We start from the raw sequence: 137,969 nt of genomic DNA, 5'->3' as shown, positions 1-137,969 counted from the left end.
CCCTCCAGTTCCATCCACGTCGTTGCAAATGGCAAGATCTCATTCCTTTTGATGGCTGCATAATATTCCATTGTATATATATACCACCTCTTCTTTATCCATTCATCTGTCAATGGACATCTTGGCTCTTTCCACAGTTTGGCTATTGTGGACATTGCTGCTATAAACATTGGGGTGCACATACCCTTTCGGATCTCTACTTTTGTATCTTTGGGGTAAATACCCAGTAGTGCAATTGCTGGATCATATGGTAGCTCTATTTTCAACTTTTTGAGGAACCTCCATACTGTTTTCCAGAGTGGCTGCACCAGCTTGCATTCCCACCAACGGTGTAGGAGGGCTCCCCTTTCTCCGCATCCCCGCCAACATCTGTCGTTTCTTGACTTGTTAATTTTAGCCATTCTGACTGGTGTGAGGTGGTATCTCATTGAGGTTTTGATTTGGATTTCCCTGATGCCGAGCAATATTGAGCACTTTTTCATGTGTCTGTTGGCCATTTGGATGTCTTCTTTGGAAAAATGTCTGTTCATGTCTTCTGCCCATTTCTTGATTGGATTCTTTGTTCTTTGGGTGTTGAGTTTGATGAGTTCTTTATAGATTTTGGATACTAGCCCTTTCTTCTCCCATTCTGTTGGTTGTCTTTTGGTTTTGTTGACTGTTTCCTTTGCTTTGCAAAAGCTTTTTATCTTGATGAAGTCCCAATAGTTCATTTTTGCCCTTGCTTCCCTTGCCTTTGGCGATGTTTCTAGGAAGAAGTTGCTTCGGCTGAGGTCAAAGAGGTTGCTGCCTGTGTTCTCCTTTAGGATTTTGATGGACTCCTGTCTCACATTGAGGTCTTTCAACCATTTGGAGTCTATTTTTGTGTGTGGTGTAAGGAAATGGTCCAGTTTCATTCTTCTGCATGTGGCTGTCCAATTTTCCCAACACCATTTGTTGAAGAGACTGTCTTTTTTCCATTGGACATTCTTTCCTGCTTTGTCGAAGATGAGTTGACCATGGAGTTGAGGGTCTATTTCTGGGCTCTCTATTCGGTTCCATTGATCTATGTGTCTGTTTTTGTGCCAGTACCATACTGTCTTGATGATGACAGCTTTGTAATAGAGCTGGAAGTCCAGAATTGTGATGCCGCCAGCTTTGCTTTTCTTTTTCAACATTCCTCTGGCTATGCGGGGTCTTTTCTGGTTCCATACAAATTTTAGGATTATTTGTTCCATTTCTTTGAAAAAAGTGGATGGTATTTTGATGGGGATTGCATTGAATGTGTAGATTGCTCTAGGTAGCATTGACATCTTCACAATATTTGTTCTTCCAATCCATGAGCATGGAACGTTTTTCCATTTCTTTGTGTCTTCCTCAATTTCTTTCATGAGTATTTTATAGTTTTCTGAGTACAGATCCTTTGTCTCTTTGGTTAGATTTATTCCTAGGTATCTTATGGTTTTGGGTGCAATTGTAAATGGGATCGACTCCTTAATTTCTCTTTCTTCTGTCTTGTTGTTGGCGTATAGGAATGCCACTGATTTCTGTGCATTGATTTTATATCCTGCCACTTTACTGAATTCCTGTATGAGTTCTAGCAGTTTTGGGGTAGGGTCTTTGGGGTTTTCCACATAACGTATCATATCATCTGCAAAGAGTGAGAGTTTGACTTCTTTGCTGATTTGGATGCATTTTATTTCTTTTTGTTGTCTGATTGCTGTGGCTAGGACTTCTAATACTGTGTTGAATAGCAGTGGTGATAGTGGATATCCCTGCTGCATTCCTGACCTTAGGGGGAAAGCTCTCAGTTTTTCCCCATTGAGAATGATATTCGCTGTAGGTTTTTCATAGATGGCTTTTATGATATTGAGGTATGTCCCCTCTATGCCTATACTCTGAAGAGTTTTGATCAAGAAAGGATGCTGTACTTTGTCAAAAGCTTTTTCTGCATCTATTGAGAGGATCATATGATTCTTGTTCTTTCTTTTGTTAATGTATTGTATCACATTGATTGATTTGCGGATGTTGAACCAACCTTGCAGCTCAGGGATAAATCCCACTTGGTCGTGGTGAATAATCATTTTAATGTACTGTTGGATCCTATTGGCTAGTATTTTGGTGAGAATTTTTGCATCCATGTTCACCAGGGATATTGGTCTGTAATTCTCCTTTTTGATGGGGTCTTTGTCTGGTTTTGGGATCAAGGTAATGGTGGCCTCATAAAATGAGTTTGGAAGTTTTCCTTCCATTTCTATTCTTTGGAAGAGTTTCAGAAGAATAGGTATTAATTCTTCTTGAAATGTTTGGTAGAATTCCCCTGGGAAGCCATCTGGCCCTGGGCTTTTGTTTTTTGGGAGATTTTTGATGACTGCTTCAATTTCTTTAGTGGTTATAGGTCTGTTCAGGTTTTCTAGTTCTTCCTGGTTCAGTTTTGGTAGTTGATACATCTCTAGGAATGCATCCATTTCTTCCAGGTTATCTAATTTGCTGGCATAGAGTTGCTCATAATATGTTCTTATAATTGTTTGTATTTCTTTGGTGTTGGTTGTGATCTCTCCTCTCTCATTCATGATTTTGTTGATTTGGGTCATTTCTCTTTTCTTTTTGATAAGTCTGGCCAGGGGTTTATCAATCTTGTTAATTCTTTCAAAGAACGAGCTCCTAGTTTCGTTGATCTGTTCTACTGTTCTTTTAGTTTCTATTTCATTGATTTCTGCTCTGATCTTTATTATTTCTCTTCTCCTGCTGGGTTTAGGCTTTATTTGCTGTTCTTTCTCCAGCTCCTTTAGGTGTAGGGTTAGGTTATGTACTTGAGACCTTTCTTGTTTCTTGAGAAAGGCTTGTATTGCTATATACTTTCCTCTTAGGACTGCCTTTGCTGCACCCCAGAGATTTTGAATAGTTGTGTTTTCATTTTCACTGGTTTCCATGTATTTTTTAAATTCTTCTTTAATTTCCTGGTTGACCCATTCATTCTTCAGTAGGATGCTCTTTAGCCTCCATGTATTTGAGTTCTTTCCAACTTTCCTCTTGTGATTGAGTTCTAGTTTCAAAGCATTGTGGTCTGAAAATAGGCAGGGAATGATCCCAATCTTTTGGTACTGGTTGAGACCTGATTTATGACCTAGGATGTGATTGATTCTGGAGAATGTTCCATGGGCACTAGAGAAGAATGTGTATTCCGTTGCTTTGGGATGGAATGTTCTGAATATGTCTGTGAAGTCCATTTGGTCCAGTGGGTCATTTAAAGTCTTTATTTCCTTGTTGATCTTTTGCTTAGACGATCTGTCCATTTCAGTGAGGGGGGTGTTAAAGTCCCCCACTATTATTGTATTGTTGTCGATGTGTTTCTTTGCTTTTGTTATTAATTGCCTTATATAATTTGTTGCTCCCATGTTAGGGGCATAGATATTTACACTTGTTAGATCTTCTTGTTGGATAGATCCTTTAAGTAGGATATAATGTCCTTCCTCATCTCTTATTACAGTCTTTGGTTTAAAATCTAATTTGTCTGATATAAGGATTGCCACCCCAGCTTTCTTTTGGTGTCTATTAGCATGGTAAATGGTTTTCCACCCCCTCACTTTCAATCTGGGGGTGTCTTTGGTTCTAAAATGAGTCTCTTGCAGACAGCATATCTATGGGTCTTGTTTTTTAATCCAGTCTGATAGCCTGTGTCTTTTGATTGGGGCATTTAGCCCATTTACATTCAGGGTAACTATTGAAAGATAGGAATTTAGTGCCATTGTATTGCCTGTAAGGTGACTGTTACCGTATATTGTCTGAGTTCCTTTCTGCTCTATGTTGCTTTTAGGGTCTCTCTTTGCTTAGAGGACCCCTTTCAAGATTTCTTGTAGGGCTGGTTTTGTGTTTGCAAATTCCTTTAGTTTTTGTTTGTCCTGGAAGCTTTTTATCTCTCCTTCAATTTTCAATGACAGCCTACTGGATATAGTATTCTTGGCTGCATATTTTTCTCATTTAGTGCTCTGAATATATCCTGCCAGTCCTTTCTGGCCTGCCAGGTCTCTGTGGATAGGTCTGTTGCCAATCTAATGTTTCTACCATTGTAGGTTACATATCTCTTCTCCCGAGCTGCTTTCAGGATTTTCTCTTTGTCTATGAGACTCGTAAGTTTTACTATTAGATGTCAGGGTGTTGACCTATTTTTATTGATTTTGAGAGGGGTTCTCTGTGCTTCCTGGATTTTGATGCCTGTTTCCTTCCCCAAATTAGGGAAGTTCTCTGCTATAATTTGCTCCATTATACCTTCTGCCCCCTTCTCTCTTTCTTCTTCTTCTAGGATCCCAATTATTCTAATGTTGTTTCGTCTTATGGTATCGCTTATCTCTCGAATTCTGCCCTCGTGATCCAGTAGTTGTTTATCTCTCTTTTTCTCAGCTTCTTTATTTTCCATCATTTGGTCTTCTAGATTACTGATTCTCTCTTCTGCCTCATTTATCCTAGCAGTTAGCGCCCCCATATTTGATTGCACCTCATTAATAGCCTTTTTGATTTCTACTTGGTTAGATTTTAGTTCTTTTACTTCTCCAGAAAGGGTTTCTCTAATAACTTCCATATTTTTTTCAAGCCCAGCTAGTATCTTTAAAGTGATGATTCTGAACTCTAGATCTGACATCGTACTAATGTCCGTATTGAGTAGGTCCCTGGCAGTCGATACTACCTCTTGCTCTTTTTGTTGAGGTGATTTTTTCCGTCTTGTCATTTTGTGCAGAGGAGAATAGATTAATGAGAGAACAAAATGCTAGCAGAGTAACAACGTTCCCAGAAAATATACTCTAAACAAATCAGAAAAGACCTGAAGCAGTGGAAAAAGAAATGGAAAGAGAGAAAAAAGAAAAAGACAAAAAAGAAAAAGAAAAAGATAAAGATAAAAACAAACAAAACAAAACAACAACAACAAAAAACCCCAGAATGTGATCAACTATGATCAGGCTGGTATATAGATCAGTGCCACACACTAGATTTGGGGTGTATTTTGGTCTTTTAGAAGAAAGTGCCTCCCAAAATTTTAAAGAAAGAAAAACTTATATATGTACAAAAATAAGGGTTGATATGATGAAGGGATGGAATATGACTGTAAAGATGGAAATTATAAAAAATTTTATAAAAGGAATTGATAAGAAGTTGTTTGAAAAAAGAAGAGGATTTAAGAAAAAAGAAAAAAAAAGGGAGAGAATGTGATCAGGCAGGGGAGTAGAAAAAACCATATACTAGAGATTTAGGGTATATTTTAATCTGTTAGAAGAAACTATCTCAAAATTTTAAAGAGAGAACATATATATATATATATATATATATATATACCAAAAATATGGGTAACTACTATGAAGGGATAGAATGACTCTAAAAATGAAAAATAAAAATGTTTTTTTAAAAAAGGGATTGATAAGATGTTGATTGAAAAAGGGAAAAAGAAAAATTCAAAAAAAAAAAAAAAGACAGTTAAAAAAAAATTAACTTTGAAAGACTAAAGAATCATGGGGAAAAAGCCATGAATTCTATGTGCAGTATTCCCCCAGCGCTGGAGTTCTGCCATTCTCATTGATCAGTAAACTTGGTCTTGGCTGGCTGTTCTCGCTGATCTTCTGGGGAGGGGCCTGTTGCCGTGGTTTCCAAATGTCTCTGCTGGAGGCCGAATTGCCCCGCCCTTGCCCCCTCCCGGCTAAGTCATCTGCTCGGGTTTGCTCTCCGGGGCTTTTGTTCCCTGCGAGCTTTCCGCACAGCTTTGGAGGCGGAGAGTGAAAATGGCGGCCTCCCAATCTCCTCCCCGGAGGAGCCGAGAACTTGGGGCCCCGCTCCTCAGTGAGCCCCCAGAGAAAAGCCGTCAGTCATTCCCGTCTCCCCGGTCTCCGGCCGCACTCCGTGCTCGCCCGGCCTGTGACCGCGCGCCTCTGTCTCTGGCACCCGACCCCGCGTGGAGTCTCCAAACCCAGCAGATCCCTGCGGTGCCCTCCCGGGCGGCTCCTCCCGGGGGAGGAAGGGGAGTCTCCCCCGATCTGCCGCTTGTGGGGTCCCTGCTGGAGGAGCAGGGGCCCGACTGGCCGCGGATCACGGTCTATGGCAACCCCGAGCTGAGAGCCCGCGCCTGGGCTCCGCCTCTGCAGCCGGCTTCCCTGCTCCGTTACCTGGGAGCTCTGCCTCACTCAGGCACCCCCGGTCTTTCTGTGACCCCGAGGGTCCTGAGACCACACTGTCCCGGAGGGCTCCACCCCCCGCTTAGCCACCAGAGTGACGTCCCTCGGCGGAGCAGACTTTTAAAAGTTCCGATTTTGTGCTCCGCGGCTCTACCACTTGCCAGAAGCGGCCGACGGAGGCCCCTCCCCCGCCGTCTATCCTCCCGAATATCGCCTCGATTCACTTCTCCGCACGTCCTACCTTCCAGAAAGTGGTCGCTTTTCTGTTCAGAGAGTTGTTGCTCTTCCTTTCTTCTATCTCCTGTTGGGTTTGTAGGTGTTCAGAATGGTTTGATCCCTATCCAGCTGAACTCCTGAGAGGAGACGAAATCCAGGTCTCCTACTCCTCCGCCATCTTGCTCCACCCCCGCAACGGAGGATTCATATTGCCAGCCTTAGTCTTTAATTAGCATGCATTTTATTTGTAAAACATATTTAATAGGAAAACAATTCGGCTACATTTTGGAGACTTGTCAGAGAAACACCAAAAAATATCCTTTGAATTTAGCAGACAAGATCTTAAGAAGAGCAATTTCAGGAGAACAGTAGGACGAGCAGCTAGATTGAAATGAATAAAAACATGCACAAAATTCTTGGGTATATGGGCATAGAATGCTGCTTCTAGAAACTCAACTCGGGAGAGAGAAACCTTTGCACAAAAAGGAGTTTCACTTGAAATCTCAATAACCCTCAAAGGTGTGACACCCAAACATTCAAAGAAAGGGAGGAGGAATTTTTACTGTAGAGACTGAACAGTTGAAAAAAGAAATGGAGAAATGAAGTAAAAAAGCGGGGATGTTACTCACCTCTCCAGCACTGGACCTCCTCTCTGGCTGTGAGTGCTGCAGGAATATAAAGCCTCCTATAAAGGAGTCGCTCTGGCCCCAAGCTCTGTGATTGGCTCTTAGGACCCGTTGCAAAGAACTTCCTGCATCCAGCAGGTGGAGACCATTTCCTGAGGGTCAGCCTCACCTTCTCCTAGACTAGAGGTTAACCTTGTCTGCCCATAGAACCCACCTCCCTAAGGCATCATTTCAAAGTATCCGTTCCCAGAGATTCTGATTCATGAATCAGATTGGGGCTGCCCAGACATTGGGTTTCTTTAAAGATCCCCAGATGGTAACTGGGTGATGGGCATTAAGGAGGGCATGTGATGTGATGAGCACTGGGTGTTATATGCAAGTGATAAATTGAACACTACATTTGAGACTAATGATGTATATTATATGTTGGCTAAGACCCCCAGATGATTGTAATTGCAGCCGATCTTGTAAAGCACTGCTCAAAGCCTTCAGCTGTGAATAGCCGCCCCATTCTGTCACACCAGATATTTAAAAGTCCACCCACATTTCATGTTAAATATAAGTGACATGTAAATACAAAAGGTATATCAATAGCCAAGTTCATCAGTTTTACATTGACAATATTAATTTTTGTAGATATATAAATGACTTCAAAATTTTAGAGTTCAAAATTTTTTTTAATTTTTTAAATTTTATTTATTTTTGAAAATATTCAGAATATGTGTTCTTAAATGTTTTATTTTTTCCAAAAGTATTTTAGCATTATTCAGATCCATGGTATCTTATTATTCTATTCTTTATTAACTGTTTTTTTAAAATTATTATTTAAGTCAGATATAAGACATTGTACCATGGGAAATTTCTTTTTTTTAAAATTTTATTATGTTATGTTAGTCACCATACAATACATCATTAGTTTTTGAGGTAGTGATCCACAATCCATTGTTTTCGTATAAAACTCAGTGCTCCATGCAGTATGTGCCCTCCTTAATACCCATCACCAGGCTAACCAATCCCCCCTCCCCTCTCCCCTCTAAAACCCTGTTTGTTTCTCAGGTCCATAGTCTCTCATGGTTCATCTCTCCCTCCAATTCCCCCCACCCATTTTTCTCTTCCTTCTCCTAATGTCCTCCATGTTATTCCTTATGTTGCACATATAAGTGAAACCATATGATAATTGACTTTCTCTGCTTGACTTATTTCACTCAGCATAATCTCCTCCAGTCCCATCCATGTTGATGTAAAAGTTGGGTAGTCATCTTTTCTGATGGCTCAGTAATATTCCATTGTATATATGGACCACATCTTCTTTATCCATTCATCTGTTGAAGGGCATCTCGGCTCTTCCCACAGTTTGGCTATTGTGGACATTGCTGCTATGAACATTGGGGTGCATATGGCCCTTCTTTTCACTACATCTGTGTCTTTGGGGTAACTACCTACTAGTGCAATTGCTGGGTCATAGGGCAGCTCTATTTTTAATTTTTTGAGGCACCTCCACACTGTTTTCCAAAGTGGCTGTACCAACTTGCATTCCCACCAACAGTGTAAGAGGGTTCCCCTTTCTCCACAACCTCTCCAACATTTGTTGTTTCTTGCCCTGTCCATTTTGGCCATTCTAACTGGTGTAAGGTGGTATGTCAGTGTGGTTTTGATTTGGATTTCCCTGATGGCTAATGATGATGAACATTTTTTCATGTGCCTGTTAGCCATTTGTATGTCTTCTTCAGAGAAGTGTCTGTTCATCTCTTCTGCCCACTTTTTGACTTGATTATTTGTTTTTTGGGTGTTGAGTTTGAGCAGTTCTTTATAGATCTTGGATACCAGCCCTTTATCTGTAGTGTCACTTGCAAATATCTTCTCCCATTCTGTGGGTTGCCTCTTTGTTTTGTGGACTGTTTCCTTTGCTGTGCAGAAGCTTTTTATCTTGATGAAGTCCCAAAAGTTCATTTTTGCTTTTGTTTCACTAGCTTTTGGAGATGTATCTTGAAAGAAGTTGCTCTGGCCGATGTCAAAGAGGTTACTGCCTATGTTCTCCTCTAGGATTTTGATGGATTCCTGTCTCACATTGAAGTCTTTCATCCCTTTAGAGTTTATCTGTGTGTGGTGTTCGAGAATGGTCGAGTTTCATTCTTCTGCATGTGGCTGTCCAATTTTCCTAGCACCATTTATTGAAGAGACTTTTTTCCATTGCATATTTTTTCCTGCTTTGTCGAAGATTATTTGACCATAGATTGAGGGTCCATATCTGGGCTCTCTATTCTGTTCCATTGGTCTATATGTCTGTTTTTGTGCCAATACCATGCTGTCTTGGTGATCACTGCTTTGTAATATAGCTTGAAATCAGGCAACGTGATGCCCCAGCTTTGTTTTTCTTTTTCAACATTTCCTTGGCGATTCAGTGTCTTTTCTGATACCATACAAATTTTAGGATTGTTCGTTCCAGCACTTTGAAAACTGCCATTGGTATTTTGGTTGGGATGGCATTGAAAGTATAGATTGCTCTGGGCATCATAAACATTTTAACAATGTTTATTCTTCCGATCCATGAGCATGGAATGTTTTTCCATCTTTTCATGTCTTCTTCAATTTCTTTCATAAGTGTTCTGTAGTTCCTAGAGTATAGATCCTTTACCTCTTTGGTTAGGTTTATTCCAAAGTATCTTGTGGGTTTTGGTGCTATTGTAAATGGAATCGATTTCCTAATTTACAATGGAATATTACTCAGCCATCAGAAAAGATGAATACCCACCATTTGCATCGACATGGATGAAACTGGAGGGGATTATGTTAAGTGAAATAAGTCAAACAGAGAAAGACAATTATCATATAGTTTCACTTATATGTGGAACATAAGGAATAGCATGGAGGACATTAGGAGATGGAGGGGAAAAATTAAGGGGGGAAAATCAGAGAGGGAGAGGAACCATGAGAGACTATGGACTCCGGGAAACAAACTGAGGGTTTTAGAGGGGAGGGGGGTGGGAGATGCATTAGCCCAGTGATGGGTATTAAAGAGGGCACGTACTGCATGGAGCACTGGGTGTTATATGCAACAATGAATCATGGAACATTACATCAAAAAGTAATGATGACTAACAGAACATCATCATCATCATAATAATAAAGAAGATGGTGGAGGCAATTTAAATGGTGGGTTTTCTTTCTCCCTCTGAGGATGACAGTCCTGCCTTGTTCAGGAGAGACTCCTGGCCTGGCTTAGACAGGTTCTAATGGCACTGGGCATTCTGTTGAATTATTTTTGAATCGTGGTTTCTTATCAGTTCATGCAGTGGCCTGTTCCGGACACATAGTTCCTCTCAAGCAGCTCTGCAGGCACCGTCTGCCACCCACAAAACTCACTTACTCCAACAGAAGTCTGCTTAAACCCATCCTTCTCCCCTGCTGCCCATTGACTTGGGATGTTACTTAACATTTCTGTCTCAATTTCTTCATTCATAAATGAGGATGTTAAAAGCACATGTACCTCACAGAATTATAGGATGATTAAGTGAAAAAATGTAATGACTAGCTCATGGTGTATATTTCAAGGATAAATATGGGATTATTGGTCTTTCTAGTTGATTTTCTGAACCCTAAAGTGTGTGTGTGTGTGTGTGAATAAACAAGCATACACTTTATGCATTTGGTTAGTTAGTTAGCTAGCTAGTTATTGTGCTTTGTTGTAGTTCAGGGCACTGGTGGTCATGCAATACTATCTTGATTTGAATCCTGGATCAGCCAGTTACAATCCTGTAATTGAGCATTAGTTTTTTATTTAAGATTTTATTTTTTATTCACTTATTTATTTTTATTATGTTCAGTTAGCCCCTGTATAGTACATCATTAGTTTTTGATGTGGTGTTCAATGATTCATTAGTTGTGTATAACACCCAGGCAAAGACCCCATCAAAAAGGAGAATTACAGACCAATATCCCTGATGAACATGGATGCCAAAATACTCGACAAGATCCTAGCCAATAGGATCCAACAGTACATTAAAGAGGATTATTCACCAGGACCAAGTGGGATATATTCCTAGGATGCAAGGGTGGTTCAACATTTGCAAATCAATCAATGTGATAGAACACATTAATAAAAGACAAGAACCATATGATCCTCTCAAGTGATGCAGAAAAAGCATTTGACAAAATACAACATCCTTTCCTGATTAAAACTCTTCAGAGTGTAGGGATAGGGGGAACATTCCTCAATATCATAAAAACCATCTATGAAAAGCCCACAGTGAATATCATCCTCAACGGGGAAAAGCTGAGAGCTTTTCCCTTATAAGGTCAGGAACATAACAGGGATGCCCACTCTCACCACTACTATTCAGTATAGTGCTAGAAGTTCTAGCATCAGCAATAAGATTTTGTTTTATTTATTTGAGACAGACAGAGAGAGAGAGAACATGAGTGGGGGATGGGGGGAGAGAGGTAGGGGTAGAGGAAGAACGAGAAGCAGACTCCGCACTGATCAGGGAGCCTGATGCGGGACTCGACCCCAGGACCCTGGGATCATGACCTGAACCGAAGGCAGATGCTTAAATACCTGAGCCACTCAGGCGCCCCGAGCATTAGTTTTTAACATCAGTAAAAGTGAAACGTTAATTGTACCTCCTTCAAAATTAATACACATAAGAATTAATACAAAATAAGTCAAATGAATACACATTTAAATGTCAACATAAATCAATACCATCAACCATAGAATGAATGAACTTGACCATTATGATGAAGTTTAGTTAACATAGAGTATGGATGGATCTTAATATACTTGGTATGAAGGCAGGAGGTAGCTAATTGCAGCTACATCAGCGATTCTCAAACGGGGGTGATTTCACCCCCCAGGAGACATTTGGCAATGTTTGGAGACATTTCTGGTGGTCAAAACAGGAGGGTGTAATTGGTATCGAGGGAGTGGTGGCCAAGGCTGCTGGTAAACATCCGGCAGAGGCGCAGGATGGTCCCCTCAGCAAAGAATCATCCATCTCAAAGTGTTGATGGTGCGGAAGTTGGAAACCCTGATCCAGATGGTCTGGGACAGAGAGTGCACATTAGAACGGCCTGGGGAGATTGTAAAGCCCCCTGCTTCCTGGAAGCCCACCCCAGACCAATTCAATTAGGATCCCTGAAAGAGGCTCCAGGTAATTTCAATGTGGGTCTCATTTTTTAAAGATTGAAAACCACCCCTTGGTAATCATAGTGGGAGCAATTTCACCCTGGGCAGGAAGACCTGCCCCCACCCAGGGTCCCGCTGGCCGGTCGTGGAGCTTGGGCCAGCAGAGTAATTCTTATTGGAGATTTTGTTTGCATAGAATACCCTCAGGCTGCATGTAAACCAAGCCTAAGAGAGGTGAGTGCCAGTTCTAATTTTTGTTTTACTTATGATATTTTTCTTTCCTTTATTTGAGTATAGTTGACACACAATATTGTATTAGTTTCAGATGTACGACACAGTGATCCACAAGTTATGCACCACGCTGTGCTCGCCACAGTATCGTTGATATATTCCAGTTCTTGAACCTATTGAAGTAAACAGCAGCGCTTGGTTGAGTCTCTACCACAGAACTTTGCAAGCTTAATGGGGTGGCCTGAGGCTTTTAGAAGGGTTTTTGAGGTCCTCCAGCTGAAGTCTCTAAGTATGAGAAAACAGATTTAGAGCACACATTGTGATTCCAGATGTAATTTCTTTCTTATATTATTCTAAAGCGTCCACTGAGGTGTAATCATCCTGTAAAATCCGCCCATTTTAAGGGAACAATTTTTTAAGCAGACTTACAGAGTCGTGCAACCATCCCCCAAACCAAAGTCAGAACCTCTTCCTCACCCCAAAGAGCACCTTCATGCTCACGTGCACTCTCCTTGGGTTGCCACGGTCACCACGGACAGGGCACTCTGCCTGTGAGCCGAGCTTGGTCTTCCGTCTGTAATGTGGGATGTTATCCTAGATTCCCAAAGACAGGCGTGGTGTCGCAGGTCATGTAGACTGAAGGACCGCCGTGCGCTCATGCAATTTACGGGTATTTCCCCCCATTCCTTGTGGTGACAGGGCATCAAGGATGAGCTGCTGCTAATTATGTGTGTGGCACCTAACAATTTTGTAGTTTTGGGGTGCAGCCTATCGCTAGCTCCTTGCCCAAGGGGCCTTGCTTTTACAAAGCCTGGTCTTCCTCCTGTGTCGCTGACCCCTATTTAAAACAAATGCCTGCACCCCCAACACGGAGCCCATGGGGATTTGGCTCCTTTGCCAACCCACTTGCTGTCCTTTCTCCAAGGTTGCCTCTCAAGGGCTGCTTTTATCTGACTCTGCACATTTCCAGCTGCTGACCCCCTTCTTTTCTGAAGCCATTCCTTGTGGGTGGGGGGGAGCAAACCTCTTGCACAATGGCTACACCAAGGGTGTGTCTACTGCCATGATCAAAGGGCATATCACCCAGGGAAGGAGCCTCTGTGTTTGCACGGCTCCATGCGAGGCTTGTTTTCCACAAGTTCCCAGAAGGTGCGGCTGGTCTGAGGGCCACACTTGGGGAACCACGGCCCTAGGCCTCTGATGCACCACGAGAAGCACAGATAATAGAATTTACCCGATCACACTTTGCAAGGATTAAAGGGGATCTATGGAAGAGCCTATAATAGTCCACAGCAGATAGAAAATACTCAGATGTTAATTATCATAATAGCTCTTTAAAAAGACAGGGATTACAGAAACGTGTGAAGGAAATGATCCAGTTAGAGGGGTTACATTTATAATGCGAACATTTAATGCAATCATATTTTGCACTTTGCTTAATTCTGTCACTTCTTTTTGCATTAGAATATAATTTTATTTTAATTTAAATTCAATTAGCCAACATATAGTATATTAGTTTTTGATGCAGTGTTCAATGATTCATTAGTTGCAGATAACACCCAGTGCTCATCACATCATGTGCCCTCCTTAATGCCCATCACCCAGTTACCCCATCCCCCACCCCCCCACTTCTGTAACCCTCCGTTTGTTTCCTGGAGTCAAGAGTCTCTCATGGTTTGTCTCCCTCTCTGATTCTGTCACTTCTGAGTAAAAAAGCTATGCTAATTTCCTCTTAATTTTTGAAAATATGTTTGCATTTGTATGTGCATTTGTGTATATGTACATATAAATCTCTAGTTGTTTATATACGTTAATATTAACCATTATAATTTTTTTAAAGTTTTTATTTATGTATTTGACAGAGAGAGCAAGAGAGAGAGGGAACACAAGCAGAGGGAGCAGCAGAGGAAGAGGGAGAAAAGTCTCTAGTGAGTTGGCCCCATTCTGTCTCATGGGTCCTTTCTGTACCTTTACACCAGTTTCCTGTCATTTGCTCTGGTTTATAGTAAGTCTTTACCAGGGTCAGTACTAGGGTGAAGCAAGTGTGTGTCACCATGTCTCCTCCCAGTCTAAACCCTCATGTTTATCTTGGAGTGACTTCCAGCTCTTGTTTCTCTGCAAATGGCTTTATTTTACATCTTTGCATTTCCACATAAACTTGAAACTTAACAAGTAGATAAATCTACAGAAACAGAAGGCAGATTAGTGGTAGCCAGAGCCCGGGTAAGGGGGAAATGGGCAGTGACTGCTTCATGAGTCTGGGTATCTATGTGGGTGATGAAAATGTTCTGGCACAAGATGATGGTTGTTTTCAATGCCACTGAATCGCACACTTTAAACTGGTTAAACATTTTATGCGTATTTTTACCATAATAAGAATGAAATATTTTTTTGAAACGGAAGATATTTAAAGTTCTCTCAATCTACAATAATACATGATCTACAAAGTACAGATAACCCTGTGGGTCAAGCTTTCCCCCGTGGGTATTTTACAAAGTGCAAAAGTGCAAAAAAGACTGGATAACTGGAAGCTGGGGGAAGCAGAAGGGGATTTGCTGGTTAGAAAAGCCAGGTGGTTCAGTACTGTCTTAGAAGTTTGGTGTTTGGTAGCATGCAAGATAACTTGCCTGTTCTTGGTATTCCTCGTTTCCAGTCCTTTACAAAGTGTATTTTCAAGGTGAGTATAATCACTGGCACCCCAACTTTGTCCCATCCTGTATCACTACAGGTGAAGAGGAGCAAGATAGAAACGCAATGGAGGAATCTTCTATCCTGAAGACCTTTTCGCCAGGAAATGGTGATGAGTTTCACTACAACCTCACCCAGAGAAGCCAAAGGTTCATATCTTTCTTGAATCCCAAAACACCCACACAGCTAAAGTCACACACGGTGGTGCTGCATGGTCCCGCAGGCGTGGGGAAGACCACTCTGGCCAAGAAGTGCATGCTGGACTGGACACAGGACAACCTGGCACAGACCTGCCCCCGCGCCTTCTATCTCAGCTGCAAGGTGCTCAGCCGCAAGGGGACGTGCTCCTTCGCAGAGCTGCTGGCTGCGAGCGCCCCAGACCTGCAGGATGCCCTTCCGCAGGTCCTCGCCCAGGCGCAGAAACTCCTGCTCGTCGTTGATGCTTTTGAGGAGCTGCGCGTGCCCTCGGGGGTGGGGGCGCTGGTGCAGGACCTGTGTGGCGACTGGAGGTCGCAGAGACCTGCGCCTGTCCTCCTGGGGAGCTTGCTGACAAGGAAGCTCTTACCCACGGCCACCCTACTGGTCACCACGCGGCCCGAGGCCCTGAGGGAGCTGCGGTTCCTGGTGGAGCGGCCACTCTTGGTGGAGCTGGAAGGGCTCTCAGAACGCGACAGGAGGGCGTATTTCCTGCGACACTTTGGAGGGGAGGCTCAGGCGCTGCGCGCTTTCCACCTGATGAAGAGCAATGCGGCGCTGTTCCGCATGGGCGCGGCGCCCGCCGTGTGCTGGATGGTGTGCACCTGCCTGAGGCTGCGGATGGACGAGGGCGAGGACCCCCGCCCCACCTGCCAGACCGCCACGTCACTGCTGCTGTGCTTTCTCTGCAGTCGGTTCGCGCCCGCGCGGGGCGGCTGCCCGGGTCCACACCTCGGGGCTGCGCTGCGCGCCCTGTGCCTGCTGGCCGCCGAGGGCACGTGGGCGCAGACCTCGGTGTTTGATGGACACGACCTGCGCAGGCTGGGCATGGACGAGTCGGACCTGCGCCCTTTCCTGGACAGGAGCATCCTCCAGAAGGGCAGGGACTGTGAGGGCTGCTACTGCTTCGTCCACCTGAGCGTCCAGCAGTTCCTGGCCGCTGCGCTCTACGTTCTGGGCAGCGAGGACCACCAGGACGCGGGGAGCCCCGGCTGGAACATTGGGGGTGTGCAGAGGCTGCTGTCCAAGGAAGAAGGACTCCAGAACCCCCAGCTGGCCCCCGTGGGGCGCTTCCTGTTCGGCCTCGCCAATGAAAAGAGGGCCAGGGAGCTGGGGACCACGTTTGGCTGCCCGGTGTCCACGGAGGTCAAGCAGGAGCTACTGGAATGCAGAATAAGGTCCGCCGAGAACAGACGCTTCTCCTCGGTGACCGACACGAAGGAGATTTTGTACTGTCTCTACGAATCCCAAGAGGAGCTGCTTGTGAAGGAGGCCATGGCCCAGGTCACGGAAGTGTCCCTGCATTTGCAAGATACCTCGGACATGGTGCACGCGGCATTCTGCCTCAAGCATTGTGAAAACTTGCAGAAAATGTGGCTGCGGGTAGAAAAGGGGATGTTCCTGGAGAACGATGCTGCATGGGAATCAGAGGCTCAGGCTGACCGGTAAGGACCTGCCCTGTTCACTCTGTTAGTGCCCCGTCTTCAGCCTCATCCCCTGCTGCATTAGGAACAGGGCAGAGTGTCCTGCTCCCTGTGGCTTAGGGTCAGAATTTTCTTCTTGCCAGAATTTCTTCTGCCGGCTTGCCGTTCAAGGTGGGGAGCACAATGCTCAGCTTAGGGATGGAACTTTACTTTGTTCAGTGTTATCGCTTACATGTGGGGCACAAGTCCAGGGCATCCCTAGACATTCTGGACACCTCACATATTTTCCTTAACAATTCTTTATGCTTTTCTTAAACTAGAGCCACCACACTGTACCCATACTACCATCCCCAGGACTTCGATCTGAGACTTTGTACCTACTGACCACTCTGACCCATTTTATCCACACCCTGCCTCTGGCAACCACCCATCTGTTCTAGGAATTCATGTTTTTTTGTTTGTTTGGTGTTTTGTTTTGTTTTAGAGTCCACACAGAAGATCAGACAGTATTTGTCTTTCTGTCTGACTTTATTTCACGTAGCCTAATGCTCCTCAGATCCATCCATGTTGTCACAAATGGCAAATTTTCCTTTTTTGTGGCTGAATAATATTCTGTCAGATACACCTACCATATTTTCTTTATCCATTCATCTGTCAGTGGACACTTAGGTTGCTTCCATGTTTGGGTATTGTAAATAATGGTGCAGTGAATGTGGGAGTATAGATACTTTATCAAGAGTGTGATTTCATTTTCTCCAAATACCCAGAAATGGGATTGCTGGATCATAGTGTAATTCTAATTTTTTGAGGAAACTCCATACTGTTTTCCCTAATAACTGTGCCAATTTACAATCCCACCAACAGGGCACGAGGATTCCCGTTTCCCCACATCCCCCCAACACTTACTCCCTGTCTTTTTGATGACAGCCATTCTGACTGGTGTGAGGTGATAGCTCATCATGGTTTTGATTTGTAGTTCCCTGATGATGAGTGATGTGGAGCATCTTTTCTTGGCCATCTGGATGTCTTCTTTGGAAAACCATCTATTCAGTTCCTCTGTCCATTTTTTTAATTAAAAAAATTTTATTATGATCAATTAGTCAACTTCTAATACATCATTAGTTTTTGATGTAGTGTTCAATGATTCATTAGTTGTGTATAACACCCCGTGCCCATTTTTAAATCAGTTTTTTTAAATGAATTGTATGAATTCTTTATATGTTTTGGATATTAACCCCTTGTCAGATACATGATTTGCAAATATTTCCTCCCATTCTGCAGGCTGCCTTTTCATTTTGTTGGTGGTTCCCTTTGGGGGACTGTCTACCAATTCTTGTTACTTCTCCCATACAAGCTTTTCAATAGGTGCTCTGGTCCATCCCTTCCTTCCAGGTCACAGCACGACCACGTCTTTCTCCATCTCTGGATCGATCTCTGCTCGTTGTTCAGTTCAAACGAGAATCTGTGCTTCTTGGATGTGAGCCAAAGCTTCCTAAGTCACTCCTCAGTGAGGATTCTTTGTGAGCAAATCACCCATGTCACCTGTCATCTCCAGAAAGTGGTGTAAGTAGACGCCAATCCTGTAACGATGATCCCCAGGCGTTTTTAATGTGGCAGCACTATTTGAATGCTATTTGACCAGGCTCTGACCAACCAGGTGCTCAGAATACAAAGAATTGAAATGGTGGCCAGTGGGAGAATCGTATGTTGCATTGAGTTATTGTCCTGAAATTTGGCCAAGCGTTTGGGTGTTTCCATACATCTGCTATGGGCATATTTGAAACTCAGCCTGTGGGAAATATAGGTACATGCATATCAGAAGGGCACCTGGTGGGAACTGGGGAAATATTCCAGAAAGCACAGTTTTAAATACGTGAATAAGAACGTGTCGGCGAGGCAATGGTGAATTTATAACCAGTGTGTGGAACAGGATTCAGAGAGGAGTCTGAGTAAGGTAGGTTAGGGCAGAAGCAAATCATGATGGAGCCGCCTGGGCAGGTGACTGTTAGGGTTTAAAAGGTTCAACCAACACATGTCCAAGTGATAAACTTCATAAATTCTGTTCAAAATTACAGATGGATACATTACTGAAACTACCCCCCACTTCCCCAGAACAACATGCCTTAGAAAGTTTAATTAAGCCGCCGAAAATGTGCTATTTACTTGGGATAAATACCTCTGCCAAACATCAGTTGGCTTGCTTATCTCAGAATGCCATGGGACTTGCCTGTTCAAAGCAACGAAATCTGACATGGGTTGGTGTCAGCAAAGACAGCAATTTCTTCTGTATGGCCTTGAAAGTTTACATTGCTCTGTAATGCTCAAGGCCTTACATGAGAAACAAGAATTAGAAGGCACCTGTAATTTGTTCTGCTAAGAGTTTAGGACCATGGAAGCAGGGGTTCTGAAAGGCTGGCATCCCCCTTAATCTGGTTCTCTCTGTGCTGGAAATTTCACTCTGAAGCCTCTTTTGGCTAAGCTGCAGGGAACATTCATTATCTGACAATGAAGGGTCAAGGGTTCTAAGACCAACTGTGGGTTTAGGAAGAAGTGTGGCTTTAGGGAGAAGAGCGTATCCATTCCCCCCTCCCCAACAGGGGGATGGATTGCCAGGTTTGGAGGTACAACCTAAAAACAGACGAAGAGCCTCTAGAACTCCAGTGAAAATGAACATCTGAAACAGGAGGGTAGTGGGCAATAATGGTGGGTGCGGAGTCCATCCCAAATTAGGATGCATTAAGCATGCTTCAAAAAGAGGTCCTGAGAAAGTGCTTTCCCACTTATTCCTACTATGCACACAGGATCACTTATGAGCTAGATTCATTATGTATAACACGAGCTTGATTGACTCTTACTCTAAAGAAGGTGGCACAGTCCAGGTGCCGGAAAAAAATCTATTTTTTTTTTAATGCTGAATTATTTCTTGGAGTCCACAGTTGGATTAGAGAAAATCTAGGTTCTTTTCCACCTAGGATTTATTTTAATCCTATTTGACATTCCACATCCATGCTAGCAGAGAGGGAAATCAAACAAACAAACAAACAAAACCCCCAACTCTTCATGGTCCACACCTTCGAAGAGTCTAATTTATTTGCTAACTCATAAACGATAACGTAGTGTAACCTAAGTGGAAACTGATCTGTGGGAATGCAAATGGCCGTGTGGGGTGATAGTAAGAAATAGCTTATTCTTGCTAGGAGAAGTCAGGCATCGAGGAGGAGGAGGATGGGAGCTGAATGCTGAAGGAGATACAGGGTAGGACACAAAACTCAAGGAGAGGATAGATAGCTCCTCTGAAGAACAGCACGAACCAGGTCACAAGGGTGACCAAGCCCTCCAGCATCCGACCCATCTTCCTCCCACCACCACAGATTACCTCCTTTGCAGTCCCTGCTTCTCTTCGTTCCAGCTGCCCTTCACATCAGTGGTTTTCTTGACCATCTTCCCATTGTCCGCCTTGTCTGGAGACCACTCCTCTCCCTGCGTTCACAGCACTCAAGACGGAATCCCTTTTCATTTTTTCCTAGGATTAAAAATGTTTCCCCTGCTGATGCTTACCGGGACTTGTGTCTAGCTCTTGTTGGTAAGAAGACTCTGACACACCTGGTCCTGGAAGGTGGCGTCCACAGTGACAAGCTGCTGCTTCTGCTGTGTGAGACTCTGAGGCACCCGAGGTGCAATCTGCAGTATCTGAGGTAGATCTCACAGTCCTTGCTCTTCTCCATCGGGGGATGCCGCATTCCCCTGTCCCCCTGCACTTCTGGCCGAACTGGAAGGAAGGCAGAGCCACATGTCAGGACACCATGCCAAACAGTGGACATAGTCTCGAACAGAGGCAGAAAGCCCGTGCACATTCTCTTTCTCCAGTCAGCTTGTCTCGTGCATTGAAGAGTGAGCCCCGAGGGCAAAGGAACACCCAGAATTCTGCAACCCCCTCTAGCTTGGGGACTTGGTATTTTAGGCCCCGTGTTGTCTACCCGTTGTAGTTCAGAGCATCCATCATGACCACTCAGTAACATTGCAGAAGAATCCAGTGTCCTGGGTCCTGGTATGTCTGGTCTGAGCCATTCCTCAGTGAGCCCTCCTAGTGAGGGCTCCGATTGTCATTACCTGTCTCTAGGGGACCCTTTTCCTTCCCTCTATTTAGTTGAGTGGCAGCCTGCCTTACTGGCTAACAGCACAGATTGTTTTTTGGATTTGGAAATGAGCTCAATCCTTGCTCTAACATTTATGACCACTAGGATTTTGAGCTGCTTCCTCATCCATAAAGTAGGGTTTTAAGAATTGATGTGACGTGCTCCACATAGGGGCCAGGCGCAAAGGGCAGCTCTTACCATATTGATGATTTCTGAGCTGTGTCTCATTTACTTAGAAAAACATCTGTTACTCTGAAGCTTTGGTAATGGATGTTTTAAGTGGATACACTGAAGCTCCAAAATGACAAATAGCTGACTCAGAATCTCCCATTTATGCTCACACGATTTGAGACCCTTCACATTCCACCCTGTATTCCAATTACTTAAGTAAACGTAGGACATCCTTATTATATAGGCTAATCTGAGGGAAGAAATGTACTCATTTTAAGAACTCCCAGTTTTACCTATGACATACATTCTACTGGGCACAGAATATGGATGGATTATATTCTCTAATTGTTGGATATGAAGGTATTGTCTCCCTGCAAAGCACAGATGGGGAAAGATATTACAAAGGTTAAGTAATTTGCAAAGATTTTGAACATATAAGAGTATGATGCAAACAACAGACGTGTACTAGAGTCCTGTAGTCTGATCTTTTGTGCAAGAGTAGCTGGGTTTTAAAGCCCAGTATAAGGGATTAATGGATTTCCTCAATGATCTCCAAAACAGCTGTACTATATTCATATGCTCATCAACAGAAGGAGTTCCCAGTTTTTATTCTTGCAACACTTAAACTCAACAAATTTTGGACCTGGCTGCCTAGGTGTCGAATGGTATCTCCTTGTTTTAATTTGCATATTCCCTAATAATTCATGAGGTTGATGCTTCTGAGTATCAGGCGTCAATTTTTTCCCTATAGAATTGCATATTTAAATCTAAGTGGGATTAGGACAGACTCAGGCAGGGAAAGTGATTGTATAAAATGTAGGGTTTGAGAAATAACAGCCACATTAGTGAAACTTCATGCATACTTATATTACAGATTTTTTTTTCTCTTAGATGATGTTGGATGTTGATCAAATGGCAGCGGGGATATTGAAGAAGCAAAGGAGATCAATTCAGGCCAGGGTTGAGCACCTATTGGAGTAGGATGAAATAGAATTCAAGGGTATAATCTTCAGGGAAACATAATAAGCTGATGTGGTCTCTGTGTCCTCTCAGAAGAATGACTTTCCCCCCATTTATCCCATAGGCTGGGGTCTTGTTCTGACACCACTCAGCAGTGGGCTGATTTCTCCTCGGCCCTTGAAGTCAACCAGTCCCTGAAATGCCTGGATCTCACAGCCAATGAGCTCCCGGACGAGTGCACCAAGTTGCTGTGCATGACTCTGAGACACCCAAAGTGCTTCCTGCAGAGGCTGTTGTAAGTCCCGCCTTTCTTCCCATGGAGCATCTCCGTTTTAGGTCTGGGGCCACACGGGGAGGAGCAATGGTAGTACGGGACGTACAGGGAAACCCATATGGGACCTCCAACTGATGTAGACACCCAGTTCCCAGTTTTGGTTCCCAGAGGTGGATGACTCATGCATTTTGCTGGTCCTTCAGGCTTTGGTCATGAGCACAATATATAGAGGGTGTAGAATTAACAAGAAGGGCTGTCAGCTGAGGAGGCTGGGCTTTGGAAATGTTCTAACCATCTTGCCAATTGTGTGGTGCTTTTTGCAGGTTGGAAAACTGTCACCTTGCAGAAGCCTGTTGCAAGGAGCTCTCCTCTGCTTTGATTGTCAACCAGAGGTTGACGCACCTGTGCTTGGCCAACAACAACCTTGGGGATGGTGGGGTAAAGCTTTTGTGTGAGGGTCTGAGTTACCCTGACTGTCAACTACAGAATCTGGTGTAAGTCTGTGTGTGCACACACCTGGATTCAGGTAGGACAGATAGAAGAGCACTTAATGATTCTACTTGAATGAAACTGGCAAGATCCTGCTACAAATTAGGGAAAGGACAGGCAGAAACAGATTTTAATATTTGCATGTCTTTCAGGGCAGGGATTACCTTCTCGCCTCTTCCTATGCTGGGAATATGGGATAACCAATTGGTTCTCAGTTCTGATGTTTTGTGTATGTTTTTAAAGTACACATGATCTCTTTCTTCCCATAATTGGGAATGGATTGAGTTCTGTGGTAGGGCTCAATACATTTTTTTTTTTTCCTGCAGAGGGCCAAATAGTAAATATTTTAGACTTTGTGGGCTATATGGTCTCTTTTGCAATTGTTCAACTGTGCCATTGCTGAGTGAACATGTAAGGAAATCAGTGTGGTTGTGTTACAATAAAACTTTATTCACCAAAAACAGGTGGTGGGCTGGATTTGACCCATGGGCTGTCATTTGCCCTTGTTATATGGGAACAAGCCCAGCATGGAGTACCTGTTCCCATTAGAAGCATACATAGTTAGGGTAACATTCAAGAGATTGTGTAGAGTATGAGGCTTATTTCTGCTCAGAAATCTTTTCTTGGCTTTGATTTCTGAGGCTCTTGTTCTACTGGGAAACTTCTGTCTACCCCTTAGCTTTATGGCTTCCAGCTGGTCCTGGAAACTGTATTAATCTAGGATATCCCTTAATCCAGACATGCACCAGTCATTTAAGACTAAAAAGAGAAAACAAGTATTCAGCTTTTGGTGGTGGACAGAGAAAATGAAAACATCTAATGAATATTGTTTAGGTAGACATACAAAGAACATAAAACTTCACAGGGCTGTCTACATAGTGACATCCTATCTTGAGAGTTAGCTTAGGCATCTAAACAGACAATAAAAAATGTCCAGTCCTCATCAAGCACTCACTGTGTATGAGGGACTCTACCAAATTTTACAACCTCATGATATAGTTACTTTTATTTCAGATTTACTAACTGGAAAACCAATGCTTAGCCACTTAGCTTGCATGTGGTCACATCTGTGTGGTAGGTATGAAGCCCCCTCTATCAACTGAGTTGCCAGCAATCATTGCTTTAAATACATAGAGTCAACGGTGGATCAAGCCTCCACTTAGACAACATACAAAACTTAATCTTATACTTTTATACCATCCTCCCCCCCAAACTCCTCAGGTTCACTGATGACTTTAGGATCTCACACACTACGAAGCATGGTGTCTTTTGGTCTGGTCCTCCTCCATCGCTCTTAGCAGTGGCACTTCAGGATCCACAGCCTCTGTTGCAATTGTGTCATGCTTGGGGCATAGGGCTGGGAGGGTCCACTGCAGACCCAGCTGCCTAAAGTTACCATGTGACCATCCTCCTGTGTGGTCTGGCCTCCTAGCTGGAGGACTCCTAGAAGCCTAAGCTTGTAGGAGGGTCTCCAGAGTTTAAATGAGAAACCCAGTCACTAAGATATCAGGAATGTTGAGCTTTCAGTGTGCCACCGTTCTGCTCAGACGATTAAATACAAGACATGAAATACCTCTCTCTAAAGGGAAAGAAGTAGAACCTAACCATGCAGAGCATAATAGGGGCCTCAGATTCAGTCTTGGGTCTGTCTGACCCCAGAGCCTAAGTTCTTGACCTATAGGCTACGCTGCTGCTTTAGGAAAATCTGTGTCTTTGGAGATGTGCATCTGCTTCTCCATAATTTATAAAAGGTGGCGGACAAAGGCCAGTTTACCCTTCTGCCACCTAGGCAGGGTGGGAATGATGTAATCATCATCATTTCACTTGTATGTTTTCACATACAGGCCTACCTGAATGTATATATATCGCAGGAGAAGATGTGTGCTCTTGGAAGTAACCACCTCACAGGATGTAAGTCACAGACGAATGGGATTGTCTTTGCAGGTTATCCCATTGCAACATAACCAGACGCGGCTGCAGGTACATCTCAAAGCTCCTCCAAGAAGATTCGAGCTTAACAGACTTGGATCTGAGTCTCAATCCCATAGCTACTGGATCGTGGTTTCTCTGTGAGGCCTTGAAGAAGCCAAATTGTAACCTAAGATGTCTAGGGTAGGTGCTTTTGCTCGTTTTTAAGGTGTTTTGGAGATATTTTATCTGAGCTATTTTAGATATTTTAGAATGTAGACTGCAGTGGTGTCTCTCCTGCTCCGCTTTAGGAGGTAAATCCCTGCAGAAATTGTAAGCACCCAGTTAGCTGTATTCAGAGTCATTCAGAGGGCCTGGAGGAGTGGGGTACAGGTGGGGACGGCCTCCAGAGGAGTGGGCTTCAGGGGCATACTGCTTCTGCTGGGATCCAGTGAGCAGGGCACAGTGGGCCTGTCCCAGCTCAGTGCCCAGGGGACCGTGGATGGATACTGCCCCCAGGAAACACAGTGGCTTCACCAACAGGATGGTGGGCTGTGCGTCACTGCTCCCTCACAAGTCTCCATCAAATGCATCTCATTGATGCAACGTATTTTACAACTAAAACCCTAATGTAAACTGAATCTGGGTCATGTAAATGCTTCCCTAGTCTTGTAGAGATGAGAAAGACCACCAGAACACATGGCGATTTTTGTTTTATGTCTTGGTCGTCCCTGGAGAACTCTTAAAATTCTTAATGGTCAGGCTCCTCACAAAATTGATTAAATTTAGGAGAAGTAGAGCCTGGCATCAAAATCTTTAGAGATATTCCAGAAGATTCCAATATTCTCTAAGTTTGAGCTCCCTTGAATTAGAGGTTGGAAGATGCTGAACAAGCAAATCCACAGTGTCCACAGTTTGGGGTCTATCTTTTTCAGTTGGGGTTCAAGGACTCAGCATCATAGCAGACATATTGAATAGGGTCTCTGACTTCAAAATGTGGTTCAGATCCCATCTGATATTTATTAGCCGTGACTTCTGACATTCCATTTTCCCCTCATGGTATGCATGACTTGTCTATAGGACGACTTCTCACAGTGGTGCACTTCATGCATTTATGGAGTTACATTGTGGGCTTGTCAATCTCATGATAAAGTTTTATGCAGCAAGCACATGAATCAATATTTGTTACCAAATCTCAGGGTGTTCCCTATGACCGAGCCCCTTTCTAACTTCATCTCGGCTTTTTCTCCCCACCTTGGGGCACATCTTCAACCAGCTTCTTTTCAGTTCCCAGAACACACCCCATTCCTTCCCACCACAAGGTCTTTGTTCTTACTGTTTGGTTTCCTTTTTTCTGACTAGAGCACTCAGACCCTGCAGTTTGCAGGGCTATCTGCTAATATTTCACTTCTCACCTTGGCTATTATGGGGGACAACAAACTAGTTTTGATAGTTCCAGATCTCCTGACTATCCTATTGAAGTGCTCTGTTCTCTATTGATTGGGTAGGAAAATGGCACAATTAGTAGAACTATAATTTTTTGTTTAGTTTTTTTTTTATTGAAGTGAAATTCACCTAAAATTAGCCATTTTAAAGTATACAACTCGATAGCTTTGGAATACTTAGTCTGTTTGATCACCCCATATGGGGCCTCCAGACCCCTCTGCTTTCTGTCTCCATTCTATACCTATCCTGCTATCCATACTAATTCTGTATATTTCATATAAAGAGAGTCACATATAATAAGTGGCTTTTTGTGTTGGGCTTTTCAGTGAGTATAGTATTTTCAAGATTGATCTACGCTGTAGCAAGCATAAATACCTCATTCCTTTATATGGTGCAACAATATCCCATTGTAGGGATATACTACAACTCGTTAATCCCTTTATCGATTGTTTTATTTCTGAGGGAATGGGATGCATTTCCTGTGTCTTCAATGCCTATTATAGTGCCTGGGGCAGCAGAAGGATGGTTAGAGATGCAGCATATAGATGTGCAGGTGGTGGAGTGCTCAAGGGCCCATGGCTGAGGGGGCATGGGTCAGCCCACTGGACTCTATATAAGCCAGCATGAGGCGTATCTACCCTAAATGGTCCTGCCCTCTGTCCTCCACTGGCAAATGCATCTTTTAGTCTGGAAAAGCTCTGGGACAAGGAGATGAGGGATGGAGGTGATGCTAATATATTTCACATTACTGAGTATAATTAATTCACTCTAAGTTCTAGGAGGAAACAGTGTTTGTCTATTCACCAACGCGAAGGCTTCTGTTTTTTTCTTCCTGCCTTCATATCACACCTCACATTCACATCACTTTGAGGCACCTCCTTCCAGATACCAAGCAGATGACCATCTACACTCCTAGTGCTAACGCTCTCATTTGGGCTGCCAACTCTCACATGGAGTGTTGTGCAGTCTCAGAGTTGGTCCTTGATTTCCAGGTTTGTTTCAGTCTGCAAGCTGGACCAGGACACGTCCATTTCAAAAGACTCAAAAGCTCCCCAGGCCACTGCAGATAAAATCTGAAGGTTTTTCCAGGAGTCTACAAGACTTCCTTCCCAGCTGGGCATTTCAGCTACGCTGGCTTACATCCCACACTTACCATAATGGCTCACTCTCCTTCTTTCACTTTTTCCTATCACTTTCCCAATGAAGAATTCACCAACCACCATAAAGCTACCTAATCCTTCTCGGCCAATTTACCCTAATCCTGTTCCAGTACCATCGTCCACGGTCTTCAATGTTCTGATGGGAGTCACTAACATAAGCGTCATGAAGAAAACTATTATTTAAAAAAAATTTTTTTTACTACTAGTTCCGCAGCAAGCCAAGAGTGTGCCTGGTAACACAGTAGGTTCTAAGAAAGAACTGACTGGGTTTCTGTGCTCTTTCCCCACAGGCTCTGTGGCTGCTCCATCACTTCTTCCTGTTGTCAGGGTCTTGCATCTGTTCTCATCAGCACTCAGCGGCTGGAAACTCTGGACCTGGGCCAGAATATCTTGGGGCAAAGTGGAATAATGGTGCTCTTTGAGGCTTTAAAACAGAATAGCAGCCCCTTAAAGACACTCAGGTTGGAGATAGATGAATCTAGCGTGGAAATCCAGAAGCTGTTGAAGGACGTGAAAGATCACAATCCAAATCTGACCATCGAATGCAGTGATGCCAGAGCAAGCCTGTCCCCACGTTGTGACTTCCTGTCTTGAACACCCTGAGACCGTCTTTAGTGATTATTTGTCTTGAAGGGGGTGATCTGATATCTCTAAGACACACCATGAACTAGAGGGTCACATGTGAATTACCGGATCAAAATACAGAATTTAGCACTGGCTTTTCCTCTCTGGTTTACGGGAAATTCTGCACAAGTCACATACCAACTTTATGTCAAAATGTGTGTTATTTCACAAGGACACAAGCATAATAAAAGGCAAAGAACTTTGTTTGAAGCTGTACTTATTAATGCGCCCAAGACCTAATTTTAGTTATCTTTACACTAGGCATACTGGTCTAGGAAAAAATATCACTACTTCATCGATGGCTATGTTGGTTTCTTTCATTTTTTTTTCTGCCCTAGCTCAGGTATTTCTTGGTCAAATTTAATAGATGCTTGATGAGTCTACATGATCAGTGTGGTCTGTGGCTTCCTTAATCAGTTTTAGGATATTCTTTAAAAAAATTTTTTTTAAAGATTTAATTTATTTGAGAGAGAGAGAGCACAGAGGGAGAATGAGAGGGAGAAGCAGGCTTCCCGCTGAGCAGAGAGCCCGATGCAGGGCTTGATCCCAGGACCCTGAGATCACGACCTGAGCCAGAGGCAGACGCTTAACCAACTGAGCCAACCAGGTGCTCCAGTTTTAGGATATTTTAACCCAGAAGTCAGTAAACTTCTTCCGTAAAGAGCCAGATAGCTAATATTTTAGGTTTGTAAGCCATATGGTCACTGTCACAATGATTCCATTTTGCTGTTGTAGTGTGCTAACAGCCACAGACAATATTTAAATGAATGGGTGTGGCTATGTTCCAATAAAACTTTATTTATAAAAATAGGCAACAGGCCAGCTTTGGCCCATGGGCCATAGTTTGCCAACCCCCATTCTAATCTATCCTGTTATTTATGCGGTACAAATCTGACCAAATCATTATTTTTAAACTTTTTAAAAATGTTCATTGATTCATTAGTTGCATATAACACTCATTGCTCATCACATCACGTGCCCTCCTTAATGCCCATCACCCAGTTACCCCATCCACCCACTCACCTCCCTTTCTGCAACCCTGTTTATTTCCTGGAGTCAAGAGTCTCTCATGGTTTGTATCCCTCTCTGATTTCTTCCCATTCAGTTTTCCTTCCCTTCCCCTATGGTCCTCTGCACTATTCCTTATGTTCCACATATGAGTGCTTGTGTGTGTGTGTGTATGTGTGTGTAATCCACTACATTGGAAAACACAGCTTTCCCTAAGTTATCCACATCCTATTGCTGATAACTCACAGAAAAGTTGGGAAAACCGCTCTAGAATTTTCTTAAAAAAATGCAAAATCACTATTTAGCACTGATTCCCAGACACTGACAAAAGTGAGTGATCTATATCCTTACTTAATTTTTCTACCAAACTTAAAGTAGCCCTATCGTGCTTCTCTAAGGACTGAGAACACTGACACGGAAATGTTCCAAAAACAATGACCTGTAGTTAGTGATCCAGGTTGACAGCTTAAATAACACAGAACTGTTCCCTTTGGATTTAGGAGAATATTTATTTCAGTGAAGTTTTCTTCCCCAACATTTTCACATGATGGAACTATAAAAACCCCCAATTGCAATTTTTTAGGGGAGATGAAAAGGTCTTTTTAAAACCTCATTCTTTTTTATTTTTTTATTCTTATGTTAATCCCCATACATTACATCATTAGTTTTAGATGTAGTGTTCCATGATTCATTGTCTGTGCATAACACCCAGTGCTCCATGCAGAATGTGCCCTCCTCAATACCCACCACCAGGCTAACCCATCCTCCCACCCCCCTCCCCTCTAGAACCCCGTTTGTTTATCAGAGTCCATCGTCTCTCATGGTTCGTCTACCCCTCCGATTTCCCCCCTCCTTCATTCTTCCCCTCCTGCTACCTTCTTCTTTTTTTTTTCTTAATATATATTGCATTGTTACAGAGGTACAGATCTGAGATTCAACAGTTTTGCACAATTCACAGCGCTTACCAGAGCACATACCCTCCCCAGTGTCTATCACCCAGTCACCCCACCCCTCCCACCCCACCCCCCACTCCAGCAACCCTCAGTTTGTTTCCTGCGATTAAGAATTCCTCACATCAGTGAGGTCATATGATACATGTCTTTCTCTGTTTGACTTATTTCGCTCAACATAATACCCTCCAGTTCCATCCACGTCATTGCAAATGGCAAGATCTCATTCCTTTTGATGGCTGCATAATATTCCATTGTATATATATACCACCTCTTCTTTATCCATTCATCTGTCGATGGACATCTTGGCTCTTTCCCCAGTTTGGCTATTGTGGACATTGCTGCTATAAACATCGGGGTGCACGTACCCTTTTGGATCCCTACTTTTGTATCTTTGGGGTAAATACCCAGTAGTGCAATTGCTGGATCATATGGTAGCTCTATTTTCAACTTTTTGAGGAACCTCCATACTGTTTTCCAGAGTGGCTGCACCAGCTTGCATTCCCACCAACGGTGTAGGAGGGTTCCCCTTTCTCCACATCCCCGCCAACATCTGTCGTTTCCTAACTTGTTAATTTTAGCCATTCTGACTGGTGTGAGGTGGTATCTCATTGAGGTTTTGATTTGGATTTCCCTGATGCCGAGCAATATTGAGCACTTTTTCATGTGTCTGTTGGCCATCTGGATGTCTTCTTTGGAAAAATGTCTGTTCATGTCTTCTGCCCATTTCTTGATTGGATTCTTTGTTCTTTGGGTGTTGAGTTTGATGAGTTCTTTATAGATTTTGGATACTAGCCCTTTATCTGATATGTCATTTGCAAATATCTTCTCCCATTCTGTCGGTTGTCTTTTGGTTTTGTTGACTGTTTCCTTTGCTTTGCAAAAGCTTTTTATCTTGATGAAATCCCAATAGTTCATTTTTGCCCTTGCTTCCCTTGCCTTTGGTGATGTTTCTAGGAAGAAGTTGCTTCGGCTGAGGTCAAAGAGGTTGCTGCCTGTGTTCTCCTTTAGGATTTTGATGGACTCCTGTCTCACATTGAGGTCTTTCAACCATTTGGAGTCTATTTTTGTGTGTGGTGTAAGGAAATGGTCCAGTTTCATTCTTCTGCATGTGGCTGTCCAATTTTCCCAACACCATTTGTTGAAGAGACTGTCTTTTTTCCATTGGACATTCTTTCCTGCTTTGTCGAAGATGAGTTGACCATGGAGTTGAGAGTCCATTTCTGGGCTCTCTATTCGGTTCCATTGATCTATGTGTCTGTTTTTGTGCCAGTACCATACTGTCTTGATGATGACAGCTTTGTAATAGAGCTGGAAGTCTGGAATTTTGATGCTGCCAGCTTTGCTTTTCTTTTTCAACATTCCTCTGGCTATGCGGGGTCTTTTCCATACAAATTTTAGGATTATTTGTTCCATTTCTTCGAAAAAAGTGGATGGTATTTTGATGGGGATTGCATTGAATGTGTAGATTACTCTAGGTAGCATTGACATCTTCACAATATTTGTTCTTCCAGTCCATGAGCATGGAACGTTTTTCCATTTCTTTGTGTCTTCCTCAATTTCTTTCATGAGTATTTTATAGTTTTCTGAGTACAGATCCTTTGTATCTTCGGTTAGATTTATTCCTAGGTATCTTGTGAAAACCTCATTCTTGAAGAATAATTGCCTGCATTACAATTGAAAGCTGACAGGTGTTTGGGAGTTTCCATTCCACGTTCTGTCCTTCATTGTTGCTGCTGGGATGTCTGCTCGGGTCTAATTGGTGCCACTCTATGGGCAACGGCTCCTTTCATTCTGGCTGTTGTCAAGATGATCTCCTCTCTGTGCACTGATGTTTTCTGGCATGGAGTTCCTTCCTTGCCTTTCCTATTTTTTATTTATTTTATGCTGCTAGTGATTCAATGGAAAAAAGACAAGCTCTTCAACAAATGGTGCTGGGAAAATTGGACAGCTATACACAGAAGAATGAAACTGGACCATTCTCTTACACCATACACAAAGATAAACTCTAAATGGATGAAAGACCTCAATGTGAGACAGGAATCCATCAAAATCCTAGAGGAGAACATAGGCAGTATCCTCTTCAACACTGGCCACAGCAACTCTTTCAAGACACATCTCCAAAGGCAAGTGAAACAAAAGCAAAAATGAACTTTTGGGACTTCATCAAGGTAAAAAGCTTCTGCACAGCAAAGGGACTCAGAATTTTGGAAAAAAATTCAACCTCTATCTCTTTCTGTACTGTCCCTCTTCCATGTTCTGTACGGTCTCATTTCATCTTCCTTGTCTCTTAATCTCTCTTGCGCATTTTTCTCTGTGCTATTTTGTGGGCTGCACATCACATTAATTAGTTGAAAGAGAAGTAGTCAGCAGGAAGTTCAAGGCCACAAATTAACACAGGATTCTTCTATCTCAAGGATGGAAGTGGTGTGGCTTACTTAGCCACTGGGTGGCACATGGAAGGACCCAGTTTCTTCTACTGTTTGGCATTGCAGACTTAATCAGGATAAATGTCCTCAAGCGCTCATGGCTGTGTAGTATTTGGTGTTCCACTCAGGGGATATTGGCTTACCAGGCTTTTGGATAACCATGTTTACCAGGATGTGGAGAGGCGAGGATTTGAGGGAGGTGTGCAGTGGGGAAACGGAGTATGGCTCAGGGGAAGGGATCAAGTAATTGGAGATGGGGCTGAGGTCTTCATGTAGATACAAAGCATTTAAAGAGGGCATGTATTGCATGGAGCACTGGGTGTTATATGCAAACAATGAATCATGGAACACTACATCAAAAACTAATGGTGTAATGTATGGTGACTAACATAACATAATAAAATAAAATAAAAAAATATACATAGTGGTGGTGGGTTGTGATTGAGAATGTCTGGGTCAGACCCTATATTGGATACTGAGTATTTAAAATACATGTTTGTATTAAGGAGGGCACTGGGTGTTATACGCAACTAATGAATCGTTGAACACTACATCAAAAACTCATGATGTACTATATGCTACCTGAACATAATAAAAAAAAAATACATGTTTGTTGAAACTTTGCAGCAGTCCCCCTAGCCCCTAAAGGTCCTATTATTTTACCTATTAATAAATAAGGGGACACAGGGGTGCCTGGGTGGCTCAGTCATTAAGCGTCTGCCTTCAGCTCAGGTCATGATCCCAGGATCCTGGGATCGAGCCCTGCATTGGGCTCCCTGCTCCGCGGGAAGTCTGCTTCTCCCTCTCCCACTCCCCCTGCTTGTGTTCCCTCTCTCGCTGTCTCTCTCTGTCAAATAAATAAATAAAATCTTAAAAAAAAATAAGGGGACACAGTGAGAGGGTTCAACGGTTTGATAAGACATAGCATCTAAGGGGGCGCCTGGGTGGCTCAGTCGTTGAGCGTCTGCCTTCGGCTCAGGTCATGATCCCAGGGTCCTGGGATCGGGCCCCGCATCCGGGCTCCCTGCTCAGCGGGAGGCCTGCTTCTCCCTCTCCCACTCCCCCTGCTTGTGTTCCCTCTCTTGCTGTGTCTCTCTCTGTCAAATAAATAAATAAAACCTTAAAAAAAAAAAAGACATAGCATCTAAGAAGCAGATGGACTTGAAATTAGTGTTCATCAGATGGTGAACTCTAGCTCCCTTTGTGCAGAAATTTAAAGGTCTTATGGATTTGGGGGCAAAACAGCATAGAGTCTTAGTGGTTCTCGGCAGGAGTGACTTGCCACCCATGGGACATTGGGTAATGTTGGAGATATTTCTTTGTCACAACTAGGGGGTGCTCCTGGCATCTAATGGGCAGAGACCAGTAATGCCACTAAACATCCTACAATGCACAGGACAGCCCCCAGAGCAAAGAATGGTCTCGCTCAAAATTTCAGTAGTGCTAAAATTGAGAAACTCTACAGTCTGTGCATTCATTAATATAGAATAAGTGTCCTCAACAAAGGGACACTTGGCAATGCTTAGAGACTTTTTTTTACTGTGATAAAACACACATAACATCAAATTTACTGTTGTCATGTTAAAGTGTGGAGTTTAGCAGCACTTAGTATATTCGCCACTATTCATCATCCCCAGTATCTAGTTTCAGAATGTTTTCGTCACCCCAAAGGGAAGCTACATACCCACTAATCCATCCCTCTGTGTTTGACTGTTCCAGATTTTTTTTTGGCTGCAACTGGTTGTGCAACTAGCTTCTAGTGGGCAGAGACCCAGGGTGCTGACCATCCTACAGCACACCACAGCCCCCCCAAAAAACAAAAGAACGGAAGCAGACTCATAAATACAGAAAACAAACTGGTGGTTGCCAGAGGGGAGGAGGGGGGGTGGGGAATAATCAAAATAGGTAAAGGGGGTTAAGAGGTACAAACTTCCAGTTATAAAATAAATAAGTCACAGGGATGAAAAATACAGCATAGGGAATATAACTAATAATATGATAACATATGGTGACTACGCTTATGGTGAGCATTGTGTATAGAATTGAATCACTATGTTGTACACCTGAAACTAATAAAACATTGTGAACTATACTTCAATAATGATGATTAAAAAATCCTATCATTCTGGGGTTGAAAACCCCACAGCAGTGGACAGCTGTGAGGCTTCCTGCCTGATTCTATGTCTTCAGGACACTGCACCATGCTGGGTAAATAAACACCTAGGAGGAGGAGTCTACTCTTCCTCCTCTCTACTTTCCACAGGGCAGGTATTGGAGACCTCAGCCTCCTGGTGTCAGGTGGGCCCCACTCTCTACGCCTGTGCCTCCACAAGACCCCCCAAATCAGCCCCTTACTAATTCAGCTCTGCAGGTGCATGCCAGCTGGGGACTGACCATCGTGCCTTCTCCTCTCCCATCCTGCTGAGCCTGGAGAGCCCAGAAAGAAGGTGCTGGGCCAACCTGTGCCCAGGATGGGACAGAAACCCTGCAGATGTGGGGTGCTCTCACCTGGGCTTCTCTTCCAGCGCTGTGTCCAGGCCCAGGATCCCCTGCTCCGAGAGTCAGTCCTACCCCCCACCACATGCTTACTTGACCTTCTTGGTTAGTACAGGGTGGCTGGGGAAGACAGATGTGGGGTTATAAGCTTCCTTCTCCTATAAAAAGCCTCAGGATAGAAGTTGGCCTGGAGAGCTGAATCCAGGAAGATTCAGGGTTTGATCCTACTTGCCAGACACACTTCCTAGCCCTTCTCTTTCAGGTCTTCCCAATTCCGTGATTGCAAATGGGTGGTCTGTAATTGCAAACAGGTGGTCTGGGTCAATCCATGACAGACTCTGGGGGAGCCAGAAGTGGAACATTCCATCATGGATAAGGAGGGGGAGCCAGAAAAAGAACATTCTACCATGGGCCAAGGTGGGGGGGAAGAAGTGGAATATTCCATCATGGATCAAGGGGGGTGGAAAGCCAGAAGTGGAAGGATCCATGATAGAGCAAGGGGGAACCAGAAGTGAAACAATCCATCATAGGTTAAGAGGGGAGCCAGAAGTGGAACATTCCATCATAGACTGAGGGGGAGTCAGAAGTGGAACAATCCTTGGGATGCCTGGGTGGCTCAGATGGTTAAGCGTCTGCCTTCCGCTCAGGTTGTGATTCCAGGGTCCTGGGATCGAGCCCCGCATCGGACTCCTTGCTCAGCTGGGAGCCTGCTTCTCCCTCTCCGTCTGCCTCCCCCCCACCCCCATGCTCTCTCTCTCTTTCTCTCTCTGTATCTCTGTGTCTCAAATGAATAAATAAAATCTTAAAAAAAAAAAAGTGGAACAATCGATCATAGACCAAGGTGGGAGTCAGAAGTGGTACAATCCACCATAGACCCAGGGGAAGTCAGAAGTGGAACATTCCACCATAGGCCAAGGGGGCGTCAGAAGTGGAATAATCCACAACAGACCAAGGGGGAGTCAGAAGTGGAACAATCCGCCATAGACTGAGGGGGGAGTCAAGGAGTGAAACAATCCATCAAAGACCCAGGGGGAGTCACAAGTGGAACAATCCATCACAGACCCAGGGGGAGTCGGAAGTGGGACAATCCATCATAGACCAAGGGGGGAGTCGGAAGTGGAACAATCCACCATAGACCAAGGGGGGAGTCGGAAGTGGAACAATCCACCATAGACCAAGGGGGGAGTTGGAAGTGGAACAATCCACCATAGACCAAGGGGGGAGTCGGAAGTGGAACAATCCACCATAGACCAAGGGGGGAGTCGGAAGTGGAACAATCCACCATAGACCAAGGGGGGAGTTGGAAGTGGAACAATCCACCATAGGTTAAGAGGGGAGCCAGAAGTGGACCAATCCATCACAGACCCAGGGGGAGTCAGAAGTGGAACAATCCACCATAGACCAAGGGGGAGTCGGAAGTGGAACAATCCACCATAGGTTAAGAGGGGAGCAAGAAGTGGAACAATCCACCATAGACCAAGGGGGGAGTTGGAAGTGGAACAATCCACAAAAGGTTAAGAGGGGAGCCAGAAGTGGAACAATCCATCATAGACCCAGGGGGAGTCAGAAGTGGAACAATCCACCATAGACCAAGGGGGAGTCGGAAGTGGAACAATCCACCATAGGTTAAGAGGGGAGCAAGAAGTGGAACAATCCACCATAGACCAAGGGGGGAGTCGGAAGTGGAACAATCCACCATAGGTTAAGAGGGGAGCCAGAAGTGGAACAATCCATCATAGACCAAGGGGGGAGTCGGAAGTGGAACAATCCATCATAGACCAAGGGGGGAGTCGGATGTGGAACATTCCATCATAGATCCAGGGGGGAGTCGGAAGTGGAACAATCCATCATAGACCAAGGGGGGAGTCGGACGTGGAACATTCCATCATAGACCAAGGGGGGAGTCGGAAGTGGAACAATCCACCATAGACCAAGGGGGGAGTCGGAAGTGGAACAATCCACAAAAGGTTAAGAGGGGAGCCAGAAGTGGACCAATCCATCATAGACCAAGGGGGGAGTCAGAAGTGGAACAATCCACCATAGACCAAGGGGGGAGTCAGAAGTGGAACAATCCACCATAGGTTAAGAGGGGAGCCAGAAGTGGAACAATCCATCACAGACCCAGGGGGAGTCAGAAGTGGAACAATCCACCATAGACCAAGGGGGGAGTCAGAAGTGGAACAATCCACAAAAGGGCAAGAGGGGAGCCAGAAGTGGAACAATCCATCACAGACCCAGGGGGAGTCAGAAGTGGAACAATCCACCATAGACCAAGGGGGGAGTCGGAAGTGGAACAATCCACCATAGGTTAAGAGGGGAGCAAGAAGTGGAACAATCCATCATAGACCAAGGGGGGAGTCGGAAGTGGAACAATCCACCATAGACCAAGGGGGGAGTCGGAAGTGGAACAATCCACCATAGGTTAAGAGGGGAGCCAGAAGTGGAACAATCCATCACAGACCCAGGGGGAGTCAGAAGTGGAACAATCCACCATAGACCAAGGGGGGAGTCGGAAGTGGAACAATCCACCATAGACCAAGGGGGGAGTCGGAAGTGGAACAATCCACCATAGGTTAAGAGGGGAGCCAGAAGTGGAACATTCCATCATAGACTGAGGGGGGAGTCAAGGAGTGAAACAATCCATCAAAGACCCAGGGGGAGTCACAAGTGGAACAATCCATCACAGACCCAGGGGGAGTCGGAAGTGGGACAATCCATCATAGACCAAGGGGGGAGTCGGAAGTGGAACAATCCACCATAGACCAAGGGGGGAGTCGGAAGTGGAACAATCCACCATAGACCAAGGGGGGAGTTGGAAGTGGAACAATCCACCATAGGTTAAGAGGGGAGCCAGAAGTGGACCAATCCATCACAGACCCAGGGGGAGTCAGAAGTGGAACAATCCACCATAGACCAAGGGGGGAGTCGGAAGTGGAACAATCCACCATAGGTTAAGAGGGGAGCCAGAAGTGGACCAATCCATCACAGACCCAGGGGGAGTCAGAAGTGGAACAATCCACCATAACCAAGGGGGGAGTCAGAAGTGGAACAATCCACAAAAGGTTAAGAGGGGAGCCAGAAGTGGAACAATCCATCATAGACCCAGGGGGAGTCAGAAGTGGAACAATCCACCATAGACCAAGGGGGGAGTCAGAAGTGGAACAATCCACCATAGACCAAGGGGGGAGTCGGAAGTGGAACAATCCACCATAGACCAAGGGGGGAGTCGGAAGTGGAACAATCCATCATAGACCAAGGGGGGAGTCGGATGTGGAACATTCCATCATAGATCAAGGGGGAGTCGGAAGTGGAACAATCCACCATAGACCAAGGGGGGAGTCGGACGTGGAACATTCCATCATAGATCCAGGGGGAGTCGGAAGTGGAACAATCCGCCATAGACCAAGGGGGGAGTCGGACGGGGAACATTCCATCATAGATCCAGGGGGGAGTCGGAAGTGGAACAATCCACTAAAGGTTAAGAGGGGAGCCAGAAGTGGACCAATCCATCGCAGACCCAGGGGGAGTCAGAAGTGGAACAATCCACCATAGATCAAGGGGGGAGTCGGAAGTGGAACAATCCACCATAGGTTAAGAGGGGAGCCAGAAGTGGAACAATCCATCACAGACCCAGGGGGAGTCAGAAGTGGAACAATCCACCATAGACCAAGGGGGGAGTTGGAAGTGGAACAATCCGCCATAGACCAAGGGGGGAGTCGGACGGGGAACATTCCATCATAGATCCAGGGGGGAGTCGGAAGTGGAACAATCCACAAAAGGTTAAGAGGGGAGCCAGAAGTGGACCAATCCATCGCAGACCCAGGGGGAGTCAGAAGTGGAACAATCCACCATAGACCAAGGGGGGAGTCGGAAGTGGAACAATCCACCATAGGTTAAGAGGGGAGCCAGAAGTGGAACAATCCATCACAGACCCAGGGGGAGTCAGAAGTGGAACAATCCACCATAGACCAAGGGGGGAGTTGGAAGTGGAACAATCCACCATAGGTTAAGAGGGGAGCCAGAAGTGGAACAATCCATCACAGACCCAGGGGGAGTCAGAAGTGGAACAATCCACCATAGACCAAGGGGGGAGTCGGAAGTGGAACATTCCATCATAGATCCAGGGCGGAGTCGGAAGTGGAACAATCCATCATAGACCAAGGGGGGAGTCGGAAGTGGAACAATCCACCATAGGTTAAGAGGGGAGCCAGAAGTGGAACAATCCATCACAGACCCAGGGGGAGTCAGAAGTGGAACAATCCACCATAGACCAAGGGGGGAGTCGGAAGTGGAACAATCCACCATAGACCAAGGGGGGAGTCGGAAGTGGAACAATCCACCATAGGTTAAGAGGGGAGCCAGAAGTGGACCAATCCATCACAGACCCAGGGGGAGTCAGAAGTGGAACAATCCACCATAGACCAAGGGGGGAGTCGGAAGTTGAACAATCCACCATAGACCAAGGGGGGAGTCGGAAGTGGAACATTCCATCATAGATCCAGGGGGGAAGCCTGACACTTGGGTAGAGAAAAATCTGCAGTGTCCAGAGCACAGGCACAACAATGCACAGCTCAGAGATGGATCCAGATAGACGAGGGAAATACCCTTCTGCCTGCAGAGGCAGAGGACCCTGGACAGAGTTCAGGTCCCTGGGAGCAGACGATGATGTGTGACGGGTGAACGGAACTCACAGAGACAGGGCTGGGCTGGGCTCTCTGCCTCACATCCATTGCCCAACATCCCATTCGACATCTCTGTCTGTTGGGGTCCCACTCAGACTGTCCCTCAGAGCTTGCTGAGGTCTGGCTCTGATGCCCAGGCTAGCCTCCTGGATCTCTCTCCAGACCCAGTGGTTCTCAACTTGGGGTGATCCTTCTCCCACCCCCTCAATGTCCAGAGACATTTTTCGCTGTCACCCCTGGGGGAGGGGAGCCGCTGGCGTCCAGCGAGTAGAGACATGATGCTGTTACACATCCTGCAGTGCACAGGAGAGCATCCCCTGCTCCAATCACAAACAATTATCTGGCCCTAAATGTCAGTAGCGCTGAGGTTGAGAAATGCTGTCTTAGATGATTCTCTGCCAGAAAATAAGAACCACCTTCGACCACTCAATTTGGAGTAGATGCAGGGTTACAATTCTAGGGCAATTCTCCTGACTCAGCTTAGAGTAAGACATCTCTATTTCTCAGAAAACTGGCATTAGGTTTTGTGTCTATCTGACCTTCTGACCTTGTCACTCAACTTCCTGGAGGTCACTCACTCTAGCCATGCTGGGTGCCAGCTATTTTCACAAGCACGCCCCCTTCAGCCTCCCCTCCTGTTCCCTTTGCCTGGGGGTGGGGGCTCACGTGGTCACCAGCTGGCCCCAGGCCAGACCTCATGCCACTGCCCTGTTTATGTCCTTCTAGGCCTGAGGTTCTTAACCAGGGGTGATTTTGTCTCCAAAGGGACATTTGGCAATATCCAGAGTCAAGGTTAAGGGGGTGCATCTAGCATCTAGTGGATAGAGACTGAATTGTGCCCCCTCTCCCCCCAGATGCATAGGTTGAAGCCCTAATCCCTACTGGGGCTTTTAGGGGATCATGAGGCTTAAATGAGGTCATACTGGTGGGCTCCTGCTCTGACAGGATGGGTGGTCTTATCAGAACCTGTGCTGGCACTGAGGAAGGGCCAACTCCCTGGCAGGAAGAAGTCATTACCAAGGGGCCGAATTGGCCAGCACCTCTGTCTTGGACTTCCCAGTCTCAGGACTACGAGAAAATAAATTTCTGTTGCTTAAGCCACCCAGTCTTTTGGTATTTTGTTATGGCAGCTGAGCTGACGGAGGCAATCCCTCCACAGTACAAGATCAGCTGGCCCCAGATGAGAGGAGTGCCGAGGCTCCCCTAACATGCTGCATTTGAGGGTGTCAGATGTACATGTACAAGCAGAGATGTCCCAGTGGGTGTCTGGTTTGCAGGCAGGTGACTTTCCTGGTGCTTCACACTAACCATGATGTACATAACAGTTACATTAAGTTGACTGTAAAGTTAACTATTACAGTGCGGACGTATGATGTATGCGTGTACGTAAGGAAACAGCTAATCTAAAGACAAAGGCATTTGGCGGAAAGATTGAGGACCTTTGCGTTGGGGTTTTTGAGGCCTTTTAAATGGAATAGAGGAATACAGAGATCAAAGGCATTTACCAAATAATGACGCATAAATTAAAGTGTGAGTTGCAGTTGATACCATATATCAGAAAAACACTGTGACATGAATGGAACTGAGGAAATTATACATATAATATATAATATATACTCTATATATTAAACACTTAAAATTTATAAGACAATCTTTTAAAAATATTTATTTGTTTGTTTGTTTATTTATTTATTTATTTATGTAGGTTCCACGCCCAGCATGGAGCCCAATGTGGGGCTTGAACTCACGGCCCCCAGATCAAGACCTGAGCTGATATGGTGATGGGCATTAAGGAGGGTACATGTTGGGATGAGTACTTGGGGTTATATGTAACTGATGAGTCACTAAATTCTACTCCTGAAATCAGTACTGCACTATATGTTAACTAACTTGAATTAAAAAAAAGTCAGATGCTTAACTGACTGAGCCACCCAGGTGCTCCCAAAAGTATTTATATATAAGATCTTTACCTGATTCGACTTCCAAAAGGCAAATTGACAAAAGGACAGTTGTTAGGAGAAATAATAAAAATATCAATCTCTACCCACAAACACATAAATGACAAATGTAAATGCTAATTTGTGCGGCACTTCCTCCCGGCAGTGATCAGAGCACAGGCATAGGAATAGAAAAGAGAGCAAAGCAACTGTGAACAGAGCAGGGAGTTTTCCAAACAGGAAGAACAAGTTTGGTGGTAGGAAGATGATGAGTCCAGGCTGGCTGGAAGAACCTGATAGAATAACCCAAAGTTCCAGAAAAAAACCCAAAAACCTAGGGTTCAGAGAGACAGATTTGATTTGGGCATCTGTCTTAGAGAAATTGAAACCATGGCATTAAATGAGATCCACCCAGACTTGTGTCCAGAGAAAGGCGGGTCTACCATGGAACCCACAAGCTCTGGTGGTGGAGAGCCTGCAAACTGAAGGTACAGGATGGTCAGAAAACGAGTGGAGGAGGCCAGTGAAGCTAACTGTTTCAAGGAGGAAGTGGTCATACAACCAACAGAGGAACAAAGGTGAGACACGGGCTGAGAAGCATCCACTGTGAGTTCCAGGAAGCCATTAATGTTTATCACAAAAACAGCTTCAGCAGAAGTGTGTGTGGGGGAAGGAGCCAGCTCCCAGTGGGTTGATGCCTGAGCGTGAGGGGCCAAGCAGAAAACTGGTCTTCAGAGCCGTGGACCAGTAAGAGTAGAGGGATGGAGCTTTCCCCACATAATTGTCCGTGTTCTGAAGCTTGAGCTCCCATTGATAACTCAAAGTTGGAAAAGTTGGGTCCCGGTGGTGGTGGTGGTGGAACATTGACTTATCTCTAGGGTGACATCACATCCTCATAACATTGCTGAGAAGGAGCTACTGTTCCTCCTTTTGGCAAATGGAAGGTGGAGATAGAGGGGACCTATCTTGCCTCAGGATCACAGGTTTTTAACAGAGACTGAATTTGGTCATTTCCCCGCTACCTCCTGATTCTGCACTAGATTTGTTGTATGAAACGAGATGAAGAAAACAGGGCACACAGCCTGGAGAGCCAGTCTTATTGTAATTAGGAATATGGAAGAATCTGGGGTAAATGCAGAAAGAAGGGAGGTTGGACTGAGTAGGGAAAGGAGGTGTCACTCAGCCCTCAAACATCACCTTACCTAATGTCTGTGAGACCAGGCTACTGTAACATCAATCTGTCCAGCACCAGAGACGGTCCAGCACCAGAGCCCCAGTGCTGTGCTGTAGAGTGATGGGTGTGCCTGCTTCTCGAAAATGCTTTCATGTATTATTCAGCATGAGAAAGAAGGAAATCCTGCCATTTGTGACAACATGGGTGGACCTTGAGGGCATTATTAGAGGTGAGATAAATCAGACAGAGAAGGGCAAGTACCGTATGTTGTCACTTATAGGTGGAATCTGAAAAAGCTGAATTCACAGAAACGGAGAGGTGAGTGGTGGTGGCCAGGGGATGGGGGTGGGGGAAATGGGGAGACATTCTTTGAGGGTATGAACTAGCAACTAGTAGATAAGAGGGTCCTGGAGGTCTAATACAGAGTACAGTGATTCCAGACAATGATATTGCATCATTGTTAAGAGACTACATCTTACTCATTCCCACCAGAACAAAGAAGTGATTATGTGATACAACAGAGGTGTTCACAAACACTACAGTGACGATCGTATTGCAATATATAAGTGTATATTGTGTATCAAACCAGCTTGTGGTCCATCTTAGATGGACACAATGTTATATGTCAATTATATTTCAATAAAAAATGAAACCTTTTCAGTTTGGGAAGATGGGCCATTAATTTGTATCTCTGACTTTGCCCCAAATATATCCCCTTCTTACCGTGCAGCTCATGGTTCACCTATGGGTAAGAGTGAGAGGGAAATGTCCCTTCTTCATCCATCCAAGTTGTCCAGAGTTCTTGCTGATCCTGCTACCTGCTTCATCATCGTTTCTTTTTTTAAGTTTTTATTTAAATCCCAGTTAGCTAACATACAGTGAAATATTAGTTTCAGGCACATAGTTCAGTGATTCAACACTTCCATACATCACCTAGTGTTCATCATGACAAGTGCACTCCTTAATCACCATCCCCTCACCCACTTCCCCTCTGGTGACCATCAGTGTGTTCTCTATAGTTAAGAATCTGTTTCTTGGTTTGTCCCCACCCTTTTTTTTCCCTTGCTCATTTGTTTTGTTTTTAAATTCCACATATGAGTAAAATCATATAGTGTTTGTCTTTCTCTGACTGACTTATTTCACTTAGCATAATACACTTTAGCACCATCCACATCATTGCAAATGTCAAGATTTCATTCTCTTTGATGGCTGAGTAATATTCCATTGTACATATACATCTTCTTTATCATTTCATCAGTTGATGGACATTTGGGCTGCTTCCATAATTTTCAGCCATTATTTCTAAACAATAAAATGAAGTATGACTTATGTGCCTAAAATATGTGAAAGGTCTCCACTTTCTCTGAGCCATTATCAACTGTCATCTAGAATAATGTAGGAGCCTCCTAACTGGTCTCACTGGATATGTTCTTTCTCATTTGCAAATGGAAACAAACTTAGCAGAACAAGAATGCAAAGGAATTTTCTAACTGGGACAATGAATATCTACAAAAAAATGATAGCAATTTGCTTACTCAGTGGTAAGATATTAAAACTATTCCCCATAAGATTGGTACTAAGAAAAGGATCCTTGCTATCCATTAATGTGTTGGAGGTTCTAGCCAGGTAGTTAAGACAGTAAAAAAGAAATCAATTTTACAAAAAACTCTAAAAAATTTTAAACCTAGAAATAATCTAGAACTGTTAAAATTAAGATGTGAAATTTGCAAGACCACTGAGTACATATTTGATATACAAGAGCCAATTTTATTTTTATAATACCAGCAACAAACAATGGTGATAAAATTATTTAAAGAATGATACCACTTACAAAATAAAAGTCACATACTTAGGGATCTGTCTGGGGATGATATAACTAGAGGATATATCTTGTGGAAATCTAACAAAAGATGTGCACATTCTGTACATAGAGGACTACACGATATTATTTAGAGAAATCAGGGAACATATAAATACGTGACAAAATATAACACATTTAGGGTGCAAGCTTGCATGGATTGAAAGATTGAAGAGATGATAATTCCCCCTAAATTGATCTGTAGCTTTAGTACAATTTCATGCACAACCCAGGCTGGTCTTTTGTGACAACCAACATCCTCAAGTTAATATTGAAATCTAAAGGGCTCAGAATAATCTAGGTAATCCTCAGAAGTAACAAACCCGGCAAATATTACCAATCTCAGGACCAGGACCCATCATCCATTGCTGGACCTCCCTCCGGGAGGTGCATTTACTCACTTTCTTGAAGATCTGCTCTCCTGGACAATCATCCCTGTTCTGGCAGGGCTGTGGTCCTTTTACCAGTGCCTGGCACATGGTAGGCTCTGGTTGCAGAGACTGCAGCTGCCTATCACAACTCTGTCACATCCCTCCTCACTCCATTGGTCACAGAAATGCCAATATTTATCTTGTCGCAGAGATGCCTGGAATAAAGCCTATCTTTCTCAACCTCTCTTGCATCCAAGTAGGGCAAACTATTAGGTTCTAACCACTGAGAAATAAATGGAAGTGGTTTTTTGTTTTGTTTTGTTTTTTATCATGTTAGCACTTTAATGGTTAAAGAAAAATTTTTTAAATTTTATTTTATTATGTTATGTTAGTCACCATAAAATACATCATTAGTTTTTGATGTGGTGATCCACGACTCATTGTTTGCGTATAACACCCAGTGCTCCATGCAATACGTGCCCTCCTTAATACCCATCACCGGGCTAACCAATCCCTCCTCCCCCCTTCCCTCTAAAACCCTCAGTTTGTTTCTCAGAGTCCATAGTCTCTTATGGTTCATCTCCCCCTCCGATTACCCGCCCCCTTCATTTTTCCCTTCCTTCTAATGTCCTCCCTGCTATAATGGAAGTGTTTTTAAGCGTTTCCAATAAACCTCCATAACAAACAACTGGCCGGTACTTTCTCTCCCTTTCCCTCCCTTCCTCCTCCCCGTGCTTCATTTCACTGTCTGGAATACAAACTGGGTTCAACATTTCAAAAAGAGTAATGCTCCACTTAACCATCTGGTCTAGTCTTGTTGACCAATTTTGGAAGATTTTGACTTGGAGCAGTGAGCGGAACAGCCTTGTGTGGAAAAGACCCCTCCATCCCTCTGAGGAGGCTCTCAAGCCCCTGCACTTATATCTGGAGATCCAAAATTCTTCTTTTTTTAAATTTTTAATTATTTATTTATTTATTTATTTTTTATTTGAGACAGAGAGAATGAGAGACAGAGAGCATGAGACGGAGGAGGGTCAGAGGGAGAAGCAGACTCCCTGCCGAGCAGGGAGCCCGATGCGGGACTTGATCCCGGGACTCCAGGATCATGACCTGAGCCGAAGGCAGTCGCTTAACCAACTGAGCCACCCAGGCGCCCTGGTTGCAACATTCTTTTTATTTATTTATTTGAGAGAGAATGAGATAGAGAGAGCATGAGACGGGGGAGGGTCAGAGGGAGAAGCAGACTCCCCGCCGAGCCGGGAGCCCGATGCGGGGCCTGATCCCAGGACCCTGAGATCATGACCTGAGCTGAAGGCAGTCGCTTAACCAACTGAGCCACCCAGGCGCCCCTCCAAAATTCTTCTACCTTACACATTTTTTCCCCCTTGAGACTGTAGGTTTCCTGCCATAGCTTAGGATATGGAAAACCTGGGATGTCATAAACACACTCTGAAGAAGTCCATCACCTCTTGGGATAAAGAACATTATGACTCAGTATCAACAGAAGTTCTTGGTCTGTGAAGACCTAGCCGATGAAGAACAGAAAGAAGGACATTCAGTATGGGTCCACTGGTACTGACGTAACAATTCGTGTGAGTGTCAGTTCCCCGTAGTACTGGGAATAATAACAGCTACCATGCACTGAGTTAACTTACACGTGTCAGAGCCTAAGCTGGTTTCTGGGTATTCTTTATCTCATTAAAAATGCACGTCCAACCCCTTTGAGGTTGGAATTAACGTTCTCTGATACATAACAGGGACTCAGATTTAGAGAATGGACTTGACACCGTGTGAGGTGTGAGAATCTTGAGGGGGGCAGGGACCCATATAATGGTTATATTAATGGGCTGATCAAGAAGAAGTTCTCAAGGAACAAAGGGTCCAGATAGCATTTCAAGGACAATAATCAGGAGTCTCAAGAGCTAAGCTGCGCTATAGCCTCATTTATACATCCATTGACCTGACGTATATTTCCGGAGAACTCTCTTAGTGGCAGGAGCTGTGAGCACAGCCATCAGACCCAACACAGACTTAATTCACACAAGTTCACTGTAGAGACAGGAAAATGGGTGTGTATGCGGTGTTAGAGCCCCAGTGATGTTGTAGACGAACAACAGGTGCTTTGGGAACATGGAAGTGATATCTGGAGTCAAGCTGGAGGGTTTGGGGAACGTTTTGGGGGGGAAACCCAAGGAAGAAGGCCAATTCTGGATAAAGAAGCGAGGCAGACAGAAGCTTGAGGTGGCCTAGGACAGAGGAATTGGGGCAAGGCTGAGACCCAGCCAGGACACACTGAGCTGTACGTGTGCTCACAGCCTGCACCTCCGTTAACCCGGTGGTGCCTCTCTGTGCTGTTCCTTTTGACAAATGCCTATTGTGTACTGGTTATTATTATTTTTTTCTGTACTGGCTATTAAATATCGTGAATGACATATTGCAGCAAAGGAAAGAAGAACTAGGGATAAAGACCGAAGTAGGAAGGAAATATTCTGTGGCCATGCTGTTTACAAAGGAGATATATTTGGTGAAATCCAGGGTGGTTAAAACTTTGGTTTGCATCAGGCAGGCACAAAAATGCTTACACCCCACAAGAGACGAGAGGGTCTGTCTGCAGGAGAAATTTAGCTCTTTCATCCCCCCTGCCCAACTCCTCCTGGAAGCTTTGCCAGACTCCACGCAGCTGTCCTTCAGTTTCCTGCAGGGAACCCCCCTCCATGGGTACAACACAGAGCTCACTCAGCTCGGGGTCGAGGCCAGCGTTCAGCTCTACCTGTGGCCAGCACGTCTCTCGGTCATTTGTCCAGGCGTCTCTGTGTTCTGAACCTTCTCCTGCGTTCCTGACTTGAAGTCCTGTTGGCTTTCTCTTGTGCCCTCTTCCTCCAAAGCCGGTCTTCAGCCAGGAGGCACATGAGGGCCACCAGGACCAGGAAAGCCAGACCGATCCGAAGGAGATTCTGGGCAGTGTGATCCCAGAGGGCAAGGTCTGGGGTCAGAAGAACAGACTGATGGCTGACAGGAATGGATGGACACGCCTCGCCCCGCCTCTCCCCGTTCCAGATCACGCTCCTTCCCAGACTGCAGCACCCGCTGCTTGCCTACCTTGCTGGAATTCTGCTTCTGTGGTTAACAAGTCGAGGTCCCAAAGGTCTGTGGATGATAGGGAAGTGAAGCAGTGAGAAAAAGAGTGTCGGCCTCTGCCCAGGCTGCCTCTCCTCCCCTCAGTTGAGCCCCATGGCCTTGTGCAGCTTTTCCAGGTCCCCACCCCACCCTCCAGGTCCTGCTGGCTTCATCTGGCAGGTAGAGAGGAAGAGCCAAAGGACAGGCAAACCCGGGGGGGAATTCAGCTCCAGGACGCCCCACCGGGCATGTCTTCCCTCTGGCCCTCAGCTTCCTCATTACGTGGATCAACATGGCTTCTTCCTCACATGTTGGATGACTCACAGTCTCCCCATTTTCTTCCAGGCTCTGAGCCCACACCCCGTCCCCACCGGCACTGTGCAGTGTCACTCCCAGTGGAGGGAGTTACTCCCCGCACTGGCCCTCCCCCTGCCTTGGCCCTCCCCCCTGCCATACTCAATGGCCACTCCCTCTCTCTGGAACCTTCTTTCCCATGTAGCCACAGAAGGAACGCCCTTAGTTCTTTAGGTATTTGCTCCACTGTGAGGCCGATTCAGACAGCTCTAATATTGCCACCTGCCCTCCCGGTCACCCTCACCCTATTTGTTCTACTCTTTCTTCCACACCACTGTTTGCTCTCCCTGTGCTATATGCTTGGCTTATTTCTCTGACTTTGACTCTCGGTCTACCTCCCGCTGGGTTACAGGTGCCATGAAAGCAAGGATATTTGCTCCACTGAGGGAACTGCAGGTCATGACAATTGCTATACAGTCAATGGATATTTCGAATGAACGACATGTTTTTAGTGTCACTGGGAGGCTCTGATCACCCCCCCACCCAAGTTTAGAAGTAACTGTTACTCACCAGAAAAAGAGGTGTGTTCTGTGGGTGCAAGGCTGGTGTCCCCAACATCTTCTGGCAGTGGAAACAAAGAAAACCATAAAGGTTTTGGGTTTCCTCTGGTCTTCCCACCTAGTCTCTGTGTCCTCCCTCTCCCTGTCCCTCTGGCCTTCTTCCTCGGGAAAAATCAACTGGGCCTCTGCAAAAATGCATGTGGATGAGGGCACTGCAGGGAGGTGCCCTCTGCATCTTCCCACCTGTCCCTTTGCTGCCTTCCTCATCACTGGTTGGGGTTCACTTGGGGTTCCAGAGAGGACATGGGGGAAATCTGAGGGTTATCCTCACCTGTGACCAGGAGCTTCACAGGCTCACTGGGGAAAGACCATGCATGGCTGTTATAAGAGCCAAAACATCTGTACGTCCCTCTGTGGGCTGTGGTCACAGGACCCATGGGGAACTCCACCTGGGTGTTCCCATATCTGTGCTGAGGGCGGCCAGATCTTCCCTCCTTGAGCAGAAAGAACTTGTTGGTTGCAGTGCCTAGTCGGCAATAGAAGGTCACGTTCTTTCCTGAGGTCACCTCAGGCCCAGGATGAACGGAGAGGGTGGGCGTGTCATACATTTCTGTGGGAGAAGGAGACAGGTAGGTTAAGAGAGTCTTTATCCTGCCTCCTATGTCTCCCTTCCTCCTTGGCCTTAAGACTGGGATGTCACACCCAAGAATCTCTGCCTCCTCTGCTTTGGTCATGGACATGCCCTCCCTGATCTCTCCCTTCAAGACTGAGACACTCACTCCTCTAACTTTCAGGGGCATTAGCATGACTCTCTCTCTGGGGATTGCCCAACATCAGCGGTTCTCAGAGTTAGAGATCCTTGGGACCAGCGACATCAGCATCAGCAGGAAGCTTATCAGAAATGCAGATTTCCAGGCTCCACCCCAGACCCACTGCATCAGAAACTCAGGAGTAAGGCAGCCATCTGTGTTTTAAAAATTATTATTGTTTTACATTGTTTTGAAATACATGACACATAAAATTTACCATCTTAACCAATTTTATGGGTACAATTCAGTGGCGTTGAGTACCTTCACATTGTCATGCAACCATCACCACCATCCATCTCCAGAACCCTTTTCATCTTGCAGAACTGAAACTGTACCCATTATTAAGCACCCTCACCCCATCCCTGCCCCCCAGCCCCTGGCACCCACCATTCTGCTTTCTGTCTCTATGACTTTGACCATCCTAGCTCCCACACAGAAGTGACTCCTACAGTATTTGTGCTTCCGTGACTGGTTTATCTCACTCAGAATAACGCCCTCAAGGTCCATCCATGACGTAGCAGGTGTCCGAATCTCCTTCCTTTTCAAGGCCGAATAATATTCCATCATGTGTATAGACCACATTTTGTTCATCCATTCCTTTGTCAGTAGACACTGAGCCTGTTGCTACCTTTTGGCTATTGTGAATCGCGCTTCCGTGAACATGGGTGTACTGTGTTTTCACGAGCCCTCCAGGTGATTCTGATGCCTGCTTAAGTTTGAGAACCACATCCCTCAGCTAAAGGAGCCTGGGACTGCCTTCCTGAGACTGCCTTCCCTCCCAACCCCATTCTACTCTGTCTTTTTCCATATCATCATTTACTCCTTAGGTGCTCATGACTGATTGATTTGTCCTGACTTAGACTCGTGCTCTGTCTTCCCCTGATAGAATACGAGTGCCATAAAAGTTCGGATGTTTGAATGGAACCTCCTCCCTAGGAGGGGTTGACACTGGTGGGTACAGAACCCCTAGCCTCATCTCAAGACCACTCAGAAGGGCCATCCCAGGTCCAGAGTTCCACATTTGCTTGGCTGAGGTGTCTGTTGAAACTGCACCATGGTCCAGCTTCTGCCTTTTGCCTGGCCTGTTTCCCTCACTCCTCATCGCTGGGGTCACTTTTAAAGATGCTCCCCAGTGTTCCCCCCTGCACACATGCATCCATCTCAGAGCATCTCACCTGGAGAACCTGACCTAAGACCAATCTGCCTCTAGGTCATAGGTAACCGCTGAGTGAGGTTGAATGACACCAAAGGAGATTAATAAATAAATGATGACCTTCCCCAGGATTCAGGCGGAGGATGGGACAGTTACCTGTTACCACCAGATCCAGAGGGTCACTAGGGTTTGACCAGAGCTCCTTGCTTCGGTAAATGCACTTGTATTGCCCTGCAGTGAGCGGGGTCATGGCTGGGATGCGGAACATGGCTATGTTCCTCCTCCCAAGTTGTTTTGGGCTCTGCTGGGCAGAGAGGTGTCCCTCAAAATACAGCTGGTATTCAATGGCCTCAGGAGTCCCCTGGCATAAGATCAACACTCGCATTCCCTTCGGAATCATGAAATCTGGCTTGGCCCAGATGATGGGTTTCGAAAGAATCTCTGGAAGGGAATCAGAGGCTGGAGTTCCAGATAAAGCCCCTTCCCACCCATATTTCCACCCGGTTGCTGGTCCCAAGCACTCCTAGCAAACCAGAGCCCCTGCTCTCTCCTCTAGTGGCTCCTAGGTGGATACTTTGTCTCAGCCCAGTAGAGAGACTCTGGGGCTCTGAAGGAGGGACTCACGCTTCTGGGTGCTGATGGTCTGGCTCAGGTATAGCCCTGGAAGACAAGAACAGTGAGACATGCTGCCCCCCCACACCCAGACCCCTGGATTCTGTCTCCCTCACGTGCAAGAACTCACCGAGGTAGAGCAGGGCAGTGAGCGTAGAGGTCATAGTACTGATTGTACCAGGAGAATGTTGAGCAGCTGGGTGGAGACTAAGTCCAGCAGGCCAGGAAGATGCACAGGATGTGGTGGGTGAAGCCCAGCACTAATCGCCATGGGGCTTTCACACTGACTTTTTACAAGAAGCTTCACAGTCTTCCTTCTACCTCTGACCATGAGGCATAAGGACAGGTCATTGTCCCCATGACACATCTGGTCATCTCTGTGGTCTAACCAGATCCTCTGACAATTGTCTGCCCCACCTGAAACTCATTTCAGGGTCTTCCTCTAAATTTTGAAATGTGGACATTATGCCCAGGAAAGGCATAGGGTAATGTGCAGAGCAGAAACCTTAGAATCATTAAAAAAATATGTGTTTAATCTTGGCTCCCCTTTGTTTGGTATGCATATGCTTGGGTCAGTTAATTGGTTTCATCAGAATGAAATGATAATGCTATCTTCTCCAAAGGTTTGTTACAACATTTCAACAAAATGCAATTTTTGAAACAAAATGTTCTGTTTCTTACATAAGTATATTCCTTTAGTCTGTTATAAAGCAGAAATTAAATATTAAAATCTTAAATATTTTAATATATTTTAAAACTCAAAATGTGTTTTTTTCCTCAAAGGGTCTAAATAATTTTGGAAAATGAAATGTAATGCTGATTTATATTCTGCCTTACATTCTATGAGGAAATCTCCCCCAATCTATTACTATTGTTCTTATTTCTTGATTTTGTGGTTGAATATATTCCATTCACTTCCTTATTTACATATAGTAAAACCCACTCATTTCTTGTTCAGTTCTATATGAGTTTTGATAAATGTGTATAGTCATGTAACCAACACTTAAGTCAAAATATAGGACAATTTTGTTCTAGTATAAGTGGTATTGGTAGTGCTTGTCCTTGTGTGTCTGACTTATCTCACTTAGCATAATGCCCTGTGGGTTCATTCCTATGGTTGCAAATGATAGGATTTCTATTCCATTCTTTTCTGTTGCCTCCAATCCTTGGTTCCAAATTCCAGCACCCGTCTTCTCCAGCCAGCCAACACCCACCCATGCCACCTGTCTAGATGGTCTCCACCAAAATGTCCTTACAACATTTTGAGGGAGGGCATCATTCTCATGTACCTGTAAAGTCTTTCTCAGAAGCCATCTTGGAGAAGAAAAGCTCAAGTGAGATGGTCACTCTTGATTGAGATGATAGCTTGTGCATCTACTCCCGGGCAGATTTAGACCTAAAATCAGAAGCTCTGCTCTCCCTGTAAAAAGGGTCATACCCTGGATTGCTACTGTCTTGTCCTCCCCATTAGGACTCGCTAAGGATATAGCAGGGGGGTTCTTCCAGCTGACTTCCTGTGTGCATCATTTAGGAAACTTAAACTTACAGGAAAGATGGGTGCAGAAGAAGTAGTGGGTGAGGACCCAGGGCCACCCACTGGAGTTTTTTACGTTGACCACATAGAGAGTGGGCACAGCCAATGCCTGTGAGAAACCTGGCTATGTGCTATGGGGTTTTGTTTTTTGTTTTTAAAACCACACTTGACCTATGGAAACATTTAGATACCAAACCATGGGGGAGAGAGGAAGTGGTTGCTAGTTCAAAGGAGACAATGAGGCAGGCTTGCCTGTAGATAACAAAGATGTCTCTGGGCCAGAAGGGATCTTGTCTCACTTCTCTCCCATAAAACATCTTAATTTACTCATCATTGTCAGCCTAAAGTCCATTCATAGCATGAAGGTAAGGTTCGTAATGAGTGGGTCCCTGTATCAGGAAAGAACTAGTTGTCCTTTGGGGATAAAGTGACCAGGGGCAGAGAAGTAGTTCTCTTGGTATAGTGAGAAAGTTCTGCTACCTCTCACTTAGAGAGTTTGAGAGTCTATTCAAGAGGCTGGTTGCCTGATAACATGTTCCTATGAAATTGTTTTAAAAGTTGTGGGGAGCTCCCTGGAATTTAAGTCAGCTTCCTGGCACCACAGAGGATCAGGTTAGTATCTCCATGGCCTGGCCCTAATTGGGGTTGGGTCTGGACTTTAGAGAATGGGTCTAGCCTCGGTTTCCTTGTGGCTTTCTTCTCTGCTAACTACTTTAATAATTTACATAGGCATATGACAGTTCTGTATCTCAAGTCCCTTGGTATTGTTAATTCTTCCATAATATTTGGGGTTTCTTTGTTTCTTTATGAAGTTTGCAATTTTTTTTTTAAGATTTTTATTTATTTATTTGACAGAGAGAGAGATAGCGAGAGCAGGAACACAAGCAGGGGGAGTGGGAGAGGGAGAAGCAGGCTTCCCGCCGAGCAGGGAGCCCGATGTGGGACTTGATCCCAGGACCCTGGGATCATGACCTGAGCCGAAGGCAGACGCTTAACGACTGAGCCACCCAGGCGCCCAAGTTTGCAATTTTTTATTGCTGGTTATTCACAGTGAGTTTTCCTACCTATGGGATTCCAACGTATATTGTTGTGTGTACTTGTAGCGAAAGTGTTGCCTTCCATTTGATTCTTCTGGAGGGCCCAGGTGTCTCAGCAGGCTGTAAGCAATCTTACATTCATTTGTGGTTTTGGTCCTACATGGCTCAGAAGTGGAATTCAACTTCACACTCTTGTGGAAGATGTCAGTGTTTCTGATTTTTCGTAAGTCTGCGTCCAGACTTGCAGACAGGCAGGTTTGCTTGTCGTTTTCTGAGATGGTGATTGGAGCAGTTCTAGAGCCACTTTTTCTAAGAGGGAAATCCTTCCAAGGACTTGACTTTATCAAAGTGTTTTTACTTGAGCCCATTTGTCGTCTTAAGCTCACTCCCATACTCCTGGGACTATCTCTGTTTAAAGTTTGTAAGCCATGTTGGAAATGATGGATTTCAAGCCATCACTCAATCACTTAAAGAGTGAGCAACCCCGAGGATGTCATTAACAATATATTCATTTTTTTTGGTACTTGAAAAAAAAACTTTATTGAACTATACCATACAATTTACCTATTTAAAGTATATAATTCAATGGTTTTTAGTACATTCACAGAATTGCTCAACCATTACCACAATGTAATTTTAGAATTTTTCCACCACCACAAAAAGAAACCCAGCGCTCCCTGGCCATTAATGTCAATTACCGCCCCCCCCACCCCCCGCCGCCAACTCTACCAGCTCCAGGCAACAAGTAATCTACTTTCAGTCTCTACAGGCCACAACGAACTTTTCACAGATTGTGGTAAAAAATACGTAACATAAATTTTTTTTTTTACCATTTTAACTATTTAAAAAGCTTTTTATTGTAGCAAAAAACGCATAACATGAAATTTACCATCTTCAGCCATTATACAGTAGTGTGCAGTGCGTTCACATTGTTGCTCCAGAACTTTTTCATCTTTCTTTCTTTCTTTTTTTTTTAAAGATTTTATTTATTCATGACAGACAGAGAGAGGCAGAGGGAGAAGCAGGCTTCCAAGGAGCAGGGAGCCCGATGCGGGACTCGATCCCAGGACCCTGAGATCATGACCTGAGCCGAAGGCAGGCGCTTAACCATCTGAGCCACCCAGGCACCCCTTTTTCATCTTTCAAAACTAAACCTTTATATCCCCAAAGGGAATTGTTCTTTGACAGACATAGGGTTTCATTTTAACCATTTTTGAGTGTATGGTTCAGTGACATTAAGCGTATTTACATTGTTGTGGGACCATCACCACCATGTCTCCAGAATTTTCTCATCATCCCAAACTGAAACTCTGTATCCATATATTTGTATCATTATTCAAATCATAATATTTTTTAAAGTTTTTTTTTTTTTTAAGTAATCTCTACACTCAGTGTGGGGCTTAAACTCACAACGCCGAGATCAAGAGTCGCACGCTCTATGGACTGAGCCAGCGGGTGCCCATCAAATCATATCATTTGTGAGCATCTCTTTGCCCACGTGATAGATGGACTGAATAGAATAAAATTCACAGGGTTGCAGCATGCTCCTGCAAATGAAGTGACTAGAATAAAGCCTAACATAAAAGTGAAGGTCATGGAATATAAGTCCCCATACTCTGCCCCTAAGCCGAGCCTTACACTTAACCTAAATCAACCCAATATATGAACTGTCGAGGCCAATGCACTCACCATTCAGTGCCTGAAATAAAAAAGGCAGAGTGGAATTTATTTTTACTATATTAAGGGAGAGTTATGCTGGTGTGCTGGTCAGATGGGATATCTCTGAGTCTCCGAGCAAAGCCTACAGATGATCCTAGACAGGATTTTTGGGATTCTCAGGGCCTCTTGTGGTTTGGCATTATTTGTAAAAGATGTTTATTTGAGGGGGACTTTTGATTGGCTATCACTCACAGATGTGCTTACTGGAGTAAACCTGTTTCTGATTGGCTGACATTTAGAAACAAGGAGCTGGCTGGTTGAATCGCCAAAGCATTTTCACTAAGGTGAGTGGTCACTGATGATGGGTGAAAAAGCGGTTCTGGTGGCACCTTGTCATCATGGCTACAGGACAATATAGTCTTTTCCTAGGAGGGGAAGATCTTTTTATTCCCAGGGTTACAGTCTGCTTTTCCAAACAAGACCCTGGTGTGGACAAAACCAAGTGTGTGAAACTAATCTTATCCCTCTGTCAGGATCAAACCCCATTGCATTCTTGGGTCCAAATCCTGGCTTTGATGTAAAGTCTCTGATTAGCCCTCATCCGAAACTATGGCACTTCCTTGTAGTTTTATCTGGTCCAATCACTAACATTTCCTTCATCAGCTTATTTATTCATAATCTCAATAAATATTTATAATATTTTATGCCAAATACTACAAAGAGATGGATCAATAGACTAAGCAATCTATCAAAAATTCCCAGAGGAAATGCTTGTTGGGGTTGTTTTCACAAGTCTATTGAATTTGCATTGGAGGCATGAGATATTTTGAAATGTTACAAATATACAATGGAATATTACTCAGCCATTAAAAAGAATGAAATCTTGCCATTTGAAATGATGTGGATGGAACTAGAGGGTGTTATACTAAACAAAATAAGTTAGTCAGAGAAAGACAAGTATCATATGATTTCACTCATACGTGGAATTTAAGAAACAAAACAGATGAACATAGGGGAAGGGAAGGAAAAATAAAATAAGACAAAATCAGAGAGGGAGACAAACCATAGAGACTTTTAACTATAGGAAACAAACTGAAGTTTGCTGGAGGGGAGATAGGGGGATGGGGTAACTGGGTGATGGGCATTAAAGAGGGCACTTGATATTATCAGCACTGGGTGTTATATGCAACTGATGAATCACTAAACTCTACCTCTGAAACTAATAATACACTATATGTTAATTAATTGATTTTAAACAAATAAATAAAAAGAAAAAAAGAAATGTTAGTTTCATAAGAACAGGAGAGTCTTCTTAGCAGTGGGGAAAGCCTGTGTTAATACACAAATGTCAGTGTAGGGAAAACTAGAAGGATACATGTCATGGAGTATATGGTATGTTGAATGGACAACATTAATAATTAGTAGTATTAATAATTTATGGAATTCTAAGTGTTAAGAGCTTACCTAGAAGGATGTGAGCGTATCTGGTTTTGCTGATAAATTCAAGACAGATTGAAATTTTGAGCCAGACCTTCTGTAGAGGCTGGGAGAAAAACAGTCAGCAATGAGAACTGAGAATGCTTTGCGTGATTTTTATCACAGGAATGAGCTAAACCAAGACTATACCAAGAATTTTGTCACCAACATATAGAAAGGTGGTATACAACTGTATCAGATATGTATAAGAAAATACCATTGGTTTGAAAATGTATCCAAAATTGTTAGTGCCTCTTTCTCTCTTTTGTTCTCCCAGTAGCTCTGCAGAACTCTGCAAGTGCTGACTCATTACTACTTCAGCAACAGGTGTCTACCTTTTGGCTGTTAGGAGTTTGTCCAAAGGTCCATTATGTCTGACATTTCTGTTTACTCCAGCTCAGCTCAGAAAGATCTGGACAGTCTTCCTTGTTTGGAGCCTGATGATTGTGCCAATTTTTAACCAGTATGGCCAAGAGAGCCACAAGGACCAGCCCTGCCACACCCATTCGGATCAAATTCCCCACTGTGTAATCTTGTTTCATTATATCTGCAGACATAATTAAAAGGAGATGAGCAATCACTGGTCATGTTCCATTTCATCCCAACCCCAGAGCCCTGAAAAGGAGCTCATTTCCCTATTTGTGTCAGAACCCCTCCTCAATGAACTCATGCACTAACAAGCGCCATACTTAATCCTTGAGCCTGGGTCAAAGGGGAGTCTTGTGAACAGGAAAGGAGGTGACTATGGGGATGTTGTGTTTGCTTTTCATTCCCTCTTCATTTCCCTCAAAGTCTAGTCATATCCTTCCTTGCAACACCTTCATATGTTTGAAATCCTAAATTTTCTCCTCTACACTTTCTTCACCCCATGTAACAACTTGTGTTCCTTTTTCATACATGACAAAGGATACAGCAGTGTTGGTATATGGGAAGTAGCCAGAGAAAAGTTTCAGATAATCTTAGGTAAATTGTATCTCCACTATTGTGTGACTGTTCACTGGACATTGCTGTTCTCTGAATCTTTAAAAAAAAAAATTCTTCATTTGTTATATGGACTTTCTGGGCCCATGTTCATTTCAAGGATGTAATAAAATAGTGTGAAATGACAATGCTCAGAAATCATAGTAACTCTCTTGTTAAAATACAGAAATAATTTCAAATGGATTTGGAATTTCAAATTAGTTCCTAATTACAAAATGCACAGTATTTTGAGTTTGAGAGGATAATACAGGATAGTATTATCCCAACACTGGGATAGATGATTTCTAAGACAAGATACTGTGGCTATCTGCTTTAAAGAAAAAGACTAATAAATTCACTCCTCCTCCATCCGTGCCCAATTATCTATGCACTGTTAAATGAAAAAGCACTCTAGCCTCTCTGATCTTACAGTGCCATGACTACTCTAAGTGCTCAGCTTGTAGAGTGATTGGACAAGGTGGGCACGAGAGATGAATGTGGTTGCCCTGTGCAGCAGAGTCAGCAGTTGCTTTCCTTTGCTGTAACTTGTCTTCTTCTGCCGAGTAGAGAGATGCAAACACTGTGATAATGGGGCTCATGTTAGAGTTTTTAGAGTTCTTTCCACGAGCCATAAATTTCCAGCCAATCACTCAGAGCAGACTATAGTACTGAAGGTTAGTTTAAGGGTTTCCAGATGCAACCAAGGATGTGAAGAAGAGAGGTGGGTTAGTCTGAGGTGGTGTCTGGGATCTATTGTCTCAACACTGCCCCTTAACGTGACTCTGAACTTTGGCTGCTCCATTCTCAACAGACCACATGTTTTTAAAGGGCACTGTCTGGAGAACTCTAGGAGAGGATGTGAAAATCAAATGGGGTGTGGATGAAAGTCTTTCTTCACAGCCTCTACTGCCCCACTGTTCTTTCTCAGTGCCCCTCTTTGTATTCCTGCCGGAGGCCAAGGCCCCAAGGGGAGGACACAGGGCTGGGCTGGGGTGCACCTACCTGTGACCACAAGCCCCAGGGCATCACTGGGGGCTGACCACACATAAGGGCTGCTGCTGTACCAACCATAGCACCTGTAGTTCCCTGAGAAGCTTTGGTTCACAGGACCTAGAATGAAGGTGCCTTGGTGTCTGCCATTTTGGTTCTGTGACAGGGTGGCTCCTCCTTCCTTGATCAGTGAAAATCTATCAAATGGGATGTGTGCTGACCTGCACTGCAGGGAGATATTCTTCCCTAGCATCACCACAATGCCCTGGTCAGCAGAGAAGAAGGGTTTGTTGTAGAAGCCTAAAAGAGAAGAGAGTAAGCTAATAGCAAGATTTTTCTTCCTTTCCCTGTTATCCCCACCACACCTATTGGGTCCATGGTAAGACCCGGATCCAAAGGAATGGGAGCTGGGAACTTCTCATTTCCCTACTCCAAGACCCATACTCTGTCCCAAACTATTCAGACAAGTCTGAGCAAGCAAGCAGCCTGTGGGGCTTGGATGAGATGCCATCTTCAAGAGCTGGAGATCTTGTTTCTAGAGCCATAAGACCCAAATGATTCTGTTCCCAATTACAACATGTGGGGTTCCCCCCCACACCACCAAGCAGTCCCGAGACACCCACTGGGCATCCCGCAATTCAACTTAATTCTGACACTATCTACCTGGAGATAACATCAGATCCCAAAGATTAAGGGCTCAGTCTTGAGAACGCTCCCACTTCAGATGCCAATCACAAGCCTCTCATGTCACCGGTGCTTCTGACAGAATGGCTGTAAATCAGAAGTTCCCACAACCCCTTCCTTGGTTCATTTAATTTGCCAGAGCAATTTACAGGCTCAGGAGATCAGTTTACTTACTAGATCACTGGTTTATTATAAAGGATACAATCAGGGACAGCCAGATGGTAGGGATGTGTAAGGCCAGGTGCCCTCTCCAGGTGCGCCTCTCTACCACTACCTCCACGTGTTCACCAACCTGGAAGCTCTCTGAACCCTGTCCTTTTGGGTTCTTATGGAGGCTTCATTACCTAGGCATGGTTGATTAAATCTTTGGCCATTAGCCATTGATTCAACCTCCAGCCCCTCACCCATCCCTGGAGGTGGGGATGGGGAGCGACTGAAAGTTCAAACATTTTAGTCACATGGTCGGTTCTCCTGGCAACCAACCCGGGTCCTTAAGTGGGGTCCAAAAGTCACCTCATTGACATAACCTCAGGCAAGGTAGGAAGAAGGGGTTTGTTAGAATATCAAAACACTTTACCATTCTTAGTCATTCAGGAAATTCCAAGGGATTTAAGAGCTCTGTGCCAGGAACAGGAACAAAAACCAAATATATAGTTCTTATTATAAATCACAGTATCACAAGCCATATTTGGGGAAAAGGGGGAATAGTATCCAGAGTTTGAGGAGCTAAGTCAGAGGTTGAGAGAGGCGACATTATGTAAAAAGAATGTTAGCAAGTGAAAAGACTTGGAAATTCAGGATGGACCCTTCCAGAAACAAACCCTTCTAGAAACACAGGGTCAAGCCACCCTGAGGACAGAGGGCTTAAAATCTAGGGCCAGGCTTGTGCAGGGAGCATAACTTCCCCCTCCTTAGGTACAGGCTGCATTTACTGATTTCTATCCATACAGAAAGGGTCAGGAGGAGAAACCTGCACATGCTATCTCAGCCGGGTGCTCAAGCTTAGCATCAACAGCCATATTCATTTGTATGGTGTGTACCCTTAATGTGATGTGGTAAAAATGGCACTGTGCTTCTGTGGTCTTCCTCACAGTTACCCCAGGAACCCTGTCTTATCATGAGAGAAACATCAGACAACTTCCAATAGTGGGGCATCCTACAAAGTACCTGACCAGCCCTCCTCAAAACTGCCACAGCCAAGAGCAGCCTAAGGAGATGTGACAACTGCATGCAGTGTGGGATGGGATCCTAGAGCAGATGAATGACTGCTGCGTAAAAGCTAAGGAAATCTTTTTAAAATTTTTATTTAAATTCAATTAGCCAACATATGTACATCATTAGTTTCAGATGTAGTGATCAATAATTCATCAGTTGCCTATAACACCCAGTGCTCATCACATCAGGTGCCCTCCTGCATGCCCATCAACAGTTGTAAAAGCTAAGGAGACCTAAATAAACTATGCACTTTGGCAAATGCTAAGTTATCCATATTGGTTCATTAATGGTAAGAAAAGTGCCATACCAACAGAATATGTTAACAACAAGGGAGAGTGGGTGATAGGTATATGGGGATGTTCTGTCCTCTCTTCTCAATTTTTCTGGAAACATGAAACTGTTCTAGAAGTAAAGTCTACATCAAAAACTAATGATGCTATGGTAAATGGATCCCATTTACAATAATCCCAAAACCATAAGATACCTCAGAATAAACCTAACCAAAGAGGTAAAGGATCTATACTCTAGGAACTATAGAACACTCATGAAAGAAATTGAAGAAGACACAAAAAGAAGGAAAAATATTCCATGCTTTTTCTTCCATGGATTGGAAGAATAAACATTGTTAAAATGTCTATGCTACTCAGAGCAATCTATACCTTCAATGCCATCCTGATCAAAATTCCAATGACATTTTTCAAAGTGCTGGAACAAACAATCCTAAAATTTGTATGGAATCAGAAAAGATCCCGAATCACCAAGGAAATGTTGAAAAAGAAAAACAAAGCTGGGGGCATCACATTGCCCGATTTCAAGCTATATTACAAAGCCGTGAACACCAAGACAGCATGGTACTGGCACAAAAACAGACATATAGACCAATGGAACAGAATAGAGAGCCCACATATGGACCCTCAACTCTATGGTCAAATAATCTTTGACAAAGCAGGAGAAAATATGCAATGGAAAAAAGACAGTCTCTTCAATAAATGGTGCTAGGAAAATTGGACAGCCACATGCAGAAGAATGAAACTTGACCATTCTCTAACGCCACACACAAAGATAAACTCAAAATGGATGAAAGACCTCAATGTGAGACAGGAATCCATCAAAATCCTAGAGGAAAACACAGGCAGTAACCTCTTTGACATTGGCCACAGCAACTTCTTTCAAGATTCATCTCCAAAAGGTAGTGAAACAAAAGCAAAAATGAACTTTTGGGACTTCGTCAAGATAAAAAGCTTCTGCACAGTAAAGGAAAGAGTCAACAAAACAAAGAGGCAACCCACAGAATGGGAGAAGATATTTGCAAATGGCACTACAGATAAAGGGCTGGTATCCAAGATCTATAAAGAACTTCTCAAACTCAACACCCAAAAAACAAATAAGTCAAGAAATAGGCAGAAGACATGAACAGACACTTCTCTAAAGAAGACATACAAATGGCTAACAGACACATGAAAAAATGTTCATCATCATTAGCCATCAGGGAAATTCAAATCAAAACCACATTGAGATACCAACTTACACCAGTTAGAATGGCAAAAATGGACAGGGCAAGAAATAATAAATGTTGGAGAGGTTGTGGAGAAAGGGGAACCCTCTTACATTGTTGGTGGGAATGCAAGTTAGTACAGCCACTTTGGAGAACAGTGTGGAGGTGCCTCAGAAAATGAAAAATAGAGCTGCCCTATGACCCAACAATTGCACTCTTGGGTATTTACCCCAAAGACACAGATGTAGTGAAAAGAAGGGCCATATGCACCCCAATGTTCATAGCAGCAATGTCTGCAATAGCCAAACTGTGGAAAGAGCTGAGATGCCCTTCAACAGATGAATGGATAATGAAGATGTGGTCCATATATACAATGGAATATTACTCAGCCATTAGAAAGAATGAATACCCAACTTTTACATCAGCATGGATGGGACTGGAGGAGATTATGCTAAGTGAAATAAGTCAAGCAGAGAAAGTCAATTATCATATGGTTTCACTTATTTGTGGAACAAAAGGAATAGCATGGAAGACATTAGGAGAAGGAAGGGAAAAATGGGGGAAAATCAGAGGGAGAGATGAACCATGAGAGACTATGGACTCTGAGAAATGAACTGAGGGTTTTAGAGGGGAGAGGGGTGGGGGGATGGGTGAGCCCAGTGATGGGTATTAAGCAGGGCACATACTGCATAGAGCACTGGGTGTTATACGCAAACAATGAAGCATGGATCACTACATCAAAAACTAATGATTTATTATATGGTGACTAACATAACACAATAAAATAAAATTAAATTAAAAAAAAGTAAAGTCTATGAAAAAATAAGAAAGAAAGAACACAGAGGGCTGGAGACCTTGGATGTGTCCTCACCTGTCACCACCAGCTCCAAGGCTTTACTGTGCTCTGACCAGTGGTCCTGTTTCCTATACTGGCACTGATAACGTCCTGCAGTGTTTGGATTCATGTGTTTAATGAGGAATTCAGCCTTCTTCTGAAATCCCAATTTCTTCTCCACCACCTCGAATGTGGAGTTTCCCAGGATTTCCAGTTGGTACAAGTAAGACTCGGGAGTCCCCCAACACAGGATCTTCACAGAGTCATTCCAGGGAATCACAGAACCAGGTGTGGCAGATATGATAGGAACAGGAAAATCCCCTAGAAGAAAATAAAGCCCAGACTCAGGTGGTCTGCTATGGAGAAACCACAGTCCTTTCCTTCTCTCTGGACAGAATACAAATAAATTAAGGTGTGAAGGACCTGCAATTCTTTCCTTTTTAAAATCTTTTTTTGGTATTTTCTAAATGTAGTAAAATATATAAAATGTGAAATTTAGCATTTCAACTTTCTTTTCTTTTCTTTCTTTCTTTCTTTCTTTTTTTAGGTAGGCTCCACACCCAACATGGGGCTTGAACTCATGACCCTGATATTGATAGTCACATGCTCTACCGACTGAGGCAGCCAGGCACCCTCCCCCCTTTTTAACCATTTTTTTTAAAGATTTTTATTTATTTGTTTAACACAGAGAGAGAGAGAGCACAAGTAGGCAGAGCAGCTCGAGTGAGAGGGAGAAGCAGGCTCTCCGCCGAGCAGGGAGCTCGATCCCAGGACCCTGGGATCGTGACCTGAGCCGAAGGCAGCCGCTTAACGACTGAGCCACCCAGGCGCCCCTTTAACCATTTTTTTAAGTGAACAGTTCAATGGCAATAATTACATTCACTACATTGTGCAAACATGACCTCTATTTTCAGAATTTTTTTATGACTCCAGACAGAAACTCTATAATCATTAAGCAATAACTCCCCACTCCCTCTTTCCTCAGCCACCAGTAATATCTGATCTACTTTCTGTCTATGAATTTGCCTATTCAAGGTACTCCATATGAGTGGAATAATACAATATTTGTCCTTCTGTGTCTGGTGTATTTCACTGAGCATAATACCCTGAGTAAGGTTCACGCATGTTGTGGCATGTGTCAGAACACCCTTTGTTTGAATGGCCAAATAACATTCCATTGTCTGTGTAAACCACATTTTGATTATCCACTCCGGCCAATGGATATTTGGGCTGTTTCCGTCTTTGGCTATGGTAAATAATGCTGCCCTAAGCATTGGTGTACAGGTATCTGTGTAAGTCCCTGCTTTCAATTCCTTTGGTTATATACGTCGGAATGGAAATGCTGGATCATATGATAATTCTACGTTTAGCCTTTTGAGGAACCAAACTCCTTCCTTTCCATGTTTATTTTCTTTTTGAGGTGAAATTCACATAGCATACAATGAACCATTTTTAAAGTGTATGATTGGGTGGTATTTAATGCATTCACAATGTTGTGTAACCTTCCCCTCTTTTTTTTTTTTTTAAGATTTTATTTATTTATTTGACAGAGAGAGACACAGCTAGAGAGGGAACACAAGCAGGGGGAGTGGGAGAGGGAGAAGTAGACTCCCCGCTGAGCAGGGAGCCCGATGTGGGGCTCGATCCCAGGACCCTGGGATCATGACCTGAGGTGAAGGCAGATGCTTAATGACTGAGCCACCCAGGCGCCTCCCCCCGCTCCTTTTTTTTTAAAGATTTTCCATCACCTCTATCTTGTTGTATTTTTATCACCCCAGAGGAGACTTTGTACACACTAAGAGGTCACTTCCCACTCTTTCTTCCCACAGCCCCTACCCTAGCAACCAAGAGTCTGCCATAAAGGCTGCGTGGTATTTTGTTGCCATGGCAATCCTCATCAACAACTCAACAATCTGCTGGTTCCTTTATCGAGATGTATCATCTATTTTAGATCTGATAGTGATGTACTCAACTGCTGCTCTGTGAGGGGAGAATGGAAGGGACTCTGCCATGCTCAGGAGGAATGCCATCAAGGAAGACCAACCTACTATCTGTGGCCATGGAAGATGTTGACCGTATTTACCAAAAATTGCAGGACTTCCTGTTATTCAGTATTATTCATTCACCAATACATCCATGCTTTTGTTCTTCCAAAGTATATGAGAGATGCCTCCATTAATGCAGACACAGTGTTCATTTAATATCATGACCTAAACTAGTGGTTCTCAACAGGGGGCAATTTTGCCTCCCAGGGGACAATTTGTCAATGCCTGGGGACAGTTTTGGTTGGGACGGGAGGCACTGTTGGCATCTACTGGGTAAAGGCCAGGGATCTTACAATGCACAGGACTTCCCTCCCAACAAAGGATTATCTGCTCCCAAATGTTGATAGGTCCAAGGTTGAGAAACCCTGACCTACACAACCTGGGTAAGACCTTTAAGGGAATGATGATGTGGGAAATGTCAGATACTAATTTTTAAAAATACACAAGTATATAATCGCAGTTCATGACACATGGTCTGCAGTATAGAGATGTAGATCTTGGAGGTCTGATAATAGATGTAAGGGTTCAGCTGACACATGAGGATGAGTAGCAATTGCCTAGGCAGTGTGGACTGGCAGGTTGGGAGCATTGTGGATAGAATGGATGATGGGAGAAGGGTTAATGAAGTACAAAGAAGTGAGGGACAAACTAAAGTAAGTTCAGCATGGGTAAAGAGCAGAGGTTCAGTGGGAGAGTGGAAGATGGGTTGGGGGAGCAGATGCAACCTGGGCAGGCAGCACTTGGGAGAACCGGTTACATCAGTATGTTTATCTGAAGTTTGACCCCTGAGGGGTTTGAGGGAGATAAAGATACCTGTGTTTTAAACACACAAGTAATCCAGGCTACAGTCTTTAGAAGAAGCTGGAGGAGAGAAGACACGGACAAGGCAGGAGTGGAGGTGACAATATACACTCATACTTGAGAGCTACTTGGTGTCCATTACAGAGACTGCTTGAGAGGGTGGGGCTAAGGCAACATCCCATTAGATGTAGCAAAGTGGATAGAGTGGAGAGAATTAGGTTGTGAAAACAAATAGGTCTGACATAGGGACAGATATTGGGTAATCACCAATGGCTCCCAACTTCCTCAGCCCTGCAGTTGTGAACATTCAGTAAAATATGTGTCTTTGATATCAGGGGCAGACAGCCTAATGGAAGAAAACACTAAATCCAGGTCTGAGTACAATGTGTTTGAGGGTTTTGGAGAGAAGAACACAGCAGAGATGGCTGGAATGGGGAATAAAATTGGAATTTGCTTGGGCTTTTGACTGTTCTTCCAACCCTTCTGTACCAAGGTATAAGGTGGCTGGGAGAGAGTTAGTGGAACACTTACCTTCCTGTGCCTGAATCTTCTGGCTCAGACAGAACACTGGAAGAGAGAGATTCATGAGAGATGAGTCTTCCAGTTTCCAGTGTTTGTTTCAAGTCACCCTGCCTAATGACATGAAGGGTGTCCTTTTTTCTTCCACAGCAAGCATAGCTTTGAGGCTCATCTTTTAGTTTTATCTTCTAGATTTCAGGCCCTAAGGCTCTCATCTATAGGAACTCTGGACCCATCATGGATCTCTACACAGCATGACATGGGTTGAACATGTTCCACAGGCTACTTGGATTTGGGAAGACACAGTTATAGATATCTGGGCAAAGGCCAACTCTCCAATATGGAGGTCAGAATCTCCTGATTCCTCATAGTAAGAGGGACACTGACTGTTTTGGGGCTTCGCCACCCTCCCCCCCTTACCCACTTGCATTTAAGAACTCACCGAGACAGAGAAGGATGGTGTCTCTGGGGTCCATGATTCTGATATGGCCTCAGCCCAGTTAGTCTCTTGTTGGTGCACATTTGCAGAATGACAGATCCTCATAAGACAGTTAGATCAGCAGGAAGTATGAGGTCAGAGTCTCTAGTCAGAGAATTTCTCCATCTATTGCCCCACAGGTAATGGTTCCTTCCCAAGAACTTAGTTCTGGATAGCTTTTGGGTTGGGCCTGAGAGGAGACCAATCTTCCTGCTTATGTTTCCTATGAGAAGTGAGTGTTTTCCTCAACTGATGTCTAATGGGGCTCAAATCCTTCTTTAAACCAGAACCCACATCCAAGTGGAAGGGCCTGGGACAGAGTATAAGAGGGTGCCATACAGGCAGAGATTTGTCTTCATTGGACCGTTTAGTCAAAAGCCATGTGTCCTTGCTTGTTATGGACCCATGTATCCTCTCTGGAATTCAGGGACTAAGTATATCCACTTGGTCTTGATCAGGAAGATCACATACTCTTACACTGGGGATTTTCTTTATGCCAGCATGCCAAGGAATTTTCCCAGGAGCTGCTCATCATCTGTAGGGTAAGAAAGTCCTATACCTATACCTATACCCATCTATATATCTAGATACAGATACTGGATAGATGATAGATATTTAGCTGTAGGATGGGATGGGAAGTCAAATATTCCAAATCAAATTCTCTAATACTTACCACCATAATACATATACTCTTGCCTTCCAATACACCAAATGCCTAAAGTCCTGAGCTTCTCCCATCTTTTGGAAGGCACCACCAACAGCTAGATTTTAAAAATAGTGAAAAGGAGTCTTCAAGAGAAGTGACTTTGCCAACGATCCTGCAGTTAAGAAGGAGCAAAACAAAATCTAATTGTTAAACATCCAAAAAATATCCACCTCTGAAGCATGACTTGGACTCTCCAGGGGAGATGCTATGGTTACTTGATCGCTTCACCCTGGGACAAGATGATCATGACAAATATGTTACATTCCAATGATAGATAGGTGGTGGATTTGTCTATTTGCTTGTAGTAACATAGTGACTTACCCTTGAGGGAAGGGTTGACTTGAAAAGACCTGAGGGATCTATTTTGAGAAATGGTGAAAGTTGCTTTTCTTAGTATATTCTGATATGTGAATATTTTATATTGTATGTCAGAGAATATATATATATACATGTATATATACATGTATATATATATAGATAGATATACATATATGTAGTGTTAATATAGCTATAATATATATCTATCACTAATAAAATATGCCTTTGTTATTGTAAAAAATGAGCTTACCTTAGGATACGTCGTATTTTCCAGCCGCTAGTGTTTTGAAATGGTGACCAGCATTGTATCCTAGACAAGGGTTTTTTCAACTTTAGCACTATTGACATTTAGGGCTGGATAATGATTCTCTGCTGCCTGTGTGTGTGGAGGAGTCCATCCTGGACACTGAAGGATGTTGAGCAACATTCCTGGCCTCTGCGTAGTAGATGCCAGTAGCAGCCCCCTCCACAGTCATGACAACTAAAAATGTCTCCAGACGTTGCCATAATGACTCCTGGTGGGCAACGTTGCCCCAGCTGGGAACCAGCGTCCTGTGCTGTCTGCTGGCACATACAGGCTGAGGAACTAGACCTTGTTCTGAGACATGACTGAGCTTCATGCATCCCACAGCATCTCATGTCCCTTCCTTGAGGCATTTAGGTTCTACAGGATGTAGGTCCCACTTAGGGTCACAGGACATAGATCAGTCCAGTGGGAAGGTCTCTAGAGCACATTTCCAGGCACAAATCCTCAAAGTGTTCTTTTAATCTGTTGTTCCCTGAAGTCTCAACAAATTCCTCCCAGAATCAACTCTATCCTAAACACCCTATTTTTTCCTCCCAGCTACTTTGGAGGAACCTCTTGCTTGTCTACCAAGAAGGAAGATATTGTAGTCTGGGGGAACAACTCACCTTCTCATATTCATTCATAACACTCTAAGAGAAGCCACATGGAAACTTAACCTCTCTTCCAAACTGTTGCCTTAACCCTAGCATCCATGCTGAAATCCTGTGTTCAAAAAGCCACATTTAGGCTGGGGTTGCAGAAAACCTCATTTGTCCATGTGATAGCTATGGGTCCACGCCCTGATGTCTGGGGAATTCCAGGTAACTCCACCATGCTTCCTTTTGCAGATCTCAGTAAGATCTAATATGCTTGTTTACCTTCCCTGGTTATTGTATACCTCTGTTGTGCAGAAACCGGGAGCCCCACAGAACTGATCCATGCACTGGGTGCAGTCTGTCAGTCCCTGTCATCACTGTTCAGGTCTCTCTACAAACTGATGACAAGAGAAGAAACTGAAAACTTCCATTCTTAATCATAGCTCTGGTTTTCCCACAATGTGTGCTGAACAAAAATATCTGACTTCTTGGAAATTTTTTGAGCCAAGCCCAAGGCCTCACCTGGTTCCCAAACCCAAGTGTGTCTTAAAGTCCAAATCTGGAACAATCCCCTAAAGCAAGGTGTGACATTTGTTTACAGGGGGTGGTTCAACAGATAGTGGATGGGCTCAAGGGTCTTCTCTTTGGGACCCCATGGTGGTCAATAACCATGCCATGTTGTGTGGCCTTTGACAAGACAATCTCTTTGAATTTCCCTACTTTGCAAAGTGGAGATAACGATGAGCTCTGATAAATTTTACATAAGGACTCATCAAGGAAACATTTGTAAAACACATTTTGTTAAACAAATGGTCAAAGGTGTGAATTCCTGTCATTGCCACACAGACACCTATCATTTTCACTGTTGTTCACTAACAATAATGTTCACTAACTTTGATGCTAATTTTGCATCCAAAAGATTGCTAGACCTATAGTTCTGATGAGTCTCCCAAACTCAGATGTCTTAATTTCTTACACTGTTTTGTTTTTCCAGAATCATTCAGATAGATCCACCTGCTCCTATGGGATCTCCTTGATGGAGCCTTGAGGGCAATCATCTGTACTGAGCTGAGACATGGTGTGGCTGGGGCCCCCTAATGTGCCCTGAAGTGGTAGCTGCAAAGGTGGTGGGAGAGAGTCAGTCCCATGCTGGGGACACCAGCCAGGTGCTCTCTGGCAACCAACCAGAACTTCCAGGTGTCTCACTTGAGGATGTCTGGACCTGCCCCAAAGGCTTCCCAGATTCCAGTAGGAATGGGTAGATCTCTCTGGATGATTCTAGAAGGATGAAAGAATGCAAGAAATTAAGACATTAGAATTTGGGAGACTCAACACAGCTAGATACGTAATTGTGACATAGTCACACAGTGGATTCCTACACAGGAGGGAAAACACTTCTCTTACATGGAAAGATAGGATTAAATTTCAAACATACAATGTTGAATGAAAGGAGTCAGTCACAAAAATACATACTATATGATTCCATGTAGATGAAATTCAACAATAGCTGGGAAGAAAGATGATTGATGATAGATGATAGATTTATTTATTTGTTTATAGTAACATAGCAACACAAGTCAGAACTTACCCTTGAAAAGAAAAGGTGATTTTGTGGACAATATTGGAAATGTCTGTATCATCATAATAGCATCCTAGAATGGATGGGGGGCTTTCTAGGGGGTCCTGAGATATTTATCTCATCTTAGGGTGAGAGGAAGATGAAGACTTCTGCCTTCAGATTCCAGCTGTTGTTAGGAGGGGTTTCAGAAAGAGCTATGGCATCCATGGAGAGCCTCCTCAGGGTCTTCCTGCGTGTGCTCTGGGCATAGAATTCATGCCTTGATTGGTCTCAGCATGTTGCGAATTCCATGTACACACTGTCATCATGCAAAGGTTCCTCGGGCCTCCGGGAAGTGGGAGTGGTTTTTTTCTGCATAAAAATGCAATGATCCAACTGTGTATATATCACCTCCTGTGGGTCTTCTGCTTGAGGGTCCTGCATGATGGGAAATGGTGAGGAGGGTGTGCACACACTTGTGGGGACTAGGAGGAGATGAGATGGCACTGAAGAGAGTGAGCTGAGGACAACCTACCTCCCTGCTCACCATTCTGTCCACCTCAGGCTTTCTGTTCATTATAGCAGCATCTGTAGGGAATAGAAGTCATCAAAAACACTTCAAAGGTTCTCATTTTATAGATACAAATACCAGAGTACAGAGAGGTGCAGCCAATGCCTGGAATTACTGCCAAAAAGTAGAGTCAGAAATTCTACCTCTCTGAAGTTCAGAGACACATCCCATTAATGTCTCCCTTTTCCATTCCATTGATGAGGTTGGGGGCATGGGGGTTCTCTCTAGAAAGCCCTACCTCTGTGGCTCCTGCTTTGAACCAGGAGTCAGCCTGCAAACGGAGGCTCCCCGGCTCCCCCACTCCTCCCAGACAGGCACTGGCCTCTTCTTCCCGAGACTCACTCTCTTTGGCACGGCACCACTGACGAGTGAGGAAGAAAAGAACAGCGAGGAAGATGATGGCCACTAAGGGCCCAGCCAGAACATGCAGGTGTATGGGGTTACCTGTAGGAAGACGTGAATCCAATAGAAGCAAATCACGGCAGGCACCCAGCCTGCTGCCATCTTGGTTCCAGCCCCACGAGACCCATTTCAGATCTATGACCTACAGAACTGTAAGATCATTTAAAAAACTGTGTTTTAATGCACTGAGCTTGTGGAAATTTGTTATAGCAGCAGTAAGAAACGAATACATATGGCATATCCAGCACATGGATGTATATATGCACTGGATCAGTGCTTGAATGAATAAATGAAGGAATCATGTATATGGGGGACAGACTGCGTTCTGAGTTCTCTCCCACTCTACTGAGCACATCAGGGTTGCATCCTGACAGACAAGAGCCCATTTATTGGTAAATGGAACTTCTCTAAGCACTGCCTGTCCCTCATCAGCTTCTCCCTTCCTCCCCCTCCCCACCCCCGCCCCCAAGTCCCCACGAATCTTATCTCCACTTAGGAATGGGGACAGAGTAAGCACAGCATTATTCCTGGCCAGGAGATCAGGTTTATTCTCACCCTCCTCTCTTGGAGGAGGTCTCTGCTGCAGAAAATTAGAAGTTAAGAGTCTTCACCGGCCCCATGCTGACCCAAACCCTTCTGCTGTTGTAGAGTCTGGGGATCAGAGAGGGAAGGTTACAAGATCACAGAGCTGGAAGGTGGCTGAGCCAACCCTCAAACCCAAGGCTTCTCTCTGTCAGGTTTCAGGGGTAAAAGGGATCCTTTACTCACCAGTTTTGGGGGTTGGTTTTGTGGATAGGAGGCAACTATTTGAAGAGTTTCCTAAAAAACAAGCTAGGGGAAGGGGAGGAAGTGGAACTGTCTTCTACCCACTGAAGCTCTTTGTCATCTAACACTGAGCTCCTGGGACCTCTCTGAATCTCTGGGGCCTTGACTCCCTGAGACTTCAAGCTGCAGAGAGGAGATGGGAGAGGTTGATGATGAAAGGGGCCTCTACTTAAGAGGAGGCTTCTCAATCCTGCCGTAAAGACACCTGTACCACCTGGGAGACCACTCTGTAGGCGTGAGGTGAGGAGGGGCTGCTAGGAAGCGGGTAATGGTGACGGGCCAATGCAACCTCTGATCTCCCCAAACTGAGCCCCTTCTCTCCTGCTCCTGGGTCTGCCCTGACCCCTTTCCATCTTCCTGGGGACACAGACCCCCAGTTTGGGTTTCCACACAATCCATGCAGGAGGATGCTGGAAGTGAGTCCTCAGTCTCTCCCTCCCTGTTTTCTTTATCTATGTTTCTGTCTCCCCAGAACTCCTAAGCATCCCCCCAGTACCAGCAGGATGCCCCTCACATATGGCCTTCAAATCTATCCTGAATCACTGGACGCAGAGCACGTTCTGGGCTTCCTTACCTGTGACAGAAAGGTACAGTGGGTCACTCGGGCCTGACCACTCACAGAGAGAGGGGTTGAAAGAGCCATAGCATCTGTAGGTCCCACCCAGGGCTGGGTGTGCAGGGCCCAGAGTGAAGTCAGCCTGGGATGCACCGCCATGCCTCTGCCCCTTAGCGAGCCAGAGCTCATGGGGCTGCCCATCCCTGGATAGATGGTACACATCAAAGGAAATCTCCGAGCAGCAGGACAAGGTCACGTTCTCTCCTGACCTCACCACGGTGCCTGGCTGGGCCCAGAGAGAAGGTTTCTGGTGTAGACCTGGAGGAAGTGGAGGCAGTTCAGTCAGAGAGGCTCTTCCTTGCTCACTGTGTCCTTCACACCTGGACTAAGAATTCTCTCTCCCTGTTCCCAGAGCCCAAGGCCCACTGTGTCCCCTCCTGTCCACCTCTCCTATTGCTTCCTGTCCTTGCCTCCCTCCTGTTCTTTTTTACTTTTGCACTGCCTTACTCTCTCTGCCTCTCCTGGGATCTGTTGGTTTGATCTGCCTTTTCTTTCATTCTGAGTCTCTCATTCTGCCTTGTCACTATCGTTCTGCATTATCTATCTATCATCTATCTATCATCTATCTATCTATCTATCATCATCATCTATCTATCATCTATTATCTATCTGTCTATCATCTATCTATCATCTATCATCTATCTATCATCTATCTCTCTCTATCTCCCTATCTAGCATCTATCTCCATCACCTTGGTTTCTGTGACTTGCTCTGCTTCTCTGTCCCCAGACCTCTTTTGGGATCTCTGTCACCCACCCCCACATCATCATCTTTCTCTTTGTGCCCCACGCTCAGATCTTTTAAGGCTTTTATTTGCCCTCTCCGTCTTTCTCTCTATTTCTCTATTCTTTTTTCTTTCTTTCGTTTTTTGTGTCTCTGAGCCAGTGTCTGTCTGTCTATCCATCTGTCTTTGTCATCCCTCCATTCTGTGTATGTGTGTTCATGTGCACACATGAATTTCTGTGTCTATTCACATAGAAACTTTCTATGTACATTGAATACATCAACTCTGCTTTCTCTCTGATTGCATCTCTCTGTAGGCTTTGACCTCAGTAATCCTGTAAGATCTGGGGTGACCTTCAACATGGGCCTGAGAAACAGCTTTGGGAACCCATGAAACACGCCACATATAGGAGCTGGTATCTGGCTCCTCCACCTGGGACCATGGTTTCCTGGGGCATATTGTGGCTCGGCTATATGGGATGAAGTCATGTCAGAGTGAACGCAGCATCTGTGGATGCCACATGGAGTGAGGACCAGGGCCCATGGGCCATCAGCCTGAGACAGGCCAGCCTGGCCCTGAAGCCTGGTCACATATGTGGTGTGTCTTTGGATTCTCCTGGTAGAGAAGAGGGTGTGGAGATTTATTGGAAACCATGTTCGAAACTGTCCCAGGTCTCTGAACAAACTCAGAGTAGAAGAGCACCCTGTCTCTGATGTGGGTGTACCCGTCTCTATCTGTCCCTTTGCTCTTTATCTCCATTACTGACTCCCTGTTTCTGCCCCCATCTGTCCTTTATAACAAATGGTTTCTACTGTTGCTCTTCTGTCTTTATCTCTCTTGGTGTAGCTCTCACCAAGGCTGTCTCTCTTCATAAAAACCCACGTTCGTCTCCTTCTTCACCACCTGGGGCTTCCAGGTCTTAGAACATCCTGTCTGCATCCCAAAGAGGATGGGGGCATGTCTGGACAGTCTCACCTGTGATCATGATGTCCAGGGGCCCACTGGGGGCAGACCACTCATGGGAGGAGCGATTGAGAGAGCCGAAGCACCTGTAGGTCCCCGCATGGGCAGCTGTCACAGGACCCATGGAGAAGTTAGCATGGGAGCCCCCATGATGGCGCTGACCAGCAAGGTACAAGGTGTCCTTGGATACCCCCTCTCTGTGAAGAATGAAGCTTTCAAACACGATCTCAGAGCAACAATGCAAGGTCACGTTCCTTCCTGATTTCACCAGGGGACCCGGCTGGGCTAACAGAGAAGGTTTTCTGTAGATTCCTAAGAACATGGATGTTGTAAATTTAGAAGGAGCCACCCTGCCTCGCCCGATTCCCTGTCATCTGAAATGAGCGAGGGTGCCCCTGTGTCTGTCTGTCTCCTTCTTCTGTGTCCTTTTCTGTCTGAATGTCCCCATCGGTCTCTGCCCCTCCTCTGCTGTGTGTCTCTGTGTCTAGCATCAGCGCCAGACTCCATTCCCACTGCACTCATCCTTGGCACTGTCTGTGCTGCACCTGTCTCCCACAGAGTCCTTTTCTGCTTCCTCTGGTGGGGGTGGGAGAGTTGGCACTGCGGGCTGTGTTTCCAGGTTCTCTTATTGACCAATTCCTGCCCTGTGTGACAAATTGGAATCCCTGGTAGGAGGTGGGAATTAAGCAGTAAGGCAGGTACCACAGTAACTTCCAGTGTCCACCCAGCCTGTGACTTGTGGGGAGGGGCACATCTGCTGTGTCTGTGCCTTCTCCATGGTCCCAGCTTCCACAGGACACCGCTGAGGTGGCTCCGGGAACACCACCCCCTCCCTGTCACTGCAGTCTAGTGGTGGCGTCAACATCCCGCTCTTACCTATTGCTGGGTACAGTCTCGCTTCCTCTGTTTCATTTCCTAACTTGTCCTTCACCTGGGTGTCTGTATTGATTACCTAGCTGTTGTGATAAATTGCTCCTAACATGACGGCTGAAAGAACACAAATTTGTCACTTTACAGTTCTGGATGTCAGAAGTCCAACGTGGGTCTTACGGGCCAGGGCCAAGGAAGGGGTTGACAGGACTGCATTCCTTCCGGAGCCTCAAGGGGACAATTCATGCCTGTGCCTTTTCCCGCTCCTGGGGGCCGCCTGTATTGTTTGTCTTGTGCCTCCTTCCTCCATCATCAGAACTAGCAGTGGCTGGTGGAGTCTTTCTCATGCTGCATGACTCTGAAGCTCATTCTCCTGCTTCCTTCTACCCTTGTAATTGCAGTAAACCCACCTGGATAATCCAGGATAATCTCCCCATGTCAGGGTCACCTGCTTAATAACCTTAATTCCACATTCAACCTTAATTGTCCTGGGACTATTCATAGACTTGGAGTATTATGATATAGACATCATTGGGGGTCGTTATTCTGCCCACCTGCATGAAATGCCCTTTTATGTAAAGTACTTGGGGCAGCTCCTATTGTTCTAATTGGACCGGACTGACACTCCCACCAGGAAACTCTGACTTTAAGATTGGGACAGTGAATAGCCCCTCTAGACAAGTGTTCTCTGACCTGTGACCACAATCACCAGGGGGTCACTGGGTGCTGACCACACAGAGGAGGAGCCAAGATAGGATCCACAACATCTGTAAGTCCCCGCATGTGCTGGGGTTACAGGGCCAATGAGGAAGCTGTTCTGCAATATTGTGCTGTGGAGCTTGGAGACGAAGATGCCGTTGTTCTTGTACAGTCTGAATGTGTCAAACTTGTGATGGGAGTGACACCGAAGAGTCACATGCTGTCCTTGAGGAACCATGGGGCTTGGCCAGGCAGATAGGGAGGGCTTGTCCTGACCACCTGGGAGAGGAGGAGGCACAGCATTGGTCTCCCCTCCCCTGGCTCAGAGCCTCCCCTTCTTCCCAGGTCTCTAAGCCTCCTTTCCAAACCCGGGGTGCCCACACCACACAAAGACTCCCCACACCACACAGACATGGCATCTCCTACAACAAACATGTCGGCTGAGAGCTCTGAGTGAGTACTGAACAGTGGGCTCTTACTAGGTGTTGATAATGTAAGTTGTTATGTAAAAGAAGACAAAGTAGACACTGAACAGGAGAGTAATGACTTATGTGTATGCCATAACTTCAGCAAACACATGAAGCACGTTACATGACAGAGCTGCGTCAGAATGTGCTGGAATTCCAGGGGTCCTGGCATGAGGATCACCCACCTCCGCTGTAGAACATCAGTGGCAGCATCCTGGGGCTCCTACCCTCATGGGTGTGCTGGGGAACTTGAGTGGTTGTCCCGACCTCAGACAGTCTGTTGTTCCCGACACAGCTTGCATCCCCTGATCTACAGACAGCACCAGTTCCTCCCAGACACCCTAGCTCTGAGCAGCAGTGTCCTCCAGATGACTTTAGAGCCTGTCTCAGCCAAGGGGAAGGAGGTCTAAGGAGGGTCTCTGGACCAGAATTGGGGCTAGGGTTTCCCTGGGCCCCCACTTTCTAGTTCACAAGAGACTCACCCACAAAGCCTCCCACAGTCAACCCATCACCCAACCTCCTGTGCCATCTGCCTTCTTGTTATAGGAATTCTCTTATTCTGAGTAGATGCAGCCCAGGGTTTGGGGAAAGGACTCACCCACTTGTGCCCAGATCCTCTGGATGAGGAACACTGGAAAGAAAGACTCATGATGGATGGCCCATCTTCATAGAAGACTTGCCTCCCCCACTCCTTCCCGCACCTGGCCTGAGCTTCACCATCAAGGTCTGCTTTACCCCCATGGAATGTTCTGCTGTGGGGAGACCCAACCTTCCAGGCCAATATTTCCACCATGTATTCCCTCCCTTCATCCCCTTCTGGGACTCACCCAGACTTGTGAGGCTGATGACCATAGGTGACATGGCACTGCTTCTGCTGAACAGAGTTGACAAGTACACAGGATGTCGTGAAATGGGGCCCAGCTCACATTCATAAGATGACCGCAGTAAGGGAAGGTGACGCATAGAGGCTCTTTTTACTCTGCATATAGGTGGGTGTGGGGGCTCAGCTGAGGCTAAAATCAAGCTTCCTGGAAATTGTTTAGACTGTAACTGTTGTGTTGCATTCATTTACTGTGGTCAGACTTAACCAATTGAGCCACCCAGGCGCCCTACTGTGGTCAGACTTGAACACATCTCAGACACAATCCCTCATACTCAGAAAGATGAAATGATAGTAGTTTTTCTTTTAATCCAAGCCTCAAAATCTTCATATGTAATATGCAACATATCTAGTAGATACTATTATAAAAATAATTAGAAAGTATAAATCAAAATTATTTTCTAAGCTGATATTTCTAGTATTGAGTAAATACTTGTTAAAAATCAGGGGCGCCTGGGTGGCTCAGATGGTTAAGCGTCTGCCTTCGGCTCAGGTCATGATCCCAGGGTCCTGGGATCGAGTCCCGCATCGGGCTCTCTGCTTCTTGGGAGCCTGCTTCTCCCTCTGCCTCTCTCTCTCTGTCTCTCATGAATAAATAAATAAAAAATCTTTAAAAAAAAAAAAATTATTTAATTTCCCTGTGGAAGGATTATGCAGTTATTTAGAATCATAGAATTTCATCTTATTAGCAAAGAACAATGCATGTATGGATCTTATGGTTTTACCTGAAATTCATCTTACGACCCAGGAATTCAAACTCAAAATTTATCTGTCTGTGTCTATCTGTATATATCTATATATCGCAATTTTATATAAATATAAATATCCATTAATATAATGCTATAGGAAATTCACTTTTTTTAATAAAAATTTTTTTAAAGATTTTATTTATTTATTTGAGAGAGAGAGAGAGAATGAGAGACAGAGAGCATGAGAGGGAGGAGGGTCAGAGGGAGAAGCAGACTCCCCGCTGAGCAGGGAGTCCGATGCGGGACTCGATCCCGGGACTCCAGGATCATGACCTGAGCCGAAGGCAGTCTCTTAACCAACTGAGCCACCCAGGCGCCCGGAAATTCACTTTCTAACAGCCAATTAAGAATATCAAAAAACTCACCCCAAAACATTTTATGAAGAAAAACCCAAAATAGTAACACCTTCCAACTTAAAACAAGAAGATGGCAATGACCACGTAACATAATCTACCTACATATTTTGCCCTTATCCCATCTCCTTCTTTAACCCCACGTCTTGAAATTTGTAGGAAATTTTCCACTATGCATTATAAATACAGTTTTAAAGTGCTTATCTCTCCTTGTAAAATATGTAATTGTAATAAATATAAAATATATGTTTGTACACACATACATACATGTATGCACCCACATATACAGTTGTTTCAGATTTTTAAAATTATCAGCTTTTGCATCTTTTTTATTATGTTCAGTTAGCCAACATATAGTACATCATTAGTTTTTTTAATTTAATTTAATTTTATTATGTTAGTCATCATACAATACATCATTAGTTTTTGATGTAGTGATCCATGACATCATTAGTTTTTGATATAGTGTTCAACGATTCATTAGTTGTGTATAACACCCACTGCTCATCACAACATGTGCCCTCTTTTTTGTACTTCAACTTATATTGCTATGATACACACATATCAATTTTTTATAGTTCCATTTCATTGTTTTGGACTGCAGTATAATATTTCTTGCATGAGTATATCAACATGTATTTATCTGTTCTCATTATTATAGATATCTGGCTAACATGAGTATCTGGACAATATGGGTGGTACAGATATTTTAACAATGGTATTCTTCTAACCCATAAACATGGGACATCTTTCCATTTGTTTGTGTCTTCTTCATTTTCTATCATCAAAGTCTTATAATTTTCAGAGTATAGCTTTTACTAAAGTCTTTGGTTAAATTTATTCCCAAATATGTTATTATCTTGACGTTATTGTAAATAAAATATTTTTCTTTTTGCCCCCCACATCAACATAGCTTTTATTGTATCTTTAAAATATCACAAACAAGTCTGAAAAATCATCCGGCATCTACCTGTTTCTGTAGCTGGACAACTTAGATCTTGTTCGTCAGCCTGCTGAAGTGTTCCTTTTTCAGAAACATAGATACCATCCAAAATTTTTTTGGTAATACTTATTTTTTTGTTTATTTTTAACTGTTGTGGCTTGCTGAATCAAAGCAGCTGAATTTGATACAAGTTCAATGTCATTTCCTTCAAGAATTAACTCATCTTTCTGGGCTTGAGATACTGAACAAGCAACACCTGGCCTCACCCAAACCCTGCGGATATATTTTTCACCCAAGAAATTTTGGATTTTGATAGGAAAACGATTCTCCTGAATAGCAACATTGACGGGGGAAGTGAGCATACAGCTACCTAATCTTGTTATAGAAGTCCCTTTAATTTCCTTGACCATGTTCTGTATGTGACTACAGATAGTGCAAACAGTAGCCAGTTCTTTTCTATTTCCCCACCATCTGTCAACTGAGCCTCTTCTTTTTCTTTCCTGGGAGACTGAGTTCTACACTGATATACTGAGTCCCTCCACAGGGTTCCTCTGGGGCCCTTCACAATAACAGTGTATCCCTTCAGAGTGATGTCGACATTTTCTGGAATGTCAATAGTCTGATTACTGAGAATGGTCTTCATTCTCACAGTAGATGAGCCGAAATTGTTTTCTTTATTTCTTTTTCAAATATTGTGTCATTGGTGTATAGAAATGGACCTGTTTTCTGTATGTTGACTTTTTATCCTGCAAATTTGCTGAGTTTGTAGATTAGTTCTAAAGATGTTTGGTGGAGTCTTTAAGATTTTCTCTATATAACAGCATATAATCTGCAAACCAAGACCATTTTACTTCTTTCTTTGTGATCTGGATGTCTTTTTATTTCTTTTTCTTGTCTGATTGCTGTGGCCAGGACTTCCAGTACCATGTTGAATAGGAGTGGTGAGAGTGGACATCCTCATCTTGTTCCTGATCTTAGAGGAAAAGCTTTCAGGTATTTGCTATTGAGTATGATGCTAACTGTGCGTTTGTCATAGATAGCCTTTATTGTGTTCCTTCTATACCCAATTTGTTGAGAGTTTTTATCATGAAAGGATGTTGTGTTTTTTCAAACGCATTTTTCTGCATCTATTGAGATGATTATGTGATTTTTATCATTCATTTTATTAATATGATGTTTCACATTTGTTGATTGTGTATGTTGAACCATCCTCGTGTCCCATGGATAAATCCCACTTGATCACGGTGCATGATCCTTTTGATGTGTCATTGAATTTGGATGGCTAATATTGTGTTCAGAATTTTTGCACCTATAATTCATCAGGAATAGTGGTCTGTGATTTTATTTTCTTGCATTGTGCTTATCTGGCTTTGATATCAGGGTAGTGCTCATCTCATAAAATTAGCTTAGGAGTTCCTTCCTTTTCAGTTATTTGGAAGGGTTGGAGAAGAATCAGCATTAATTTTTCTTTAAATGTGTGGTAGAATTCTCCAGGGAAACCATCTTGTCCTGGTCTTTGGGACAGGTGTGCTGGGAGGTTTGTGGTTCTGATTCAATCTCCTTAGTCATTATTAGTCTGTTCAGATTTTCTATTTCTTCCTGATTTAGTCTTGATAGATTGTATGTCTACAATAAGTTATCCATTTTTTCCAGATTGTCTGGTTTGTTGGTGTTTAACTGTTCATAGCAGTCTCTTACGATCCTAGGCATTTCTGTGGTATCAGTTGTAACATCTCCTCTTTCATTTCTGGTTTTACTTATTTGTGTCCTCTCATTTTTTTCTGAGATGGTCTAGCTAAAGTTTTGTCAGTTTTGTTTATCTTTTGAGAAACTTTCCTTCTGCCAACTTTGGGAAGTCTTTCTCCTGCAGGTGGGGGCACACTGGCTCTTGACCCTGGGGCTAGTGGTGCACAGTGCCAAGTGCAGGGGTGTGTGATGTCACTAGATCCAGGGGGATGTCATGTGTCCTTTTTGGCTCACAGTACGTGGGTCCACAGCATCCACACCAGCGTGGTCCTTGGCGAGCACTGTAGGGGATCTAGAGGCTACAAGGGCTGGTGTGATCATAAGCAGTGCCTCCAGGCCCAGTAGCTAGGGACCAGGGAAGGCAGCAGGGGTGGCTGGAGCTGGTGGCGTGCACACACTCAGCTGCAGAGACTCTGGCTGTATGTACATTCTTCCCCTGGGCATGCACACTGCAGGGAAGCCAGTGACAGGGTTGGGCTTGGGTATGCAAGTACACAGCTAGAGGGGTTAGCCACAGGCAGGCACAGTGGTGTTGGCCAGTGACAGAGGCAGGGCCTGATCCAGGTCTGCCAGCAGCTGTATGGGCCCTGGCTGTCAGTGTGCTCTCTCGACAGGTATGCATACTGCAGTGCAGCTTGGTGATAGGAGTTAGACCCGTGACATGCAGGTGCACAGCTGGAGGGGCTAACCCTGATTGTGGGCATGGTGGTGGGGTTAGCTAGGGAGGCCCTGGCTGGTGTCTTGTTCTCACACAGCTACGGATGCCTGAGTTGGCTGCTAGTGTGGCTCCTGGGCACCGGTGGGGGTGGGGAGGGACTCTGGAGGCTGGCATCAGTGAATGCGAACACCCGTAGGGTGAAAGCTGGCAAGACCAGCTTATACACACATCTTGCATTGCATTGAATGAAAGCTTGCATTCATCGGTGGTGCAATCTGCTGAGTTTTCTGCAGACCTGGCCTCTGTGAACCAGGATTGCTATTAACATAGCCTCTGCTTTTCTTCCTTGCTCCTAGCTGGCTCAGAGCTCTCAGCCTTGCCAGTCTGGAGCGGGGGTCACATCCAAGTGGGAACTATGCACAGTACCCCAGAGGTGGGAGAAGCTGGCCAGTCAGCCTCTCCCACCTTCCCTGGAGAAAGAGCTCTTTCGGGCTGGGCAGGAGCCCTGGCACTGCATAATGCTGGCCCAAGGGATGGGCAGATGCTAGCAAATGACGGTGTCTTCCTTCCTTTCTTGTGAGACTAGTCTCAGTCTTTCTGTCTCCCAGAGCTGTTTTTGTTCATGGATAGCTATCCAATCCTCCATCTTTGTCAGGAGACGGGGACGCTGGGCTCTCCTACCTCACCATTTTCCCGCCATCTCCCGCAATCCCAAGGCATTCATTGTGGAAATGTGGATGAGATTGGTAATGTCCTCCTGAGGTTTATGTGAGAACTAAATTATCTGTTGCACTTCAAACAAAATTGCATGTCACCTTGTTATCTGAAGGGTATGGAACAGCTTGTAGAGAATTGTCTATGGGGCTACTGTGAGACTCAGCAGCACTGTGACCCAGGTGTGGTCCCTACAGTACTTGAAGTCACAGGGGGTAGATGGGCTTCATATGGAGGCACAGGCCCCTGTCCAGCCTGAGGACAAAGCACAGAGTGGAAGAGTGGTTCATGGTGCCCCCTGACCTGGCATCTCCACCCCCCAGAGGCACTTTTTGTTGGGGGCATTTGCAACACCCACAGTCATTGCTTGGGGCTTGCTGTCTTATTCTGGGATCTCATAGAGCCTATTTATCCTGGAGCTCAGAACATCCCTCTTTCTGCAAGCGTGGAGGGTCGTATGCTCATTGCCATGGAAATGGGCTAGCATATCTAGGACCCTGGTGCATGGTGAGCCCTGGAGGAAATGGGGGTCCTTCTTCAAGGGCCCCACTTTTTTCTCTCTGCAGGGAGCTGGAAAATACCAGGATCATTAAAATGGAAGGAGGCACATGTGCACGTTGGGGTCACCAGTGAGGTGCATTCACAGGGGGATCACACTCACTTCTGAATAACGCTGTATCCATGACTCCCACCTGGGCACACGGTGCATTCACATGGCATCTTGAAATAGGCAAATGCCATGAATCAAAACTTTTTTAAAAAACCATTATATCTTGGAGTCAGTGTAGTAGCTCACCACCAGGCTTCACTTCAACACCCCTGAGCTCCCTCAAAGTGATGGTATTTCTGGAAAACTCTACCAGATGTCATCAGATGAGGAGAGAAGACCTCCACGATTCCAGAGAGGGTTTAGGGCAAGGGTTTGGATTCATGTGTTCCAAAGTGGACCTGATTTTCACGCATCTATTTACTTACGAAAACAGATTTTGTGTTTTGGGCTGAAGGGATGGAGGTGCACATCAGGGAATGAGGAAATGGCAAGTAAAGGAAAATGTATCCCATGAAAGTGGACCAGAGCTGCTGCTGTAGGAAGGTATGAACCCAACCCTGCCGTGTGGGACGAACCCTCAAGTCACAGGGATGAGGAAAGACGGGGGGCAGTCAAGGATGTCCAACAATGGCAGGAGGGAAAGCACCACAGTTCATGGGGGACGAGTCCTGGACTGAGAACAGCCCAGACATTTCCTGGCATCTAAACCATGTTTCCCCTGGATGTTCTCAGCAGGCAGATCAGCCAGCATGAGCTGCAGGCTTTCTTCCAGACCCCCTTGGGCAGATTAGATTGATGTCCAAAGGTCTGCCAGAGGGAATGGTGGGTTGGCTCCCCCTTGTGTTTAGCTCCTGGCTGCACCTGGGGTCCTTGCCTGGCTGTGCTGAGCCTCGAGTAGCAGAATCCCGAGGACCACCAGGATCAAGGCAGCCACGCCCATTCGGATCAGATTCTCCACCGTGTAATCCCTGCAATCTGAGGCTAAGAATGAGGACAGAGAGGGTGCAGAGGTCAGTATGGACCCAAATGAGCCCGGATGCTGGATGTCGACCCAGGGCACCCGCCTCCCCCTGACAGGACACCCCCTCCATCCCAGCCCCATCACTGAGACATTCTTCTACTTACCACTGCTGGGGTCTGAATTGTTTTGGGGTGGGCTCACGGTGTCAGCTGTTCCTGCAGGGAAGATGGAAGCAGATGGAAGGAGCTGGAGACCCCCGTCCAGCCTGCCCTCTGCTCTGTGTTCTATATCCCTCAACCTGTCACTATGTAGTTTTTGTACAGTTCCTGAACTAACCCTTCTCTGCACTAGCAGGGGTTCCTCTGCTCTCCTCACTGGATTCCTTCAGCCTCCTTGTTTTCCTTGATTTCAGACTTGACTTCTGAGTCATTCTGGGTAGATTCTGACTGTGCCCCAGGAGCTCAGGATTGCAGAGAAAAATGGGCTCCCCACACAGAAATCATCATGTCCTTGTATGTTCTCTGTTCAGTCTGGGACACAAACCTCCTGTGCTCATGTCCCTGCAGATGAGAGTTCCCACTCATTCAGTAGCTGAGGACCCAGCGTCCATGGACGAGGGGATGTGTCAGGAGCACAGAGGGGCCAATGTCTGGGGCAGGGTCCCCTTCGCTCCATATCAACCAGCTCCCATTCTTCAGGGTCTGCATTTTAATCTGTACCTAGAGTATTCATCCTTGGATATGTTCATTAATTCATTCTTCATATAGTTAGAAATATCTGCACTGGTAGATACATAGATGATAGATGATAGCTAGATAAATAGATAGATAGATAGATAGATAGATAGATAGATAGATAGATAGATCGATCTGTATACACACATCTACATCTAACACATTAATATGTATCTCCTAAAGATGTTCAGTCATTGGGTCATATGAACATCATTATTCCTTGCTTGCAGTGTGGATCTAGACAGGAAGACCAGTTACAAACATGTGAAAAGCTATGGGATGAAGATTATGGGCATGAGGATGAATGGCTTCAGATAGATATACATGGATTACACATATATGTGCTTTACACTCATAGATTATATGTATGGATTTTTATAACCATGTCTATTTGTATAATAGCAGATATAATATAAATACATAATCAAGTGTATATGTATGGATATCTATCTACATCTTCCTGTGTAGAGAGAGAGACAGACGCAGAGAGAGGTACAGTCTGTCTGTTCCTCAACAGGAGGGCACTCGAGTCTGTGGCGTGTGGGGGTGGGCAGGGGACAGGAGGGTCTGGACTCAGGCTTTGGGGAATTGGAGGCAGGTCAGGGACATGTGCCCAGGAGGAGTCTCCATCCTCATCTCACTGTTTGGGGACAAACTCTAGAAATCAGGTGAGGTTTCAAGTAGGGATAGTTAATCGTTTTATTTGCACTGAAAAGACAACCTCTGTCCCCACTATATCACAGGCCAGACCTGAGGAAGTCCCTACGTGTGGATTTCAAACCTCCAGGAAAGGAGAGAGTCGGTGGAATTTACTATGGAGGGAACACACAAACTAGGAAATCATTAACATCTCAACCTAGTCTTCAGATGAAAAGAAAATAGTAAAAAAAAAAAGGAAAAACAAAATATGGACCAATCCTAATTATCAAGATTCATACAAATGGTCAAGGTAATATTAGCTTATACAATTCAGAAAATACTAGTGAACAGTAAACGTTATGCAGTTGGGTTAACACCCAAATGTTTGAAACCAGGAAGCCTTTGTAAAGAGCCTCATGTGGCTAAAAATCAAAGAGAAAACATAGTTGTTCAGGAGACGTACATCTTTCAGGAAAAGATCACATTTTTAATGAAACCCTAATAAAGCAGGAAAATGGATTGAAACGGATAGGTCAGCGGTGCTTTCAAAATAAAAATAGATTTTTAATGAACTTGCTTTAAAATAAATTTGGGGTATAAATCAAGCTGTTTCCCTGACGTGAATCTTGTGACCATTTTCCCCGTCCTTTGAAATGAGAAACACAGGTGTGCATTTTGGAAACGAGAAAGTGAAATTTCCATGTGTAATTTCGAGCAGCGCATTGAGAAATAGTTGAAAGGAAAAGAGTGTAGTGAGTTCACAGCACATAAAAATATGCCCACACCCATAGCTCTCTCAGGCGTAGGGAACTATTATTCGGACAACTGACATATATGGTATTAAAGTAGCTAAGAAGTTCATAGAACAGGCTGCGAACTGACACCACTTCTACGGAAAACGTTGAAAGGCTGTGAAGTTCATGCAAGTGATGAATCGCTGACTTCTACGCAGGAAATAAGTAAATAAATGGGACTCGTTGAAAATGTGCTAAGACTCGGTAGTGCCCAGAAGTTCTTCCCCACAAGGAATGTGTGAATCGGATGTGACCCGATGCACACAGAAGGATGACTTGTTTCTGAGGCTGCATCCCTGTCACCTGAGTTCCCTTTGTCACCATTATCTGCAGGTGCTGCTCTAGAAGGTGTGAGAAGCAGGCGCAGGGACCTGGACAAGCGTCCACACCCAATGCCCAGGGGACACCAGCTGCATGTGGGCACACGGTGCAGCGTCCCTGGGGACTCCCGTGAGCCGGGCACGGCCCCTCCTCAATCTCAGGTGTGCACTGAGGGGCATGGAGGCCCCCAGGTGAGCACAGGGGGCAGCAGAGTGGCGCCTGCAGGCGGGGAGGCTTCTCTCTAGGAGAGTGTCCCGTGGGGCTGACACCACGGCTCCGATTCTGATATGGAGGGGACAGGTGAGTGGGAGGCCTCTGTCTACTCACGATCGTCCTCACTCCCCCACCCCTCATGCAGCCCCCTACTCCTTACCTCTGCTGGGACTGCAGCATAGGGCAGCCCCGGTGGGTCTTTCCAGTCTCCCCTGGGATGGACCCTCCTCCGTGGAGCCCCCGTGACGCCCACATTTGCTACTGTGTCAGGCTTTCCTGAAACGTGCATCTTGAGCTGACAGAGCTCATAAAGGTCAGGTTCAGGGGCCCCTCACCTGAGACCAGGAGCTCCAGGGGGTCACTGGGCTGGGACAACAGGTAGGGGGAGGCGCTGGATGAGCCGTAGCACCTGTAGGTCCCCCCGTGGGCTGAGGTCACAGGACTCATGGAGAATTCAGCCTGGTGCTGCCCAGCTCGGTGCTTTGATCTAAGACGCAGGGGGGGATCGGCTGCCCCCTCCTTGGACAGAAGGAAAGTGTCCTCAGAGCTCCATGACTGACACAGCAGGGTCACATTCTCTCCTGAGGTCACCGTGGGTCCCGGCTGCACTGAGAGGGAGGGTGTGTAGGGGAGCTGTCCTAGAGAGAGGAAGGGCAGGTGAGGGGCTGTCCAGCCCTTGCTCTGAACTGAGACTGTCTGTGTCCTCTGAGTCTCTCCCTTCCCCGGCCCTGTCTCTCTCCCTCCCTGGGGACCCCACACCCCTGGTCCCACCACCACCACCTGGGCCCCCCTGGCAGGACCTGTGCAGAGTCTGGGGTCCTGACTGACCCCGTCACATCTCACCTGCGACCAGGATGTCCAGGAGGTCACTGGGGGCCGACCACTCGGAGGAGAGCTTGCGTCCACCATAGCATGCGTACCGGCCCCCGTGGGAGGGTCTCACAGGGCCCAGGTAGAAGTCTGCCCCAGAGAGCCCAGCCTGGGGCTGTCGGCCAAGAAGCTGGGGAGGGTCCCGTGCGCCCTCCTTGGACAGAACGAATCTGTCGTAGCCGACATCAGAGCGACACTGGAGGGTCAGGTTCTGTCCAGAGGTCACGACAGGGCCCTGCTGGGTCAGGAGGGAGGGCTTCCCCAATGCACCTGGGAGAGACCAGCCGTGGATTGCAGGGGCTGATGCTCCCCAAACCTCCCTTCTCCCATCCTGACCCCCGTCTCACTGTCCATCACCCTCTGTGACTCTGACCTGTGAGCCCCTGTTGTCCCCTCACCCCACCCTCTCATCTGGGGCTCCCCTGGGAGCGGAGCCCCCATAACCTGTCTGGTGCCTCAAAACAGGGATGGGGCAACAATCAGACTCCCTCACCTGAGACCAGCAGCTTCAGGGGGTCACTGGGGTACGACCACACCTGAGGGTTGTTGTTGTAATAACCATAGCATCTGAACGTCCACCTGGGGCTGGGGGTCACGGGGCCCACAGGGAACAGGGCCTGGAACCCCCCACTGGGGGCTCGCTGGGAGTCCAGGGTCCAGGAGGTCTGGTGTTCTCCTTCCCTCATCAGGACGAACCTGTTGAGTCCCAACCATGAGCCACACTGGAAGGTCACGTACCCTCCTGAGGTCACGACAGGGCTGGGCAGGGCTGAGAGGCTGGGTTTGCCATGCCATCCTAGGAGAGGAGGAGGGGACGGTGTTAAATGGGGCTCAGATCCCCCACATTATCCCCAGGGCTGGGCTGTGAGAGGGAGACACCCTGAGAGCAGACCCCCTTCTTGAGGGCACAGCCTGGGACTGGGACCCTGAGTGGGCTCGCACCTGTCACCACCAGCTCCAGGGGGTCACTGGGCTCTGACCAGCCAGTGGGACTGCGATAGTTACAGAGATATCGTCCTGCAACTACATCTGTCATGTGTTTGATGGAGAACTTGGCCTTGTCCTTGCGCTCCAGTGGCTTCTGACTGTCCCAGGTCACCGAGTTTCCCTCTTTTTGCAGGAGGTACTCCTGGGCCTCCAGGCTCCCCTGACACCAGATGGTCACAGGAGTCCCCCGGGGGATCACAGAGCCTGGCTCAGCCCAGATGGTGGGTTTGGGGAGGGTCCCTGGAAGGAAACGGAGGCTGGGACACAAGACCTTCCCCACCCCCAGGTCCCAGCTCTGCCCCAAACCCCCAGACATCCCCCTCTGTCAGCCCGGAACTGCTGTTCTCCATCCCCTCTGCCTGGTGGGTGACCCCTGTCCCCAGTGAAGAGGTGGGACTGGGACCCCTGGGGACAGACTCACCTGCCTGCGCTCGGGTCCTGGGGCCCACACTCAGCCCTGGAAGAGAGTTCCTGTGAGAGGTTTGCCCCGAATCCTGAGCAGAACCCCTCCTCCTGTGAGCCACCTGAGTCTGGGGTCTCTGACAGACCAGGGCCTGGCTGTGGGGCGGGTCCCTCCCAGAATAGGGCGTCCTCTCCCCTCCTCAGATCTCACCAAGACAGAGCAGGGCCGTCAGGGTGGGGGTCATGGCGTCTGCTCTCTCTGGTTCCGGCTGTGCAGAAGGAGGGAGCAAGGCGCCCACAGGACGGACAGACATACAGGGTGTGGCCACGCGGAGGCCGGTCCTGTCCGTCACGGGGTTGTCACGTCAGCAGCCCCACAGGAAGGAGAACGGCCCCTCCCCAGGACCTAGCCTGGCTCTGGTGTCCATGATGGTGCAGCAAGTGGACCCCGAGGCTTCCTGAGATGCCCCATCCAGGTGAGGAGACCAGGCATGTCCTTCCCTCCCAGAGCCTCCCCCATGGGTCTCCTTCATCCTCAGCACATCCCTGGGGTCCTCACCGTGGACGGGGTCCCCAGGCCCAGAGATGCTGCAGGGGGTGGGGGTTCCTGATGTGTTGGGGAGCTCATGTCAGCACAGACACACGTGTGACATCTCTGCTCGGCTCAGGTCGAGGTCATGGTGGCAATGGCCCCAGAGGAGAAATATAGGCAAATAGGGAAGGAAACACAGCTCCTCTCCTGGCTCTGGAGCGTGGGCTTTCTTTTGTCACAGCCTCCATGAGGCTTTCTATCACTTCTCTATTTTCTTGTGACACCGTCCACACCCCAGTCATGGGAACACGCCTGTGTGAGTCCCTCCTGTCTCCTCGGTGCCCCTTGTTCCAGGGGCAGAGCCGTCCTCCCCACATTGGGGTCTTGCCAGTAAGCTGTAGGGGACAATACATGGGTGAGTGCTGTGATATGGGAGACAAAGCTGATTCTAATGTAAATACTACTCCAGCATCCACTGCCCGGGTGACCTTGAGCACAGTGACCTATCCTATAGCATGCTATCCTGAACCCCATTCCTCAAAGTGGTTGTGGGGTCAGTGGGACCTGGAACATGGGTGGGATCAATCTTGTTAGTTTCCCGACCTGATTAAGAGTGGTGTGGTTGAGACACCAGAGGCCATGTGTCAGATCCCACAGTGAGGGTGGACCAGTGATGCACATGTCCTCGAGAGACCCCATGTGCTCTTAACCCTGAGAAATGCTATTTATATTATTTCTGAAATTGTTGGCAACAGCCTATTGCAGGAAAGAAAACAAAAATTCCTGGAATTGAGAGGAACTACAATAGAACAGAGGCCGAAGCTGAGTGACCACCAGCGCCTGGGGTCAAGTTGGGGGTGTTCAAATTTGATTTCAGCCTCTGTGCGGTCAGGCGGGTGGCCAGATCCTCACAGGCAGGAAATGCATACAGTTTCTGGGTGACTGTGGAAGTGACATGACCCCTCCACCATTGCAGGGTGGGCACTGGCATGCCTCTGCCCACTGACCCAGCCCGGAGGTCAGCACTGAGCCATGTCCCCTTTGTGTGTGTGTAGTGGTTATGTCCAGTGGACCCCCGCACTGGCATCTGTCCATGTGAGAGTGTGTGGCTCCCATGGGAGCCATACCTGCTGGACACATCCCTGCTCAGATGCTGATTTGGGAGAGTGGACGCCAGAGGTCAGTGGGGCTGTGAACATCCACCCCTTTCAGTCCAGGCTTCAGGACAGCCCTGTGAGCTACTGTGTCTGGAACTCAGGTGTGTGGGCGGTGAGTGTCCAACAGGAATGGACATCAGAGGCTGATCCCAATGTGATAAGGAGTGCTATGGAAGACTGTGTGCAGAGTCATCAATGATAGCCCAGGATGTGGAACAGCAGGAATATGGGAAACTCATTTTACAGTAAGCACGTGAAATATCTGAAAAGTGGAAAAGAACATGGAATGTTCGATGCCATGACAGAAGTTATATTATGGAAGAAGATAAAAATCTAGAAATGAATTAGTCAAATACTCTGGAGGTAAAAAAGGAAAAACTTAGCGAACGTAAGTACTATATACTGGATAACTGAACATAATAAAAAATATAAATAAATAAATACTTGATATAACAGATGCAACTACTTGTTCCATCCATGATAAGACACAGCCGAAGAGCAGAACATGAAATTGGAAGACAACGCTGAGGACGCTTTGTTGGATGCAAAACAGACAGACTGAAATGAGAGCATGCAGATACCCAGGGAACATGGAGGCCAGTGGGTTCTGTGAGTTCTGGAAGGAGAGCAGTGAGAAGGGTGACAGGCAATAGTCCCAGTGGCCAATAGCCAGGTGTTTTACAGAGGCGGAGACAGAACAGGCAGGTGCTGGTATGCTCAGATGTGTCCATGAAATCTGTGTCTCCATATCTCATGGTGGAGTGAAGGAAGTTGATGGGAGCTTACTTTTGAGCAGAAGAAAAATGCAGAGAGATTTGGGGAAAACACCTGTAAGGAATGATGAGTGAGGAATGCTTTACTCACCCATGGGATCGTGAAGGGAAAAAGGTGAAAGGGTCAGCAGAGCACACATCCCCAATTCCCTTCTTGGGAAGCCAGAAGGAGGGTCACGTTGGTGGGTGAGTCAGTGAAGTTTTTGACTCTTGGTTTTAGCTCGGGTCATGATGTCAGGGTCTTGCGATTGAGCCCTGTGTTGGGGACCATGCTCAGAGGGGAGTCAGGTTGAGATTCTCTCCCTCTCCCTCTGCTTCACCATTGGCCCCTCCCCCTACTCTCTATCTCTCTCAAATAAATAAAATAAATGTTTAAAATAGAAGGAGGGGCACATGAGTGGTTCAGTCGGCTAAGCACCTGACTCTTGATTTCAGCTCAAGTCTGGATCTCAGGCCTGTGATTTCAGGCCCTGTGTTGGGCTCCATGCTATGTCTGGAGCCTACTTAGAAAAGAAAGGGAAAAAATATAATAGAAGGAGGCATACGTGCACGCTGGGGTCACCAGTGAGGTGTGCCAGAAGCTGGATCACACTCACATGTGAAAGAGTGTATCCCTGACTCCCACCTCAGCACACAGAGCATTCACACAGGTTTTTTATATTGGCCATGACGGGCATATTTACACCAAAGAAACAGGCAAATGCCACGAAGGACAGCTTTTTAAAAACCGATTATTTCTTAGAGTCAGTGTAGCAGCTCACCACCTGGCTGTCACTTCAAACACCCCCTGAGCTCCCTCAAACTGATGGTATTTCTGGAAAACTCTACCAGGTATCACTGGATGAGGAGAGAAGGGCTCAATGAGTCCAGAGAGGGTTTAGGGAATTGTTTTCCATCATCTATTTCCAAGTAGACCCTATTTTTACCCCATCTATTCAAAACCAGATTCTGTGTTCTATAAGGAACAGAAGTATACTTCAAAGAATGTGGTTAATAAAAATGAAGGAGAATGTATATATATATAGATATATATATATTCCTCCTCACTCATCCCTCCTGGAGTCTGACTTGTTTTGTGATGGTCTGAGGTTATCAGCTACACCTGAGAGTCAAAAATAGAGCCTGTGATTGAGGAGACCTAGGAATGCTTAAGTATTCCCTTCCCTCATCTCTAGGGAGTTCCTGAAACTAGCTAATGTCATCTCAATCCCTTGAGGTGAGCATCTCCAGAGTCTCACCTTCCATCTAATTAGGAGGCAAAAATAAACATGTGAGGCTTCATTTTGTCCTGAGAATCAGGAACATGAGGAGTGAAAGGCAGGGTCTATCTTTTTATCCCTGCACATCAGCCAGCTTCTTCTGGCCCCTGACTTGGGATTATATATTTCCATAGCACTTTCTATTCTTCAATCTAGCAATCTATGTTTAAGAATGACATGGTGGGATCTCTGCAACCCACCATGCAAACTGTCTAGGAGGAAGGATTACCAAAGGTAACATAAGCTCCAATTACTCATTCAGTTTGCCATCTAGATAGAGTGATTGATAAGAAATGAACAAGAAGATTTGTACCATACACTCTTAGAGAAGGAGGAAGCTGTGTTAAAAGGGGCCATTGTCGCAAATGCTCCAGATGTGGGCTGTGAGCAAGAGGTCTTCCTGATGTCACACTCTGTTCCCTTCTGCTTGGAGAAGGGTTCCCGGGCAGGAGGGGCCAGTTCCTGCTCTCACCTGTCACCACCAGGGCCAGGAGGTCACTCCGCTGTGACCAGCTCTTCCCTCTCTGATATGCACACCGGTATCGCCCTGAACTGTGTGAGCTCATGGATGCAAAGGAGAAACTGACCCTATCGCTGGAATCCTCTGAGGTCTTCATGGACAAGGATTCATAGACCCTCTCTTTATACAGATAGTAGACATCAGCCCGCAGAGACGCCTGACACCAGATGGTCACAGGGCTCCCCTTGGTGACCATGGGGCCAGGATCAGCCCAGATGGAGGGTTTGGGGAGGGTCCCTGGAAAGGAATCAGATGGAGACTTGCAAGGGTGCCCTTCTCTCCTCATTTTCCCACCTGTCACCCCCAAGGCCCCTCCCACACTGGTCACCATCAGCCCTGACCCTCTGTGACCCCCAAATGCCCAGGGGGTTGTTGGGCAGAAGTAGGATTTCTGGGGAGGACTCACCCACCTGTGCCCAGTCCCACAGGGTCTGACACACCATGAAAGTGTCTTAGGTACAATACATATAACAACTTCAATGTAAAGGGGTGAGGACACAGTCATTTATATGTTTATAAGGTTCCCACATTTCATTGAAGAGGTAAAATACTAATTCTAACTTGACTGTTAGGTATGTATATGATAATATCTAGACAGCCACTTAAACAGCAACCAAAAGGTATAGTTAAAACTGCAATAAGGACATTAAATCGTAATACGAAACATATTTCTTAAAGCCAAGAAAAGGAGGAAAACGGAAATAGAAGAGCGAACAAAAGAGCAGACAAACAAAAATAAAATAATGAATCTAATAATCTTATCAGTAGTTACATTATATGTAAATGGTGTAAACACTTTATTTTTTTTAAGATTTTATTTATTTATTTGTCAGAGAGAGAGATTGACAGGACCTGGTGGCAAAGGCCCATGGGAGTGATTATGTAATGGGTAGGGACTTTCTGTTGTGGTAATAAGAATGTTCTAGAAATGGGGGCGCCTGGGTGGCTCAGTCGTTAAGCGTCTGCCTTCGGCTCAGGTCATGATCCCGGGGTCCTGGGATCGAGCCCCATATCGGGCTCCCTGCTCGGCAGGAAGCCTGCTTCTCCCTCTCCCACTCCCCCTGCTTGTGTTCCCTCTCTCGCTGTGTCTCTCTCTGTCAAATAAGTAAATAACATCTTTAAAAAAAAAAAAAAGAATGTTCTAGAAATGGATAGTGATGATGATTGTCTAACATGGTACATGTACTTCATGCTGCTGAATTATATACATCTGCAATGGTTAAAACGGTAAATTTTATGTAATGTATATTCAACCACATTAAAAAAAGTAGAACAAAAAACGTGCTATACAAACACTAATCAAAAGAAAATTTAAGTCATTGAATTAGCTTCCAAGTCCTGCTGTCACAAATGACCACAAACTTGGTGTCTTAAAACACACAAATTTATTATCTTACAGTTCTGGATGTCAGAAGTACAAATACAATCTCATGGGTGTAAAGTCAAGGAATAGGAGACATTCACTTGCTTCATCTTCATTCAAACCAGAATTCTGAATGCAATTGACTTCTAAATATTGACCATGTATCCCATAAATTTGGAAAACTCCTTTTTATTTGGGGTAATACATATTTATACTATTTTTTTATTTTCTATGCACACAACTGTGTAATCTCAGAGCAATACAAGTATTATTCTTATCCATTTCCATGCTTATTGTTTTGTTTTGCTTCTTTTAATTGGTTGGTACTTCCAATTAAATGAGCTGAATGCTGCGCTGAATACAAGCGGTCATAAGAAACATACTTGGATCGTCCCCATCACAGAGAAAAGGACTTCAAGTTCTCACCTTCAAAGATGATGTCCAGGTGCTGATTGATAACCATGCTTTCATAAATTGTAAGAAACACCTTTTTATTTTGGACGAGTTTTTGTTTTCATTATGAATTGTTGGTGTGTTTTATCAAAAGCTTTGTGTGCATCTGTTGAGATTATTTCTTAATTTTTAAATTTTTTTAAAAAAATTTTATTATTATGTTCAATTAGCCAACATATAGCACATCATTTTTAGATTTTTAATTAAATTATAGTTAACATATGATATGAGTTCCAGGTGTCCAACATAGTGAGTTAACAATTATATACATTATGCAACGCTCACTATAAGAAATGCAATTATCATGTGTCACACAAAAAATTATTACAATATTACTGATTATATTCCCTAAACTGTATTTTTCATCCCCAGGGCTTGTTTATTATGTAACTGGAAGTTTGTAACTCTTAATCCCCTTCACCTGTTTCAACCATCTTCCCATCCCCCTCTCCTCTGGTTTGTGAGATGGTTTTTTTTACAAATTCTGTTAATGTATCAGATTACATTGACTGAGTTTTAAAATTTTAAGCTACTCTGTTCCTCCCCTCCCCCCCAAAATCCAGTGTGGTCATGATGTGGAGTCTTTTTTAACTATTGCTGAATCTTATTTGTGAACATTCTGTTTAGAGATTTACATCGAAATTTATGTGAGACGTCTTTATGTGCCTTTTTCATTCTGTAATGACCTTGCCAGGTTTTGGTGTCAATAGTTTCCTGGCCTAATCCAATATTGCTCCTTCCCTTTTTATTCTCAGGAAGGTTTGTGTGATTTTGGTGTGTGTATATGCTTGTGTGTGTTTCCTAAGGGCATAAGTGTTTGGAGGAAATTCCCAATGAAGCCTCCTCAACAGACACATTTCTTTATTACAGAATGATTATACCATGGCCTTAGCTCACACTTCCATCCCATAACATAGTTGCCTTTCTTGCATGTGTTGAGAACATTTAGATCTACTCTCTTTGCAACATTCAAGAATATGATACAATGTGATGAGCTGTGGTCATCATGCTGTACATCAGATCCCCAGAACTCGTGGTCTTATAACTAAGAAGTTGTTTATCTTCTAGCTATAATCTTGACCAACACCTCCCCATTTCCACACCCCAGCCCTGGAAGCCACACAGTCTGCTCTCCGTTTCTCTCAGTTTCCACATACTTCATTTGGGGGGTGGGTTTTTTAAAAAATTTGATTATCCAACATATAGTACATCACTAGTTTCTGCTGTAGTGTTCAGTGATTCATTAGTTACAATAACACCCAGTGCTCATCACATCACTTGCCCTCCTTAATGCCCATCACACAGTTACCCCATCTCCCCACCCCCTCCCTTCTGTAACCCTCAGTTTGTTTCCCGGTATCCGGAGTCTCTCATGGTTTTTCTCCCTCTCTGATTTCTTCCCATTCGGTTTTCCCTCCCTTCCCTTCTGGTCCTCTGTGCTATTGCTTATGTTCCACATATGAGTGAAACCATACGATAATTGTCTTTCCCTGCTTGACTTATTTCACTTAGCATCATCCCCTCCAGTCCCATCCATGTTGATGTAAAAGTTGGGTATTCATCCTTTCTGATGGCTGAGGAATATTCCATTGTGTATATGGACCACATCTTCTTTATCCATTCATCTGTTGAAGGGCATCTCAGCTCTTTCCACAGCTGGGCTATTGCAGACATTGCTATGAACATTGGGGTGCATGTGCCCCTTCTTTTAACTACATCTGTGTCTTTGGGGTAAATACCCAGTAGTGCAATTGCTGGCTCATAGGTTTTTGATCACACAGTCAATGCATTTAATGTATACATAGGGTGATACATATTTTCTACTTCTTCATCATTTTGTAACTTGTATTTTTGAGGATTTTGTCAGTTACTTATGTATCTGCTTAAAATGATTCATAATGTTCTATTATTGATTTAAATTGTGTAGGATGGGATGCTGTCCTGATAATGGTGATGTGTACCTTCTCTCTCTCTCACCTGGCTATTGTGGCTAGGATTTATAACCGTTGTTTACAAAAATGAACACTTTGGCTTTATTGATTTTTCTCTATTTTTTGTTTGTCCTCTCTAGTAGCTATTCTTGTCATTATTATTTTCCTCCTACCTTCATTTGGAATAATTTGCTATTCTTTTTCTTTCTTCCTTCCTTTTTAAAAAAGATTTTATTCATTTATTTGACAGAGAGCGAGCGAGAGAGCGAGAGAGGGAACACAAGCAGGGGGAGTGGGAGAGGGAGATGCAGGCTTCCTGCTGAGCAGGGAGCCCAATGTGGGGCTAGATCCCAGGACCCTGGGATCATGACATGAGCTGCCTAATGACTGAGCCATCCAGGCACCCCTACTATTCTTTTTCTATAGTCTCGATATAATAGGTTATATCATTAATTATTTTAGGCTGTTTTCTGTTCTAATATATTAGTTCTTGGTTCTTAATTTTCCCATTTCATAGATTTGATGTATAACATTTATATTACCCTTGTATATGTATCTGATGTATATATGTATAAACATTTTCTCATTTTCATTTTGGTTTTCTCATTTCATTCCTGAATTATTGAGAAGTCCATTGCTTTGATTTCCAAAGTGTAGGGATATTACTATCTTTGATGGCAGAATCAGGCGACTCCCGGAGGGTCCCGGGAGTTCCTACTGGTCTGCGTGAGGAGTCCAGGTTGGCTGGGGTCATTAGGTGGCACCCACTGTGGGCAGCTCCTGTGCCTTCCAGGGTCTTTGTGGTCCCCTTCCCTGGAGTGTGGGGTCTGGGTCCTTCCTGGGCTAGTGGATGGCCAGAGCAGCATACATGCTGGGCTCTGCTGGGAGCTCCCCTGATGGGGAGGGAGGGGATGCACTTGTCTCTCGTCGGAGGGTCAAGCGGTTCAGCTGGGCGTAGGTCACGTCCTGGGGGACGCCAGATGCAGCAGTGTCCTGTGGGGGAGAGAAAGAGGGGAGGTGCATGGTTGGGGTGGGGGGAGCCTGGGGACTCAGAGAAGAAGGGACCCACCTGACAGTCTGTCTGCCTGTCTTCCTCTGCTTGTCTGTCCTCCGAGTCCAGCAATCCCCCCAACACAGGGGAAGGAGAAGGGGCCAGTCCCTGCCTGAGTCTTGATCTTGAGTGGCTCACCTGGGCATATGTCAATCCCTGGGGGTCTTCATCCTGTGTGTTCTGCTGCAGACAGACAGTGAGGGGGAGGTTTGTCTCCTTGATTCCAATCGACCGCCTCAGACCCTTTTCCACACTGTTGCCAGAGTGATGCTTTCAAACTTTCAGGCAGATTAGGTCACTTTCCTGGTGGACTCTCCAGGGGCTTCCTGAGCCTTGGGACATGCAATGCTTTCTATGGCTCTGATTCTGTTCCTGACACTGTTTCTTGCTCATTTGGTTCCAACCACATAGCCTCTGTTCCTTCAAAACATGCTGCTGCCTCAGGACCTTTGCACCTGCTACCCCCTTCTCTTGTTTTATTTTCCTTGGCCACACTTTGCACTCGAGGGTGCGGCCCACCTCCTTGCATATCGTCTGTCACCCACAAGGTGAGCGCATGGAGGGTGGGTCAGATTTGCCCACTGCTGTGCTTGCAGCACTAGGTGGGGCCTGGTAAATGGTGGGCTTCCTGTGCCCATTTACTGGGTGAATGAATGAAGGGGGCCTAAGACCTGTGGGTGATTCATTTCTTCATGCACCCTCTTGAGACCTGGGCATGCACCTCAACAACCAGAAGTCAGACAGCGGTCAGGGAGCCAGACAAGGGGAGCACGGAGGAGGCCCCATGCGGTCACAGCAGGCTGACCCAGAATGCCCAAGGAGGGAGAGGGCATCTGAGGGACACTGCTGAGACTGGGTGGTGTGAGGACAGAGAAGTGTCCATTGGATTAAGTTTGGCACCACGAGGGCCCTGGGGTCTGCACGAGAGTGGGGGTCTCACCCGATGGTCCAGCTCCACCCCCTCCTCAGGTTGAGTGTCTTGCACGGCAGCATCTGCTGGGGAGAATGGGGGGTAACTCTTGGCAAGGTCCCCTGAGCTTCTCAGACAGGGCAGATGTGATCCAGGGGATTCAGCAGTGGGGTGAGGTGCCAAGGTCATGCATGTGGGAATTCGGTCCTCACCCCTTACCCCCAGACCCTCCCAGCCCACCCCCAGGGCAATCCCCTTCCTCTCACAGAGGCTCTCCTCCTGGGTGGCAGCAGCTGGGCTGGAGCTGGGGAGGAGACAGGGTGTTAGGGGGCATAGAGGGGGCGGGTAGGTGGGAGTCTAGGGGGTGTGCGAGTAAGAGTTACCTGTCCTGCAGGCCTCTGTCCTTGGGCTCCGCGTCTGCAGCCCCTGCAGGACATTGCGAATCAGCCTCCCTCTGGGCTGGGAGGTTACGACCACCCCCATGTGATTCCAGGGAAAGGAGCCCTTCACACATATTGTCTGTGTGTCTCTCCATCTCCCGAGATTGAAAAGAGGAAAAACCTTCAATTGGCACGTGGGTCCCACCTGGGTGTTTTCTTTCTAGACTCTCTGACTTGAGATTCTGCAAGTGTCTTTCCACACCAGCCTTTCCTACCTCTCCAGCTTCCCTCTCTGGCCGCTGCCCTGAGCCCACCCTCGGTCGGCCCACAGGACAGCCACCACCCCCTGGGGCCCGTCACCCCCTCCCCTTCTCACCTGGCTTCCTGCCTTCGCCCCGACGCCGGTGTCGGACCAGGAGGAGGACGAGGAGGCCGAGCAGCAGGACGAAGGCCACCGAGACCCCGATGAGGACGTACAGGTACCAGTGGGGACCTTGGGCAGGAGCCACACCATGAACGAGCCAGTGATGCCATTTAACTGAGCACCTACTGTGTGCCAGTCACCTGCTGTGCTCTGTGCATTCACCTCTGACCCTGTCAGCGATCACGCAGCAGGGGATTGCCGCCCCTCCCGCCCACTCCACAGACAGGAAACTGAGGCACAGAGAGGTCATTCACATGTCTCAGGTCGCCCAGCATGGGGGCGGCAGGGCTGGGGCTGGGACCAGGGCTGTGGGCTCCCCGTGCTCTCCTCATGCTGTCCCCTGTGGGGACACCAGCTCGAGGCTCTGGGCTCCTCACATGGGGCACGGCCTGTCCCAGCATCTTCTTCTGGAGCTGAGGGTCCTTCCAGATCCCCTATCACCTAAACGCCCCCAGCCATCGTCCTCCCTCCCCTCCTCCTGCAACGTCACCAGCTGCAGAGGGAAGGCCCCCTGCATAGGTCATGACCTGGGGGCTTCCCCGTGAGTCCTCCTCTCCCACGGTCAGAGCCCTGGTCGGAACTGAGGGGAAATCTACTCTAGGCCACGACTCTCTCCTTTACACTTGGGGACACCGAGGCCCACACAGGAGAGGGGCACGTCCAGGCCAACGCCTGCAGAGGACCCTGAACTGAGGGTGTAACTCAGCCCCTGCTCCCCATGGGCCCTCCCACCACTCCTGACAGAGAGCCTCACTCACCCTCAGAGCCCCTGGAGCCCCGCTGTCCCCCTGGCATCTCTGAGAGACTGGAAGAAAAGCCCCTGGACAGCGGCCCCTGTGACTCACCAGCTGTTGAGCTGGGCCCTGTGGGTGAGGGGCCGGGGTCTGTAGGGGGTCCTGGGGAAAAAGACAAGAGGGGGGCTGGAGCTTCCCCTAGAGACCCTGTCTCTGCTCACACTCTTCTCCCTCATGTGCCCTGTGGCCCCCAAGGTCCCCCTCCTCCGCCTGGAGAATTCTGGTGATGGGGGCGAAGGACGAGGCAGGGGTGGGAGGGCCCTGTTTCCCTCCTGCACTGTGAGCTGTGGACCCCTCTGCTGACGCTCCCTCGGAGCCCCTCACTCCCATCCTAGACCAGAGCCCTCCTGGGCACAGGGTCCTGAAGACAATGTTGGGACACAGAGGGGACAGGATAAGGGGCCTCTCACCTGAGACCAGGAGCTCCAGGGGGTCACTGGGCTGGGACAACAGGTAGGGGGAGGCCCTGGATGAGCCGTAGCACCTGTAGGTCCCCCCGTGGGCTGAGGTCACAGGACTCATGGAGAATTCAGCCTGGTGCTGCCCAGCTCGGCGCTTTGATCTAAGACGCAGGGGGGGATCGGCTGCCCCCTCCTTGGACAGAAGGAAAGTGTCCTCAGAGCTCCATGACTGACACAGCAGGGTCACATTCTCTCCTGAGGTCACCGTGGGTCCCGGCTGCACTGAGAGGGAGGGTGTGTAGGGGAGCTGTCCTAGAGAGAGGAAGGGCAGGTGAGGGGCTGTCCAGCCCTTGCTCTGAACTGAGACTGTCTGTCCTCTGAGTCTCTCCCTTCCCCGTCCCCTGTCTCTCTCCCTCCCTGGGGACCCCACACCCCTGGTCCCACCACCACCACCTGGGCCCCCCTGGCAGGACCTGTGCAGAGTCTGGGGTCCTGACTGACCCCGTCGCATCTCACCTGCGACCAGGATGTCCAGGGGGTCACTGGGGGCCGACCACTCGGAGGAGAGCTTGCGTCCACCATAGCATGCGTACTGGCCCCCGTGGGAGGGTCTCACAGGGCCCAGGTAGAAGTCTGCCCCAGAGAGCCCAGCCTGGGGCTGTCGGCCAAGAAGCTGGGGAGGGTCCCGTGCGCCCTCCTTGGACAGAGCGAATCTGTCGTAGCCGACATCAGAGCGACACTGGAGGGTCAGGTTCTGTCCAGAGGTCACGACAGGGCCCTGCTGGGTCAGGAGGGAGGGCTTCCCCAATGCACCTGGGAGAGACCAGCCGTGGATTGCAGGGGCTGATGCTCCCCAAACCTCCCTTCTCCCATCCTGACCCCGGTCTCACTGTCCATCACCCTCTGTGACTCTGACCTGTGAGCCCCTGTTGTCCCCTCACCCCACCCTCTCATCTGGGGCTCCCCTGGGAGCGGAGCCCCCATAACCTGTCTGGTGCCTCAAAACAGGGATGGGGCAACAATCAGACTCCCTCACCTGAGACCAGCAGCTCCAGGGGGTCACTGGGGTACGACCACACCTGAGGGTTGTTGTTGTAATAACCATAGCATCTGAACGTCGACCTGGGGCTGGGGGTCACGGGGCCCACAGGGAACAGGGCCTGGAACCTCCCACTGGGGGCTCGCTGGGAGTCCAGGGTCCAGGAGGGCTGGCGTTCTCCTTCCTCCATCAGAACAAACCTGTCAAATCCGAACCATGAGCCACACTGGAGGGTCACGTTCCCTCCTGAGGTCACGACAGGGCTGGGCAGGGCTGAGAGGCTGGGTTTGCCATGCCATCCTAGGAGAGGAGGAGGGGACGGTGTTAAATGGGGCTCAGATCCCCCACATTATCCCCAGGGCTGGGCTGTGAGAGGGAGACACCTGAGAGCAGACCCCCTTCCTGAGGGCACAGCCTGGGGCTGGGACCCTGAGTGGGCTCGCACCTGTCACCACCAGCTCCAGGGGGTCACTGAGCTCTGACCAGCCAGTGGGACTGTGATAGTTACAGAGATATCGTCCTGCATATACATTTGTCATGTATTTGATGGAGAACTTAGCCTTGTCCTTGGGCTCCAGTGGCTTCTGACTGTCCCAGGTCACCGAGTTTCCCTCTTTTTGCAGGCGGTACTCCTGGGCCTCCAGGCTCCCCTGACACCAGATGGTCACAGGAGTCCCCCGGGGGATCACAGAGCCTGGCTCAGCCCAGATGGTGGGTTTGGGGAGGGTCCCTGGAAGGAAACGGAGGCTGGGACACAAGACCTTCCCCACCCCCAGGTCCCAGCTCTGCCCCAAACCCCCAGACGTCCCCCTCTGTCAGCCCGGAACTGCTGTTCTCCATCCCCTCTGCCTGGTGGGTGACCCCTGTCCCCAGTGAAGAGGTGGGACTGGGACCCCTGGGGACAGACTCACCTGCCTGCGCTCGGGTCCTGGGGCCCACACTCAGCCCTGGAAGAGAGTTCCTGTGAGAGGTTTGCCCCGAATCCTGAGCAGAACCCCTCCTCCCGTGAGCCTCCTGAGTCTGGGGTCTCTGACAGACCAGGGCCTGGCTGTGGGGCGGGTCCCTCCCAGAATAGGGCGTCCCCTCCCCTCCTCAGATCTCACCGAGACAGAGCAGGGCCATCAGGGTGGGGGTCATGGCGTCTCCTCTCTCTGGCTCTAGCAGTGCATAGGGAGGGACCTCGGTGCCCACAGGACGGGCAGACACACAGGATGTGGGCACTTGGAGGCTGGTCCTGTCTGTCACGGGGTTGTCACATCAGCAGCCCCACAGGAAGGGGAACAGCCTAGCTGTCATTTCCCCAGGGCTGAGGTTAGGACAGGCAATGGGCTTTGCAGAGATTTCTGGCTACATCTCAGGTCTCACCTGACCCTTAAACTCTTGTCTTCCTGGCCTGATACCCCCCCTTGTGACCCAAGCTTCAACAGGTATTTATTGAATGTTTGTATTTTGTCTGGCCCAGAAATACAACGCTGGACTAGACCGATTCAAACTAGTTTTCAGAGCTCACATTAGCAAAACAAAAAACTAAAAGCAAAAAAGAAACCCTATTTAAAAAGGACTATATGGTATATTATTTTCCTGTTGTGTTCCTGCCATAGCCAATCACTACATGCTAGTGGGTTAAAGCAGCACAGATTTATTATCTTATCGTTTCAGAGAACTGAATTCCAACATGAACACCCCTGAGTTAAAATCGAGGTGTCCTGGGGCTGTGCTCCTTCTAGAGGCCCCGGGGGCAAATCCATTCCCTTGCCTTCCCAAGCTGCCAGCCCTGCCCGTATGCCTTGCTGCCCCCTTCCATCTCCAGAGCCAGCCTACATCGCTCCAGCTACTCTGGAGTCTCTTCTTCTTTGCCTCTGACCCCCCGGCCCCCTCCTTCACTCATAAGGACCCTTGTGATGACTCATGGCCAAGCATTCTGTCTCCACTAGAGCTCAGGAGCAACCCAGAACTCCTTCACAAAAGGAGAGTAGTTCTCTGCAGAATGGCATAGTGTGGCCCCCAAATCTTTAATATCTGTGTTGCACTTCATCTATATAGTTCCCTGCCAAAGGATGTCGACCTCATCTGCACAGAAGCTCCAAACACCATTGGATCTTTTGGGGCATACGACTCAGGCTTTCTGCAGCCTGGGCCCATTGCAAAGACTTCTCTTGTTCTGGACTCCACTCAAAACCAACAGCCTCTCGAGACACTGAGTAAGTGGGTGGAGGTAGCATGCCCAGGGAGGGGTATGTATTTTGTCTCCACATTCCAAAGCTGGTCCCCCAGGGATTGAGCTACTGTCTCATTAGTAGGAGGATCAGATGGAGCCATGAGTGTTCACCTCGGGTGGGGTATCTCAACAGGCCTCAGGCAACTGGACTCCTAGAAATTTCACCAAGGTGGCAAGAACCTAAAATTTGGGGAGATTTATTACCCACCCTCTTACAAAACACCTAGAATAGTTGCTACTTTCTGTTTCACAGATGCAACCCACACGGTGTGTACTGGACCTGTGTGATGTCCTGTGCAATGGACGGTCACGGTCCCTGCAGCCTGGATAGTACAGGGCTGGAGATGCGTTCAGGGCTGGAGCCAGATGCACGGCTGGAGACTGGAGACTGGAGACATGCTCAGGGCTGGAGACATGCACAGGAGTCAGATGCAGGGCTGGAGACCGATGCAGGGCTGGACACGTGTGCAGGGCTGGACACATGCGCAGGGCTGGAGTCGGACGCAGGGCTGGACACGTGACATGGACCTGAACAAATGTGGACAGGGACAGCATATGGCTGGCCCTGAGAACTAACGGCAGACTGAATCTGAAGGCCTTTATAGACAGACCCACAATAAACCCACCAATCAACAGCTGTGCACCAGGTGTCAGGGGTTACGTGGGTTTCTCTGTGGGTCTTCAGCTGGAGCAGAAGTGGAAATTGGAATCACCTGATACATAAGAACCCACTTCTCCAAGGTCTGTCTCTGTCTTCTGTGCAAACCAACTAGGCAAGTCGAGTGGAGAGTAGAAGACGTCATTGTCTCTGGATCTGAGTTCTTGGTTCTGGTATGAATCTGTGCAATCTCTCTAAGAGCGCAGAATTACTTTTGTTTCACTATTTGGTAGGGAGAGGCATTTCCAGCACCTTCCACGTGGTCTTTCCTTCACTGACTCTCTTACTCCACACGTCAGAAAACCAGTGTCCGCTGTGAGGATGTCTGTTCAGTGTAAGGATTCCAGAACTAGAGAAATAACCACAAGGGTGGGTCCAGGGAACTACTGATTAGTAGTATGCCTCCACTCTCACTGGTCCATTCAGATGTCAGTGGTTTGGGGGTATCCAGAAGTAATTGAATATTTAACAAAACAGTAAGATCAACAATGCACGTTTTAGGAAAAAAAGAAAAAATCCGCGGGAGGCAACAGGTTACTATTTTACCAATAAAGAAGGCAATGACATTGTTTTTAAATGAAGGGAGACAAAATGCTGAAAAGCCTCTGCACAGGGAACGGTGATTCTGTCCATTCTCGACTTCCTACACACTTACCAAAAACTGAATGTGCATGAGGCACAGCTCATAGATCTTCCTCCTCTCTGGAGAAACAGACTCTATTGGAAAGAACTCCTCATCCCCATTTCTCCTACTCAGAAGTTCCTACTCTGTGACTTCCCATTTCAGAGTAGATACCAGATCTGAATCTGCCTCTCTTGGTGTTCCCAATCCTATCTCTCCTGAATTCCCACCCAAGGCTCCCCTTCACCTACAGATCCAACGTAATCTCACCTGGTGTCTAGGACCTTCACGGAAGTGACTAATTGTGCATTTCAAGCTGACTTTATGCTATTTACACATTCAGTGTCTCTCTCTGCCTCATAAATAATTGTCCCTGATAGGGTAGGGGGTGTATTTGAGAATTCGTTATAATGATTCTGTAAACCAGCAAAAGGAGTTAAGCAATAAATTGCCCCATGGAATTCTAAGTCATGTCTTCTCATTGCTAAATCATGAGTGTACCTCACACCATGCTCCAGCACGTAAAGGACAATAAACGAACATTTACTCAGCAAATAACCACATTATTAATGATTGGTTAGTAATTGCTTAATTGATCACCAATGCTTAATTTAAGACTATTTATTAATGAATGGTAAATTTATAATACACCACTGAGAAAATAATTTGAGGGGAATTTTAAAGTGGAATTCAAGGCTCATTCTAAAAGTACAAAATGATATAATAAAAATATGACTCAATTTCCTCCCCTGTAGAGTAAAGCAGAGTGGGGTGGTGAGTTTTGCAATCTCGGTGACTTTCCTGCCTACCTCAGCTGTGTGGAGAAGTCCCAGGGACAGAGCCTGGAAGGCCACGCTGAGCAACAGGATGCATGAGTAGGCGTCCATTACCCTCCCATCCCAGTTGCATTTTGACACTGACATTTTACCAGAAGCAGGACGGCTACTTCCTCATTTGTCAGTCTCTGTAGTCGTTCCAAAGAAGATGTGGACTTCTCCTTTTTCAGAAGACCATTTCTACCTGTCATAAGTGCACAGTTCTGCATTTCAGGCACTGTCCAAATGTGCCATTGAGTGAAGACTGCCCCACGCCTGGTCAGAGCTGGACAGTCAGAAGATTCACGGGTCCTGCCCAGGTCACCACCTCTCCCCACACTTGGGTGGTTTGTGTGCATCTCCAGAGCTCCCTAGCTCATGGAATCCCATCCAGATTAATGAATTTTAAAACAAGTGCGTGAACAGAGACCTTGGGTGCCTTTCCTCACAGCCGTTGGTCATGGCTGGGGTAGTGAGGGGCAATGATCCAGGGCTGAGGGGAAGGGGGAGAGAGAGAAACCAGGCAGAGAAAGAAACCATGATGCATACAGAAGAGCTTTGTCCAAGGGCACCTCACGCTTCAATTCAGGGTGTGCATTTTGCAGTGGAATACCACGCCAGCGACATTGTCCTTATTTTTCCTTATGGGTGATTTTTGCTTTCGTAACTTGGTTAATTTGGCATCCCTCAGGTGTCTCCACAGTAAAGTTTCTATTTGCCCTTTTAAATTAATACTTGATTTGTGGGGAAATACTTCGAGAATGTGTACATGTTGTGTTCCCGCTTAAACTTCCACTCAGCTGATTCTATCAGCCACTGACCATTATGCTGAAGCAAACACCTTCTCTTCCCCCACTAGATTCATTTCTATATGAATAATATTGCTGATGGTATCTCACTGCTTTTAAATGCTTATGCTCCTTGTATTTCTTTGTGCCATAATAAGCAGAGGCATCTAGGCCTTCTGATTTCCCTATGTCTTCATATTGATATCTAAAGTTCTCCCAGCACTATTTTTTCTTCTCTTTACTATTATCCTTCTTTTCATTTAAAAACCTACCCTAAAATTCACTGTATATAAAGATAACTTTCTTGTAAAGAATGAAACTGGATCACTGTCTTAACATCATGCACAAAAAGACACCCCAAATGGATTAAAGACCTTGATGTGAGACCTGAAGCCATAAAAATCCTAGAAGAGAACACAGGCAGCAATTACTCTGAAATTGGCCATAGCAACATTTTTCTAGATGTGTCTCCTCTGGCAAGAGAAACAAAAGCAAAATTAAACTATTGGGACTACATCAAAACAAAAACTCAGCAAACGAAGCCATCAAAAAATAAAAAGGCAACCTATGGAATGGGAGAAGATATTTGCAAATGTCATATCTGATAAAGGGGTTAATACTCAAAATATATAAAGAACTTATACAACTCAACACCAAAAAAACACAATTAATCCAATTAAAATGGGCAGAAGGCCTGAAGAGATATTTTTCAAAGAAGAAATCCAGATAGTCAACAGATACATGAATAGATGCTCAACATCACTCATCATTAGGGAAATGCAAATCAAAACCACAATGAGGTATCACTTTACACCTGCCAGGATGGCTAGAATCAAAAAGAGAAGAAACAACAAGTATTTTCGAGGATGTGGAGAAAAAAGAACCCTGATGCACTGTTGGTGGGAATGCAAGCTGGTGCAGCCACTGTGGAAAACAGTATGGAAGTTCCTCAAAAAGTTAAAATAGAAATACCATATGATCCAATAATTCCACTACTGGATATTTATCCAAAGAAAACAAAAACACTAATTTGAAGAGACATATTCATCCCTGGGTGTTCAGTTGGGTAAGTGGCCGACTTTATTTGGGCTCAGGTCATGATCTTGGGGTTGTGAGATCGAGCCTTGAGTTGGGCTCCGAGCTCAGTGGGGTGTCTGCATGAGATTCTCTCTCCCTCCCCTTCTGCCCCCTCCCCCCACTTGCTTGCGCTCTCTCTCTTTCTCTAAAATAAATAAAATAAATATTTTTAGAAAGACATATTCACCCCTATGTTTACTGCAGCATTATTTACAATAGCCAAGATATGGAAGCAACCCAAGTGTGGATAAGGAAGATATGATGTACACATACATATACACATAATGGAATAGTACTCAGCCTTAAAAAAAGGATGAGACCTTGCCATTTGTGACAACATGGGTAGACCTAATAGGTATTACACTGAGTAAAATAAGTCAGATGGAGAAAGACAAATATCATATGATTTCACTTATATGCATAATCTAAAAAACAAAACAAATGAATAAACAAACAAAAAGCAGAATCAGATCTATGAATACAGAGAACAAACTGGTGGTTGCCAGAGGAGAGAAGATTGGAAGGGGATGTGCAAAAGGAGTTGAAAGGGGGCCCGAAATACAGGTTTCCAGCTAAGAAAGGAATAAGTCATGAGAATAAAAGGCACAGCCCAGGGAATATGGTCAATGATACTGTGATGTGATGGCATCCTGTGGTGACGGATGGTAGCTACACGTGTGGTGAGCACAGCTTAAGGTGAAGAGAAGTTAAATCACTATGTTGTGCACCTGACGCTGATGTAACGTTATGTGTCAACTATACTCCACTTAAAAATAGAAACTAACTTTCTCTTGTCCTGTGCAGTGGTAAATGGCTCCACGTTGAGACGAACCTGAGTTTATTTAACCCAATTTCCCAATATTTCACAAGTACAAACAATACATCAATCAGTAGCCTTGGGATATATCTTTTCATATTTTTGGTGGGCATTTCCTGGGGCAAAAGCATAATTTACATATGTTGTTTGGTAAATAATGACAGTTTCCCCTAAATGTGAACTGTCCAATTTTTTTTTTTACACAAAAAAGCAATCCCTTCATTTTAAGGAAATTGATATTTCCCAAAGGTACAGGATTTTGAGGGTCTGGGTGGCTATGTATTTTGATAAATACTAGAATGAGACTGGAAATTTTCATTTACTATCTAAAACACAACAGTACCTTTGACACATACCAGCTTTCCATGTGTCCATGTTTCAATCTTGCATTCCTACCAACAATGAAAGCATTTCTGTTTATTCTCAGATTTGTAAAAGCAAGTTAGCAAGTTTCCAATTTTTGCTAAGTAGAAAAGATAACATTTCAGTTTAGTTTAAATTTGCTTTTCTTTTTATAGAAGTAAATCTGATTTTGTATTCTGCTACATTACTAAATTGCTGTATGATTCTAGTAAATTGGGGGTGGAGTCTTTTGGGTTTTCCACATAAAGTATCATGTCATGTGTGAAGAGAGAGAGTTTGACTTCTTTGCCAGTTTGAATAACTTATATTTCTTTTTGTTGTCTGATTGCTGTTTCTAGGACTTCTAGTACTATGTTGAACAATAGTGCTGAGAGTGGGCATCCTTGTCGTTTTCCTGATCTTAAGGGAAAAGCTCTCAGCTTTTCCCCATTGAGAATGATATTCGCTGTGGGTTTTTCACAGATGGTTTTTATGAAATTGAGGAATGTTCCCTCTATCCCTATACTCTGAAGAGGTTTAATCAGGAAAGGATGCTGTATTTCGTCAGATGCTTTTTCTGCATCAATTGAGAGGACCATATGGTTCTTCTCCCTCCTCTTATTAATGTGTTCTATCACATTGATTATCGAATGTTGAACCACCCTTGCATCCCGGGGATAAATCCCACTTGGTCGTGGTGGATGATCCGTTTAATGTACTGTTGGATCCTATTAGCTAGGATTTTGTTGAGGATTTTGGAATCCACATTCATCAGGGATATTGGTCTGAAATTCTGTTTTGATGGGATCTTTGCCTGGTTTGGGGATCAAGGTAATGCTGGCCTCATAGAATGAGTCTGGAAGCTTTCCTTTTGTTTCTACTTTTTGAAACAGCTTCAGGAGAATAGGTATTATTTCTTCTTTGAATGTTTGGTAGAATTTCCCAGGACACTACAGACAAAGGGCTGATATCCAAGATCTATAAAGAACTTCTCGAACTCAACACCCAAAAAACAAATAATCAAGTCAAGCAGTGGGCAGAAGACATGAACAGACAGTTCTCAAAAGACATACAAATGGCTAACAGACACATGAAAAAATGTTCATCATTAGCCATCAGGGAAATCCAAATCCAAACCACAATGAGATACCACCTTACACTAGTTAGAATGGCAAAAATTGACAAGGCAAGAAACAACAAATGTTGGAGAGGGTGTGGAGAAAGGGGAACCCTCTTACACTGTTGGTGGGAATGCAAGTTGGTACAGCCACTTTGGAAAACAGCGTGGAGGTTCCTCAAAAAATTAAAAATAGAGCTACCCTATGACCCAGCAATTGCACTCCTGGGTATTTACCCCAAAGACACAGATGTAGTGAAAAGAAGGGTCACACGCACCCCGATGTTCATAGCAACAATGTCCACAATAGCCAAACTGTGGAAAGAGCCGAGATGCCGTTCAACAGATGAATGGATAAAGAAGATGTGGTCCATATATACAATGGAATATTACTCAGCCATCAGAAAGGATGAATACCCAACTTTTACATCAACATGGATGGGACTGGAGGAGATTATGCTGAGTGAAATAAGTCAAGCAGAGAAAGTCAATTATCATATGGTTTCACTTATTTGTGGAACATAAGGAATAGCATGGAGGACATTAGGAGAAAGAAGAGAAAAACGAAGTGGGGGGAAATCAGAGGGGGAGATGAACCATGAGAGATTATGGACTCCGAGAAACAAACTGAGGGTTTTAGAGGGGATGGGGGAGGGGGGATTGGTTAGCCTGGTGATGGGTATTAAGGAGGGCATGTATTGCATGGAGCACTGGGTGTTATACGAAAACAATGAATCATGGAACACTACATCAAAAACTAATGATGTAGTGTATGGTGATTAACACAACATAATAAAATAAAATTAATAAAAATTAAAAAAAGAAATAAAAGGAAAAAATAAGTAAATCTGAACAGATTTTCATATGTTAAAGTGGCATTTTATTTTATTTTATTTTTATGCTGTAGAAGAGTGTTAATTTTCATGGAAAATATTAAAATTAATTTGGAAAAGAATAGAGCACATTGTGAAAAACATGTATTGGATTATTCCTTTTGCCTTGTGGGGTAAAAATATTTTGGATTTTATTTTTTTATTATTTTTAATTTTTTAATGTTTTTATTTTTTCATGATTTTTAAAAACATTCCATAATAGTTGGGTGCCTGGGTGGCTCAGTTGGTTAAGTGACTGCCTTTGGCTCATGATCCCAGGATCCTGGGATCGAGTCCCTCATCATGCTCCCCCTGCTCTGTGGGGAGTCTGCTTCTCCCTCTGCCTCTGCCTGCCATTCCCCCTGCTTGTGCTCTCTCTCTCTCTGTGTGTGTGTCAAATAAATAAAAATCTACAAAAAATTTAAAAAATAAACATTTTGTAATAGTTAACATACAGTGTTATATTAGTTTCAGGTGTACAATATAGTGATTCAATACTTCCATACATCACCTGTGCTCATCACAAGTGCCATTTTAATCTTTTTAAAAATTTCCTACTTGTATAGTTTGCAATTTGTCTATTTTTCTTCAAAAATTGACATGCATATATATAATGTCCACATATATGTATATGCATATACATAGGAATACATACAGAATCTTTGATATACATTATAAATATTTTCTCTTAGTCTCCATCTGTGTTTTGACCTTCTTTTATTTTTTGTGCTATGCAAAGATGTGTTTTATTTTTATGTAGCCCAATTTCCATTATTTCTTGGCACTGCATCTGAATTTTGAACTCTATTTTATTTTTATTTTTTTTAAAGATTGTATTTATTTATTTGAGAGAATGAGAGAGCACAAGCAGGGGGAGAGGGAGAAGCTGGCTCCCCGTGGAGCAGGGAGCCCGATGCGGAACTTGATCCCAGAACCCTGGGATCATGACCTGAGCTGAAGGCATACACTTCACTGACTGAGCCACCCAGTGCCATTCTATTTTATTTTTTAAGAAAAACATTTTTTAAAAATTTTTCCCAGCTTTATTGAGGTATAATTAGCATATAATTGAATAACATCTTGAAAGTCACATTTACTTCACATGCCTCTGAGAGTCATTGCTTTACCTATTTTGTATTTAGGTCTCTGATTTTTGGAAATTTAATCTGTACCATATGACCTATGGGTCTAGTTACATCCCGTTCTCCCTGAGTCCACCTTTTTGTGCAGGGGTTTTGGTATACCATCTTGTTAGCATTTATCACATCCTGAATTTCCACATGCACTGGAGTCTGCGTCTGAACTTTATTTATATCACATTGCTTCTTCTATTATTGTGTCCACAGCAACTTGGTTTAATCACGTGGTCACTTTTGGTTGAGCCAGCCCAGTCCTATCTCCATAGCTGTACTTCTTTGTTTTTTTCCTAGCTCTTCTTCCTCTTTCATTTTCCCTTGTGGACTTTTGCTGGAGAAAGAAAGCTCCTTGGTAATATTTTGGGGACTCAAGTACATTTACATATTTAGTCATGGAGAACTCACATCTTTACGATGCTGAGTTAGTCTACCCGGTGATAAGGCACATCTCTCCTTTCATACAAGTCACGTTTTGGTGTCATTCAGAAATGTTTGAAAGGTATACTTCGTGTGTGTCAAGTTATGCACATTTCTTAAAACATTCATTCCTTAGAATTTTCTTCTCTGGTTGTTGATATTCAAAGTGAGGTTGGGATTTATTTGTGTGTATGAGAGCTGTTGGTTCCTAGAAATTAATTTTGTAACAGCTAAACACATTTGATATTTTTTTATTTATTTAAATTCAATTAGCCAAGGTATAGTACATCATTAGTTTTTGATATAATGTTCACTGATTTATTAGTTGAGTATATTTGATATTTTTTTACCAATGAGTGACTTTTATCATGGAGTCCCTAGGGCTTTCCAGGTTGTTTCCCTTCTTGCCATGCACTCTCACTCATGATACAGCCCTCCTCACCCACAGCCCTGTTTGTCCAATTCCGTAAGGACCATGCGCTCAAATTCTCCCTGCTACTCAAAGTCTTCAAAGAACTGGCTCATCCCGCATTTCTAGCTCTGTTTTCCACTCGATCCCTACGAGAGTAGAACCACCACAATCCACGATAGGGTGAGATCTTCCATTGCCAAAATAAGGGAAAAAAAATGGCTATGGTCCATTCTAAGTCTTATAATATACCCTCCTTGTTTTTCCTTGGTAACTGGCCTACTTTCCTAGCACAGAACACAATGGAAAATTTGTGGAAATGCAAGCACTGTAAATATATGTCTAGTCTGGAGAGTCAATGATGTTACAAAAAAAGAATCCAAAAGTACAAAATGATAAGAAAAACAATAGGAATAAATGCTTCTCTTAGGCCAGAATTTCCAGAAGTAGTTTCTTTTTCTCTTCTTTTCTTTTCCTTTCTTTTTTTTTTTTCTTTTGTAATCTCTACGGGGGCTCAAACGCATGACCCTGAGATAGAGTCACATGCTCCTCCAGCTGAGTGAGCCAGGCTCCCCTCCAGAAGTTTCTTTAAGAGCTGATGAAACCCAATGATATGCTGAGGCAGGAGATCCTTTCTTACCTTGGCCTTCTGGAAAGTTCTTAGATGTTTCTTCCTATAGCATAATCAGCCCCCTCCACACCAGGTCACTCCTATCTGAGCTCTCAGCTACCCCTGAGCACACGCCAAAGGGGCAGGCAAGCAACCACTGCCCACCTGTCTTTCTGCCTTGCTCAGACAGCTGCCCTCACTGGCCAGGATGTGGCTTCCACCATCAGATGGCTGCTTGTGGTGAGCCCGGCAAGCATCTAGCTCCAGATGGTCATCAGTTCCAACAGGTATGGCCTGGAATGATCTGGTATTGTGGTCTGTTCTAGGCCACCGTTCAGCTCTGTTCTCCCTAAATAGGATGAGAGGAGCTTCCAATTTCAGAAGTGAAACAGAAAATGGAGGGGAAAGAGGAAGCAGGCCTCAAAGCAGAAGAGCGTTGTGGTCCAGGAGAAGCAGCGGTTTGATAAAAGCCAAACCTGAAGGTTATCCCCAGGCTAACCTGTGTGTTCGCTGTGGAAACTGAGGGCTTTATTTCCTACATTTGTAGGAGCAATCCGGCTTCTTCAGTCAAGTGACTGGGTCTTTGAAGACACTCAGAGCAAAGGGGACAACCGACCAGTGAGCTCTGTGCTGCCTGAGGTGACTGTTTATGGCTCCCCAAAAGTGGAAATGCCCTGAGTACCCACCTGTCAGTGAAGTTATGGCCAATCCAGTTGTGGTTAGAGACCACCTCCAGACAGTTAAAATCAGAGTTAAGGACATTTAATCACCTGAGAAGAAACACACCTTACTGAGCAAAGAAGTCAGGGAACGAAGGCATGCATATTTACAGGTGATCTTAATTTTTTATTATGCCCATAGAAAAGACTAGCAGGAAAACACCAGGATTAACGCAAGTTGATTTGAATTATGGGATTATTCGGTTTTTATTTCTTCTTCCTACTTTTCTGTGATTCCCAAGTGTTCTGGGATGAATCAATTTTTTATATAATAATAAAATACGCATGAAGGCATAAAAAAAGGAAACTTGCAGAAGGGCTAGGAGTCAAATTAGCAAATGCTGCATTAAATCCACTGAATTTATGTTTTAAAGCATCCCCATTTCATCTCCCTCTGGGTGACTACTGACTGCATATTAGATCTGGTTGACAGCTCTGTACGTTTCAGGAACATGTGCATGTGCACCCCATCTCAAGGAAGCCCATGCACCTCCATATTTGTGGTGAGGACTTCATCGGAAGCAATTTTAGCCCCAAACTGAAGGATCTGACAATTCCTTGGGGGAAAACTCAAAGCAATAGGGAATGGGAGCCCATAAATATATGCCCAAGAGTCTCATCCTTTGGAAGGAAAATTCTGGGTGGTATGCTGTTCTCTCTTAGAGATCTCGGGGGAGTCCTATCCACATAACCTACTGCAGTGACCTCAGGAATGCATCCCTATTTCAGGAACCCCTCTCCCCATCCCACTCACTCTGGCTTCCAAATAAATCACCTGCACTCATATTCTTGTCTTAGATCCTACTTTCAGAGTCACTTACACTAATTTAAGGACTAGAAAATGCCATAAGGTTTTTTTTATCCCCAGTGATATGATCCTTACCATAACCAGCCCAAGACTTCTTCTTACTCATTTATTCACCCATTCACCATTCAGGAAGTCTTACCCCTGTACATTTCAGAAATATCTAAGCATGTCAACCCGCAGCCGCTCCAGGAAATGAAGAGGTAACATTGAGCGAAGCAGATATATTTTCTTTAGCAAGGTCTAGTGTCATTGGGAAAGCCCAGTTAATAAACCAATTACACAAATAAGCCTAACATATGTACAAGGATTGGTCCCGCGGAGGAGAGGTTTAAAGCAATAGGACAACATAAGTTAAAGAAATAACCTACTTGGGCGCCTGGGTGGCTCAGATGGTTAAGCATCTGCCTTCGGCTCAGGTCATGATCCCAGGGTCCTGGGATCGAGTCCCGCATCGGGCTCTCTGCTCCTTGGGAGCCTGCTTCTCCCTCTGCCTCTCTCTCTCTCTCTGTCTCTCATGAATAAATAAATAAAAATCTTAAAAAAAAAAAGAAAAGAAATAACCTACTTTATGGACTTCAGACTGAAGGTGATTAGGGAAAATTAAATTATGTAAATTACAGCTAAATGCCAAGAATGAATTGGTATTATAGAAATTAAGTGAGGTTAAGAGGAAGAAGGGAGTATTACAGACTATCTTGAGCAAAGGTCTTCAAATGGGTGAATCCTAACACATTAGAAGAAATAAAAAATCATGAGAAGTAAAAAATTTAGCTCTGATTCCTGAATGTGTTACACTAAAATATACCTTTGTGAGATACTCAAAACACTACCTAATTAAAATAAATGGTTGACCTCCATTTTAATTGGGGAACATGGGTATCCTGGGATTTTCAGTGACAACTTACATGACATTGGGAAGGCAATTCCCAGCTTCAACTTCAAGTTGTTTGGTGTTCTGATTGGATTGAGTTAATGTGGATCATTTGGGGAGTTTACAGTCACACGGTGGGGAGACCCCAAAATACCAGCAGTAGAGTATTGTCTGTGGAGTATTGTCATTAGAATATTGTCAGTTCTCCCATCAATTAGGTCGTTCTGAGCATGTACTAAATTCTGGCTTTTTCCATGTATATGTAACTTTCTTTAGACTATCAATTTAGTGAAACAGAGAAAAAATTTGTCTCAGAATAGAATAAATCCCATGCCTGATCCCCACCCATTGTTTAACTGTACTGGGCCCAATGGATAATGAGCTAAACCCCGAAGTCCAGATTGACCATCTTCCTCTCAATGTGAATACAGGAGAATACAATTACTTATTATCTTGGATAATATTATTGGATAATGTAAACATTCAACATAATATATTGGATATTTATTATATTTGTTGTATCTTGGATTTGCTGTTACCTAAATTTCACTTCAAATTCCCTCAGTTGGGGGTGCCTGGGTGGCACAGTCAGTTAAGCGTCTGCCTTCAGCTCAGGTCATGATCTTGGGGGCCTGGGGTCAAGCACCACATCGGGCTCCCTGCTCAGCAGTGAGTCTGCTTCTCCCTCTCCTTCTGTAATTTCTCTCGCTCTCACTCTCTCTCAAATAAATAAATAAAAATTTTCAAAAATCCAAATTCAGTTGAAGGCTATTGGCCTTTGGACAGGGAAATTCTCTGCCTTAAAACTATTTTTATTTGCAAGGTGCTCATTGCATGCCCAATTTCAGGTTAGGTTGACGAGATGATCAAGCAGAAGTTACCTAAAGGAAAATCTGTGCAAGAATTTGCTCTGGAACTTCCTCATGTTTTCAAAGAAAAACAGTTTCAATTTTAGATTGTCTTGTGGGTCTAGGAGATGAGTGGGGTTCAGTTTTCCACCAACTGGTTTGTTCTCTTCCTGTGTTATTTCCACACTCCACGTGCACAACTTTTCCAAAGCCCTGAGCATCTCCAAGTTTCTGGAGGACAGATTGGCTCCCTTGTTTTCCATTTTATTCTGTGCATATGTTAGATTGTACCTATTTCATTAGATTTATTACACACCCACTCTGCCCTTAGTCCCCAGGCAATATGGGTGCCAAGCCATCAGACATCTGGAATAGCATTTGGCAAGCCAGATATCAGATACACGTATCCAAAAACTCAAACTCTCTCCATCCCTAAACAGGGACTTGAAAATAGGTGACAGGGAGGGCATATTACTGTGGTTTGCCCCAAGACAAGTCTCCTCCAGAGAAAGAAGAGAGGGGGAGGGAGGACTGAGGTCAATAACATAAGTGATACAGGAGGTTGACAGGATGTTAGAGACCAGGTGCTCACTGCTGACTTGGTTGATCTCTGTTCTGGCCTCTCTCTCTTTCTCTCTCTCTCTCTCCCCTTCTTTCCCAACTCTTCAGATATACATATAATTTATCTCCATTATGGATGTGCTTCTCTTTCTCTTTCCCTCAGAAGGAGTGGAGTCAATGCCTCCCTCTGCTTCCTACTTCCTCTCTCATATCATAATCCAATGACAGAATCAGCTGAGAAACCTCAAGAATTCCTGAGCACGTCCCTGAGATCTTTATTTTTTTTTTAAGATTTTGTTTATTTATTTGATAGAGACACAGCAAGAAAGGGAACACAAGCAGGGGGAGTGGGAGAGGGAGAAGCAGGCTTCCCGCTGAGCAGGGAGCACGATGCGGGGCTCAATCCCAGGACCCTGGGATCATGACCTGAGCCGAAGGCAGATGCTTAACGAATGAGCCACCCAGGCCCCTCATTTTAAGGATATAGTGTGCAGATTACTGATTCCGAGTGTGGCCTCACAGGATTCTGGAGCTTCACCAGTGTATCTACATGTGATTTGTTAGCTGAGAAATATCCTCCATGTTGGAAACAACAAAGTATCTCTTATGCTCCAATTTGAGGCAGTGGACAGTGCTCTTGATCTTTGAATTTTCAAATTCTCCAGTTGAGCTTGGCCCATTACCTGTGTGCATGAGCATCTGAGCTTCTCAGTGCACTGCCCAGGCTCCTTTGGCCAACTCCAGAACGAATGTGTTTCTCTCCTTTATCCCACACACTGTGGCTACACTAAAATGTTTGCATGTCCCTTACCCTTGATGTTACTGCATCAGCTTAAATCTTTGCACACATGACCACTGTGTAATATTGACCATTCCCATAAGAGTTAAAAAGTGACAAGTCCACCCCATACGAGGCCATCCCATCTGGTGTTAAGGTCCAACCAGGGTACTGGATTCCTCTCTAGACCAGAGCCTGGGTTGAGGTTTCAGACAAACTGCTATTTCCCACATGGTTTCCAGTAGTAATGTCCATTGTGAAAATACCCTGCTGTTGTTCCCTCTCTACAGGTGACCATCATTGTGATTTTAAATTAATCATTTCATCCCTTTTCATGGTTTTTGCACATTTTATGACTCCTACATAATTTATGTTGTGTCTTGTTAATAATGCAATAGTGTCGCATGCATCCTTTTGGCTTCCTTCTTTCACTCATCATTGTATTTGTAAGATCAATCTGTATTTATTATGTTTGTAATCCTAGTTTGTGCATTTTAACTGTTGTATTATATTCCATTGTATAAAAGTAACACAAAATACTCATTCATTCTTCAGTTGGTGGAATTTTGTTATTTACAGTTTTTGGCCAATGGGAGCAATGTTTCTCCCCTGACTCTTATGCCTATATCCTTGGGTATATGTGCGCGGGGTTCTCCAGGGCAAACTTCTAGGTGTCGGACTGCCTGATCATAGCTGCGTATCTTTGCCCCTGAGCCAGAAAATCCACACTACCCCCTACCAAACTGGCTGGAGCAATTTGCACACCTACCAGCAGTGCTTTGAAATCAAAACAAACAAATATCTCTCTATCATCTTGGAATTCACAGTCTCATTTAATTAGCACCACAACCCTGAAGGAGAGATCATCACTACCAGTCACACAGGAAAGCACCAGAGGCTCACGCAGGAGAGTGCTGATTCCAGGTGCTGATGCTGGGGGAGGAGCCAGGCAGTAAGCACCTGGTGAAGAGAGAGAAGCCTGCAGAATCCAGACAAGGTGCTGGGATGTCATTCTGGGCTTGCATCTTCCAGGCTGGATAAAAATTTCAGTCCGTCAAAGCAGTTACTCAACCATATTACTTGAGTCTCTGCACTTAGAGCTGGAGGGACAGACTGGAAACTCACATCAGGGAGCATGCATGTGACAAAAAGACATTTGTGATACACAGTGTTGGAACAGAACAAAGAAAGTGAGTGGAGTTATGGGCACAAATGTTTCGTGTGGATGAAACTTCATGTCATCAGGGTGCGGGAATAAGAGAAGCCAGACACTAAGGAGGCAGCAAGGCAAGGGGCAAGGTTCGTGGTGGAGGAGCCTCCTCCTGGGAGCATTCCCAGCCTCGGTCTTTGCCTCCTGTACAGACAACAGTGCTTCATTGCCCTTAGGTCTTCAGCACAGAGTTCATACAGTTCATGAACCTCTTTAGAATCTTCTGTGTCATTGCAGCCTTGTGTGTGTGTGTGATTCTGTTCTAAGGTTCTACAAACCCCAAAGAGTGTGTGCAGCGTCGTCCTCAGTTTACCTTTTGGTTTCACCTTGGGCACTTCTCTGGCTGTGCCACGCCTGAAACACCAACACTGCTAGTTCCACCAGGACCAGTGTGGACAGACCCATTCGGATGAGATTCTCCAGTGTGTGATCTGGAAGTGGGGCTAGGGACAACGGGACAGAGAGGTCATGCGGGGCAGGACAGGTCACGCCTACCACAGCACCCAGAGGGGAGGTCTAGGTCTCTCCTCCCCTTGAATAGGCCATATGCACCGCAGGCTGACTATGTTCTGATACTCAGCACTCGTGGAGTCTGGAGTCTGCACTAATGGGGTGATAATAACAGGAGCCCCTAAGAGTCAGGAATGCAGAGCAGATGAGTAGCTGGGGATATCTCAGCCTATTTTTCCCCCGAGGATCTGAATGATCAAATCTCCCTTTTCCTGTCCCGAGGAAGGACCTTGGCTTTCACAGTGATCCCTCCTGCAGCTGTAGGTGAGGCACAAACCCTCTTGTCTCCGATTCCTTTGCATTTAGACTTTGCTTTGGGGTCTTAATGACAAAAAAGGGTTCAGCCACACCCCATGCCATGAGCTGACAGTGCACCTGTTTGGAAATTCCTCACACCTAGATCTTTCTTGCTCTCTCATCAGACCGAGCAATAGCCTACAATGAGCTTAATTTCCTGGGGAGGAGAGTCCTGAGTTAATCCTCAGCTGAGAGTCCTGGATTCATGGATGAGAGGTGGGTGCCCAGGGATTCCTGAGGGTCAGAAACACAAAGGGGTGAGCACCCAGGGCTACCAGTCTCTGCTCAGCCTTGGCCCATTCAGTTTCATCCTGCATCTGTGTTAAGAACATTCAAATGATTTTCTTTTGCTATTTCATCCATCCATCCATTCATTCATTCATTCACTATTGAGCCAATAGTTATGGACTATCTGGAAATATAAATAGATGTATTTATATACATATCTGTGTATTTATGTACATTACACATTTGATATAAGATACATTTATATATAAATGTATAAAAATCACATACTATACATAAATGCATACAATATACATATTATATATTATATAATGTATTTTATATGCTATATATATCTGTATGTAAATAGAGAGAGACATATGTGGTGAGACATTTGTATGTATACAATACACAGGAGTATGTGTGCCAGCATGTGCATGTGTGTCTTGGTGAAGGTAATAAAGAATAATCAATGTTCTTATTAAGAAGAAACATGTGGAGTGCCTGACTCTAGCATCTAACTCTTGATCTCAGCTCAGGTCTTGATCTCAGGGTTGTGAGATTGAGCCCTGCATTGGGCTCCACACCCAATGAAGAAGGAGAAGGAGAAGGAGAAGAAGGAGAAGGAGAAGAAGGAGAAGGAGAAGGAGAAGGAGAAGGAGAAGAAGAAGAAGAAGAAGAAGAAGGAGGAGGAGGAGGAGGAGGAGGAGGAGGAAGAAGAAAGAAGAAGAGGGGGAAGAGGAAGAAGAAGAAGAAGAGGGGGAAGAGGAAGAAGAAGAAGGAGAAGAAGAAGAGGAGGAGGAGGAAGGGGGGAGAAGGGGAAGGAGGAAAAAATGTGTATCAGATAAGATGGAGCTATAAATAGAAAAGTCTGTAATACATTTAGGACTGATTAAACACTTTTCTAAAAATTATAAAAGGTGTTAATGGGGTATTTGTATAGGGTCACCAGCTAAGGTGTCATTTGGAAAAGGATTTTAAGTCAAAACTGAAGAGTGGCAAACAGTGAGGCATAGGAAGAGAGAGTGTCAGTATTTATCACACAATGAATGACAACATCCTTTGCCTAAGCTATTCTATTCTAAGAATTTAACCAAGAGATGAGGGGTAATTGCTTCCACATACCTCTGTGCATTAGGTATGTGCAAGGATATTCATCACAGGATAGTCTGAAATATCAAAAGGCTGGGAATAAACAAATTGCCAATGCCAAATTATAGGGTACTGGATACATATATCCTGACACTTTCAAGCAAGAAACAACTATACAACCCTTAAAAAGTTTAAAAGAGATTTGTGTTACTGACACCAGATAATTCTTTAGAATGTATTTCATTTTTTAAAAATAGAGCTGATCAGAACTGTGTCTATAAGATGTTGATGTTTGTCCACCCATGGAAGATATGTTTGTAGGTTCTCCCTGAACGTTCAGGGGGGAAAAGGTAGGTGAGTGTGGTTGGGTTGGTTTTGGGGGATTGAGCAAGTGATAGCAGAGATTGAGAGGTAACTACTCTTTTTTGTACCCCATTTGTGAACAGTTTCCGGGATGGACCATGTCAATGCATTCCTGTTAAAGAAGTAGATAAAAGCAAGTCTTCTGGCTTTTTCAGAGATGCTGCATTTCACACATGGGTCGGGGCCCAGTGGGGGGTGTGGGGCAGAAGAGGGAAGGACAAGGTGCATCCAGAGAAGTGGCTGCCTTGGGGTCATCCAGACACTAGACAGACGGGATGGGGAAGAAGACATTCGCACAGCCCCTCACCTGTGACCATGAGCTTCAGGGGGTCGCTGGGGTGCGACAGCAGAAAAGGGGTACTGCCGAGTGACCCGTAGCACCTGTAAGTCCACCCGTGGTCCAGCATCGCAGGGCACAAGTCAAAGTTCGCCTGAAATTCCCCATTTTGGTGCTGAGATCTGAGGTGCGGGGGGGGCCCGCTTCCCCCTCCTTGGACAGAAGGAACACATCAAACAAACAGGGGCTCTGACACTGCAGGGTCACATTCTCTCCCGGGGCCACAGAGGGCCCCGGCTGGGCAGACAGGGTGGGAGTTGGCCCCTGTGGGAGCAGGACTGGGAGAGAGAGTCCAGGGTGTTAGGGGCGGCTCCGCCCTCTCGCCCTTCCCCTGAGCTGAGATGAGCTGTCACTCAGGTGCTCCATCCAAGTGCAGCTCCTGGCTTCTTCTGTTCCCACTTTTGTTAAGATCGCACTTTATAAGGTTTGATAGGTAAATAAAGAATGTCACTTTTTTATTTAACTGGTAAGGTTTTTGCTATTTTGTTATTTGCGATTTTGATGAGTAAACCAAAGAATATTTGCATTCTGGAAAAAAAAAAAAAAGATTGCCCTTTCCTGTCCTGCCATCTCTCTGCCTGTGCTCCCTGCCCCCACTTCCAAAAAGACCCTGAAACGCCAATCCAAGAAAAGTGGGAGTGTGAGCTGGGATATGACTCCTCACCTGCGACCAGGATGTCCAGGGCGTCACTGGAGGCCGGCCACTCAGAGGAGAGCTTGCGTCCACCATAGCATACGTACCGGCCCCCGTGGGAGGGTCTCACAGGGCCCAGGTAGAAGTCTGCCCCAGAGAGCCCAGCCTGGGGCTGTCGGCCAAGAAGCTGGGGAGGGTCCCGTGCGCCCTCCTTGGACAGAGCGAATCTGTCGTAGCCGACATCAGAGCGACACTGGAGGGTCAGGCTCTGTCCAGGAGCAACCACCGGCGCTGGCAAGACTGACAGGGATGGTTTCCTAGACACACCTGGGAGAAAAGGTGTTTCTGGTTTCCAAGAGGGTCAGGTTCCTCCTCCTCCTCCCACAGGCCTCCCACTGCTGGCTCCCAGAGTCCTGAGCTCTCTTGCCCCAACCTCATCCTACCCCGTGTTCCACCTGAGATGAGGCTCCTCTCACTGGTCTGGAGACCCAAGGAGTTCTAGGATCGTGCCCTGAATTCCTCACCTGAGATCAGGAGCTCCAAAATGTGGCTGGAGGTGGACCACACATAGGGAGAGCTCAAGAAATAATCATAGCACCTGTATGTCCGCCTGTGACTTGGGCTCACATGGTCCACAGTGAAGAGTGCCTGGAACCACCCATCAGCTTGGTGCTGTGAGTCCAGGTGTCTGGGGTGGCCCTCTCCTCCTTCGCTACACAGAACAAACCAGTCAAAATCCTGCCATGAACCACACTGGAGGGTCACGCTCCCTCCTGAGGTCACAATGGGGCTGGGCAGGGCTGAGAGGTTGGGTTTGTTGAACATTCCTGGGAAAGAACAAGCCAGATGTGTTAAAAGGGGAGGGGGCGCCTGAGGACAATGTGCTAAGTGAAATAAGGTAGACACAGAGGGACAAATACCGCATGACTCCACTTCTGTGAAGAATCTAAACAGGGCCAGATTCGTAGAAGCAGAGAGTAGAATGGTGGCTGCCAGGGGCTGCAGGGAGGGGAAGGGGGAGATCGTGGGTAGAGTTTCAGTTTTGCAAGATGGTTCAGTTCTGGAGATCAGCTGTGCAACGCTGTGCCTATAACAATCCTGTATTGGACACTCAAAAATTTGTGAAGAAGGTAGATCTCGTGTTCTAAGTTCTTACCATAATAAAAAAAAAAAGGAGGGAAGAGAGGGGAACACCACCCGCAGATTGTCAACGGGACCCTGCTGTAGAAAGGGAGGTCCCTCCCCGGGCACAGTCACCTCACCTGTGTGGACGGAAGAGCCTGCTCACCTGTGACTGCCAAGTCCAGAGGCTTGCTGGGAACTGACCACGTTGTTTGTCTGTGATACAAACAGGAGTAGTGCCCAGCAAGGTGGTAGGTCATGTGTGGGAGTGGGAACTTGGCCTTGTTGCTGGGTCCCAGCGGAAACTCCCTTCTCAAGGGCTCTGAGACTCCTTCCCGGTACAGGAAGTACTGGTCAGCTTTCTGAGACCGCTGACACTAGATGCTCACAGCCTTCCCCTGGGCCACCGCAGGGCCTGGCTCTGCCCAGATGCTGGGTGTGAGCAGCGTCTCTGGAAGAGAGTCAGAGTTGCAGTCCCTATATTCTCTATGCCTCAGTTTCCACTAGCTCTCAGCCCTGGGGCCCCTTGTACACCTTCTTTATTGATCAGTTTAACATTCCTCTCCTCCATCCTCCAGATGCCCTGGCAGGGAGGGGAGTCCTATATTGTGCCCAAGGAGGAAGTGGGACCTGGGACCCCCGGGGATGGGCTCACCTGCCTGCACGTGGGTCATCTGGCCCAGACACAGTCCTGGAAGAGAGATCCCAGTGAGAGGCCACTGACTCCTGAGCAGATCCCCACCTTTCCTGAGCATCCCAAGTTCACGAGACCTCCTGAGAGATCACAGCCTGACTTTGAGAGGGCTCCCCTCTCCCACACAGGAGTCTATCTCCATCCTTCCAAAAACTCACCGAAGCAGAGAAGGACTGTAAAGGTGATGGTCATGGCGCTGCCTCCCACTGGACAAGGCTGCACAGATGGACAAAAGCACAGAAACTGGCAGACCTGACATACCCAAAGGATGCGGGCAGCAGGGGGCTTTCCCATCGGGGGGCTCAGAGAAGGGGGCTCCAGAGGATGCCTGTGCCCCTGCAGACAAGTGAGATCTGATCTGTGGTGAGCCCAAGCTTCTATCTACTAGGCATGACCTCCTTCCTCAAGAGGGTGGGGACGGAGTTCCAATCCTGAGTCGGCCCCGTTGGCCACATACAACCTGGGTGTGCCCAAGGGAATACCACTTCCTTTCTCAAGATCTCCATATATGGGGATTTCTTCCCTTCAGCCAGTCACCCAGCAAATGTCCATTTGAACCCTTAGACTTTTTCCAGGCCCTGGACATTCATCTGTGAACGAGAAGATGTAGTCACAGTGCCGCCAGGGCTCGGATTATCAGAAGACAGATGTTCAATAATGGATCTCACAATTACTTATCTGAAAAAGAGAAACACACAGAAATATGAAAATGTATAGCAGTAGGGAACTCTAAGCTGTATATTAAAAAGTAGAAACCTTGTACCCATCCTCACCGGGTATCCTTAAGGACTGATTATGCACTCGCCATCACTCATCATCAGGGAAACGCAAATCAAAACAACAATGAGATATCACTGCACATCTATTAGGATGACTATTCCCGAAACACACACACAAAGACAAAAAGTACTGAAGAGGAAACAGAAAAATTGGAGCCTGTGTACACCGTTGGTGGGAAGGCAAAATGGTACAGTTGCTGGAAAACAGTATGGAAGTTCTACGAAGTATTAAAAATAGGACTGCCATATGATCCCGCAATCCCACTCTTCGGTATTGATCCAAAAGGACTGAATTGGGATCCTGAAGGAAAATTAGCACTCTGTTGTTCATTGCAGCATTATTCCCGGTGGCCAAGATGTGGAAACAATCTAAGTGCCCTTCAATGGATGGATGGATAAATCACATGTGGCATCCACATACCATGGAATATTATTCAGGAAATATTCCTAAGAAGGAGGAAATCTTTTTTTTATTATTTTATTTTATTTTATTTTATTTTTATTATTTGAGAGAGAGAGAATGAGAGACAGAGAGCATGAGAGGGAAGAGGGTCAGAGGGAGAAGCAGACTCCCCGCTGAGCAGGGAGCCCGATGTGGGACTTGATCCCGGGACTCCAGGATCATGACCTGAGCCGAAGGCAGTCGCTTAACCAACTGAGCCACCCAGGCGCCCCAAGAAGGAGGAAATCTTACATTTGTAACAACATGGATGGACGTTGAGGACATTGTACTAAGTGAACTAAGCCAGTCACAGAGGGACGGATACTGCATGAATCCACTTACATGAGGAATCTAAAATGTCAAACACGTAGAAGCAGAGAATAACATTGTGGCTGCCAGGGGCTACGGGGAGGGGACGTGGGGAGGCCATGTTCCACGGGTACAGACCTTCGGTTCTACAAGATGAGCAAGTCCTAGGTATCTGCTCACAACATTGTGCCTGCAGGTAACAATACTGGATTATACGCTTAGGAATTTGTTAAGAGGATTGATCTCATTTCTATTGTTCTTACCAATATAAATTTTAAAAAGACAAGTGACTAGGGTGTCAGACTTTGTAGTCAAGATGGCAGACCAGGCCCATGTTTGGAGTCCCCTTCAGCTCCAAATGCAGAGAGGCTCTGGACACAACGTTTGTAAAACATGTGGTCATGGCCAGACAAAGAGAGAAGTGGGGGTTCCATAGGGGAACAAGGCTGCGTAGGGATGACCAGGGGCTGAAGCAGTGCACTTGGAGCTGTGCTGAGAGGGAAGACTTACAGTATGCTGGTGACCTTAAAAATAAGCCTTGCCAGTTATTTCACCAGCAAAAGATGGGTTTATCGGAAAATAGGAGAGAATCCCAGACTGGAACAAACAGGCTGCACCAAACTCATGGTCAAGTCCAGGGAACAAAAGGGAGGTACGATTTTTAAGGAGAAAGGGGGTAAGTTGGGAAGGTTGCAATAAACTAAAAGTCCAGTGGAGTTAAGTGGGCATCAGAAGACTCCGGGAACCAGACTGAGGGTTACAGAAGGGAGGTGGGTGGGAGATGGGATAACTGGGTGATGGGCATTAAGGAGGGCACATGTGGTGATGAGCACTGGGTGTTATATGCAACTGATGAATCATTGAATATTATATCAGAAACTAATGATGTATTATATGTTGGCTAATTGAATTTAAATTAAAAAAAAAAAAAGGAAGTGTGGTGGCTTCTCATTGGCTGAGCTGTTGCCCCGGGGGATAAGCATAGCATCTCTCCCCCTGGCTGGAATAGAGGAGTAGTACCCAGAAGCAAGGTCAAGTCCATGTAAGTTCAACTCCACCTCTTCCTGTTGGGTCCACCATTGACTACAAGTGGTAGAGCATGACAGTTTCCTGGCCAAAACCTCCTGACTCCATTTTAGCAACCGATTTTCACCATGCAAAGAACTCTGAACAACAAAAAGACAAAGAACCCAACTACAAATAGGCATAGGACTTGAACAAATATTTCTTCAAAGAAGACATGCAAATGGCCAACAGGTACATGAAATAGTTAAATAAATGAATGAATAAATAAATAAAATCTTAAAAAAAGAAATTATATACAACTCTCTCATTTTATAGCTCAAGCCTCACACAGAAAGAGAATAAATAACATGTGCCCAATACTCATATGAAAATTAGCAAAACCAAACTAAGCTGTCACAGACTGAGTACAGAGCTTGGCTCTCTTCCTGGTTTCCATTGGGATTTGTCCATTCCAAGGCACGAGACACCCTCTTCATCCTCTTCATCAGTGGTGGCCCTCAGCTCCCAGAGGCCCTAGAGACCCTAGATACGCATCACAGGTAGTCACGGAACCTGGCTGAGGCCAGAAGGTAGGTTTGGGAAATGCTCCTGGAGGAGAATCAGAGGTGGAATTTCAAGGGATCCTTCACAATCACAGTTGTCCTAGAGGAATCTCTATCTCTATCTTCCCAGAGCTCCCCTTCCCAAGCCTCCCTCTCCCCAGTAGGCAGAGCAGCTTCCAGAATATGTCCATGCCCTAGTCCCTGGAAGCTGTGAATCTCTTACTTCACATGGCAAAAGGGACTTTGAGGATGTAATTAAGGTTTACAAACTTTGAAACAGAGACATAGCAGTAGCCTACTGATACACTTAAAAATAAGAGAGGTGAGGGAGGACGAGGTCTATCAGATATTACAACACAATAGAAACACTTTTTTTTTAAGATTTTAAGATTTTATTTATTTGCGAGAGAGAGAATGAGAGACAGAGAGCATGAGAGGGAGGAGGGTCAGAGGGAGAAGCAGACTCCCTGCTGAGCAGGGAGCCCGATGCGGGACTCGATCCCGGGACTCCGGGATCATGACCTGAGCCGAAGGCAGTCGCTTAACCAACTGAGCCACCCAGGCGCCCCAATAGAAACACTTTTTAACAAAATCATCTAGTACAAGCACATAAGGAGAATAGCCAAGCTAAGAATCGAATCCAACTAGTTATAGAAACTTAGTGCATTGAGAAAGTGGCATCACACATCACTGCAAAAAAAAGGGGCATTTTTAAAAATAAATGGTTTGCTGAAAACTGAATTGGATTTATCCTTCATATTGTGTAGATCAAATAATTAAGAGATATAAGTATATAAAACAAAACCAAGTAAGTGCTAGAACAAAATATTGAAGAGCTTCTTCATAATGAGAGAGAGAAAGGACTCTAAACCATGATGCAAAGCCCTGAATAAATTTGAGGGTTTTTTTTTTTAAAGAAAAACTTTTGCAAGGAAAGGAAAAAGCCCATAAGCCAGTTTGAATAACAAGGCAAAGAGAGAAAGAACATATATATCACATATATAATATTGTATGATATAAATTGTAATAGTTTATATATGTGCATTTGCATATATATATATGCATTACATAAAAGGGCTAATTACATAAAAGGGTACATTTCCCCAATACAGTAAGTTAGAAACAAAAAAAAAATGGGCAAAGCCTATTATCCCTTAAGATAATGGACACAAGACATGAATGGATAAATAAAATGTGGTCTGTCCAGACTGTGGAATATTATTTGGCAACAAAAAGGAATAAAGTCCTGATTCATGCTACAAAGTGGATAAAACATAACACATTATGTTTTGAGCAATACTTCACATGCTCAGTGAGAGAAGCCAATTACAAAAGATGTGTATGGTTCACACTCATATGAAATGTCAAGAATAGACAAATTTATGGAGAGAAAGCTTAGTTGCCCAGGGCTGGGGAGACAGGAGTGATTGCTAGTGGGCATGGGGTTTCCTTTCGGGGTGATGAAGGTGTTCCAAAATTGACGGTGGTGGTAGTTGTTCAACTCTGAATAGTTCAAAAAGCCACATTGAATTGCACACTTTAAAATGGGTGAATTGGGGTGCCTGGGTTGGCTCAGTCAGTTAAACGGCTGCCTTCGCTCAGATCATGATCCCAGGGTCCTGGGATTGAGTTCCACATTGGGCTCCTTGCTCAGCAGGGAGCCTGCTTCTCCCCTGCCATTCCCCTTGCTTGTGCTTGCTCTCTCTCTCTCTCTCTCTCTTGCTCTCTCTGTGTCAAATAAATAAATAAATAAAATCTTTTAAAAAAATAAAATAAAATGGGTGAATTGTATGGTATGTGAATCACGCCACAAACTGTTACCAAAACCAAAGTCTGAAGCAAACCGAGATATTAACTGAAAGTTTCTATCCTGTCTATGCACATGACGTGTAATCATATAAACAGGTGCTCTGTGCATTCACCACAAGAGAATGTCAAATGAAAGTCACACGTGTTTCAGAGGTCAGATTCGAGCATTTCTGAACATTGACCACAAACACTGCCAGGAGGGCTGTGCGAAGACACTCACTCTCTCCCCTCCGCTGGCTGGCAGAACGCAGAAATGTGATGACACCGACTGCAGAAAATCCAGTAAGTTACATGACCAGTGAAACTCCCATCGGCCCAGCAAACTGCTCTCAGGAATCTATGGTGAAGACGTTGGGGGACAGAGACGAAGCCATCCCTGTGCGTTGTCTGTCACCAGAGCTCTGTCCATTAAATCCAAAGAGAGGAGACTATTTGGGAGCATCTGGGGTAAAGCAGCCATGGACATAATGAAGAGGATTTATATGAACCAATACGCCATGGCCTCCGGGATGCACAGTATGGCAGGCTGGACGCCCCCCCCCTCTTGCTTTGATGTTTGCTGTCTCTCAGTGTACACTAGGTAAGAAATTATGTTCCCTAGATGACAGCGTTCTGTGGTCAAGGTCATCCTCACCTACATGTTGAGCTTCCCTGCCTACTGCAAAACTGTCTCCTTTGGGTGTCCCCAACACCCCCGGACCTGTGTATAGACACCCTCCCCATTTCACCCATCCGGACCCAATCCCAGGAGGGTGGGCTCTGTGGTCGCTGTCCGTGGTGCTGATTGGTACTTGGCCTTTCGGTCCGTTTCAGCACCATGGCCAGAGTCTACAAAGGCCCCAAAGTTCCCCTATTCCGATATCTCGGTTGGCAAGCTTGCCTCAGCGAGCCCCCATCGTTGGTCTATGTAGCCTATACAACCTATATAGCCTCCACGCCGAGTCAAACAAAATATTCAGTCAGAGTGTGAAGATAAACTGGAAAACTACAGGGGATGTAGTTGTTGACATTAATTTAAACTCCCTTCACAATCTATGCATCCTGAATGGAGATGGAATGTGGAAGCTCAGGATTTGGCCACACGCTCGGCATGCCAGCCACTGGAGCAGCCCATGGTGTCATACAATGTTAGCTCTCTCTATCTGCCTCAGAACATCTCTTACCAGACCAAGTTCAGGGTACGAGCTATTGGGTATGACCAAAAGATACTGGACTTGGGGCACATCAAACTGGTTTCAAAACCTAGAGCTGACTCTTGTGAGCTCTGGGTCCTTGGGAATATCATTTCACCTCTTTGAGTCTCACTTTGCTTTTCTCTAAGATGGCAGTAATAATGGTACCTGCTTCGTAGAAATGTTTGGAAGATTGATGGTCAGAGGTTATTATACTCTGCCTTTCACAGGAGGCAACCAGTTTAGCTAGGAGGGCAGGATCTGGAGCCAGGCAGCCTGGGATTTGGTCATAGCTCTTTCTCATTAACTATGTTGTGACTGAGGGAAAGTCACCCTCATGCCCCTGTGTTGCCATCTATAGAATGAGGATAATGCTGGGACCTACTTCATAGGGTTTTGGTAAGAAACTAAACAGTTTCTATGTGTGATGTGTGAAGTAAAGTGCCTGACCTATAGTTAGTACCCGTGCAAGATGGGAGCTGTTCCTACCATTATTGCCCTCATCATCATCATCATTACCCTAGTCGTTATGTGCCTAGACACAGCCTGACAAACTGCCTGAGGTCAGGAAGGGTAGCTGTTTTTATAGACTACTGTTAGGATTGCCGACAGCGGACACAGATGAAGACACTGGAGCTAAGAATTGAAAGTGACTAGCCTGGGGCCACAGGGCAAGAGTTGGTGGAAGTGGGACATGAAGCCCAGCCTGTCTGATGCCAATGAATGGGCTTTTGCCACAATCCCACCTGCCCACATTTAGCATCAAGGAGGGAAGTACCTTAGGAATCCCCTCCTCCACCCCAGAGGGAAGACCAAGTCTCACAGTACTTTGGCCAGGAGTTTGCAAGGATCATCTTTCAGTCCTTCCCTCCTTCCTTGGCTTTGCCACTTGAACCAGAAAAGTTGCTTCATTCTTTCACAGAACCTGCAGTCGGCTCCCAGGAACTTTTCCTGGTGGGATTGGGGGCAGAGGGGGAAGGAATTGTAGATGGTCTTTGTTGCATGGGGTATTGCGAGATGGCTCAGCGGAAGGAGGAAGGAGCTGAGACTCATGAGAGGAGCCCCAGAGACAGAGCTCAGCTGTCCTGGGAAGCAGGCAAACGGCTGCAGTCCACTCCCAGTGCAATGGTTTTCTTGGGGCTCCCTCTGCTGGCATGGTCCTCACTCCCTCTCTTCTGCTTCCATCCCTATCTCCATCTTTCTGGGGCCTCCTCTCTCTGTAGATTTCTATTCCTCTTTGCGTGTGTCTCTGTCTCTGTTTCTATCCTCTCTGGGTCTTTCTCCTTTCCCTCTGAACCTAGATGGGGTTGTTTCAAAGTCCTTATGGGTGTTGGAAATCCTTTCTGATGGCAAAACCTGACCCTGGGTCACCCCACCCCTTAGCCTCCCCCGTCCGCATCCCTGAGCTGCTGGAGAAATCCCCATAGCCTGTGCATTGGTCACTGCACCATTATGACCTCTGACTCTCCTGGTCTCTGTTTTCTCATCTGCTCAGTGGACCTAATAATAGCACCTACATCATAGGTTGATGTGAGGACTACATGAGATCATATTTGAGAAGTGCTTAGAACAGGACCCGGCACACAGCAAGGGCTCAACAGATGTTGTCCTGCAGTTCTGAGGCTCCTCTGAACTAACACCTTGCCTGCCCTCCACAGCCTCCTTGGTGCCAGGATCCAGGCCTGTGGGGGGAGCCTCCCCAGCACCCGCCCACGCCCTACCCCACCCCCACATAAGATGGCCTAGGCTGCAGTCACCCCTCCACCTTCCACCTGCTCTTTCAAGAAGCAGCGCCCCTGCCCTGGGCTAAACCCACTTCATGTGCTCTGGACCTGGACTAGCCAATACCAGCCACTACTGGCTATTTCCTTCTAAATCAATTAAAGTTAAGTAAAATTTAAATTTCAGTTATTCAGTTCTGCTAGCCACATTTCAAGTGCTCGGCGGCCACATGTGGCTACCATATTGTACCATGCAGATAACAGGACATTCTCATCATTCCAGAAAGTTCTGTTGGACAGATCCCTGTCTTCCTTGCTCCAGGGGGTCCTCTCCATCATAGAACATACCCTCTCCTGTATCTTCCATAACTCCTTCTCTGTCAGGGTCAGACTGCCTGAATTCAAATCCCACCTGCACACCTTAACAGCTGCAGTAACTAAGTTATTTAAACATTTTTAAAAATTAATTTTTAAAAAACCTGTATGTAGGGGCACCTTCCTGGCTCAGTCAGTAGAGTATGTGACTCTTGATCTTGGGGTTGTGAGTTTGAGCCTCACGTTGGGCATAGAGATTACCTAAAAAAAAAAATAAAGTAAAATAAAATCTATATGCAGTAACAACGAATGATTCCCAAAAGAAACTGCTAAGTGGGAAAGAAAAAAGTGGTAGCTCAGAATCATCCACTAGGAGTTCATTTGTGCATTTAAAATGTTTTCTTGGAGCATTGTCTAGCTCAGCAGTTCTCAACAAGGGGCAATATCCCCTGACCAGGGACATATGGAAACACTGTTAGTTGGTCACACTGGGGGTGGGGGGGTGGGGAGGGAGAACTACTGGCATCCAGTGGGTGGAGGCCAGGGATGCGGCCGAACGTCCTGAATGCACAGGACAGCCCATCCATGACAAAGAATGATCTGGCCCCAAATGGCAATAGCAGAGAGGTGGAAAATGCTGATCGGTGTGTTTGCAAGGACCCACGCCGTTTGGGAGATGTACACCCCAAACTAATTTCAGGGGATACATGAGAAGGAGATTGGATTGGAGGAGGTCATCAAAACCTTACTAGTCGGGGCGCCTGGGTGGCTCAGTCGTTAAGCGTCTGCCTTCGGCTCAGATCATGATCCCAGGGTCCTGGGATCGAGCCCCACATCGGGCTCTCTGCTCAGCGGGAAGCCTGCTTCTCCCTCTCCCACTCCCCCCGCTTGTGTTCCCTCTCTCGCTGTGTTTCTCTCTGTCAAATAAATAAATAAAATCTTAAAAAAAAAAAAAAAAAAAACAACCTTACTAGTCAAGGTTTATTTCTCTCTCTCTCTTTACAAACAGGGTGTATTTATGTATTGTTCATGTAACTAAAAATTACATTAAAAAACAACAACAACAACAACAACAACAAAATAGTACCAAATGTATCCAAACCAACCAAGGAAACAAAACTCTTTCTCTGACCCTTACCTCTCCCTCCAGATACGCTATGTCTCCTTCCTTCCTGTCATAGCCAGACTCCTGGGGTCTTCACCTCCTCTCTCCTTCCTCCCCACCCACCCCAGTCTGGCTTCCAGTGCCAGCCCCCTTGCAGCTCAGCCAGGCCACAGCTGTCTCTGGGTTGTTACTGAATCCAGTGAATCTTGTTATCGTAGTTGACCTCCTTTTGAGACTGCAGGGAGGGACTGTGCGACCTCCCTGAGCTTCTGGAGCCAATCTCTCTCCGCCCCCTTTCTCTGGCTGCCACCCAGGACCTGTCCAAGTTCCTTTCCTTCTTACTATCCCTCCAGTGTCATTCTTCTCAGATGCCTTGTCCCAGGCCTCTGCTCTTCCTGCATTTCAATCCAGAACCATCTACACAATCGGTGGGATATATTGCAAGTGAAAATGTGGGGTCCCTTGTTCAAAATTATTAATAATTTCGGGGCGCCTGGGTGGCTCAGTTGTTGGGCATCTGCCTTCAGCTCAGGTCATGATCCCAGGGTCCTGGGATCGAGCCCCGCGTCGGGCTCCCTGCTCGGCCGGGAAGCCTGCTTCTCCCTCTCCCGCTCCTCCTGCTTGTGTTCCCTCTCTCGCTGTGTCTCTCTCTGTCAAATGAATAAAATCTTTAAATATATATATTAATAATTTCAAGATGGTGACAGTAAATCATTAAACCAAGTGTAGAGCCCTTCTGAGCATGGGGCCCCAAGGGACTATGCAGGTCAGTTGCCCACAAAGCTGGCCATGCTTCCGAATCTCCTGGGTATAATCCCCAGCCTGTCTCACTGGCCTGCTCCCCCCAACCCCATGTTCTCCACCTTGGTGGTGGCCCCACCATCGCCCAAGATCTGCTCTCTGAGGGTTATTGGGGTAAACAGAATGCACTTCTAAAGATGTCCAGGCATAAACGCCTGAAACGTATGAATATGTTGATCACATAGCAAAGGGACTTTGCAGATACAATTAAAGTATCTTACAGAGGGCCGCCTGGGTGGCTCAGTCGTTAGCGTCTGCCTTCAGCTCAGGTCATGATCCCAGGGTCCTGGGATCGAGCCCCGCATCAGGCTCCCTGCTCCGCGGGAAGCCTGTTTCTCCCTCTCCCACTCCCCCTGCTTGTGTTCCCTCTCTCACTGTGTCTCTCTCTGTCAAATAAATAAATAAAATCTTTAATAAATAAATACATCAATTAAAAAAAAGTATCTTACAGACCTTAAAATAGATTATCCTGGCATGATGGCGAATCTTATGTGTCCGCTTGGCCCAGCTACAGTGCCTGGTTATTCACTCAAACACGGACCCAGGTGTTACTGGTGGAAGCATTTTGTAGATGTGGTTGATAGTGATGATCAGTTGACCCTAACTAAAGGAGATTACCCTTGAGAGCATGAGTGGACCTCATCCAATCAGTTGAGTAAAACAGAGGTTTCTCTGGGGAAGAAGAAATTCTGCTCCTGCAGCATCTGCTCCAGCCTAATAGAATTTCCACTCTGCCCCATGGATTTGTGGCTAGCCAGCCCCTCCAAGCACAGAATCCAATTCCTTGCAAAAAATCACATATATGGTTTCACTTATTTGTGGAACATAAAGAATAGCATGGAGGACATTAGGAGAAGGGAAAAATGAAGGGGGGGGGAATCGGAGGGAGAGATGAACCATGAGAGACTTGGGCTCTGAGAAACAAACTGAGGATTTTAGGGGGGTGGGGGATGGGTTAGCCTGGTGATGGGTATTAAGGAGGGCACATACTGCATGGAGCACTGGGTGTTATACGAAAACAATGGATCATGGAACAGCACAACAAAAACTAAAGATGTGCTGTATGGTGACTAACATAACATAATACAATTTAAAAAATAATAAAAAATAAAAAATAAATGTTAAGCTCTGTAGGGTTTGTTCTGGTTCCCTGGAGAACCTTGATTGATACATCTGTGTTATCCAGGTGGGCCCAATCTAATCACATGAGCCCTTAAAAGCAGAGAACTTTCTTTGGCTAGAGGCAGGAGGAAGATGGAGCAGAATGGGAAATCAGAGAGAGTTGAAGCCTCAGAGGGATTCCACTCATCGCCAGCAGAATGGAGCTGCACGGAAAGCACCAGAAGGATGCAGGCAGCTTCCACACACCAGCCCCAGCTGGCAGGAGCCAGGCAGCTCGGGCCCACAGCCACAAAGAACTGAATTCAGCCAATGCCTCTAATGAGCTTGGAAGAGGATTGTTCCGAGTAAGGGGCGCAGCCCTGCTGACATCTTGATTTCAGCCCTCACAGACCTAAGGGCCCACCCAGACTCTCACCCTACAGAAACTGTGGAATAAAAAGTGTGGGTGGTTGTCAACCACACAGGTTGTGGAGATTCCTTACACCAGCAGTGGAAAACCAATCTCCTCTCTCTCCTCTCTCCTGCAAATCCTGTCCGTCTTGGTTCTCAAGTCCAAGTAAGCCTACCCAAATCCCTTTTGGTCGTACTTCCTCTCCATCCTCATGGCCCCTGCTCCAACTTAGGCTCCTCCCCAGGGTCCCTGCACCTAGCCTCACAGCCTCCCAGCCAGGGCCAGGAGGAGGGTGACGCAAAATAATAATAATAATAATAATAATAATAATAATAATAATAATAAATAAAGGCAACATCAAAGAGTCAGTAACCAAGATTGACAACAATGTGACACAACAAATGAATAAATGCAACAAAAAGAATCAATAACACAACCATGATGAACAAAATATCAAAGTTTTAAATGAAGATGGCATCCTTGTGACTGATTTTCCTTTTTGTCCCCAGGATCCAATACAGCTCATCACAACCCTGATCCTGTCTTTACTTGAAGTTTTTTTTTTTTTTTTAAGATTTATTTATTTATTTTATTTGAGAGACACAGAGAGAGAACACAAGGGAGAGGGAGAAGCAGACTCCCCACTGAGCGGGGAGCCTGATGCAGGACTCGATCCCGGGACTCCAGGATCATCACCTGAGCCGAAGGCAGTCGCTTAACCAACTGAGCCACCCAGGCGCCCCAAACACCGCTTTTAAATAGTTCCTTTTATGTTATGTGACTTTAACATCCATAAAATATTTAATAAAAATCTATATTTAAATATATTATTTATCTTGGTTACTGAGTTTTGTGTAACCTTCTTCACCCAACACACACCCCTACATTTTGCTCTGGATTTGAATCGCAGCCTTGCTCCAGTCAGTCCCTCCCTCTCATGAATCCCAGAGGGAACTTTCTAGTACCTGGATCTGACCTGCTATCCTGTCCCATACCCTGCCTGGTTCAGTACGCCAGTGACCAGTGGCTTTGGAGCTGATCTCTCCAGGCAAAAAGAACTCCGCTTTAGAGACCTTGGAGCCTTCTGCTTCACCTGGCCTCCCAGCCTGCTCTGAGCTTTCTTCCTTCTCTCTCTGCCCTAGAACCTGCCACTTCTTGGGGATTTCGTTCAAGCTGCACTTCCGTGTGATCCGTGAGACTGACTCTCTTCTGCAGCCCCACAGCCCCAGCCCCAGCTCACCCCTGAGCCAGCCTCCTCCCTGGGGACTCTGCTCTCCTCGCAAGGAAGGCCCTGCCTCACACTGGGGCGGATCTTCCCAACACTCGGATGGGCGACTCTTCTTGTCACCAAAAGGCACAAACGCTCAGAGTCCTGTAATGA

At 45.5% G+C, this 137,969-nt stretch overlaps 8 protein-coding genes and 1 pseudogene across 20 annotated transcripts; 1 reads left to right on the top strand and 8 right to left on the bottom strand.

Moving 5' to 3' along the window:
- Positions 1-14,767: 14,767 nt before the first annotated feature.
- On the top strand, positions 14,768-27,896 carry LOC123841044 (NACHT, LRR and PYD domains-containing protein 7-like). Its single transcript, XM_064580613.1, has 8 exons — positions 14,768-14,885; positions 15,043-16,660; positions 18,005-18,202; positions 20,167-20,334; positions 22,031-22,201; positions 22,504-22,674; positions 24,614-24,781; positions 27,474-27,896. Exons 1-8 carry the CDS (start codon positions 14,768-14,770, stop codon positions 27,775-27,777), a joined length of 2,916 nt encoding a protein of 971 aa, XP_064436683.1. The 3' UTR covers positions 27,778-27,896.
- Positions 27,897-47,478: 19,582 nt separating this feature from the next.
- NCR1 (natural cytotoxicity triggering receptor 1) lies at positions 47,479-51,421 on the bottom strand. Its single transcript, XM_045890482.3, is given in 8 exon segments — positions 47,479-47,522; positions 47,525-47,695; positions 47,812-47,859; positions 48,694-48,744; positions 49,015-49,293; positions 50,802-51,086; positions 51,270-51,305; positions 51,388-51,421. Coding segments are annotated over 8 exon segments (948 nt in total).
- A 5,812-nt stretch (positions 51,422-57,233) lies between these two features.
- Positions 57,234-67,149, bottom strand: FCAR (Fc alpha receptor). Of its 6 annotated transcripts, none has more exons than XM_054511634.1 (5): positions 66,950-67,149; positions 66,520-66,555; positions 63,179-63,463; positions 58,926-59,213; positions 57,234-57,510 (listed from the first exon to the last, which is right to left on the bottom strand). In XM_054511634.1, exons 1-5 carry the CDS (start codon positions 66,981-66,983, stop codon positions 57,332-57,334), a joined length of 822 nt encoding a protein of 273 aa, XP_054367609.1. In that variant the 5' UTR covers positions 66,984-67,149; the 3' UTR covers positions 57,234-57,331. The 6 variants fall into 6 exon arrangements, with proteins under 6 accessions (XP_054367609.1, XP_054367611.1, XP_054367613.1 ...); XM_054511636.1 differs by having other exon boundaries at positions 58,992-59,213; XM_054511638.1 differs by lacking the exon at positions 58,926-59,213.
- Positions 67,150-70,431: 3,282 nt separating this feature from the next.
- LOC123856110 (killer cell immunoglobulin-like receptor 3DL1) lies at positions 70,432-76,799 on the bottom strand. Its single transcript, XM_054511192.1, has 8 exons — positions 76,772-76,799; positions 76,114-76,398; positions 74,563-74,862; positions 72,822-73,121; positions 72,191-72,241; positions 71,363-71,464; positions 70,985-71,037; positions 70,432-70,887 (listed from the first exon to the last, which is right to left on the bottom strand). The coding sequence occupies exons 1-8, from the start codon at positions 76,797-76,799 to the stop codon at positions 70,741-70,743; spliced, it is 1,266 nt and encodes a 421-aa protein (XP_054367167.1). The 3' UTR covers positions 70,432-70,740.
- Positions 76,800-79,503: 2,704 nt separating this feature from the next.
- LOC123855113 (large ribosomal subunit protein uL6-like) lies at positions 79,504-80,154 on the bottom strand (annotated as a pseudogene).
- Positions 80,155-83,582: 3,428 nt separating this feature from the next.
- Positions 83,583-89,414, bottom strand: LOC123842578 (leukocyte immunoglobulin-like receptor subfamily A member 6). Of its 2 annotated transcripts, XM_064580349.1 has the most exons (8): positions 89,312-89,414; positions 89,120-89,155; positions 88,654-88,938; positions 88,205-88,507; positions 87,685-87,981; positions 87,177-87,479; positions 84,305-84,355; positions 83,583-84,160 (listed from the first exon to the last, which is right to left on the bottom strand). In XM_064580349.1, exons 1-8 carry the CDS (start codon positions 89,412-89,414, stop codon positions 84,024-84,026), a joined length of 1,515 nt encoding a protein of 504 aa, XP_064436419.1. In that variant the 3' UTR covers positions 83,583-84,023. The 2 variants fall into 2 exon arrangements, with proteins under 2 accessions (XP_064436419.1, XP_064436420.1); XM_064580350.1 differs by lacking the exon at positions 88,654-88,938.
- Positions 89,415-94,486: 5,072 nt separating this feature from the next.
- On the bottom strand, positions 94,487-103,290 carry LOC123841717 (leukocyte immunoglobulin-like receptor subfamily A member 6). 7 transcript variants are annotated; one of them, XM_064581978.1, is made up of 13 exons: positions 103,191-103,290; positions 102,999-103,034; positions 102,533-102,817; positions 102,085-102,387; positions 101,565-101,861; positions 101,058-101,360; positions 100,612-100,749; positions 99,806-99,922; positions 99,433-99,475; positions 99,316-99,353; positions 99,080-99,135; positions 98,278-98,319; positions 94,487-98,081 (listed from the first exon to the last, which is right to left on the bottom strand). In XM_064581978.1, the coding sequence occupies exons 1-13, from the start codon at positions 103,222-103,224 to the stop codon at positions 97,932-97,934; spliced, it is 1,842 nt and encodes a 613-aa protein (XP_064438048.1). In that variant the 5' UTR covers positions 103,225-103,290; the 3' UTR covers positions 94,487-97,931. The 7 variants fall into 7 exon arrangements, with proteins under 7 accessions (XP_064438048.1, XP_064438050.1, XP_064438051.1 ...); XM_064581976.1 differs by having other exon boundaries at positions 94,488-98,081; positions 98,278-98,322; XM_064581979.1 differs by having other exon boundaries at positions 94,488-98,081; positions 99,080-99,132.
- Positions 103,291-121,502: 18,212 nt separating this feature from the next.
- On the bottom strand, positions 121,503-123,676 carry LOC135362804 (leukocyte immunoglobulin-like receptor subfamily B member 2). The gene is given in 4 exon segments (XM_064580612.1): positions 121,503-122,730; positions 122,733-122,892; positions 123,069-123,583; positions 123,628-123,676. Coding segments are annotated over 4 exon segments (936 nt in total). The 3' UTR covers positions 121,503-122,518.
- On the bottom strand, positions 123,474-125,458 carry LOC123855112 (leukocyte immunoglobulin-like receptor subfamily A member 2). Its single transcript, XM_064581983.1, has 5 exons — positions 125,213-125,458; positions 125,016-125,051; positions 124,527-124,576; positions 124,159-124,237; positions 123,474-124,065 (listed from the first exon to the last, which is right to left on the bottom strand). Exons 1-5 carry the CDS (start codon positions 125,346-125,348, stop codon positions 123,737-123,739), a joined length of 630 nt encoding a protein of 209 aa, XP_064438053.1. The 5' UTR covers positions 125,349-125,458; the 3' UTR covers positions 123,474-123,736.
- Between the last annotated feature and the right edge of the window lie 12,511 nt (positions 125,459-137,969).

The sequence above is a fragment of the Mirounga angustirostris genome, unplaced genomic scaffold (genome assembly GCF_029215605.1).
Source record: "Mirounga angustirostris isolate CCGP_5_RB_7025 unplaced genomic scaffold, mMirAng1.0.hap1 SCAF_16, whole genome shotgun sequence".
Taxonomy (NCBI): domain Eukaryota; kingdom Metazoa; phylum Chordata; class Mammalia; order Carnivora; family Phocidae; genus Mirounga; species Mirounga angustirostris.
Note: the sequence above shows the minus strand (reverse complement) of the source record. Positions and strands in the feature narration are given on the sequence as shown.

Excerpts from the sequence above, each read along its gene's own strand:
- LOC123841044 (XM_064580613.1), top strand. The coding sequence starts at position 14,768 with ATGATCTACAAAGTACAGATAACCCTGTGGGTCAAGCTTTCCCCCGTG. Across the intron at positions 16,661-18,004 it reads TCAGAGGCTCAGGCTGACCG|GTGCTCTGGTCCATCCCTTC; the intron begins GTAAGGACCTGC and ends GCTTTTCAATAG. Across the intron at positions 22,675-24,613 it reads TGTCAACTACAGAATCTGGT|GTTATCCCATTGCAACATAA; the intron begins GTAAGTCTGTGT and ends TTGTCTTTGCAG.
- LOC123855112 (XM_064581983.1), bottom strand. The coding sequence starts at position 125,348 with ATGGGAAAGCCCCCTGCTGCCCGCATCCTTTGGGTATGTCAGGTCTGC. Across the intron at positions 124,238-124,526 it reads TCTGGACTTGGCAGTCACAG|CCCCTGGCAGCCACCATTCT; the intron begins GTGAGCAGGCTC and ends CCCTCCCTGCAG. Across the intron at positions 124,066-124,158 it reads CACAGAAGTGGAGTCATGCG|GAATGTTCAACAAACCCAAC; the intron begins GTATTTGTCCCT and ends GTTCTTTCCCAG.
- LOC123842578 (XM_064580349.1), bottom strand. The coding sequence starts at position 89,414 with ATGTCTGTCCGTCCTGTGGGCGCCTTGCTCCCTCCTTCTGCACAGCCG. Across the intron at positions 88,508-88,653 it reads CCTGGAGCTGGTGGTGACAG|GATGGCATGGCAAACCCAGC; the intron begins GTGCGAGCCCAC and ends CTCCTCTCCTAG. Across the intron at positions 87,982-88,204 it reads CCTGAAGCTGCTGGTCTCAG|GTGCATTGGGGAAGCCCTCC; the intron begins GTGAGGGAGTCT and ends GGTCTCTCCCAG.
- FCAR (XM_054511634.1), bottom strand. The coding sequence starts at position 66,983 with ATGGACCCCAGAGACACCATCCTTCTCTGTCTCG. Across the intron at positions 59,214-63,178 it reads CTTGGAGCTGGTGGTGACAG|GCTTCTACAACAAACCCTTC; the intron begins GTGAGGACACAT and ends CTTCTCTTTTAG. Across the intron at positions 57,511-58,925 it reads CCTGGGGCTTGTGGTCACAG|ATATAATGAAACAAGATTAC; the intron begins GTAGGTGCACCC and ends TTATGTCTGCAG.
- LOC123856110 (XM_054511192.1), bottom strand. The coding sequence starts at position 76,799 with ATGCTGCCACTGATGTTCTACAGCGGAG. Across the intron at positions 74,863-76,113 it reads CCTGGTGATTGTGGTCACAG|GAATCTACAGAAAACCTTCT; the intron begins GTCAGAGAACAC and ends CCATGTTCTTAG. Across the intron at positions 72,242-72,821 it reads ACTGTACCTTTCTGTCACAG|GAAACTCTTCAAATAGTTGC; the intron begins GTAAGGAAGCCC and ends CTTGTTTTTTAG.
- LOC123841717 (XM_064581976.1), bottom strand. The coding sequence starts at position 103,224 with ATGACCCCCACCCTGATGGCCCTGCTCTGTCTCG. Across the intron at positions 101,862-102,084 it reads CCTGGAGCTGCTGGTCTCAG|GTGCATTGGGGAAGCCCTCC; the intron begins GTGAGGGAGTCT and ends GGTCTCTCCCAG. Across the intron at positions 99,354-99,432 it reads GACAGAGGCCTGCAGGACAG|CTCCAGCCCAGCTGCTGCCA; the intron begins GTAACTCTTACT and ends TCTCCTCCCCAG.